Here is a 144,179-nt window from a genome sequence, read left to right as displayed (position 1 = left end):
TAGCTTTAAGATGTAAGGGGAAAAGGACCCAGAGTGAAGGAGTAACATAAACGTAAGAGAACATCTTTTCTAATTTGGCGAGACAAGCGGCAGGTGCCTGTTTCTCAACATGGCAGGATTTTCTTCTCTCCTTGATAACCTCTTACCATAGTCAACAAGTTTCTTTACTCATTCTAGTCTCTGTGAGGAGGCTCTCTGCCATCAATCAATATTCATCAGTCTTGGTGAAGTGTTATAATCCTAAGCAGCGGGTCCCTGAGCTGAGCATCTCTGTGCTCCAGGCAGATGTTCAGTGGGATTTTGAATAATCCTTTTTGCATGTGTTGAGACCCCCTGCTCTAAGCTACTCCATATTCTATGACACAGTGCTCACTAGGCTGGCCTCTGCTCCAAGTAACTCCGTTTTCAAACAGCCTTTGGTTTTCTTTTGAATGCAAACACAGAGGCACCATGTCTCTGCCTCTTGTGCGAGTGTCCAGCCCCATTTGTCCCGCACTAACGAGATACAGACCAACACACAACTTACTCCTAAAAGTAAATAGGATGCTACTATGTATGTTTACAAAAGTGAACTGGGCATATGGACATATTAAAGGCTTATCTGGTAAATCAGGTCCGAGGACTTACCAAACACATAAGAACAAGAAAGGGAGGAGCATCCTCACCAGGACCCTTGAAAGCCTCCTCAGCTGCACTGTGAAGGCAACGGCCTCCACCAGCCTATCGTCTGGCTACCAGCTATGTGTGACGTGGTGTTGGGAACAGAGGTATAGCCCCACACTGTTGAGCTCTGCTGTTTCAAGAGTTCCTTAATTATTTTAGATACTTCAGTGAGGGTAAAACCTGGTTCTTGGATTAGACACAGAAAAGAACATCAGATGAGTCAGTGCAAAACAGAGTTGGAATTCATTCAAATGAGAGAGAAAAGTGCCCAGGGAAAGAATCAAGCGAGCCCAGGGAGGCAGAGGTACATGGCTGAGTTAGTAGTGAGGTATACTCTGGACGTGGACACACCACGCCATAGATATCACCAGGAGTTGTCTGCATACCTGTGTTCCAATGCCACACTGCCTGGGGCTGCCATCTGGACGCTTGTCATCCAAACATTGCTATGTACCCAGAGGGCCCCTGTCTCACTATGTGTCCAAGCTTGCCATTCCCACAGGACTCAGGGGAAGTGAAAGGGAAGAAGAAAGAAAGACCAAATAAAAAGGAAGAGAGGGAAAAGAGAAAGGAGGGAGGGAGGGTGGGAAGGAGGAAAGGAAGAAGAACAGACTGACAAGAAAGGCAAGTCTCTTAGAGGAGGGAGAAAAGGAAAATATTCTGGGCTCCTCTGAGGTCGGTCTTCGCCGGGCAGCATGGTACATGATTCTTCAGTGTGTATTACCAGACAATACCTGTGATTTGGAGTGGCTCCTCTCAGACAGCCCCAGAAGGAACAGAAAGTTTAAGAGATTAGAGACAGAAATCTTACTTCCTGGATGGCTGGCTCAGCCCCTGACACCAGCGGATCTTCCAGTTCAAGGGGCACCTGCAGGGTTTCTTGGTTCTTCTCTCCTGGATCAGCGAGTTCAACAGAGATGCATGGATAGTAGGAGAAGCGGAGACAGTTTATCAAGAGAAAATAGACTCCCAAGGAAGGATGGGAGCCAAGGTTCCGAGGCATGTGGAAACACAATAGCTCAAAACATTGGGACTTGATGGGCCATTTGCCTAGCAAGGGCTTCCTGAGGTATCCTTGTGGCAAGAGTGTATGATCTTATAGTCCGAAGACCAAGCACTTTCCAGCCTTCCTCTTTGCCAGCAGGTGTCTTGTGGTAATTGTGCAGCCTTGTGTAAGGCCTTTTGGACTCTGCTGCCTCATTCTGTTCTTAGTGTATCTCAGGACTGTAGCTATAGAGTTCAGAGATCATACTGAAGCAGTTCATAGATGAAGTTGGCGCTACCTTTCAGACTCCACACCTGTCTGTCTTCTAGGGGAGAGCAATCCTGAAAGCAGCTGCTTCCTTCCCGTTAGGCTGCCCCTTAGGAGAACTTCCCCTGCATGCAGGCTGAAAAATGCTGTTAATTATGGGTGGTGGCTGGCCTTATCCTCTCCGTGAGCTCTGCCTTCCTTTTTCTCCATCCCATCCCCTTTTGCCTTGTTAAACTGAAGAGGTCCCCTTAGATACAACACGATTTCCAAAGCAGAGCAGTGGAAGCAATCAGGATCGTTATATAAGGCCATTAAAGATCCTTCATTAGCATCGAGTGCCCCTTGGTAATGAGCCTTGTGGCCTGGAAGGAGGAAGGAGGCTTAGCTTCTCCGCAGGGAGGCAGCCTCAGATGCCGAGTTTCCCCCGTCCAAGGTAGAGGTGGCAATTTGCAAAGGATCCATTGGGGACGTGTGGTTTAGGATTAAGACACCACAGGAAACTGCAAGGCGGGGCTGCGCCTCAAAATCACTCCTCAGTAGCCCAGAGGTGTGGGGATCTCCTGAATTTCTCTGGGCCTCGAAGTTTTCATCTCAAAAGAGAGATTTGTGTCCACTGTGCTGAAGGTTTCCTCAGGCTGACTTACCAAGGGTCTTTCCTGTTGCGCTGCATTTGACGAGCTGTGAGCCGGATACACACGGGAGGCGCAGCGTGTTTCCCTTTGGTTTTCTGGGTTTTTTTTTTTTCCACTCTCTTTATCAGCTGTTTTGTTTTCGGGTTTGGTGAGTGGCAAATCAGAGGTTCTGATTCTTTGTGAAGAATGGTTTTTAAATGACCTGCAATGGTTTGTTTGAGTTGTTTCTTCCCCGACAGCATTAAAGCCATCCCGGGCTGTCAATTTTCTTAATGATTTTTTAAGGAGAAGGTGATTTCTGTTGGGATACAAAGGATAGATGGCCCATTAGCTGAAAACTCGTGATTTTCAAACCGTAATCTCTCAGCAAACAGGAAAGCAGAGGTGGTGCAGCTGATTCCCCAGGCACTACTGTGCCCACTCTAGTCCCCGCAGGGAAGTCAATGAGGGTGGTCACTGGGTTCTGAATGTGTCCACTGCCAGAGGCTGCCCCACCCCGACGATGAGGTGAAGATAAGCAAGAGAAAAAGACAACCAGTTGTGCCAGGTTTGCAAAGAAGGGTCTGAGGGCTTGGGGTATGTCTTAGGGTTAGCGTGCTTGCCTAGTTTAAAGATAGCCTTGAGTTAAATAGATAGGTAGTTAGGTAGGAGGAAGGAAGGATGGATGGATGGATGGATGGATGGATGGATGGATGGATGGATGATAGAGATTCTAGACACATAGACACTTGTTCTCTGGCTGGAGAAAGGGAAGACAGCCTAGACCATTCTGATAATAGGACCTTGGAATTTCTGGGTGAAGGTAATTACTCGTCTTGGACTTTCTGTTCTTTGTCTCGTACTAACATTTTAAGGAGAAAAAGTATCAACAACGTTCTTGCTTTCTGTCAGACCTTCTGTGTCTGGGTCTAGCTTGTCCTTTAGATGGTCTTTGCAGCAGAACAAGCTGATGATGCTGATGAAGACACCTGGAGGGACAGGAACAAGCTTGTTTCCGGTTTTTTGTTTTGTTTTCTCTTTACTGTTTTGGCTCTTTCATTACATTTCCTAGTGAAAAGATGGTGATCCCGGGCAACGATCAACTTCAGGAGCCCATAGCACATGTTCTTGGCATGTGGAGCTTGAGGGCCTTGGTGGAAGAGCCGAGAGAGCTATTGCTCTTTTTCTCTCATTACGAAAGACTGTCTTTCTCCCGGGAACTGAAAAATATGTGGCTTTTAGAGGAAAAACACCACCAAAACCAACCAAACAACCAAAATCTCCAGGGCAAAGAAGAGCAACATCTTTAAAACAAATTAGGGTGGGGCATGGAGATGCCGGAGTTGTGGTGGGCAGGGCAGGAGTGTTCTCAGGTTAGTCAATATTGCCCTCTGGTGGCAAGAAATCCAAAGCGCAGGCTTTGTTCCGGTGCAGAAGTTGCTTTGTCCCTGGTTGGTCAGGAACCTTTGGTTCTGATCAGAGACAGCAACAGTAAGAGAGGAGGGGGTTAGTTGCTCACAAGATGCCACTCCATAGCCTTGGGTGTTCTTGTCAAGCAAGCAACATCTTGTCACCAAGCTGTTCTGCTTTTTCCTTTCATTATCTCTCGTGGCCAGGTAGGATTTGATTTTTATCTTCCTTGCCGTCAGCTCAGTGCGTGCTAGATTGGAAGATGTTTGAAAAGCACTGAGAAGACAAAGTTTTAGCAAATGTGCTTACTATTAGTCCTAGTCCTTGATGGTTTGACACCAGGGTTTGTTTGTTTTTTTTTTTTTTAATTTTCTCCTTCTCCAGAATGTTATGTATTTGAATGGGATGAGATGTGCAATTCCAATTAGCTTTTCGAGATGGAAAAAAAAAAATCCCTTCACCGGGATCTCAGTTTCCTCCTTTTTCAGAGGAACAAGAAGATCCGGGGCTGAGCAGATTATTGCCTGGTGATTTTATGCACCATTGCTTCTCCCCACAGCACCTGCAAGTTCTATCCCAGAGACCTTTGCTTCAAGGACTTAATAAATTAAATATCAATGCACAGAACTCTACATGAAGGGTATTCCACCAAAAAAAAGGCAGTTTTTGACAAGCACAATTAAAATTCCAGTACTGATAAAGAAAATCAGAAATAGCAATAAAGAGGGGTGATTTGCTCTTTGCTGGAGGAAAGGCAGAGCTTAGAAAATGGAGATCTGTCTTAGAAGATGTTAAGCAATTTTCATGGCATTTCACTTGTCCATGTGGGCGCCTTAGATCATTGTTGGGGTATTAAGATGTGTAGATAGAACTAAATTTTAATTTGTGGAATTATTCTGTATCTTTGAGACTCTGGGCTTTTAGTTCCTCTCATGAAATAATTTAAAAAGTGATCTGCCTTTCTCATCCCAAAGCCAAAGACTGCAAAACAAGTGGGCTGGGGACCGGGTAGGGTGGGAGGAATGAGGCCTTGAGAGGACTGCTTCCATGGTCATGAGCTCAAGGGGCTGACACAGAAAACATGACTTTCATGCTACTATGGCAACTGCTTTTTTCCACCCAAACTTCCTGTTGCGATTCAAACAAATACAATTCATTGTAATTGGGATTTTGAAATAGGCTCACACAGCACCTGTGGGAGTGATGTCACCAGTCTCTGGGACAAAGTGAAGTGATCTGTGCTGGATTTGGAAGGGTAGACCCCCACGCCCACCCCACAACAGCACGGGAGCCATGGGCAGAATATGTGCCAAGCGAGAGCTGCCTACAGCGTGCCCTGCTACCCTCTCCCTCGCCCACTATCCCTGGAGGGCAATAAGCATTCCTATCGTCACCAGCTTGATGCTAAGCTGCCCTGATTGCTGAAGAGACTGATTGCATTATTCATTCTCATGAAAAGATTCTGAAGACTGGCAAAAATACATAGAGATTATCTACATAAAAACCTATATGTGTGTGTGTCCTTCTGTGTGTGTGTGTGTGTGTGTGTCCGTGTGTGTGTGTGTGTGTGTGTGTGTGTGTGTCAGAAGATAAAAGAAGAAAGCCAGAGCAGAAAAGTGTAGGGTAAGGTGAAAGATCTTGGAAGCCCTGCATGTTGTTAAGATTGACTCCATCTTTCTTCATCTCTTCACTTTTGGTTTCTCACTTCCATTTCCCAGGTGGGTTATCGCATCTTATTTCACCATTATTAAAAAGATAAACAAAAATAACCATAGAGCCCAAACTTGAACCAAAACCAAATCGCTGGCTTTTTGCTAATTCCCTGTGAAATACTTCCATCTGCTGGCCAAATGAAGAAAACTCATGCATTAACTTTTACAATACTGATTTTTTTTTTAAACATGTGTGCATATAGGCCAGAAGAGGGCGTTAGATCTTCCGGGACCCGAGTTTTGTTTTCTGTCTATATGGATGCTTGATATCAAATTCAGGTCCTCTAGAACAGCAACCAATGCTTTTTAAGCCCGGATCCATCTCACTAGCCCTTCACACATTAACTTTTGCTTTACTTGTACCTCCTTGAGATGAAGACACACTCTAGACAATTAGGAACTAAAATATGGGAGTGATGGAGGAAAGTTTTCATTTTATACTTAATGATCCATCCAATGAAGACCTCCACATACTTCATATACATTGTGGACGCAGACGGTTTGCAAACGCTCAAAAAGAATGATTCAGCATTGCTGCAGATTGCGAATCAGCGAGAAAATGCAAGCATGGAAGGTGGAGGGAGAAAAGAGAGATGTGGGGTGTGGCATCCCTGACCAATGGTTAGTTCATGTATGGTCAGAACCCATGGGGAAAAAGGCTCCGTGGTCGGCACTGGAGAGCATGCTCACAATGGCCACCTGGTCTCTGTAGAAAAGCCATTTCATGACATCTGAACAGATATCAAACCGGGTCCGAGAATGATTTATAAAAAATACTTCTTCCATCATAAACCACTGAGAAATTAGGTAGTGTCTTTTCTGTCCATTTTATTTAAAAGAAAATCTATTTGGGGAATGAGGTCAGATGTTCACAATCTCTTATGTTTGCAGGATGAGGATGCTGTGGGAGGTTTCGATCCCTAATCTTCTACTCATTGATAATAAAGCAAGGATCGAGGAAACCTCAGACACTTGCCCAAAGGTTTGTATTTCAGAACTATGCCAACAAAATGAACAGAAAAAAAATTCTCAAGATTTTCATACAGTTTCTAAGCACAATTATATTGATCATCATACCAGCCTTTTGGGGGAAGTTAGCTTTTTTTTTTTTTTGACAGTTTGACAGTCCATCACACCAATCAGTCATGTAAAGAATTATTTTTGTAGAAGTTCAACTCTGGGATTAAAATACAGAAGTGTCTTTCTGTTGTCTGTCCACTTAGAATAAACAAAGAACAGAGTTGGGGTGGGGAGTGGTAGCCTTTCATATTACATTTTTGGATTTTGTTTACATGTGTATATATGTATTACGTGATGCATCAATGGATGTCTTCCTGTATGTGGGTGCATATGAATGTTCATGCAAGAGAGTATACATTGGTTTGGAGTCCACTCTATTTATTGAGTGAGGGTCTGTCACGAATAGCTCTAGCCAGTCTAACAAGCCGCCATGACCTGGAAGTCCCTTGTGTTTGGTTATGGGGCTGCCCCCCTCTTAGCTTTTATGTGGATTCTGGAGATCCAAAATTATGTCCTCACACTGCTATTGCAAGGACTTTACCCACAGAGTCTTCTGTGTTCTAATAGACCATAGATGTCAATAAACATGAATTACATCATATTTCTTCTAAATGTAGCTATGACATTATTACTCAGCTTCCTGAAAACTGAAGAAGTTTAAAGCAAATGCTAGCGGGACTGGGAATGTGGTTCATTGGTAGAACACTTGCTTAGCCAGCGTGAAACCCTAGCATACCCATCACTGGAAAGGAAAGTAGAAGGTGGCATAAGGTAAACACATCTTGAGAGGCTGGCATTGTGCGTTTAGTGACATTTACAAAGTGATGGGTACATCCCCTCAACAAGGAGATGTTTACCCAAAAGCCCAGCATGTGTGAAGCACATTATGTCACAACCGTCTTCAGCCTTGACTTCAGAAAAAAACCTGTCTTTTTAAATTTTTACTTCTGTGTGTATTTAACTGATGTTTGAATTATGGGTGTCAGTGTTCACTGAAACAATGAGAGTACCCTGTGATGGTAGCAGTGGAAAAGGATCAAGCTCCTAAGGGACATTATGAGCTTCTCTGTGTTCGTGAGATATGGAAGTGTTGTCTTCGGCAATAGGACCTTATCGTTAGTTTATGAAGAGCAACCAACAGCCTGAGCAATAGCCTGAGTTGTTTGGGGTTTGCAAGGGACAGTTGTGACCAACAACTCAATTAGATAGAACCCAGCACTGGAAATTTTACTTGGTGACAAAAATTGTCCACCTGGGGCATTCTCTCCCTATCCCCCACTATTAAGTGGCTTTATGTATGTTTCTTTCATTTATGTATATTTTAAGAAGCTTCTACTTATTGTAGGTTTTAATATGACCCTTCAAATGGCCCTTAGTATTAGTTATCCCTCCCCATATCCCCTCACTTACCATTCTGTTCCCTCCTCTTCCCACTTAATCCTACCGTTCCATTCCCCTCCTACCCCATCTCTCTAAAACCCCTGTCCTTAGGAGATCATCCCTGTACCCCTAGTCACTTACTCTATACCTAACCTCTCTTATTATTTGGATTGCGGCATTCCTATCCAAGACTTAAAAGCTAATTTCTATGTATAACATAATGCATATGATATTTGTCTTTTTGAGTTTGGAATGCCTCACTTGGGATGATTTCCTTCAAGCTCCACCTGTTTACCTATGGATTTCATGGCTTTATTTTAACAGCTGAATAATAGTTCATTGTGTAAATGTACCACGTTTTCATTATCCATTCGTCTGTTGATAGACATCAGGCTGTTTCCAATTTCTGGCTATTAAGAATGGAGCAGCAATGAAAATGCATGAGCAAGTGTCTCTGCTGTAGGATGCAGAGCTCTTTGCTCTTATGACCAAGAGTAGTGCACCTTGATCTTGATGTGGGTGAATTCCCAACCACACTGATTTCCTTAGTGACTGTACAAGTTTACCCTCCCGCGGGCAGTGGATAAATGTTTCCCTTTTCCCAAATCCTTGCCATCATGAGCCCTCATTTATTGACTGATCTTAGCCATTCTGAATCATGTAAGATGAAATCTCAAAGTAGCTTTGGTTTGATTTCTTTGATGACTAAGGATGTTGGACATTTAAGTGTTTCTGAGTCATTTCTGTTTCATCTTGTGAGAACTCTATTTAGTTCTATATCCAAATTGTAATGAGGTTGTTTTCTCCATTCAGTATTTTTACTCTTTTAAGTATTTTAGGTATTAACCTTCTATTGGATGTGTAGTTGGTAAAGATCTTCTCATAGGATGACCATTTTTTCTATATTAATCCTACTAATCTAAGAGTAGGGGAGATTTTTCCATCTTCTGGCTTCTTCAATCTCTTTCTTTGACATCTTAAAGCTTTTTCTTGTACAAGTTTTTTACTTCCTTGGTTAGAGTCATTGCAAGATTTTTTGAGACTATTTTGAAAACTGATATTTTCCTGATTTCTTTATTAGTCTGGTTATCATTTTATATAGCAAGGATTTCTGTGTGTTGATTTTGCATCCAGCTACTTTACAGAAAGTGTTTATTAGCTGTAGAAGTTTCTTGGTGTCATTTTAGGGTTTTTATGTATAAAATCATATTGCAAATAAAGATACTTGAACTTCTTCCTTTCCTATTTGTATTCTTTTGATCTCCTTAATTTGTCTTATTTCTCTAGCTAAGTCTTCAAGTACTATATTAAATAGGTATCTAGAGAGTGACATCCTTGTCTTATTCCTAATTTTATTGAAAATAACTTGGGTTTCTATCACTTCACAATGATGTTGGCTGTGGACTAATCTATATTGTCTTTATTATGTTGAGATATGCCCCTTGTATCCATAGTCCCTCTAGGATTTTTATTGTGTGTTTGTTGGATTTTGTTGAGGCTTTTTCTGCAAAAAAAAATATGAGATAATCACATTGTTTTGTCTTTTGGGCTGTTTATATGATGGATTATGTTTACCAATTTTTATATGATGAAATATCCCTGCATCTCTATAATGAAGCCTACTTGGTCATGGTAGATAATCTTTTTGGTGTGTTCTTGGGTTTCATTTTCAAGCACTTTATTGTGAATTTTAACATCTATACTCATAATGGAAATTGGTTTAAAGTTTTGCTTTCTTATTTTAAGATTACTGGTAAAAGCCGGGCGGTGGTGGTGCACGCCTTTAATCCCAGCACTTGGGAGGCAGAGGCAGGCAGATCTCTGTGAGTTCGAGACCAGCCTGGTCTACAGGAGCTCCAGGTCAGGCTCCAAAAACCACAGAGAAACCCTGTCTCGAAAAACCAAAAAAAAAAAAAGGATTACTGGTAAAGCTTTTATTTGAATATATATGTTGAATATACAGCTCCCCAAACATTACTACTTTTCCTTTTCTACCTCTTTGCCTCCTGTTAGTTTGTTTGTTTCCCTAAATACTTTAATTGCTACTTTGACATAATATATACATACATTACTTTCTGTATCTACATAAAAACTAGGAATCACAATTGAAAAAAGACCTAATCTGTGCTTCTTCTATTGGCTTACCTCTCTTAACATTACAGTCTCCAGCTGCATCCAGTTTCTTGCAAAGGACATGACTTCTTTCTTCTATACAATGAAGAAATGTCTTTGTGTATATAAGCCATGTTTCCTTTATCCATCCTGTTTTTGAAATCCTAGGTGTTTCCATAGCTTAGCTACCATGACTAGTTCTACAGTAAATTCTGTGCAATCATGTCTGTGGCAGGCTGTGGGGTAAATACCCGAAGAGTGGTATACCCACATCATACCCAAGAGTAGTGTGTCTGCACCATAAAGAGAAATCTCAACATGGCCTCACAGGGGCTGGACCAGTGTACATTCCCACTCACAGTTGGGGTTATCTCCTGTTCATACCTTTGTCGTCATAAATTAGCGTTATCTCCATGACTACCATTCTGACTGGGGTAAGTTGGAGTTTTCATGAAGCACTGATTTTAATTCCTCTAATGGTGAGATCGAACATTTTTCACATGTTTATCGACCATTTTCATTTCATCTTTACAGAACTGTGTCTAATGTTATTAGCCCATTGCAGATTGGGTTGTTTTATTTCTTGTTGTTTATTTTTTTGAGTTCTTTGTATATTATAGCCATCTGTCAGATAACTACCTAAAATGTTTTACCATTCTGTAGGATGGTTCCTCGCTCAAGTCATGGTTTTCCTATGCTGTGAAGAATATTTCTAATTTCATAAGGTTTCATTTGTCATTGTTAGCTTCATTTCTCAACTAGATTCCCATGTACAAAGTCCTTACCTATGTCTATATGTTGAAGTATTTCTACAACTCTTTTCTGTAGAAGTTTAAGGTTTTACATTCAGGGCTTTGGTCCTTTGGCAGTTGATCTGTGTGCAGGGTGAGAGTCTATGTGCTGGTTTTATTCTACACCCAGCTATCCAGTTGTTCCAGCACCAGTTGTTAAAGGTGCTTTTCTCAAATATTTATATTTTACTCCATCCCCCCAAAAAATCAGTGTCTGTAGCTGTGTGGGTTTCTATCTAGTTCTTTTATTCTATTACACTAACACATGTGTCTACTTTTTAATGCCAGGTCCATGCTGCTTTTTTATCTAAGACTCTGTATTATAAATTTAAATCAGATGTGATTATATCTTCAGCATTATAATTCTTGCTCAGAATTGCTTTGGTTACCTGGGATCTTCATGATTCCACACTAGTTTTAAGACTTTTTTGTTACTGTGAAGAATATTACGGGAATTTTTAAAAGGCATATTGAATTAGTCCATTATTTTTGACAAGCTAGCCATTTCTGGCATCTTTGTTGTTGTTAGATACATCTGTGTATGTGTGTATTCCTAAATACAGCTTGCTAAGTGTATATAATGTCACTTGTATGTACACGTTTGCAGGACTATTTTATATTGGACAACCATTTCGTATACTCTTCCCTGGGGAAGATACAAAATAAAAAAGAATTTAAAAGAGAGAAAAGGAGATGTATAGGAATGTTTAGAAAGTGGAAAGGACTGGGGTAATGATGCAACTATATTGTAATATCGAAAGACAACACAAATGTTTGTTAATGCCATTACTGAGCCATTTCTTCCAATCTTGGGATTTCTTTCCATCCTCTGGTGTCCTTATTCTTCTTTCCATATCTCCAGGTTTTCATTGTAGAGGTCTTTGGTTTTCTTGGTCAGGTTTATTCTATGGTATTTTATTTTCTGAAGCAATTGTGAATGAGATTGCTTCCTTGGTTTTATTTTTAGCATGTTTGCCACAAGAGTACAGGAAGACTACTCATTTTTGTGAATTACTTGGTGCCCTGCCCCGTTGCACAGTGTCTGTCAGTGCTAGGGGTTTTATGGTCGTGTCTCTCAGGTCTCTTAGGTAGAACCACACGGTATTCAAATAAGTACACGTTTGCTAACCCCTCTCCTGATTGAATCTCTTTTGCTTCCTTCTCTTTTCCTGTTACTTTAGCTCAAACTTCAAAAACTACAGTAGAGAAGAATAGAAAGAGTGGACAGTCTGGTCTGGTTCCTGCTTTAAGTAGAAATGCTTAGAGTTTTGTTTTGTTTTTAGCATTTAGTACAATGTTGGATACAGGACTGCTGTGTATAGCCTTTATTATGCCAAGATCTGTTCCTCTTATTCTTCATGGCTTTTCCCAGGGAAAACTGTTGGATTTGATCAAAAGCCTTTTCTGCATCTATTGAAATAAACATGTAACTTCTATCCTTGAGTCCACTTATAGTATGTATCGCATTTATTGATTTGATTATGCTGATCTATCCCTGAGTCTCTGCAATGAAGTTAGCTTGATCAATATGAATAATCTTTTAATGTGTTTTTGAATACAGTATGCAAATACCTTATTGAGAATTCTGCATCTATATTCATCAGGGAAATTGGACCATAATTTCCTTTGCTCTTCTGTCTCTGATTTTGGCATTAGGGTAATAGTAGCTTTATTTATGTATGTATCTATTAAAAGGAGTCTGGTAACATTCTTTCCTTTTCTATTTTAAGAAATAGTTTGTGAAGAATGAACATTAGTTCTTCTTTAAAGGAATGATAGGATTTAGAAGTTCATCCAGTTAGAACTGGAACTTTCCAAGTTTGGGGGGTTTTGATACTGATTTAATACCATTACTTTTCTCAATCTGTTTAAATGTTTTTTATTTTATTTTGGTTTAATTTTTTGTAGGTCTATGAATCCAGAAGTTTATTTCTTTTAGACTTTTCTATTTGGTGACAGACACTTTTCTAAAATGGGTTCTAATAATTGTCTGAATTGAATTGGGATCTCATGTTAAAAATTTGGTGTGTGTGTGTGTGTTAATTTTGCTAAGACTTCATCAATCATGTTTGTCTCTCAAAAAACCTATTTTTGGTTCATTGATTTTTTTTGGATTTTATTTCTATTTCATTAATTTATGTTCTTATCTTATTTATTTTTTCAGCTACTGTTTTTGTGTTTGGATTGTTCTTGTATTTCCAAAGCACTCAGATATACTTTAAAGTTATTTATTTTAGTTTTTCTGATATCTTGGTACAGGCACTTACAGCTATAAATTGATCTCCTAAGGCTGCATTCATTATATCTCATAGATTTGGGTATGGTATGTGTTCATTTTCACTTGTTTTTGGGAATTCTTTATTTCCTTCTTTATATCTTCTATGAATCAAATAAATATCTATTTCAGTTACTTATGCCATCGATTTCTAGCTTTGTTCCATCATTACCAGATAAAAAGCTTTAATTTCCCTTTATTTGCCAAATCTTTCCTTGTATTCTATTACATTATTTGTTTTAGAGAAAGTTTCATGAGATATTGAAAAGAATGTGCATTCTGCAGTGTTTGATTAGAATATACTGTAGATGTCTATTAAGCGCATTATTATCTATATCATTTAACTTATATGTTTCTCTATTCTTGGTTAAGATAATTCATTTATTTATAAGATTTAAGTATTGAAGTTACCCACTACGATTTTGTTTTGCTTAATCTGTGACTGTACATCTAGTACTATTTATTTTATGAAACTAGGCATATTCATGTTTAGTATACATATATTTAGAATTGTACTATAATCTTGATGGATTGCTTCCGTTACGAGTGACCTTTCTAAAAAGTTACATGTATGTTTGCTGGAGAAATAGCTCAGCAGTTAAGAACACGTGTTGCTCTCATCAAGGCTGTAGTTCAATTCCCAGTACTCACTTGGTGGTTCACACCATCCTTAACTCCAGTTCCATTAGACACCACATAATAGCTCAACAAAAGGATCCGGGATGGTGCTAAGTCAAATACCGGAATTCATTAGAATGCTACCATGTAGGAATAGCATTGTAGCAATGACAAGGAAGCTAAGATGAAGAAAGCAGAATGCCTCAATTGTAATACAGGGAGCAGTCATAGAGGGTGATGTTTTGCAGTGATGCAGCTGCCAGATAGTCACCATATTCTGGTGTTATCCTTCACCCAAGAGCCTATAAATAACACCAAAATCTTATAGGCTTGCTAAGCTAGAGTTGAGTGGAATAATTTTTTAAATCTAAGTCTGTCATTGGTATTCTATCTGGCCTGAGTAGATGTTTGCCCACACCACCCCAAGAAACTTCATGTAATGCAGCTGGTACCAAAACAATCTTGAACAGTTTAAAAATAAGTCTGCTAGAGGCATCACCATCTAAGAGCTCAAGCTATACTATGGAGCTATAGTAATAAAAACAGCATGGCATTGGCATAAAAAAAACACATCGATTAAAGGAATAGAATTGAGGACCCATATATAAGCCCACAGTTTTACAGCTAACTGGCTTTTGACAAAGATGGAGACAATGCAAATTTAAAAAGACAGCATCTTCAACAAAGATACTGATCAAACTGGGTAGCTACACATAGAAGAATGAAACTGGATTCATATCACTGCCCAACACAAAACTCAACTCCAAATGGATTAAGGACCTCAATATAAGACCTGATAAACTAAATCTGTTAGAAATGAAAGTAGAGAACATACTCAGACTCATACTCAGGACTTTCTAAACAGGATCCTGGAAGTCCAGGTGCTAAGAACCATTAATAAATGGAACCTCATAAAACTAAATGCTTCTGTACAGGAAAAGAAACCATCACTCAAATAACATATCATCCTACAGAATAAAAAAAAATATTTACCAACTATACAGCTGACAAAGTTTAGTGTCTAGAACGTACTTCAAAACATCAGATTCCCTTCCAAATAGGCTCAGAGATAATTGTGGAATACGGGGTAGAAACAGTGTAAAAGCCAGACAGAGGCGGTGGCTGACTACAAAGAAATGGTGTTTTCTAGGCACAACAAGGTAATTAGTTGCACACATGAACTCAAAGCAGTGTGGGAGAATACACAAGATCTGAACAAGCTTAAACTGAACAAAAATCTCAGCATGAAGAGTTGTAGGAAGCACAACTCAGAGCAAGCATTGGAGGAGCCAGAATTGTTCATCATGCGGGTCTGCTTTCTTCAGTGTCAGGATGCTGCCTGGTCATCTGGAACTCTGGACTCAACGTGATCAAACAAACTGGTGGTCCTTTGCAATTCTACTACAAGCCAGGTAGAATTTCCCCCAAATCCTGAGAATTGTTTAGACTCTAATCCTGGGCTTTGTCTCTCGGTGAATAGAACTCATCCTTATGAAAGAGGCTCCATGTGCTTTGTATCCTCCAACAATAGAATCCCTCCTTATGCTTATTACAAATCAATCCTCTCTAAGCTTTAGTGCAGAGCACTGTCTCCCAGGCAGTAGAACTCATTCTTATGATAAAGGTCTCAGGCACTTTGCTGTAGTGGTTTATTTTACAAGGGAACATCTTTGCAGCCACCCATGAAGCTTTGTTATGAGAACTGTCACACGGAAACATTTCTCCCCCCAAAGTTTTACTGTGTTTAAATGTGTAAGAAAACTAAACCTCCAAGGGATCAGATTCTCTAGAAGTTTTGATGCCGTCTGACTAACCAAGTCCGGCTGTCTCAAGTTTTTATTCTCACCTCTTCATAGTCCCTTTCCAGACCAGCAGGGATCCCTTCGGGGAACCTCCCAACAAAGAGAAAAAGTGGGCACAAAGTCCAACAGTTGGCTGGGGATTGATAGTTGCTAGGAGGGGGAAAGTTTGTTGTCCTTAAGAGTACAGACCCCAGTAGGTTGGAAGGCCTCACATCCAATAATTTATGAGCAGCACAAATCAGACCAGATTAATTTGAAGCATAAACAAACTTTTGAAAAAGAGGACACAAATTTTCATATGTAATAAGGCAGGAGTGGACCTTAAAGGAGATACAGGGAGGGGGAAAATATGATCAAATATATTGTACAAAATTCTCAAAGAACTAATAAAACGACAAGAAAATAAAATTAAATGAGCCCTGTCTGTGTTACTCAAAAGCAAGTGTGACAAGATTTTAATGGAGCCAGAGGTCCTGTGGGAAAACTTATTCAGAAGCCCATCTTGCTGTCTGTCAATTTCTGGAAGATTTTACTGCCTAGGCAGAAAGGTGAAAACGGGTTTCTTTGGAAGAACTGTCACTAACAGCCCTTCTTGGTTATGGAGCTTGTGTGCTAAAGGACCAAATTGCTATTGTCAGCGTAGCATGGATGCTACTGAGACAATCAACTACTTCCCAGGTATATTTAAAGCCACTCCACATGTGGGAACAGATTTGGTACCGTAAGACTGTGCAAAACCTTGCTAGGGAAAAATAGATTGCCTTACAATATAGGAATAGAACTCCCACATGTTTCGGGAGATGGCTAAGAGCCCAATTCAACACACCACCTTAGTAAGGACGTGCATAAGATATGGTAATATGAGTATGTATTGCTGCACCAAAAACAGATCTTTAAAATAATTAATAAATAACCCCCCCCAAAAGAAAGAAAAACTGGCTAAGTGGTACACACTTGTAAGCCTGACATTTGAGTCTAAAAAGTGTGCCAAGAGTTCTATGCCACCAACCTGAGTAACAGAATCAGTTCCTGCCTCATTTTAAATAAGGAAAAAGAAAAATAAAATAATGAAATTAAAGAGTTTGTGTGTATATACATACATACATACACACACACACATATATATAATGAACATTGGTTATATTAAGAATTTAATTCACCTGAGTCACATTATGGCAAAATAATAGTTATTATCAGCTTTAAAAGATTAAAGTAGCCTAAATAATAACAGGGAACTGATTGAGATGATTAGACTCCACACTTTGAAAACATAATTTAAACTTACAATAGTTTATGCTTCATTTGTAAACATTTCACATGCATAATAAACACTCAAATTTTCAGAATACAAGCAGGCAGCATTCACTGAGTACCAAGCAATGGATGGTGAAGTAAAGATACCCAGACAAACAAGAAGACTTGGTGCTCAACGGTCTTCAATCTCCCTCTCCTTGCTTTACCCACCCCTGCATCTTCCTTGAGAAACTGAAGGTGTATTTATAGTATAAACATAATGAAAACATCACATACCCTGTTCTTATGATACAATGTAGAAGTTGGTCAAGTCAGTGATAAATGTTTAATATCTATTTGAGTGCAAAGTGATGAAAATAATTAAATTAAATATCATGTTTAAATGTTAAGGAAGACAGATGAAGCCCAAGCAGAACATACTAAAACAATATACTAAAAATAAGTTAATTTTAAGCACTTGATTATTTGAAATACAAAATTAAATGCCAAACCCAACAGCTAACCTAAGTAAGGAAATATTATAAACATATAAAACTAGATATTAAAATGAAAATATAAATACAGTTAAAAATTTAATTGAAATACATATTCAATTTCATTTGAAACATGGACCTTTTATGAAATACAAATTAACAAAATGATTTGTAAAAGGAAGTTGGATTAAATTTCTGAACAAAAGTGTCCAAAATGTCTATACTCATTATATGCACTTATGGTGTGTGTGTATGATGTGTCTCTCATAAAGGTTCTTATATTGAAGGCTTGGTTCCTGTGGATGGTCATATTCTGGAGGCTCTGGAGACTTCAGGAGGAAGGGATTACCCAGAAGGAGGTCTCGAGGTGTGTTTCCAAGGACCATTTCTTATTCCAAAGTCTGTGAATGTCTTCCTCCAAAATCTCTTTTGCCTTGGTGCTGTCCTTTTCTTCAGACCCAAAGTAATGGTGCCAACTGGTCACGAATTGAAATTCCTCCTTCCTCACTTGCTTGCGCCCAGTGTTTTGTCACAGCAGCAGAAATCTCACTAATTCGCTAATACTCCACCTCCTCTTGCAAACTGTGACCATTGCTAAGAGCCTTCCACATGAAGGGAGTTAGAAGTCTTCCTCACAGCCAAGCCCACAGGCCAGCCTAATCTAGACAAGTACTCATTGAGTGACTCTACCTTGTGTAGTTGTTGATCTTTTCATCTTCTACCCTTTGCTCTTTTTTAGCTCTTTTGTGGGGCCCACCACGCAGTTCCCAAATTAATCACACACAGAGGCATATTCTTGCTTATGAACATCCGACCTTAGCTTGGCTTATTATTGTCTGCTCACTTTCTTTTTCTCTTAGTTACTTTTATCTGTGCCTCTGATAAATATTACATAGCTCGATTTTTGTGATTGGGTTGATATAAGAATATAATAGTTTTTAATTTACCAGGAGAGTTTAATCATTCTCCTTTTCCGTGCTTTGCTTTAATTGGTCTTCAAATTATCTTAGTGGTTGAAAGTTCTACTCAGTAGAATAAATATCAGCAGCTTTAACAAGCCAATAAAAGATATGACAGGGAATAACACGTCCGATATGCAACTTAGGAGCTTTGCCACCACCTTCACTTCTCAAGCTCTTGAAAAGAGCAGGTATCTTGGTGATTTGGGTGATTTAGCACTTTGAGGTGAATTGGCTCAAACATTAAGCTCTTTTACTCCCTAGTAAATAATCTTGGGCAAGATGGGTTTTTTTCCAAATTAGATTTCATCACATAACATTAATATAAAGGAAATTGTTTTAACGGCCTTAGTGTATCACAGAGAATTATTTGATACTACATGTAAATCACTCAGGGTAGACTAATCACCAAAAACTAGCGATGTTCACATTTGTGAGTTATCATTTCTTTTTGCTTCTATTTATGTGAGGCAGCTCCTAATATAACTTTATTTCAGTGGAATAATATAAAATACTAGCTAGATCAAACATACCCCGTTTTCTCTACTCATCTGTGCCTTGTACTTTTATTACTTCTTTTCATAATGCCTTCAGTATGATTCTTCTCCATGCTGCTCTTCCCATAAATTGCTGAGATGGCTTGAATGCTAATTCCTCATTGTGGCGATGTTTGTGTATGATGGCTGAACAGGTGCTAAGAGGGTATCTGTCCCACAAGATGTCTTCTTAACATTTGTGGCATAGAAAGTTCCATTAACTCCTAGTAAGCTTCTCTTACATCACATGCTTTATCTCCTGAATTTTCCCTTTCCTTTATTTCTTCTTATGTGCTCCCTGCAGTAACTTGCCGGAAGAAATATGAGCAGTATACTTTCAGAATAACAATGCTCAATTGTTAGATGTTTTCCATGCTTTCACAAATGAGTGATGGTTTCATTGGGTTGAGACTTCTCGTTTGGTACACATTTGCATTGCTGACTCCTTTACCATGTTTCCTAACATACTGTGGGATTAGCATCAGCTCATTATTATTGTGTACATTGTGAGTTCCACAAAGATGAATTTTGGGCATGTTTTCTCTCATAAACTGAAGAATTCTTAGGCCATGAGAGGACCTAAAGACATATTCATTTAATCTGTTGTTGGCATTGAGATCTCAAAATGGCAGTGGAACTGTCCAGTCAAACACTAAGCACCTCTTGTGTCCAAAGAGTAGAGGGCAGAGGAGTCAGTAGAACATTAGCTGATAAGATCACTTTAGCAGCCCCTTTCTTCACTTGACCACACACACTACATTTCTGGAGAGGTCAGAGCAGCCTACTTACTGGGAAACTACAAATAAAAACCCAAAATAGGGTTAAAAAGAGAGACAGACTCTTTTCTTAATATGGAAAGGAGTGAAGTTTTCATCCTAAGTGAAACTGGTTCTAGACTGCTTTGGACACAGTGGAAATCTGAATGGTTTGGATACTAGAAGTAATTGCAGTAATTCTTAATTACTTAAAACATCACAGAGGTTATCAAAAATTTCATTTTGCACCATAGGGTCTTAGGATGGGGAGCTTCCTGGCTTCTTCCACCAGCCAGGCCGTGTTTTACAGGCTGGATGTGCTGCACATTAAACCGTATATTTCAGTTTCTCACCCGTGATTCTTCTCCTGAAAAAGTTCAAGCATCCATCAGGGTGCATGTTTGTGGAGGCTTTTCTCCACCACGGGCAGGTCAAGTCCTTCTGTTCAGGCATGTGATAAAGGACTTCAGGAACACTTGGTAAGGGGAGGCAGAAAGAGCCATTTCCTCTTTCTGAACTACATGACAACAAAATTCCTTTAAGTAAATGGGGTCCACAATGACCATCGAAAGCTCCTTCTGCCTTTCCTGTGTGAGCCTATGTGAGAATAAATGCTGCACATCGCTGGTAGGGAAAACACTTTTCCTTCCCCCTCCTTGGCTCAGTAACATATAATTGTGTGTGTAATTTTATTTATATATAATATTTATTCGTCTATATAGGTATTTAAGTCAAATTGTTTAGAATAGAAACCACAGTGTTGTTTGTTTACTCATGACACATCAGTAAAATGGCTTTGCACATTTGTTCCTGCCTTTGGTTTTAAGTTTGGTTCTAGATTCTGCTTGTTTCTATGCTCAGCATCAGGCTTTCGTAATCGAGTCCATCAATTCTTCCGAGTGGGCAAAGTCCCAGTCATTCTTGTCTTATTTATCAGTAACTTGCCCAGCCACTCTGAAATTTTCTCTTTTCAGGGACAATGTTCAATGCGCCTCTCCTCAGATACACACACACATGCACACTCGCTCGCACACACACACACACATGCACACTCACTCGCGCACACACACACATGCACACTCGCTCGCACACACACACACACACACATGCACACTCACTCGCGCACACACACACATGCACACTCGCTCGCACACACACACACATGCACACTCGCTCGCACACACACACACATGCACACTCGCTCGCACACACACACACATGCACACTCACTCGCACACACACACATGCACACTCACTCGAGCGCACACACACACATGCACACTCACTCGCACACACACACACATGCACACTCACTCGAGCGCACACACACACATGCACACTCGCTCGCACACACACACACATGCACACTCGCTCGCACACACACACACACACACTAAAACAAAGATAACCATGTAGCTGCCCCTCAGTAAGAACCAACCCCACTTCTGTGACAAACATAATGAGGCTGTCCCATAGCCTGCCACCTCCATGCGAATGTTGGGATGGGATGCACAGCTGCATCTCAGAGTTTCTGAGACCCCAACCCTCCATCTGCTGCTGGCTCCTAGAAGACAGCTGTGAAGGTTTGGAAATCATTCAAGCAGGGCATGAAAAAGACCTAGAGTCTGTCTTGGGTATGGTTGCTATTGCTGTGATGGAACACCATTGTTGGGGGCTTTCTTTGCCTGCCTCAGACCCTTTGCCTGCTGGAGTGAACTGAGCAAAACAACTTGTTTACCTGTGCCTGCAGCTGCTCTGAGCACGAGACCTTGATGGCAGGAGAGTGGGTTCTGATGAGGCCTGCAGCTGAAAGATCCTAAGAGCTGGGGCGTGGCTATAAGTTAAGGATCCCTATATAAGCATCCCCAGAGCACAATAAACTTGGCATTCTTATATCCTTGTCCCCATGTCTCTATCTCTCTGTGTGTGTTTTTAAGTCTCCAGCTTAGTTCCTAGCTCATGTACCGTCCTGTAGTGCAGGCACTACACAAGCAACTTGTTGGGGGAAAGGGTCTATTTGGCTGACATATCTTGAGTCAAAGTACAATGAGGAAGCCAAGGCAGGAACTCAAACCCCTCAGGAAGCTGGAGGCAGGAACAGGTGTAGACACTCTGGAGGGATGCTGCCTAGTAGAGTGCCTCCTATTCATTGTATGCCTTCATAAGTGTGATCCTGAATAAATCTAAGGACATAGTCAAGACTAGACTGTCTTGAAATTTCCTCTGCCAATGGCATTTATCCAGAACTCTTCAATTTAACCTCCAGCAAATTTTTAAGACAAGGACAAAAAGCAGCCATTCTTTACCAAAATATCACAGGAATGGGCTCTAGAAACATATACATATAAATTACATTTTAGTATAAATATAGCACATATGTGGAATATAAAATATACGATTACATATTTTATAAAATATATGTTATGTGTTATATACATAGTATACGTTTAATAGTATACATTATAATACATTTATATGTAAATATAAATATTGCATCTAAATTTAATATTAGAAATAATATAACTTTAGTTTCCTCAAAATGAAGACTCATAAAAACTAGAGAAAACGATTTTCATCCTTTTATTTATTTTGTTTAATTACTGAAGCTATTTCCGCATGGAAGAAGAATTAATTTTTCAAAGTTTATTTTTCCTTAGATACAAATATACTTATGCATGAGCACAATTCCTAGTGTCCTTTCTTAGGGATTATCCTGCTACAGCTCAAAAGTGAAAACAAAGAATATGCCTTGGGAAAAGAGAAATGGGGGCTCACACCCCCACTCCCTGTGGAGAGTTCCCAATATTAGGTGCAGGATCCCTGCCCCCTCAGGTGGCAATGATAATCACAATTCTTTCCGATCACCTTCCACGATTTTCAGAACCTTCACAGCAGTCTTAGGTTCAGTTTGCTTTTCATATGAATTAAATTCAGGAGATGCATCCAATGTTTGTATACTCCTTCTCTTGTACTCCATTTAGAGACTTTCCATTGTCTTCTGGTAACCTCTAACGATAGAAATGCATAAACTATGGTTGTGTGTGTGTTTCTCTGTGTGTCTGTGTATTTATGTGTGTGTGTATCTTTGAATGTGTGCTCATAGTCACATGTCACAGCATGTGTGAAAGCCAGAGAGGACAGCTTTTGAGAGGCGATCTCCATGTCATTTCTGTCACCCATGTGGTTCCTGCCACTGTGCATGAGCTTCCAGGCGAGTCTCCCAACTCTGACTAGCATCTCAGCATAGAAGCAATGTGCCCCTGGGTCCTAAGGATTGAACTAATGTTGTCATGTTGGCACAACTAGAGCACTTACCCACTGAGCTAGCTCCCAATAGATCTTACATATATTTGGTCATGGTATTAATGTCAATGCATTGGGAAGTTGACCAAGTATTTCCCAAAGACTACTGAGTATCATTTACCTTAATGAACTCTGCTAGAAGAAAACTGATATAAATGAGAGGTAGTTTTTAAGCAGACACAAGAAATTTAAAAGGTCCAGAATAGTCTCTCTAGCTTATCTGAAAACAATATAAAGGGTAAAATCAGGGAGGAAAAAAAATCAAATATAACCCTATAACATATGACCCTGTGTGGAGAGAGGTCAAGCTGCAGCCAAGGGTGCAGCTGTAAGCCTAGCTCTTAGGAAGATTTACATTACTGACCTGCAGATGCTCTCAGTCAAGCAAAGAAGCTCAGGTTAAACACACTCTGTACAGAAACCTGGCACTCTTTAAGCAAAAAGGAATACACTTCCAAGGAATCATGGATGTGACTTTGAGGTATGATATAAATCTGAAGAAGGCTTAAAAGAAAGGCCAAGGATCTTAAACAAAATTTTACCAATAACAGTCTTTCCAGCTTAGAGTAAAATGGATGAGAAGAGAGGAAAATGAAAACCTAAGAAAATTGACATTTCTAAGCCCCCAGTCTAGCAAAGACAGGCATCATCAGATAGAGGAAGCTACTATTTATCTGGGGAGAGAAAGGATGAAGGCTTGGAGGACCAAATGGTAGGGGCAAGGATCAAGAGCAACAGTGGATTAGTTTGTGAGGACAGAGATGGGTCATAATCAAAGAGTATTCTCTCCCTCCTTCCCTGGAGTAGGGGCCCTAATAATATGTGCTCAGAAATAGTGCTGAAAGACAGTCTTTCGTTTCCATGGGCCTCCGTCATTGAAGACAACTCACACCTTGGAGTGGCCATGGTATAAATTTCTGTGGTCAAAGGACAGACAGTAACCTTTGAAAGACAGTTACTAATAATTCCTCTCCACTGTTTGTACATTTTCTTGCCCTTCTATAAAACATAGAATCAATCTGCCCTCCTTGCTACTGAATCTAGATTCATCTAAATATAGAAGAAGTGTATGAGTAACCAATGTGTCCCTGTGGCAAGTGTTTCAGAACCTGGAAACTTCTCTTACTTTCAATGGAGCCAGCACTTCGTCAGAGAATCAATTATTCAAATGAAGAATAACTCCCATCCAGCTGCCAGCTGTTTGGACTAGTCTCACTGAGAGAAGAGACATGTAATGAATACTATTTTGTGTGCTGTATCCCAGTAAAACTCTCAGCCAAATACAGTGATGTAGACTAATCCAAGAAATAACAAAAACGGAGGAGTGGGGACCAAACAAACAAACAAGCAAAATACCCAGAAGGCAAACCAAAGAATAAGCAATAAAAAAACTTATTCTGTTACAAAACTCTTGTATAAAATTATGGGAAAAAGACAATTGAAACAAAACTTATTACATGTCTTTTTCTTGTTACTTGAACAAAAAAGTGTTTAAAACATGTGTTGAAACTTCGTGCAGGTTAGTTTTTGTCAATTTGACACAAACTAGAGTTATCTGGGAAAAGAGAAGCTCCATTGAGGAATTACCTCCACTGGTCTGTGGGTTTGTCTGTGGGGTAGCATTTTCTTGATTGCTGATTCATTCGGGAGGATGCAGCCCAGAGTGAGCCATACCATCATGGGGAAGGTGATCCTGAGTTGTATAAAAAAGAAGCCTGAGCAATTCATGGTAGCTTGCCAGTAATCAATGTTCCTTGATGTTCCTTTTTTCTCTCTCTCTCAGTTTCTGCCTCCAGATTCCTGCTAGAGTTCCAACTTGACTTCCCTCAGGGATGGAGTGTAATTGGGATGTGTAAGCCAAATATACGGGTTCCTCACCAAGTTGCTTTTGGTCATGGTATTTATCACAGCATCATAAACCTAACTAGGGAAACTGCATAAAAGTAAACCAAAAAACTTATTTTTATAAATCAAGAACTAGTTGCATGCCACAAGATTAACCATCATGAAAATAAGCAGAGTATTATATAAAAATAGAAATCATGTGGTCCCCAAGGCCTCTAGAATAGATAAGTAATTAGATTTAGAGACTATTCAACAGAAGACCATGACATCATGAATCTTGTTTTCCTGAGGAACCTTAATTATTGCAGCACATGAGTGGGTATATGAAAGTTGAATTTATTACCATGCTTCATGCTGAATGCACATCTTATAGATTTTGTGGGGGGGGGCCATTTTTCATAGTGATTTTTCAAAATAAAAGAACTTTCAAGAGTTGACAAAGAAGATCATCTCTCAGACTGGGAAAGCATAATATTGACCTAGATGAATAAGAATCACACACACACACACACACACACACACACCTGCAATTAACTGAAATCTGAAAACAAAACACATCCACGTGAAGGCTGTAAGGACATAGAGGGAATGCCTAAGCCAAAATCACTAGGAACTGGGCAGATCAAAGTAGTCCAGAAAGAAGTTACCATTACCGAAAACAATACGTGCACATAGAGTACTCATCAAAGAAGAGACTATGCTTCTCATTGAATATGTTTCCATTTTCTTTGTCCTCAACCAACCCCATTGCTCAGACACACAACTGTTCTTGCTTCTATCAGATCAAATACGTCTTTGAAGTTTTAAGCTGTTGTTTTCCCATTGTTTCGAGCTCTCAGTTGTAGACAGTATTTATTAAACACCAGACAGTGCAGGTGGGCACTATCCAACACTCCACACTCCCTCTTTCCACTGTTCCCATACAAGTTAAAGAAGTCCAAGTAAAGGAGCACTCAGTGTCCACATCATTACGGCTAATACATAGGTCTCCAAAATTATGAGACATATATCATGATAATGCACTGCAATGTACATTTCCTCAAGATCATTTTCAATGCTCAATGATTCACCTGCTTTATTACATGTCTACTATATATAATAGCATATGCCATGTAGACTAGAGATATGTCCTAGGAATGGCACCTCAAATTTTTTAGTTTCTCCAACAGTATATAATCGAATAAAAAAAAGTTGAGTGAAAACTTCTAGGAGTTACTTGTGGATTTTTGACTAAATTAGAACACATTAGAGATTCATGAGAAAACATACCGGGGATACATTAGAACTTCAACTTCTTTTTAAATTATACAAATAATTAAGCAACATTGTTTTAAAAAACCCTTCTATCCTAAAATGCAACTCAAGTAAAAAAAATGACACAAAAGTCAAACATACTTTCAAAGAGAGTATAGTGTAAACATAGATGAACCACCACGCACATCAAGAACTCACCCAGTGTTGGTACCACACCAGACCCCTTCAATGGCAACCACAACTTTGACAATATTAATTGTCAATTGTTTGTCTTCTACATTTGCTTAGGCTATTTATCTTTTCCCCTTTAGGATTTTTTATGAGCACAGTATGAACTTATGTGCCTCTGAAATGACTAAGGTAATGCAATCTTATTCTGACTTCTTTTTGTGTTTGCTTAGAAAGTCCTCAGCACTCTCCACCTTTCCCCATCTCCCCCAGCAGTCGCATCCACCTTGGCACCACATTTGAGATTTGCATGGCTTTCACGGTTTAGATGTATTAATAAAAACTATTAGACTAAAATAACTAAGGAAGATAAAAGTGTCCTTAACCACTGAGGCATCTCCCCAGCCCCTACTCAGAAATTTTTTTGTCTTAGCAACAGGAAAAGAAACTAAGATACCCAGTATGAAGAATCAAAATGTAATAAGGTTACAACATTCAAACATCTTTCTGTGGTACCGCTATGAGCTGCCCAAGATGGTTCTAATAATCAACATTTCCACCAGCATTTATAAGAGTTGCTGTTATCTTGTATCTTTCTAACACTGGAAAGTGACTCCAAAGTAGCAGCCTTTATTATTTTAACTAGACTCGGGGACATATAAGGTAATCATATGTTGCTATGGTTTTAATGCAGTTTTCTTTTTACTATTGAAGCTAAGTGTCTTTCATATTGATGACACATTTAGATTCTATGATAATACATGATTATCAAATTATCCTGCCTATTCTTCCCAGATTTATTAGTTCAACACATGCTCTAATCTCTTAGCGTCAAGATACTGTCAGACTCCTCAACAGCTCTCATTTCTCGCACAGCAGAGCCCTTTTCTTTTCTTACAGTCCAGTCCTGAGTGTCTGCTACAGTTCCGCCTATTGCCTGTCACTGAGAGCAAAGATGTGGGGCTGTCATAAGTGGCAGTCGGCTGTTGGAAATGTAAACTGCCAGAGGATGGCAGCAGAGCGCTGGGAAATGCTCGCAGGTGCAGTGAGAGGGGGCGAATGGTGTTGAATTAGAAGTTGGAGAACAGTTAGTTAGTTAGTACAAGTGTGTCCCAGAGAAAGACCTTGTAGGAAGAATCTGGAGCTCCTTCAGCCTGTTTTTCCCTGTCCCCGGGAGATGGGAGAACTGCCCCTTGTTAAGCAAGTGCCACACCCTTCATGTGGGTTATTTCATAGAATTGAATACTCTCACCAGCACAGTGTGGCGGGCATGTTCATTAAGGAAGTGAAACTTGTTAAGATGCTGACATGTGAAAAGGTGCGCTCATTTATCTAGACACGACTAGGAACCGAGCCTGTCTTTGGGCCTAGATTGAAGCTTCTCTCAAGCTCTGAGGACCCAGATTTTGCTGTTTCAAATCTATGGTTTTTCTTCCCAGTTACCTTCATTTCTTACTCCTTTTCTTCCCTCTTACCTTTCTAAGAAGCCAAATAATTTATCCCACCTGAAATAATACAAATCCTAAATGCATATATTGAAAACAGCAGGAACAGAGATGTTTTGCTTGATTCGTGATTTTCAAAAATTGAATGACTTTAAATGATCACCGACAAATGCATAAAACATAGTGACATATCCATACAGTGCAATACATCTCACAAAAAGTATGAAAGACTGGAGTCCTGACACCATGCAGACTGTTGGTGAATCCCAAAATAATTATGCCAAGCGAAAAGAAGCCAGACACAAAACACATGCACTGCATAATGCCAAACCTTGTAGAAGGGAAACAAACAAGCAAAAACCAACCTGCTCATTTTTAAACCAAAGAGTTTCCACATTCTTTCAGCAGATGCAAGCATACGGCAAGAAGAGATTTCCGCTTGGGTTTAGAAGTATGATACAACATTAGGAACTGATAGCTGAAACGGGAAGACGTGTAGGTGCAGTGGGGTGGGGCTATCAATTTGCTTCACAACACCTGGATGGAGAAAAGGTTATTTTATTTTTCTAAATTACATGCCGAGTAGCACCCAGCCTGCTCTGACTGAAGCATTCAAGATCCCCATGTGGAAACAGGAGCCTGAGGTAAGTTTCAGACCAAGGAATGTGCGATGCTTAACCTCTTGTCTACTTGATGAGACTTAGAATCACCATGGAAACATACTTCTGTGTTTGTCTATGAAGATGGTTCCTGAAAGATTTAATGGAGGAGAGAACTACTCTAAATGTGGATTGCTTCATCATCTGGACTGGGGTCCTGGACCGCATAAAAAGGAGAAGGTGAGCCAAGCCCCAGCATCTTTATTTCTCTGTGTCCTGACTGTGGATGCGATCCAATCAGTCTTCTCTAGCACCTACCATGATGACTCCTTACCATGACAGACTGTCCCTCGAACTGGGAGGAAAATAAGTCCCTCCTTCTTTCCTTGAGTTGCTTTTGCCAGGTACTTTGTTCCAGTACTTGGAGAAAATGGAGCAATACCAGGTATAAGGAAGCATGTCTGCCATTGAGTCTGTCCTGGCTACAGCTAGGTGTAATTTCCCGAGTCTTAGTAATCCATTCCTAAATCCTAGTGAGAAAAGAGGGAGCCACACCATTGTCAGCACCCACAGCTTGAGTGGCAAGAACGTTAGTTTGCCTGGTCTTTTCTCTGCAAAGGTGAGAGACAATCATCTCTTTGTGGTTATAAGGTTTTCCACTGCATGTCCTAAAAGTATCTAGTATCTTATTAACACTAGACTACTGTCAAAGAAAGGGTTTGTGGTTTTCCTGATGGAAACAGGTCATTCACCTGGTGCCACGTTGAGCTTGATACCAACTAGTTGAGTAAATTATCAAATAATATGTACTCAAAATTTTCATGTTTGAACTAATTATGGACTTCCAAGGAGCTTACAGAATGGCACGTGGCAGCCATGACATCTCTCACCACTGTGGTGTAAGGTTAAAAGTAGGAACTGGTATTGGTATACCACGGCTAACTGTGCCACGGGTGGCCATTTTCAAATCCCAATTCACCCATATGTAAGAGTACCTGAGCACAATTTAAGATGGGTAATAGAGAGGTGCCAAAATTATAAAGACTAAACTAGTGTATAAAAAAAGAAAATATCACAGTTTTAAGTGAAAATGGGGTCATTCAAATCTCCTTGCTAACCACACTGGAGCCCTGGGACAAAAGCAGTGTCAATTGCATTTTGTGCGTCATTGGATTTTCTTTCTCCCAGGACTTGGACCTGGTTGCTGAGGAGGACATCCTCTTGCTCTTGTGTTCGAATACCAGTGCTGGCAGAATGTGCTTCTAAGCTGCCTTGCAAACACTTGTGTAAAAGTCTGCAAGCATCCCAAGAGAATAAAGCCAACAAACACTGGAAGAGCCAAGGCAAGCCTGGATCTATTCCATCCTCTACATGGACCAGTAACCTTGACCTTGCTAAGTGAATTAAAGGTATGTTCCTGTCTCTTGCAGTATCAAGTCTTATCAAGTTACCTAAGTCCTTATGTAATAAGGTCCTTAACTATGTATATCTATGTATGATATTAAAATATTGTCACATGCTGCTATTTTACACTCTAAAAAGATGGCTCTGGAGTTGTGATTTGGCCTTCTCTAGGCCCAATCGTGTTTGTTTAAATGCTCCCTCTAAAGCCTCTGCCAGGGTCAGGGTGGCTCAATGACAGACGGAAGGAGAACAACTAAGATGTGAATGCTTTTGAATAGATGTTATTAATGGCTAAATGTAACTGCAGACTTTCTGCTCTCTGAATACTTCCCCCTTTTCCCCATGGTTTTGCTATATTTGTAGCTTTTGTTGAAATGTAAATATCTCAGGATTTGTAAGATGATTTGGGTGTGGTTTGAAAAAAATCAGTGACATCCCTAGTAGTAGGAGTTACCTTAAAATTTATAGCAAAATGGTTGATGGTTTAAAATCTATATATGGGTAATCTTAATTTGTTGCACCATATCATGTGTGTGAGTTGGATTCAAGTCCTATTTAGGAAACTAGAAATTTTCAACTAGACTAAAGAGGTAATACCAGATCTCAAAAAAAATGGTTTGTTTTATTTTATTTTCCCTAGACTAAGGAGAAAACACTGGGTCTCTAAGATCATTTTTGTCTGAAGAGTAAAAAATACTAGATGAGCACAAAATCATGAACAATGTTTATAGAAAATAATATGTATGAACAGCATATATATTTGATGGTTAAGGTTCATAAATTTCTAAGATTATTATAGTCTATTCAGGATAGCACAAACTGACATAAGGATGGATATCTAGCCACTTTATGGTTTTTGCTATCTTTGTTTACTTTAGTTGTTTAGGGAAGCTGAGACATACAAAAAACTGTTATTTGGTAAAAGTATAGAGATCTGGAAAATGATGTTTTATGTCTCTCCATGAACTGTATTTGTGGTTTAATGTTTATTTTGATACTAAAAGATCTTCAACTGAAAAATTGTACATTGGTTGGCTCAAATTTTAATCTTATAAAAGTCACTAACTTATTATAAACTGTTAAAGATAATTAAGACATACAAGTTAATGGTCAGACACCTTATAAATCACCACATGTGCTCAGAACTACACCAGTAATAATGCTAGGTATGAACGTAATTCATTCATAGCGCCAAATTTTAGCCTTCTATTTATGTTGTCAAAGATAAGTCTGAAACAAGTGAATAAAAACCATCCATGTTTGTTTAATGTAAAACTATCGTTTTTAAAAAGACATATGAAGAAAGAACAAAAGAGACTAGATGATGTCCATCAAGCCCCCTCAAATATATCCATTGAATATGCCATTTAAAGTGCATATTGGAAGAGAGGAACGGGAGGGGGCATAAAGGACTTCCCACGATAAACAGAAATGCTAACTTCTGGCTGCAGCCCTGAGACACCTCCAAAGAAGATGAGGCACCATGAACTCTACCTGGAGCTGCTTCAAGTATGACAACACTGCTCACTAGGCAAAGGACTGGCCCACATTGCTCATTACCAGGACCTTACAAAACCTACGGACATTGGATGAATGTCTACTCTACTCTGTATTGCTTAGGGAAGTCAGCCACCCAATCTCCTCCTCCATAGGAAAATCTCTCCCAGATCTTCTGGGCCTGGCAACCAATGGCTGATACTGCCCTGGGACTTCTGCCATCAAGATTACTGTGGGGGAAACCAGACTGACTGCCCAGGTGGTGCATAAGTTTCTGGCAATTTTAACAGATTCAGGGAATATTTGGTCTATACTTCCTGCTTCCTCTGGTAAAACTTGCTCTTTCCAGACATCTGTGATAGATGTTGGTACCTTGCCCCACCAGCCCAAGACTATAGGTCCTCTCCTCTGGGGCCACTTGATCACTCAGCTCTTTCCACATTATGCCTAGCTGTCCAACCTCATACTGGTCAGTAATGTCATAACTAAATTATACCCTTCCTTTTTAATCAGCTCCTGGAATTTTCCTTCTCCTAGCTTCTGAAGAGCCTCCTTGTCTTTTGGCTGACACTGATGCTTCACCCTTTCCTCCTCTAGACTGCCTTCTGACTGAGAAGTACAGGACACCTTCTGGCAACCCTGCATTAAGAATAGACTTTGGGACACTACCTTCTATGCCTGCCACTCTCAATCCCAGTTATCTTTAAAACAAACATACAGAACCTTCCTTCTTATTAAAGATATTCTCAAGCCCGCTCACTTGTTCTCTAAGACCCCTATCTTGTCTGTACTACCATTCTAGACACTTAAATGATTTTTATGAATAGTTGACAGCATGCTTCTTGGTGGCAGCATAGACCTTAAAACTCTTCATAGAGTTGTGGCAATAAACATGGCTCTGGCCAGTACCTCCGCCGTGAGTCTAGACTTTCAGAAAGCTAAGGAATGGGCTGGATCCAGCCGTCAAAGCCATGGCTTTAATCCTAGCCATATTGCTTAGCAAATTAAAGACTCAAGTAGTCAGAAAAAGAGGGATACAGTAAAGATGGTTTCAGAAAAAAAAAAGCCTCTTAACAATTTACAGTGTGTTTTAAAATATATGTAGGCTTGGGAGAAAAAAGAAAAAAGGATGAAGTCCTTAAAATAAAAAGAGTAGTTGGCTGTGGTGGTACACATCTTTAATTAAAATCTAATCAAGGGCAGTGCTTTGTCATCTTTGCTGCTAGGTGGTGCCTGGATCGGGGCCAAGTTTCCAAGGATACAGTTAGAAAAGTCAGCTGCTGTTCCATGCAGATGCTGTGGTTCCAGAAGATGTCTCTGGAATACATCAAGACTGCCACACTGAGGCCTGTATCCATGGTGGAAGCATGGAGTATCTGCCCACCCAGTCACGTGACAGTCTAACCACACTCCTGAAAAAGAGAGGGAACAGGGAAAACACTGCTGAAAAAAAATCATAAGAACTGAAGTGGAAGATGTGAACACCTCTAAAACATTCTCTTGTCTGAACCTAAACCATTCCCAGAACACAGGGAATGCCTGTTGGGTGTCTCTGTTTGTTTCCCATTGCTGTGATAAAACAGGCAGACACAAGCAACTTAGAGGGGGAGGGACTATCACCAATCCAAGCTATCATCCACCAGGTCAAAGTGGCAGGAACTTGAAGCAGATAGTCATAGTACAACGACCCCAGAGCAGAGCGTAATAAGCCAACGCATACACGCTGGTGCTCAGCCCCACTCTATGCTTAGACAGCCCAGACTCTCTAAGCCTAGAGAACAGTGATGCCAAAATCGCAGGCCTTTCCACATTGCTCAATGTCATCTCTACACCCACCCCCAGGCGTGCCCGCCCCAAGGTCCATCTCCTAAGTAAGCCCGAGTATTACCAAGTTTACAGAAACTGCTAACAATGAAAGAAATGTATTAGAAAGTCTACAAGACAGAGCCAGGGAGAACCTACCAGTGATTCTCTGAATCATGATGAGTTAGTAAGCCATAGTGTCAAAGAACTGATAGAGGTCAGAGTGGAGAGAGAAATGATAGATGACAGAGCAAGGATTCAAGAGGAGAACTAGCCTCTGTCTAGATTTAAGCCTGACTGCAAATGATGCCCTGATATCAATAGAGCATAAGCTAGACATGGGTCCCATCAAGAAGTCAAAAGCCTCAGCACGAGCCAAGTCAAACAGCACATTCTCCACCACAGACTGTATTACTGCAAGATGTCTAACAGTGCATAATCCTAGCGGGGTAGGACTAATGTCAAACCTCTAAGCTTTGTTCTGGTTCAGAAACAGACACATGGATCATCCTATTAGAGCTGAGGATCAATTGACTTTCAACCTATGTTTTTTAAAAAATGAAACGTTAAAAAGAGTCTTCTAACAAAAAATTGCTTCTGGTAGAACTGAAAAGTCACATGCAAAAGAAAAATTTGGCCTCTCTACAAATGCTGTGTGAAAATTAGATAAATATGGACCCTTAGGTTAGAGAGAAAACTATTTGCTTTGTCCGATGGCTAATCTTGTTTGACAAATTGACTACATCTGGAATCATATAAAACCCAAGCAGCTAGCACATCTGTGGGGGATTTTCTTGGATCATTTCAGGTGGGAAGACCCCCCCCTAATCTGGGCCACAGCTGCTGATAGCAGCCTGTAGACAAGGACACAGAAGAAGGAACATCATGCTTTCTGCTTGCCTGCCCTCACCCTCTCCGGCAAATCATCTGCCCTGTTGCTTGGGCATTTCTTTCCTAGAATTGGAACCTAGATACACAGTTGTAATCACAGGACAGGAGAAGCAGAGGCAGGCCCTTGGGGCTTGCTGGTCAGCCAGCCAACTATTCTATTTGTGGAATTCCAAACCAGCATAATCAGGATTCTAGAGTAGACTAGAGACCAGCAGTTCTGCACTAATACTCTGAGACTCCAGTGCTAGACTGGGACTATTGCAGCCTCAGCTTTGTGCACTGAACAATTACTGGATTCTCGGTCTTTCCATGAGAGACTGCCATTACAGGGCCACCCAGTAAGGGCCTGTAAGTCACTCCAGTGAATTCCCTTTTAATATAGAGGCATTCCTTCTATCAGTTCTGGTCCTTTGGAGAACCCTGACTGATACCCCTGCAAACAAGACTCAAGTCTTACCCCCAAAACCCATGTAAATTTAAAAAAAAAAAAAGGTGGGTATAGTGATACACAGTTGTAATCACAGGACAGGAGAAGCAGAGGCAGGCCCTTGGGGCTTGCTGGTCAGCCAGCCAACTATTCTATTTGTGGAATTCCAAACCAGCATAATCAGTAAGATAAAACTGTAAATAAACTGCAAAAAAAACAACAAAAAAGGTTTGAGTTGTCATCCCTGGTCCTCTGGCCTTGCATGTACAAATAAATGCATGCTCCTGCATACAGACGCACGCACGCACACACATGCATGCACACGCACACAGACACACACACACACAAAATCATCTACCTATCATCTATCTATCTCTCTATTTTTCCATCTCATATATACACACATATATATGATAGCTAAATGAAAGAATTAAAAAAATAGATATTTTAAAACAAAATATAGCAATAAAGCTTGACTAGAGCTGGCAATAACTACTTTGATTGGACGCAAGAACAAACAAATCAGTGAGACCTCAGGAAATCACACTGTGGTGCCTGAAATAAACTCAGCGACGAACTGCAAAGGGCAAGTTGTTAAATGGAAAAAGTACTTGAAAAATCACATATCTGGTAATAGACCAAGATCTAGGATAAATAACGACAGCATATATAAAGAAAACTTCGTAAGTCTTTTAAAATTGGAAAAACGTTTGAATGGCATTTCTCCAACAAGGATATGCAAGTTAGCAATACAATCAAGTGAACAAAACATGTAATCCACCATCATCTCGTTAGTTATTACAGATGTATGAACTTTACGTCACTGTAATGGCAATGTTTCCAATACAAACTGACAGAAAACAAGTGTTGACAAGGATGAAGGGAAGTGATACCCCTCCTGTCTTGCTGGTGCAGACAGTATGGAAAGCAGCATGCTATGGTCAGCAACTCCAAAATCAAAGCCGGGACCACGTGACTCAGTAACTTCACCCACAAATACTCATCCAAGAGAAAGGAAAATATGCAGATGTGCTCCATAGCAGGCTGATTGCTGCATGGGGTAAACACAGTTCATGGCGGCCTCCACACCTAACAGTCAGCGGCAGTAATAAAAGCCAAGCGCTGAACAGTGCTACGGCAGGAAGGGACAAAAGCCAGACCACTTATTGTGAGAGTCCATTCCTTTGAAATGCCCAGAACAGGTAAGTGTATAGGAAGAAATGTCAACGTAGTTTCCCAAGGCTGAGGAAGGAAGTGCGTATGAGATGGATACCAAGTATAAAGTTTCTTTTTAGGGTGACAGAAATGCTCTAAAGTTGAATTTCAAAGGACATCAACTGTGGCTCAATAGATCTATTCCAAAATACTGCCTTTATGCTCATGTCTTGGGGTCCTGTCCCTCCATAAAGTTTCAGGACACAAGGAGGTCGACAGCAGACACTCTTAATAGAAAAAGGTGAGTTTGGTCCATACACTCAGTCTGCAATAAACTTACAAATAGTCGTTTCATTTGTGAAGCATTGAGCAAAACATTTTTTTCCAAAAAAGAAAAAGAAAAGAAAGGAAGGAAAGAAAGAAAAGAAAGAAGGAAGGAAGGAAGGAAGGAGAAAGAAGGAAGGAAGGAAGGAGAAAGAAGGAAGGAAGGAAGGAAGGAAGGAAGGAAGGAAGGAAGGAAGGAAGGAAGGAAGGAAGGAAGGAAGGAAGGGGAAAAGGAAAAGGAAAAGTGAGCTTTAGTTTTTAAACTCACCTCATATCTCAAAAATGACCAGTTTTTGAATTTCCATGATAACTACATTCTCCAATTTCATGCCCAATTTTTGCCATTTTCAAGAGTTTCTTATTTCTATAAGAATATAACAAATCGTATATTTTATCAGCACAGACTTAATAATTGCTTAAGCATGTTCTGATCATATAAAATAAATGTATCTATAAATTGTGACCTAAATTTAATCTATCTTTTCTTGAAAGAATTTTATTTAATTACCTTAGGTAAAGAGTATAAAGACAATTAATATAATACATACAGCAGTCAAAAAAATGACTATATATATATATATATATATATATATATATATATATATACAGGATTCTTATAAATAATATTGTCAAATTCCATATACTTATACAAAACATCAACTTATTATGAACTATAACCCAAAGTTCACCTAAAGAAATGATAAAACATGCTTTATAAAATTCCTTATTCATTTGTGTTTGTGTGTACACATACCTCTTGGGCACATGGGGGATACCTATGGAAAAGGAGTTTATAACATATGCTGTATTTTATAACAAAAAAGAAAATATAAACTAAGTCCAGATATTTTTATTATAAAAGGTAATCAGAAGGCTTTGTCTTCTAACCTTGTTTAATGTTGGATGGAATCCAACAGGAAAAGAAAAAAACTTTAGAAATAAAACATCATGGTCAAAGAAGTAGACTGAGAAGCCATCACACACCAAAGATGGTGTTGTACTAGTTCTCAAAACCCTGGAGAATATTATGTTTCATCATATTTCATATTCTAAAAGCACTTGGGCTAAGTGTGATGACACACACTTGGGATTGCCGTGTTTGGGGAACTGGGACAATAGAATCGTGGGCTATAAAATGAGACCCCACCTCAACAAGGGAAGAAAGAAGGTTCAGATCCTGTCACTTTCTGAAGTAAAACTTAAAAGCAGTTGTTTTGTTGTTATTTCACCGTGTGTGTGTGTGTGTGTGTGTGTGTGTGTGTGTGTGTGTGTGTGTATGTGTGTGCGTCTCAAGATGTGACTCAGTTTGTTGTCTGGTAGTAAGCCCCTCTAAGCGTTGAGCCATCTTGTAGACTTAGAAACAGTTCTTCTGAAAAAACATAAATAAAATGAATTTATATTTAGATTTTATTTCACATATAGCTAATATGAGTGGTTGACAATATTTGAAATACTAAAATCTTACCTAGTTATCTCCTTTGCTAGTTCATCGTTTTTCTTCTGCTGCTGATACAAATTATATTCTAAAGATTGCTTTAATTTGGTAAGTACTTTGATCGATTTTTCCTCGTCTTCCATCTTCAAGAAATCATACAAAATAGCTTTAAAACCCCAGAGACTTATTCTTCTTTCTTAAAACTATGATGAAGCTGGGTGGTGGTGGCTCACGCCTTTAATCCCAGCACTAGGGAGGCAAAGGCAGGCAGATCTCTGCGAGTTCAATGCCAGCCTGGTCTACAGTGGGAGTTCCAGGACAGGCTCCAAAGGTACAGAGAAACCCTGTCTCGAAAACAACCAAACAATCAAAGAAAGAAACTATGATGAATATGCATAGAAAAATTTAATAAGTGTGATAAACCTAACACAACCAAGGGAGACGTAAAATAATTGATTTTTTTCTTATTTATCAACAGAGCTATTTTCAAATGTGTTTATTATTATGTGTATGGATGTTTTGAAAGCATCTTTGTCTGTGCACTTGTGTGCAGTTCCCAGGAAGGCCACAAGAGAGTACTAGATTCCCAGAGACTGGATTTATCAAACCTGAGTCCTTGGGAAGAGCAGTCAGTTCTCCTAACTACTGAGCTCTCTCTCTGGCCCCCTACTTTTTTTTTTTTTTTTTTTTTTTTTTTTTTTTTTTTTTTTTTTTGGTTTTTCGAGACAGGGTTTCTCTGTGGCTTTGGAGCCTGTCCTGGAAATAGCTCTGTAGACCAGGCTGGTCTCGAACTCACAGAGATCCACCTGCCTCTGCCTCCCGAGTGCTGGGATTAAAGGCGTGCGCCACCACCGCCCGGCAGCCCCCTACTTTTAAATGTTTAATTAAAACATTTTTATAAAGAACTTTCAAGTAAAAAAAAAAACACAGCGAAATTATCCAGGCCCAAAGTGTGCCCATCGCAGGAAATACAGTTAGAACAGTCATTCTGCAAGTCGGGACCCTCACCCTTTCGCTGTCGAGTAGGTTTTTATGCACTTAATCCAGTGCTAAAAAAATTAAGAAAACATAAAAAATCCATGATATATTTGAAACAAGAAAAACAATTAGGTTTATAACCTCTTTAATGACTTTTCTAAGAGTTAATTATTACCATGAATTTTTTGGTTTGGATGGTGGATAAAAATATAAAGATGCATAAAAATATATTTGCTTCAATGAGATGCAAAGATTGGGCCCAATGAATTTCAGTGTGTGATGGTTTTCTATAATAAAATTTATATACTCAGAATCATTTATATTTTTCATTTTTCCTGTTCTTTACGTTGCTAAAATGTATTTGGATAAAATGCAAGACTTCACAAATAAAGATTGTTAAAATTAAGGTATGGTTGCATTTATACCCTAGTAAAAACATACCATAGAAGCATTTTATGTTATGAACCAGGTAGTTCAGGTTTATTTAAGTCATAATTTAATAAGATTTTTTTTGAAAACCATTGTTTTATTCTCAATGTATCTTTTTATCCTCGTGTGACTTCTCAGTGAGATAAGCTCACTCATTCTCTATAGGCAGTCTCTAGGAGTGGGAGTGTTCACCTGTGGCTAGGAAGTTTTGCCGCAAGCCTCATCCTCTCTATAGTGCACGACAGCATAACAGAGTCTGATTCACATGGTCTCATCATCCCCCTCACTCACATCCCACTCAGCTAATGTGTGTTAGGATGCCGTGTCAACAACAAACCCGTTTTTCATTACCTAACGATACCAGCTTTTACACTAACATCAGATCCTCAACCAAAACAACTGCAATGAAAGATTTTGAGAGTCAAGGACACTTCAAGTTCTTCTGTTTCCTTTACTCTTCTTCTTCTGCCATAACTTTTGCTTTACCACATCAACCTGACTCTTCGGTGTTTGTGTGTGTGTGTGTGTGTGTGTGTGTGTGTGTGTGTGTGTGTGTGTGTGTGTAGGCTGAAGATTGGTGTCCAGGGTCTTCCCCATTCACCTTTCCACCTTATTTTTTGAGGCATGGTCTATTTCTCCTGGTCAAACTTAGGCATATATTACCTACTGGGACAAGTATATACTTGAACTTTCCTTTTGCCTATTCCGCCACATGGGAGCTGTTCCTAGATGCACAGACATGGACACTGGCTATGAGCACAATCATACAGCTGGTGAGTAGGGCAGAGGTGAAGCAGTGTCCACTGTTACATAATAACTGGACATAGAGACTACGAAGAGTTCTTAACGACAGCTGTTTTTATTTAAAGGCTATCAGTACCACTGCCGTCTTTGCCACCAGTCATTCAAATGGGGGTGAAATTCAGAGGCAGGCGTGGCCTTTCCTTGCTGACGTGAACAGTGGATCGATAAACACATGTTTTAAAATTGATACAAATATGCTTCAAGGTAAATCACAATTAAGGATATCTTCTTGTTTAAGAAAACGGAAAAACCTAGTTCTAAGAGTTGCTTTTGGTTTTGTTTCATCTAGTTCACGCATTACCTCTGGTGACTTTGGATTATTCACACCCATATGTGGTGAAGTGTTTGTATGCCGGTGACACACTCATGATAAGTGTGCAGATTCAGGAATCTGCGGCGAAACACTCGAGCACTTTATGTAAAGACCAACCAAGCTGTAATCCTCCAGAAACGTCCGCCAATGCCACAAAATCTGCCCACAGTTGCAATCACTTGAAACTATGTGACTCAGGACCGCGAGGGGTGCACTGAGACAATGGGAATGTTCTATCGGGAACTCACCAAGGCCAGCTGGCCTGGGTCTGAAAAAGCATGGGATAAATCCGGACTAGCTGAACATAGAGGACAATGAGGAATACTGAGAACTCAAGAACAATCGCAGAGGGTTTTTGATCCTACTGCACGTACTGGCTTTGGGGGAGCCTAGGCAGTTTGGATGCTCACCTTAGGAGACCTGGATAGAGGTGGGCGGTCCTTGGACTTCCCACAGGTCAGGGAAGCCTGATTGCTCTTCGAGCAGAGAGCAGATGAGGGAGGGTGACTTGATCGGGGGAGGGGGAGGGAAATGGGAAGCGGTTGCGGGGAGGAGGCAGAAATCCTTAATAAATAAATTAATTTAAAAAGAAAGAAACTATGTGAGTATAACTTTAAACAGCGTTTAAAGCCATGCTGCTGTATCACAGTTATTTACTCTGACGGGGAAAGACAGAGTGTTCACACTTTAGAAAAATGCATGTTTTGCTTTCTATTGTAATTAATATATATTGTAAGAAATTTGGTGATACACAAAATTTGGGGGGGAAAAAGTTTCTATTGCAAGTCTGAAAACAGGAAATGACCATACCGTCACTGGGTAGCTTCGCATGCAGTCGTCAGAAGGCCGTGGGTTTCCTGGGAGAACCATGTTTCCACATGGGAACAAGTGTCTGCGAGAACAACTGCTTGCCACGCAAGGGTTCTCGAGAGAAAACCTTGCTTCTGATGTGTGCAGAGGAGATGTGTCCTGCTCCACTGTGATGTGGACTTGTGTGCGGGATTTATCTAGTCTCCTGTTCCTGTAAAGACCGAAAGGGTGTACATTATAATATGGATCTCATCTATTCATAAATGTCTCCTTGTATTTTAGAAGCACTGTAAGAATGCACCGAATTTCCCCATTAAACAGAATCTTAACACTGAAAGGTGTGTAGAAGCTTGCCTGCCATGCAGACAATTACAGGTTTCAAATCATTCCAAAGGATTACTTAGAAATTTAGGAAAATTCTGAGGTAACAAATACCCCCAAACAATATCAGAAGTAAAGACAAGGCTATCAAAGATTTACGATTACACAGGTAAAAATGCTGCCCTCTGGGAGGACCCCACACCTATATGATCCTTAAGGCTGGAGCAGAGATATTTTAATTCAAAAGGCAGTGATATGAGATTACAGATATGGTAACTATATGGTCATACTAGCAAGTTTACTAATATTCACTTATTAAATATCATATTGTACTCCTTAACTGTTTCTGAGTAAGATGGCAAAGATTTGTATGGATACTTGCATTTATTAAACAAGTTTAGGGGGTTAAAAGAAAATCTCCTCAAGGACATTTCCAAGCTTCTGGCTTTAACACTTTGTCCAGAATGTGGGTGAAATGAAGCACTGGAGGATGGGCAATCATTTGTGGTAGCAGCAAAGAGAACAGCCGAGGAAAGCTAGTTTAGGAAGCTCCAGACCATATACAAGGAAAGTAGCTAGCCCTAGGGTTTCCTTACAGTCTTCTAAACAGCACCCAGACGTACTATTTCTATTTATGGGCTACTAACGAGCAAACGTATCGCTAACAACCACGTGAGAATACTAATGAAGAAAATCATATGTCTAATCAAAGGCAGGGGGTGTAACATAGTCTACACTGGAATCGGGGGATTTGAAGGCCAGTCTTGTACTGTCTAAGATTATTCTCCAAAGCTATTCTTTTGGCTAGCTCGCTCTTGCACCTGCTAATCTCATGCCCATTTCACTCTAAATTCTGTCCTGTAGGAAAGCTGGGGTTGCTCTATTTTCTGCAGTTCCTGGCTTTACTCACTTGTATAGCAATGCATTGCTAATCCTTAATTCTTCTATACACTGTTGCTCATAACTTTTCTGGGCACTTGTATTTGAGTCTTTTCCGGTTTTCATTTTGGAGGATTCAGACCGCAGACTCTGAATTCTGATTCCTGTCTGACCCATCAGGGAAATGTTCTCACATAATTCCTCCAAAGTTTCTTCAGTACCTGCCTGTGTGTAAAGCAAATTGAAACAATATATTTAGAGAGAAATATTCAAATATTTATTACAAATTTGATAGGTTTACTTTTAAGTAAATTATTCAAGGAGCATTTTTTTTATTTATTTATTAAAGATTTCTGCCTCCTCCCCGCCACGGCCTCCCATTTCCCTCCCCCTCCCCCAATCAAGTCCCCCTCCCTCGTCAGCCCAAAGAGCAATCAGGGTTCCCTGCCCTGTGGGAAGTCCAAGGACCACCCACCTCCATCCAGCTCTAGTAAGGTGAGCATCCAAACTGCCTAGGCTCCCACAAAGCCAGTATGTGCAGTAGGATCAAAAGCCCCTTGCCATTGATGAGTTCTCAGTAGTCCTCATTGTCTGCTATGTTCAGCGAGTCCGGTTTTATCCCAGGCTTTTTCAGACCCAGGCCAGCTGGCCTTGGTGAGTTCTCAATAGAACATCCCCATTGTCTCAGTGTGTGGGTGCACCCCTCGCAGAGCATTTTTAAACTCAAGAAGCATTTTTAAACTCTCGTTTAAAATATTTATCATCAGGGACGGCTCAGAGATTAAGATCACCTGCTGCTCTTGCAAAGGACTGGGTTTGTTCCCCAGAATCCATTTGGGAACCCTGCAGAGCAAAAGCTCAATTTGGTTAATGCCCAGCTGCAAACTCAGTCTGTCTGTTTCTCAGGAAAGGGAGAACCCACCGTAACAGAGAACTGGGACATGACTCCAAGGCCAGGGACCAGTCTCAGAATTTTCAGACCTGCATGAGTGTCTCGCTCAGTGCCTTGCATTCTCCATCCTACTCTGGACGTGGGGGTCTGGGGTCGGGAGTAGTTAGGACTCCAGCAGAGAGTTGGTTATGTGGGCTATAAATGACTTACTCAAAGGAGGTGTGTTTTCTAGGCCCTAGCCTAATACTATGGTCTAGTTACTGCATCCCCATCTGGACCCGAGAATGATGGTAAAGAAACGATTTTAAGTTGTGACTCTCTGGATGGTTTGTCAGAGAAAATGGGGTACCTTAAATGATCCAAAAACAAGTTGCATGCTGCAAGCAGTGTCCTTTGGAGTCAAATGCAGTAAGTACAGACCTTAGCTTACTGAAGGTGGGCACTTTAGTAAGATGTTGGGTAATAGGAAACAAGACATTAGAATAACGGAAGGGGGTTTGCAAGGCTCCCCATGAGAGCAGCTTTCCCCACGCAGGGAAATGCACATAGCAGAATATTCCCTGAGTTAAGAACAGTGAGTGGGGGGATTTATTCCTTCAAGATTAGGCCTGGAAACACTTGGTCTACAAAAAGCAGATCTTTTATCTGACTTCAGTGATTTGATTTTTAAAGGGAGAAGGCAACTTTGAATTTACTGTTTTTTTTTTTCAGTGTGGAGAGGGTGGAGCTGTTGAACACAAGGCCTGATGTCTACTAAACAAGCCCTTGATGACTGGGGCACATGCTGAGCCTGTCTTAGATATTCTAATAAGTCTTTATTTTCCTTACCTCCAAGAAGAAATAAAAATTTTTAAATCATTTAAAACAGTTCTTAATAAAACAAACATACTGCTCTTTGACTAAAAGGCGGGGCCATGATTCTTTCTGACCCTCCAAGCTCGTTTCTATGGAGAAGAACCTCACATTTGCATCCTTCCCACATCTACACACAAACAGATTGTGTTGAGTTTTAGAAAGCCAAGTTACTCCTTCGAGTAAGGTGTTCCTTTAAAATAAGCTGCCAGGAGACAGTGTGATTTTAAGCACTTTATGATGTTGGCCAGTATACTTCATTTCATCTCATTTTCTTTTGTGATAGTGGAATTGTCCATGAAGAACAGATTATCAATTGTTTTTTTCTGAATACTTTCTACATGTATATATAGGATATACTTTCTATATGTATGTATGTCTATATGTATGTATAGATAAATATATATCTTCATGAAAGCATTGTTCCAAAGATATTTCCTGCAGCATTATCAACTGGCACCAAAGTCATCCGTTCTATTAAATCAGCTGCTTGAGTAAACTCATGCTGGCGTAAGCAATAGCAGTGGCAACAAGAATACAACAAATATCTTTTCAGTGAGATACTTAAGATATTCCCTAAAATATTGACATATATTTTTAGGGAAGAAAATGCCTTTTGGCATGACAAAAATGAATGAGAGTGACCTACCAATTTTTCATTTTGTTCCAATTTTAAAGGTGAGTTTTGCAGACACCCACGAAGCTCTTCAATTTTCTTAGCTTGCTCTTTTACTTCATCTTTTAACTCAGAATGTTCTTGCTCAATCCTAAAAATGCATGTTTTGAAATAGTTACTCTCATAGACTAATTTTTAGTACCACATTTTAATTTTTTTTAATTTAGCTCACAAGATAATGGATTTTATTGCATTTTAGACATGCATATCATTAAACATTGTTCCTTCTTGTCTTTTGCCACCCTCCCCATCCCTTCTCTCTGTTCGCCCTACTTCTTCCCCATACCTGCTATCCTGCTCTCCTGCCACAACCACTTGCTCCCCTTCTGCCTTGCCCTAAGACCCCTTGCCCCCCTTTATCGCTCCTCTTTCATTATCCTATATTCCTATACAATATTACATTACTATTGAAAAATTATCTGAAATAGAAATTGCATAAATTATGATATATTTGAAAAGTATATGATTTAGAAATTGTATCACTTTCCGGTCCTACTTTGTAAGAAATATGACGTAAAGTTTAGGTATGATATAAAAAGTCCTATAATTCTTCATTTTTTATCTATTTATAGTGTTTGGAGAATAACCCAGGCTGACATTCATATGTTCTATCACTGAGATACTTCGTAAACTCTGAAATGTGTTTCATGTGACTTCAAGCATGTATTCCAGGCTTCACACCCATATACTAACTCTTAACTGATGTACCTTCCCATTACACATCTTACTCGTTATATAAACTCTCAAGTCACATCAAATGCTACTTCCAAGTATACCTTTGTAAGTGAGCTTTCATCTTCTGGGCAGTTTTTAGAGTTTCTATGTGTTGTCTTTGTGATTCTTGCAACTAAATAAAAGATTGAAAATAATTTTACTAACATGATAAATCTAGCCATTAATTGATAATATGCTAAAGTCTTTAGGAACTCATCTAGATCCCTTTCTGAACGAGCTGTCTGAGGCAACCTGGGTTCTGAAACTTCCCAGATTGCTGAGTATTGCAGCTCACAAGTCTGAAGTAATACTGTCTCTCTTGTCAACAAAACATGTCTAGACATTTCTATCAGACCAAAATATGTTATTCTTAAAGAGTGTATTATCTGATGGAGATAAACAAATGCCTGAGAAATGGGGAAAAGGAACAGACTCATGGTATGTATGTATGTATGTTTATTGCATTCCAAATGCTACATCATCACTGTTGTACAAAGAGTTCCTAGACATGTAAATGGCCACAACTCGGACGGTGATATGACATAGTGACCTCACATCTCATCTTTTGTTGTTTCTCTGAAGAGTGTGTGGGACAGCAATATCTGCACAGATGCCCCAACATCTGTTTCATGTTAGCATCCTGTATTCCAGTCTCTTCATCTATGAGATTGACATCACAGTATCTACCTTGCTGGGTTACTGGGCAGATTTAAAGAGCCAATGCACTCAGGTTATGTGCCCCATGGTGGTGCATCGCTGCCGGTAGCTTTAATATTATGGTGGTATTTTGTTTTGCAATAAAATTTGATCTCTTAAGATGCAGCATTTCCATGGGATAGGGACGAGAGCCCCAGAATATCATTCCAGTATTTTGTAAAGATTTCACTCATTTCACTGGCAATAACATTATCCATTTCTAATAATTTATGGCTCAAAAGGCTGTCAAGATTGTTCATGAAGCAAGAATGATACAGCACCCACGTAAGCAGCATGCCTTGATCAAGTCACTCAGTAACAATATGCAATACTACCCTAAGAGGCTGCCTGACATCTGATCTGAAATTACTGGATTATGCTATAACATCAAGATTCTCTACATATTCACAGGAGAGAGAATATGTGATGTTTGCTGCCATTTGATACCACACTAACCTTTCCTGTCCCACCTCCACCTCTTCAGACATATTCCACCCCATATATGTGTAGCAGGTCCTAAATTTCTAATCTATAATCTGCATATTCAAGAAAATCTATGTTTATCATGCTGAATTGGGCTTACACTTAGTAAAATTAACTCGAATTTTATTAATTTTCCTGAGAATGATACAATTTTATTCTTTTTTAATGGGCATTGTTGTTTTTTGCCTGCATGTGTATCTGTGTGAGGATGTTAGATCCTGTGGAGCTGGAGTTACAGACTCCAGTTGTGATCTGCCATGTGGGTGCAGGGACTTGAACCCGAGACCTCTGGAAGAGCAGTCAGTGCTCTCAACCACTGAGATATCTCTTCATCTCCACAATCCTATTCTTCAATGCCCAATAAAACTCTATTGTTTGTATGTACCACATTCTCTTTACCCATCCAACTGTTTATTGACATCCAGACTGGGTCCATGTCTGAGCTATTGAGATTGAGTGTCATCATAAACATGGATTTGCGAGTATCTCTGTGGTTTTCATATATCCCTTTACAGAAAGCCATGCCCAATAAAAATGCAGAGTTGTGGAGCCAGTCCCAGTAGGGACATCTATCTACAAAGAACCTCCCTCGCCTAAGGTTCAGGAAACATTGAAAAAAAGTGAGTGGAAATATTGTCAGAGCCAGAGGATTGGAGAGTTTATTAGCTGTGTCTCCTGGTAATGTCAGAATGTCTCACCAACGTGACACCTGTGAGGTGAACAGTGATGACAACAGTGGACAGAGGAAAGCCTGGGAGGCCTCAACCCAACACAAAGAACTACAGGCAGCTAAGGAATACTGAGCATGGCAGGAATAGTCTTCCCCAGGGAAGAGCACACAAATTAGGTACCCAACAGTGAGCTCTGGAAACATGCATAAGTAATATTATACAGACTAAGCAGTCTTATTTAGGGATATATATGTACACATATATGTGTATATATTCAATATTTATGGAATATTTGTTTAAGTATATAAATATGTGTTGGATTTGTTTATGTTGTGGAATATTTGTTTGACTATATAAAGACGTGTTGCATTTATTTAATTATGTAAAGACGTGAGACTGTTTCACCTTGCCTAAGGCACCTGATAGGTCTGATAAAAAGTTGAATGGCTGATAGCCAGGGAGGAGGTATAGGTTCAAGAGAGTAGGAAAAGGAGATGACAGGGAGACACCAGGGGCCAGCAGACAGACACAGAGGGAGCATGAAAGTGGGACATATAAAACAAAAAGTAAAAGGCCCCAAGGTAAAACATAGATGACTAGAAACAAGTTAAACTAAGTTAGAAGAGCTATCGGAACAAGCCTAAGCTAAGGCCAAACATTCACAATTAGTAAGTTTTCATGTCTTTATTTGGGAGCTGGTTGATGGCCCAAAGAAAATTTCAACTGTGTGTGTGTGTGTGTGTGTGTGTGTGTGTGTGTGTGTGTGTGTGTGTAAAACAACAATTAATGCAAAAGGAACCATTAATTTGAAAGACAGTGGGGAAAAGTCTATGGGAGAGGTTGGAGAAAGAAAAGGGAAGGGAGTGATTATCTGATTATATTATAAACTTGAAAATAAAAGTAATAATCTTTAAAATAAGAGCGAAAATGATATAAATGAAAAACATATGAATAGGATAGATATGCGATGATATTATCTTGCCTACTGATGCATCAGGTGTTTTGAGTTTCTGTAAGCATGTGACCATGAGAGTTTGGCTGGTAATGTAAACTGAAAAAGATATTTAATAGATCATATTCTTGTCATTAAATACAACAAACACATTAGTTCACCAAAGGGGCAAAGTTGAGAGAAGATGCGAATGCTTTACTTGAGGCCGGTTTACCTCCTTCCAAATGGCTCTTGCACTCCTCAGTTCCATGTCTCGTGTTCTCCGATGTCTTTCAAGCTCTGCCATTGCAACTTTTTCATTGAACTGCTTTTGTTTTTCATGTAAATGTTTCTTAATATTTTTATGAATAATTCTTGTCTCCTTAAATTCTTTGCATAAAGTAAACCTGAGGTTAAAATGCTTATCGTGAAATTAAATTTGTCAGAAAATGCAATGTTCACACTGATCTTTATAGGTTAATTATTATTATTATTATTATAAATTGTATGAAAAATATAAGACAAAAACAATAAAGTTACATTGTCAAATACTTTTACTTTCTAGCCTTATATTTCAAATTTTGTAACTTAAGACTAGGTTAAGCATTATATAGAGTGAGCAGGTGGTATTTAATAATATAGGTATATCATTATGATGTATTGTTAAATTATGTATTAATTATGTATATATAAATGTAATAACAGTTAATATAAAAAGAGGCCATGAAGTAGAAAGAGAACAAGCAATGGTATATGGGAGGGCTTAGAGAAAGGAAAGGAAATAGAGAAATGTAATTATAAGCTAAACAATTTTAAGGTGAAAGAAAAAGACTAGATTAAAAAATCTAACCTCACTTATGCTTTTTATGATTGCTTGGGGTTTTTGTAATGATTTTACCTTACTTTGTTGATCGCTATATCTTTTATTAAAAACTTCAGAGTCCCACTTGGAACAAGACAATAACAAATAATTAAACTAATATTAAACATCATGTTCCTTCATGATAGAGAGCAGCCACACAGGCATGTTGGCGTGTGTCCGGTCCAATAGAAACCTGGGGCAAATGGTTAACTATGGTGCCTATGAGCAAACCCAAACATGTGATGATCTCCAGGCTCATTCCATACCTGAGGCTCCTCTTCTCAACACTTCTTACCCTGCCTGCTACCCTAAACTCCTCCAGCTCATGAGCTTTTCTTCCCCCACCTTCTGCTTCCCATATAATCCTGTCATCTTGGTGGTGTGCTCTAGCTCTAATGACCCCTCTTCCACCTTCTCCCCCTCTCTCTTGGTTCCTTCTCTCTCTTTGCCCCCTTTCTCTTGACCCCCTCTCCTCTGGTCCTCTCTCACTGTCCTCTCCAGCCCTCCTCTAGAGATGCAGATCATGCTGTGTACCACTTTCTCTCTGTGTTCTGGCCTCTTCCAGATGCCTCTGGGTATACTCTCTCTTATCGACAATAAAACCTTCTCTTCAGCCGTCCCTTGGAGTGGTCATGCACTCACCTTATACAGCTTGTGTTTTTAATCCCAGTGATCTGAAGGCAGAGGCAGGTGGATTTCTGTGCTCTGGGCCAACTAGGGATATGCAATGTGAGCCTGTCTTGAAAAATAAAGATTTATTTTCTTATCTATATATGAAAGTGATGCTGAAGAGTCAGTAATTGTTTTCCATTTTACTTTTTATTCGATGTGTGGTGATGTAGAATAAGCTCAATATTTGTGTGACCTTCAGTCCTGGTTTAGCATGCACAAGGACCCCAGTTTCATCTTCGGCACACCAATTAAAAAATGCAATCTTTGCCAGGTGGTGGTGGCACACGCCTTTAATCCCAGCACTCAGGAGGCAAAGGCAGGCGGATCTCTGTGAGTTCGAGACCAGCCTGGTCTACACTAGCTAGTTTCAGGACAGCTAGGACTGTAACACAGAGAAAGCCTGTTTTGAAAAAAAAATAGTGTATTCTTTAAAGAAAAAGTTTTCAGGCTATTAATAAGACCATTTTTATTATTAACCAAAGACATTTTTAAATTTCCTATATTTTAAATATATGATTTTATATTAATGAACTCACTAAAAGTAAATAATTAAGATTGTAAAAAATTGCTTATCTAAATGATATACTTGCTGAATTATTTCTATGTCAATACAATAAAAACGCCACACAGTATCATGTGGTAAATAGTGACCTTTCGATATAGATGACATCTATCATGCACACATTAAAATTGGTATTTTAAAGATGATATATTTCATTATCAGTGATATCCATGATTACCAATTTTTTATTATTCCCAAAAATTTCTTGATCCATAAGACACAGAATTTTTTTCCTGTGAAAAATCTATGATGAAAACCAGTGGTTACAATACTCTCTCTCCATATCTCTGACATAGAGTTCTCAAAGTAGGGTGTCATACCTCAGTGTCCAGAATTCTTCATCCTGTTCCACTATTTCATCCTCTAACTTTGATTTCTCCTCTCTTCTTTCTGTTAGCTCCTTCCGTAGAGCAATAATTTTATTTTCTATTTTTTGATTTTTTTTCCTAAGTAGTTCATGGACTTTTTTAAGATTTAATAATACATTGTAGGAATTGGGTGAATCCTGTATTTTTAATGATCCTCCAGAATCTGGATGAAGGAAAGAAGAGACAAAATAAAATACATCAATTAGTGTCTTATCTGTGTAAAAAAAAACTGTACATTTTGACCTCCTTTCATTTATGCTCTGGGACAGATATAGACTGGACGCCAATGAAGAAAATTACATTAAACTAAATTCTGTGACAAGAACAGACTAGATCTATGTTCTTAGTTTAAAGTTCAGTAGGAAAAAAAAACATATTAATGACCATTTGGAGACCTGTGGTTAAAAAACCACAAGAGTTCTGTGATCACATAAGGTTATCTGCAGCTGGAACAAAAAGATATCTCAGAGGAAAAGATGGCGACGTAGGAAAATAATGAATGTGCCTGAAGCCGCTAGGCAGATGGTACAAAGGATTCTAGACCGTCTCCAAAGGTGCAGAGAAAACTGCGGTGTGCTTCTACCTAATGCGGAGGATGTTAGTAGTTAGTGTATGAAACAAACAAACATGAAATAAAATGCTTTAAGCAATTTTCAAGACAATGGACTTCAGGTAATGAAAACAATAGATTCCTAAAGTCCCAGCTCCCTGCTGCAAGAGGGATTTTAAGCCAAAACACAGAAAGAATTGAAGACGCCAGCCAAGGTGAGATTGCATAATCGTGTTTAAGAATTGAAAGCAGAAGGATCCTAGGTTTGAGGCCAGCGAAGTGCTGTCTCTGAAACCAAAGAGAACTTCCGGCACTGAGGTTGTAGCTCAGTGAGAGGGAAAAGCTGCCCAAAGACTCTGGGTTTACTGAAAAAGTATCTACTGGGCTACTGAGGTTAGGTGACAAACCCAAGGATAACTAACACGAAATCAATGTCAGAGAGATGGCTCGGCGGGTGAGGGCTCTTGCTGCCAAGTAGGTAACCTGAGTTTAGTCCCTGGGACAGACATAGCAGAGATCAATTCCTTCACATTGTTCATTGTGCTGTGTCGTGAGCACACGCACGGACATACAGTAAACACATCTAACAGCAACAAAAACGCTGCAGATTGGAGTAACGTGATCGGACCCTGGGCAGGGACAAAGCATCACCAACACAGAACAGCGCTGCTCGGCAGAGAACCCCTGTGTGGATGACCACGTGTTAGCAAACGACCCAGGCTGAAAGGAAAGCATCTGAAAACATTTAAGGAAGCTGTGACTGGTGCCTACACAGTACCGAGGAGAGTGTCCACACCCATTCGCCCTGCAAAAGATTTCCCTTTAACCTACTAAACACCCCAAATCCCAAGTTTCAGATCGCTGCACCTATATTATGGCTGACATCTGCCTGTAACTCCAACTCCCGGGCATCAGACTCTCTCCTGGCCTCTGTGGGCACAAGGCAGAAACTCATATATACACATAAATAAAAATTAAGAAGGTAGTTTTTAAAGTTTCACATCAATAGCCTTACTTCAACTTTAAGAAACTTTTTTTAAAGGATTAATATTAAAGTAATGTTAAAAAGGAAAAAAATATAGAAAAAAAAGCAAGCATTCTACAAAGACTCAATAGTGTCCCTCATAAAGCTTTTAGGACTTTTTTTTCATTATTGGTCTTTTGCTTATATGCTACGGTTTCAGACTTAGTGTTTTTATGGGTTTTGCTTGTGTATGTGTGTGTGTGTGTTTCTTGTGCTTTTTCTTTCTTTTTAAAATTTTTAAAATCTTCATTCATTTGCCTGTTGTTAAAGAAGACATGAAGTTGAAAGGGTGGAGAGGTAAGGAGCATCTTGGAGGAGATGAGAAGGGGGAAACTGTGATCAAAATACATTGTATGAAATTTTTTCAACTATATAGACACATTTACATATACATCTACACACACACACACACACATACACATTCAGAGACCCAAGAGAGAATATCTTAACTTCTATAACGTGAAAAGTTAGAAAACTTGGAGATCTGTGCTGTTGTAAGCTAGCAATCAACTGATATCAAGCAGCTTGGAGTCTCCCAAGACTACAGAAACATAAAAGGAATTTACAATATTCTCTAACTACTACTCTGTGGATTTCTTCCTCAGCTTATGTCCCAGAACCCTGACTATGGATGGTGTGAAAACAAAAAATAACAGATACATAAACAGAGAAAAGCTGGGATTGAGTGAGCTGGGATTTCTAATGGAGAAGCCTCAGCACTTGGGTAGCTCAGTGCGTTTATTGCAGACAGTTAAACAGGGAGATGGGGTTAGTGTGTGCAGCTACATTAGGTGGGTTTGGCTAATCTTGGTAGGTGCAGTCTCTGTAAGGGAGTGGCCCTCAGAGAGTAAACACCAGTAGAGAGAAGGCTATGGTGGACATTTCCTGCACACACTCTCAACATTCATACCAGAGGGAGACTTTGCTGTCCCTCTGAGCCTCACCCAGGGAAGACTAGGCCACTCCCAGGGGGCAGAGTCACTGGGTCTTTAACACTGCCCATGTCAAACAATACACATTAACTCAGAGTCCCACTAGCTCCCTAAAGCACTCTATGATATTCTCTTAATATACCTTGTATGAGAAGGAAGGGAAACTGTGAAATTTTATTAAAATATCTGAAATGCAGATAAATATGGCAAATTTATATATAAAAAACCTAAAAAATATTTCTAACAAAATGAAATCCAATTTTGTAAATGAAGAGGCAAACTTTGTTGAAGAGTCCCAAGATCCATTATTAATGTTTGAAATCTCCAAGTTCCCAGCAGAATTAATTGGCAAACTGATTATAAAGTTCACATGGAAGTTAGAGATGTAGCTCCATGATAGACGACTTGCGTACTATGCACAGGACCTGGATATGAGAGAGAGAGAGAGAGAGAGAGAGAGAGAGAGAGAGAGAGAGAGAGAGAGAGAGAGAGAGAGAGAAGGGAGGAGGAGGAGGAGGAAGGAGGAGGAAGGAGGAGGAGGAGGAGGGAGGAGGAGGAAGGAGGAGGAAGGAGGAGGAGGAGGAGGAGGAGGAGGAGGAGGAGAAGAAGAAGAAGAAGAAGAAGAAGAAGAAGAAGAAGAAGAAGAAGAAGAAGAAGAAGAAGAAGAAGAAGAAGAAGAAGAAGAAGAAGAAGAAGAAGAAGAAGAAGAAAAGATTACCAAGGAATGTAGAGTCCCTAGAATACTGAAAACTCTAAAAAGTAAGTGTGACCAGACTGTTGATTTACGTACATACTCTAATAAAATTAACTCCCAAATATTTTTGTGTTTAAATAACTCACCATCTTCTGAAACTGGTTCAGATGCCTGAGTTACATCGACCATAGCTCTTACTTCTTTTGTTACCTAAACGATAAATACTATTATAAAAATGTCATTGATATTCATACCACATAATGTATAAAGGTAGTGACTACTAATTTTATATAAATAAAGCTAAAGAATCCCCAGAAGAGAAATTTTTTAAATCAATACATTTTATTAGTTCCATAAGGGTTTCATATGATGTGTTTTGATCATATTTACCCTCTCCCCCAATCCTTCTCAGACCCAGTCTCCTTCCTTACCCACCCAACTTTGAATCCTTGTTTTTTTAACCCTTCAAGATCAATTTATACTGCCCAAATAATCTTATATGTGATGCCTCCTCAACCAGGGGCTACCCTCTTAAAGGAAACCGTCTCTCCCAGCAACTAACACTTGCCAGCAGCTTCACAGCTAACAGTGGGATTGTGTACCAAATTCCCCTCTCCATGTTGGGATTTGGTCTGGCTCGGGCTTACACAGGTCTTATACATGCTGCTACCACCACTGTGAGCTCATGTGTAAAGTTGCCCTTTGGGTTTAGAAAGTAATGTTTGCTTGTAGCCATCAACCACCTCTGGCTCTGACACCTTTTCTGCCCCTGTTCTGCAATGATTGTGGAGCACTGGGAATGGGATTGAGGTACGTGTATTCTCTGCAGGGTTGAGCATTCTGCAATCTCTTATTCATTGCACAATAGCCTGATTTGGGTCTCTGTATTAATTGATGTCTATTGCAAACAGAAGCATCTTAGATGAAGGTCAAGAGGTACAACGATCTGTGAGCATAACAGTGAGTTTTAAGAAGTCAGTTTAGTAGTGTGTCCATTTAGAAGCATACTAGTAATAGATTCGTCCCTAGAGCCTATGACCCAGTGACCCAGCTAGACATAAGTTCTCAGACTGGTAATTATACTGGAATGGGCTTCATCTCATGAAGTAAACTTTAAATACAATCACTAAGTAGCTCTTTGCTTCTATGATGTTAGAGCCACTATTGCACCAGTGGGCATAGCTTGCCGGGTCAGTCATTACTGTAGCTCACAGGATTCACAGTTAAGTCAGGTGGGCGATTTCATTTCTCCTGCAGTAGCTTGATTAGCATCTTTCATCTCTATGAAAGTAAACCACTAGGGATGAAGCTTCCATCCGTCCCAGTTGGATGGTGTCATGTTCTATGACTCATGGAGGTGGTGTCCTCAGGATAACCCAAGTCAGAATGGCTAAGGTCAACAAATCAAATGCCTACAAATGGATGTGGGGAGGAACATTTGTCCATTGTTGGTAGGAATACAAACTGGTGCAACAACTATGTATATCAGCGTGGAAGCTTCCCAAGGAGCTAAAAATAGATTCACTATAAGATCCAACCACATAACTCTCTGCAGTATACACAAAGGCTCCTCATCCTACCCTAAAGATACTTGCTCATTTGTGTTATTGCTGCTTCAATCACAATAGGAGGTAATCATTCTGAGTGAAGTAACCAAGACCCAAAAAGAGAGATGCCAGATTTTCTCGCTTATCTGTGGGTCTTAGCTTTGAATTTCAAGTATGTGTGTTTAATTCATAATACCCAAAGAACTCAGGGAAATTCTGAAGGGCCATAGCCAGGTGCTTTTAAAGGAAAAGAGCTGGAAGGCATAGGTGAAAAGTGTTTACAGGGGATAATTAAACAGAAAGGGTTAAAGTGGGGAGCAACAGGTAGCGTAAAGGAGGGGACTTGGGTAGGGATAAATAATACTAAAGACCTTTCAAAAAAGGTATATGGAAACCTCCTACTGTAGACATTTCTGTACATAGAATTAAAATAGAGCTACCCGATCACAAGGAAACAACCCCTTCTAGACACCAGAAACTAACAACTTCAAAGCCCAGTGGCAAGAATAGGTTTCTTCTTTTGGAATTGTTGGCCCATGAGGCCCCATAGAACCCCAAATATTACAGCCAAAGTCACTGTTCTTGGTTACCCTCTAGAATTTAAAAATAAAATGGATACTTTTCTCAATAGCTACTTTTTCGTAAATATACTTTCTTTCAAAACCGGTGGTTTTAGACAAAAATATTCCATGTTCTCTTTACTGTAGTGATATTTTATATGTAATCTAACAAATAAAGCTTGCCTGAAGATCAGAGGGCAGAGCTAAGCCACTAGTTAGCTATAGAGGCCAGGCAGTGGTGGTATACACCTGTAATCCCGAGACAAAGGCAGTTGGATTGCTGTGAGTTCGAGCCACCCTGGGTTACACTAGATAGATCCAGTTTCAAAGAGAAACAGAGCCAGGTGGTTTCTAAGTACTTGAAAGTTTACTCCCAGCTCTTGATAGCCACACACCTTTAATCCCAGCACGAGGGAGGTGGAGACAGGAGTGACTGGCTGGGAGGAGACAGGCGATGGGATGCAGTCTGAGGATTCATTCTGAGCATGTATTCTGAGGGTTTCACAGAGACAGCATTCAGTCTGGGGACTCCTAGACATAGAATCACCCCTTTGGTCTGAGGATTTGGTGGAGGTAAAAAGAACTTTCTAGTGGCTGATTGCTCGCTTTCTCTGATCTCTCCGCTTTCACGCCCTAATAACTAGCTCCGGGTTTTTGTTATTAAGAACAATTAGATTCATGCTACACTTTATCTTTCATTTGCTTTATATTTTGAGACAGGGTCTTCATCTGTGTCCCACACAGGTCTGGGACTCATAATATATTCACCTGGACCCACACTCACGAATCCCCCCTCCCTTGATTTTTAAGTGTTGAGATTACTGATGTGTATGGGTCTGGGGCTTTTTATACTTTTTCACTTTATGTTTTATGATGTATTTTAACTCAGAGTTTCATTAGATTTCACTGCCTTTTATGTAACACAGTGAATAAAGAAGTACTTTAGATTCTTTTCACAGTACCTTGTGTTTTCCCTTAGATGTTTTCTTTTGGGGCCTAAAAAAAAAAAACACACAAAAATAACTTTTAAGAAAATGATAAGCATGTAAAATAAAACTATTTTTATATCTATCAGTTTGATCTAACCTATTTATTAAGTCTGCATAAGATGAGCATAATGTTATCTGCATTTTGATAGATGGCAATAAACAATATTAATTCTTTTTTAAATTAAACTTTTATAAATACTAAAATCTATGTGAAAAATATTGCTTGATTCCTTACTTAAAGGAAACAGTTCAACAACAATGTTTAGAAGTAGATTTTCAGGATCAACTAAGCATGTACGGGCTTTGTGGGAGCCTAGCCTGTTTGGATGCTCGCCTTCCTAGACCTGGATGGAGGGGGGAGGACCTTGACCTTCACACATGGCAGGGAACCCTGAGTGCTCTTTGGACTAGAGAGGGAGGGGGAGGGAAAGTGAGGGAATGGGGGAGGGAAATGGGAGGAGGGGAGGAGGTGGAAATTTTTAATAATAATAATTTAAAAAGAGTCAGAAAATGCCTTTCCTGGGGTACCTTTAGGCAACTCTGGGGCATTTTCTAGATTGGTGGTTCTCAGGGAAGGTCCCAGATCACTGTGGATGGTATCAGCCCTAGGCTGGTGGTCCTGGGTTTTGTAAGAAAGCAGACTGAGCAAGCCAGAAGGAGCAAAACACTAAGTAGTTCCCCTCTGTGGCTTCTGCATCAGCCCCTGCCTCCAGGTTCCTGCCCTGCTTGAGTTCCTATCCTCACTGTTTTCGATGATGAACTGTTACATGGAACTATATGAAAAAAAAAAACCTTTCCTCCTAAAGTTGCTTTTGGTCATGGTGTTTCATTATAGCAATAGAATCTAAATAAGACAAGCTTCAATCACGGTACCACTGAGTTCTGGTTTAACATGTATAAAATAAAGTTTTACTGAATGAAGCACACTCATTCACGTATCACCTGCACCATACAGTCAACAAGTTTTTATACATACTATGAAATTACTCAAGACTTCTTTACCAATTTTATTTACAAAAAAATTGTAAAATCTGTGAGATTTCTCTTTTTCTTCTAATTTGACAACTGTCTTATTTAGAGTTTCTGTTGCTGGGATAAAATAAACTATGACCAAAAAGCAAAACAGAGAGGAAAGAGTTTATTAAGCTTACATTTCCACATTGCTGTTCATCATCGGGTGAAGACGGGACAGGTTACTAAACAGGGCAGAATCCAGGAGGCAGGAGCTGATACAGAGGCCATGAAAGGGAAGCTGCTTACTGGTTTGCTCCCCATGCTTGCTCAGCCCACCTTCTCATAGCACACAGGACCAGCAGCTTAGCGATGGCACCATTCACCATGGGCTGGACCCTCCCACATTGATCACTAACTGAGAAAATGACTCACAGCTGGATCTCAAGGAGGAATTTCCTCAACTGATGATTCTAGCTTGTATCAAGTTGGCACACAAAACTAGCCATCACAACAACACTGATTATTACCTTTTGAATAAAATCTTTAACAATAAAATTTTATGCTCTAGAAAAAGCATAAAATTTATCACATGAAAATTATCCTAAACAGAATTTTTATAGGACAGTAGCAATTATCTACTACTAAATATTATGCTCTTACCCATCATGTTTTGCATTCTCCTTAATAAGAAATCTCTGGTCATTGATTTCTCCAGATTTTCTCTGTAGAACTAGTTTATCCATAGTAGAATCAGCAATACCACCAGCAGCAGCAGCAGTACCACCACCACCAGCAGCAGCAGCATCAGTACCACCACCAGCAGCAGCATCATCAGTACCACCACCACCAGCAGCAGCATCAGTACCACCACCACCAGCAACAGCATCAGTACCACCACCAGCAGCAGCAGCAGCAGCAGTATCACCATCAGCAGCAGCAGCAGCATCACCACCAGCAGCAGCTGCAGCAGTATCACCAGCAGCAGCAGCAGCAGCATCACCACCACTAACAGCAGCAGCAGCATCACCAGCAGCAGCTGCAGCAGTATCACCACTACCACCAGCAGCAGCAGCAGCATCACCACCAGCAGCAGCTGAAGCAGTGCCACCACCAGCAGCAGCAGCAGCATCACCACCACTAACAGCAGCAGCATCACCAGCAGCAGCAGCTGCAGCAGCCTCACCAGCAGCAGCAATACCACCACCACCACCAGCAGCAGCACCACCACCACCACCACCAGCAGCAGCAGCACCACCACCACCACCAGCAGCAGCAGCACCACCACCACCACCAGCAGCAGCAGCAGGAGAGGTAAAAACAGCAGCTTCACAGGGGTATTTTGCTATGTCTATTCCATTGCTTGCACACATCTTTGTTTTTTCAACCTGCAACAAGAAGACACAAGTGAATTTTACTTCCTTACTTATTAGAATTTTTGTTAAAACCATATTTAGAAACTTCACAGTTTGGAGCATCAGTAACAAATGAATTTTCCTGTTCTCTACTAAGATATCATCCCCCCATTTTATTTTTGATCAGTTTTTTCATTTCGAAAGTAAAATGTCAAGAAATGAAATAAAGATGCTCACAAAATTATAGGAGTTGGTTTTCCAAAACTTGTAGACTTTAGACTCAAACTTTTAGGTTAAACTTGGCAAAAAAAAAGAAGGAGGAGGAGGAGGAAGAGGAGGAAGAGGAAGAAAGAAAGAAAGAAAGAAAGAAAGAAAGAAAAAAGAAAAGAAAAAAGAATATGAGCAAGTTTACCAGAACTTGGCATATAAAAAGTACAATAACTAGTGTTGGCAAATGCTGTAGTTACCACTGCTCTGCAGTGCTGTCAATGCCTTTAATCCATGCATTCAGGAGGCAGAGGCAGGCAGACCTCTGAGTTCAAGACCAGCTTAGAGCAAGTTCCAGAACACCCAAGGCTACACAGGGAAACCCTGTCTCAAAACAACAACAGAAGACTATTAACAACAATACAAAAGGAAAATAATTACATGTTAATTCTAACTAAATGTAGCTGCTCAAAAGTAATTGGCTCCCATGGGCTCATAGGGAGTAACATCATTAGGAGGTGTGGCCTTATTAGAAGAAGTCACTGTGGGTGTGGGCTCTAATTTTGCTATGTTCAAGTTGCTCTCAGTATCTCTGACCACTTTCTGATGGCTGAGGGTCAAAATGAGGACTCTCAGCTCCTTCTCCAGCACCACATGTGCCTGCATGTCACCACGCTGCACTATGATGACAATGGACTTCACCTCTGAAAATGTAAGCAACCCCAATTAATTTTTTTTTCCTTTTATTTAAGAGTTTTCATGGTCATGGTGTCTCTTTACAGCAATAGAAACCCTAACAAAGACAGTATATTTGGTCATGGTGTAACACATCTATACTAATAATTTGCATTAGGTCCAATTGTAACAGATTCATTCTGCTGTCTTCTAAAGAGTGGATAAAATGTTAATAATAATTACTATTTTCTTAAGCTTGCAAAATAAGTCCACTTGTTTTATGATATAATATTTAAAAGAAAGAGACAACAGTATTGAAGGAGTTATTCAGATTTGAAAATCTACATACCAATGATTGATTGCTCTCACTGCTGTAACATTTGTTTTGTTCATCCCCTGATGCCGCTTCTAAATCTGGTTCTGTTGACAAAAAAAAATCATAGTTTATATATATATATATATATTTATATTTATATATATATATATATATATATACACATACATAGAGAAAAAGTCATCAATTTAATATGTATGGCTGAACACAAATTTATTGCCATCTATAATAAACAAAAATTCAGCTCTGCAATACAATTTAATTCAACCTGTGACACCCTCTTCATATAACTTCACACTTATCCAATACTCGGCAGTTCTGTATCAAAATTGTTTCACAGAACATGAGGGATCCGGTTGGACGAGTTGGGGGTGGGACAGAGCTGGACATCCGTCAACTTTCCTCCTGTTGACACACTATACCCTACCTCTCTTGCTTTCCATGCTTCTTCTTTGAACATACTTAAAATGGAGTCATACTTGACTTCCTGTCATGTCACTCTGAACTGAAAATGTCACTGAAACTTCACGAGGAGAACATTCCCCACACGCTCCAGCACGCTATTCTATAAACATGCGAGAGCATCACTCCTCTCGTCTGTGGTAAGCCCTCTTCTGAATGATTGATACATGGCAGATACTTCTTACCTTCCTCTTCTTCACTTACAATATCCTTGCTTCTTTGACCCACAGTCATGGAGAAATGGTCAATGCCCTTTAGTTGAAGATGTTTAGCTAAATCCTGAAGATGAATGACAGCAGAGATTTGCATGAGTGCTTCCTAATTACTTTGTAGCTAAAAGCCAAATGTTCTACCTTACGAGAATGCATTCTGGAAAATAAGAGATGTATGTATTGCAAACTTAAAACCAAACTGAAGAGAGAAAATCATGTGTGCTCTCTGGATCCAGTTTATTTTTAATTTCACTGGATGACTACATAAACTGACTGGAATGAAGGAATAGAAATTAGTAACAACAGTAGTTGGTAACTTTAGAATGCATAACTATTATTTATATCCCATAATTTGAGGGCACCTAAAACATGTACTTAAATATATTAATTTCACTTACTTGTCTATAGCATTAAGTATCTAGAAAAATCCCAATGACTCAGTCGTTTTAACAAAGAGGCACAATCAAAGAATTACATAATATAGCACAGGAAACTAAAAAATAATACCGAAACCTATTGAACACATCCCAGAATAATGTTTAACTATCCACAAGACACTGTAGATTCTAAGTTCAATTTTTTACAACTAGTCAAATTTTTTCTTGTTAAATATTTTTAAAATTAAATTTCTGTTACAAACTACTAATTATACAGAAAATCTTTAAGCTCTAAAATATTAATCCATTTAGCCTATGATGAGTTATTTACTAAAATATTAATATAAAAAGTAAAATTGAATATGTACATACAGTTGACTGACTGTTGTCATAGCCAGGACTTCTTTGCATCTCCTTTGATTTCGCTGATGAGTCTGGTTCTAACAAAACATAAATATATGCACTTAAAGAATAAAAATTGTTTATATAGTGTGAGTCCTTATACTAAATGGTGAAATATTTAGTGAGGTATAAAACAAAAACAGACTCAGTAGGTCCCATTTATATGCTCTATATTTGTGCATATACATGTGTAAAAGTAATAGCAAAAAAGAGAACATTCATTTGCAAAAGAGTAGAAGGGGACATTGAAGAGGCTGGATGAGTGAGAGGGAGGAAAGGAACACGATGAAGTAATATAGCTGTATTTTAATTCAATTTAATATATCAATAAATATACTAAAAATAATTATACAAGGAATCAAAATTTTACTTTCTCAATTAAAACCTCCAATTAAGCTTAATTTTCAATTTGACATTCTCTGACTGATAAAATACACATAGTTATCAAGATGTTCACTACAAATTGCTATCTTGATATTTAAATTTAGGTTCTTCTTTGTTGTTAAGTACTTTTGATATCTCACAGTTGGGACTTTTGTGTCTGTCTTTTCTGATTTTCATTTTATTGAGACATGCCCTAAACTATATGCAAATATAATTTAAATTACAATACGATAAGCACTAATTGACCTACTGTCTAGCTTATGAAACAGGACACTCCCATTCAGTGGACTTCATCTGTAAGAGTCTCCTCACTGACTTCTTCCTCTGCTTCTCCTGTAACCATAATTTTAACATTTCTGACTATTATTTGTTTGAATTTCTGTATGACTCTGAATCCATGAAGCCATGAATTCCTAGGTAACTATATTTGCTTTGTCTGTTTTTAAACTCTGTATAAGTGGATTGTTAGAATAGAAGATGAGAGATAATGAGATGCGTATGACAAAAACTTAGAGGGGTTTGCTATATGTGGTTAAGAAGGAGACAGGCAAACAAAAGAGGGAGGGAGAGAGAGAGAGAGAAGGAAAGAGGCAAAAAAGAAAGAGGAAAAAGAGAGGATGGTGGGGGATGAAAATAAAGTACACATATGTTAAACTACTGAAATGATAGTCACTAATTTGTATGATAACTAATTAGTAAAGTTGAATGACTTAAAATGGAAGACTGAGGAGGAGTCAGATATACAAATTGTGTGTAGAACCTTAAAATGATTAGAAATAAATTAGGGTTGTTACCATTCATTTTTCAATTGAGGTGGGTTACTATAAATGTGAAAGAAAAAATAATAGGGGGCATGATGAAAAATTGGTGAGGAACGGTTCGATGAAAAAAGTACTAAAAGGAAAGCAGTCCTGAATGGAGTATGTTTCCATAGTCTCCCTGAGTATAAAGTTACTAAAGATTAATCCAGAAAACATTTCACTGAAAGAGTGGAAATATAAATTGACCTCCCTAGATACTGGTATTAGCATTATCATATGAGATATGAAAAAATTGTATGGACATTGAATGCGTACACTTTGATGTTTTCTTCTGTATGTGCACATATGTGGGTAAAATACTTGGAAGATTTCTCAGAGGTGTCTGCATATTGCATATAACAGGCGCACCAAGACAATATTATCATGGAACAGAGTTTAGTTCACTGTCAGAGAATAAGATGGTCATGGAAGGTGGCACTGGGAGAAACAGGTAAATAAACAAGCAGGTGAATAGAGAACTCTAATCACAAGGAAATCAGAAGAAAAGCAGACAAGCATGGAAAAGGAGAAACAATAAATACACTGTATGACTATCTAAGTTTAGATTTGCTACTGGCAGTAACTGAAGTTTGTAGTATAGAAATTACATAAAGTTTGCCCGGCACACAGTGTTTCCAGCCTAAATTAAAAAGCACACCAGTCTTTTTAAAACATGGCTTCTTTGTGTGTAATTCAGGATCACTCAAAATTCCTATGCATGAGAAATGTTTGCCCCAGTTTACCAAGTAAATGACTGTAAACATATGTAACTAATGTTTGAGGAAACATCATTAATTGTTTTTAAAAGTGGATTTTAAAAGTTAAACTTCCCTAGGAGTCAACAAAGCATGGCATATCAAGTTGAGACAATACCAAGCTCCTCCCCCTGCATCAACTTGATACACCATGCTTTGTTGACTCCCATGGGAAGGCCTTGCCTTTTCTGAGGAGTGGATGGGGGGCTAGAAAGGAGGTGGGAAAGGGGAATGGGGGGAGAGGAAGGATGGGAAACTGTGGTTGGTATGTAAAACAAAAAATTGTAATAAAAAAGTTAAATTCCACTAAAACCTAAGAAATACTATGTTTCCAATATAGGACTATGGATATATTAGTGCACAAGAGTTGAAACACTTGTATTACAGCTGATGATTACAGAAATTCTGTCTTATACTCACAAGCAGCTTGTGATGGAACAATGAAGGTCAAAATATTTGAATTATTTACATAAAATGCTTTCATCAGATTTGAAGAGCTAAGAAATTTGGATTCAAAGACTGATAATGTCAAATGCCCATAAAACACATGTGAGAAATTCTTATTTCTAAATTTACCTGCCATTGGTGATATTTCTTGCTCCATTGTTGGATCTTCGGTTGGTACAGAATCCTGCTTTTCAGTGGTAGCCTGCATGGACTGGAAGGGAGATATTTAATAATGTTTGTGTATGTCTTATATTGGGGAGCTAACTACACACAATAAAATGGAAACATTATTACCTTCAATTCAGTATGTTCATCAGAAGAGCCTGAAAAGTGAGAGACATGTAAGTAGCTATATATTGACATGACAAAGTCAATTAGAATTTCATGCTAAATTAAAGTAGAAAATCATTGGTAGAGTTATCACTGGGACTACTTCCCTTAAGAGTGGGATTCAATTTGTTTCCCCATTGCTTATTCTGTCTGATGTGGACAGAAACAGAATTGAAACCAGTGGGAAAAAAATGAATGTTACTAAGAAGAAAAGACAGATACCAATGTGGTGTTCAAAATTAATTGGAAGGAAATTGGTCATAATAGTAAGGAATTTTATGGTTTTTCCACATTATTGTAATTTAGGAAGCAAAATGAGTCATAAATGTTCAATAGAATGGATAAATTATTGGTCTTCAAAAAAATTGTTCAAAGTAATCACCTTGGATGTTTACTTGTAGAATACTAAAGTATAAAATGTTCCATTTTTGCATGTATTTGGGAAATATTATCAACGCATTTATCTCCTTCAATTTATAGAAAACTTTTAGTAAACATGTTGTAGAAGGTCTATAAACTAAGCTATAACATAACGCCTATGTTTTTGCCTCTAATGCACAATTGTCCCAGTAAAATATAAGCCAATTTTTCAAAATCATTTTGAAGTTATTAAATTTCTACATTTGAAAGCAGGATAACATTTACTAGAAAATATAAATAAATTTATCATATGTAGCTAATTTTTTCCATAATTGCATGGGCTCCACATAATGTGAATTATCTAGCATCTTTACTGAGAATCTAACAATCCTGACAATGACTAAAGCTTGTTTCATACCGTCCACAGCCCTGGGTTAAAGGAGTCCCATTTTCATGGTCACATTGAGGAGGACAAGGAGTCCTGAGGTATTTTGCTTTGCCTTTCAGACATGATGCAATCCTACTAATTTTCTTTTTTTTTTTTTTTGATCTTGGGCATTTTTTTTAATTTATTTATTTATTAAAGATTTCTGTCTCTTCCCTGCCACCGCCTCCCATTTTCCTCCCCTTCCCCCAATTAAGTCCCCCCCTTCAGCCCGAAAAGCAATCAGGGTTCCCTGTCCTGTGGGAAGTCCAAGGAACCCCCACCTCCATCCAGGTCTAGTAAGTTGAGCATCCAAACTGCCTAGGCTCCCACTAAGCCAGTGCGTGCAGCAGGATCAGAAACCCATTGCCATTGTTCTTGAGTTCTCAGTAGTCCTCATTGTCCGCTATGTTCAGAGAGTCCGGTTTTATCCCACGCTTTTCCAGACCCAGGCCAGCTGGTCTTGGTGAGTTCCCAATAGAACATCCCCATTGTCTCATACAACAAAGGAGCGTCTGGAGGCATTACCATCCCTGACTTCAAACTCTACGACAGAGCTACAGTATTGAAAACAGCTTGGTATTGGCATAAAAACAGAGAAGTCGACCAATGGAATCGAATAGAAGACCCTGACATTAACCCACAAACCTATGAACACCTGATTTTCGATAAAGGAGCTAAAAGTATACAATGGAAAAAAGAGCATCTTCAACAAATTGTGCTGGCAAAACTGGATGTCAACCTGTAGAAGAATGAAAATAGATCCATATCTATCACCATGCACAAAACTCAAATCCTACTAATTTTCATTCTCCCCTTCCTGCCTCCGTTATAGACAGTCTTTCCTTCCCTTGGCACCTTGTTTCCGTACGCTCCACTGTGTACTCCGACCTCAATCTCTTTGCTTTGTTTCTCCATATCTCACTCTTTTCTCCTAAATAGCCCTCGCTTAAAAACCTAGATGTTCGAAATAATACTGAGGTTCTCTCAGCGATTCTCTCAATGTAAACAAGGCATTATGCACACATTCCACAGGCAGTTGCTAGCAGTGAGGAGAATTTTAGAAATACAGCTCTTACAAGTCATGTCCATGGCTTCTGTGTTCTCTCCTTCTTTTGTCTCCACACATACCCGAACACTCCACTTTGGCTGAAATCGCTCTAGGATATGCTGTTGAATTTAGCATCATTGTGAATTAAATTTTTCCTAGTTATTTCCAACTCCCCCCAAAAACATTATTTACTCTTTCAAAAGCAATAACACTTTTAAAATATTGAAAGATAACCAAAATTCAAAGGAAATCCTCATATATGCTCTCCAAATCAATCTTACCTTCATCATATTTCTGACTACAAAAATTCCCATGACTGTCAAATGATCCCATCCCCATGTGTATGTGGGCAGCAATAATTGAACTTACAGCTTTATCGAATGACAGCAGCATCAACAATCGCACATGAAGCTGAGAGAGTTACATGATACAGAGGAGCCAGAGGGAGATGCGGGGTGATCAAAATACATTGTATATATTTATGAAATCCACAAAGAATAAGTAAAAAAGCTATCATGTTTTAAATGAGCACTGAAGACACGAGGCAACGTGTTTATAAACAGAACAGAATCAGTATGCACACTTGCATAACAAATTAATTTTATGATTCTTATCTACTGTCCTCAAAAAACTCTGAGCATATTCAAAAATATGTATTTCAATACATTCTCGTACTCCAATTGTTATAAGCCAGAATTACATATTTAGAATTCTAAGTACAGAAACATTTTTTTGTGTTGAAAGAAGAAATGTGGAATGAAACAAAGATGTCTAAGTGGGCAAAAGTACATACCATGCAAGCATGAGGAGCAGAGTTCAAATCCCCAGAACGCACTTTCAAATACTTGGATACACAAAAGATGCACATGCAAATGACCTTCACTGAATTTAGATTTCAAATCTCACTCTCATCCCCGGCTAAAGAGAAATCTCAGCAAATGTGATGTGATGACATCATTTCTGATTTTTATGTGAAGCAATCACAGAATTCTACACCTATTTTTTTTTTGCTCTTGAATTATATAACACAATATCCTAATCTCCTCTACTCGATAAATGGAAATGTATCAAAATCATAGCAACCAAACTTTCACATGAAGGAATCAAGCAGCAGTTTCTGTGTTCCAATAGCACGTTATTATTTGGAAAAAATCAATGAAGACTAGACTCAGGAAAACTTCATTCTAATCCCACTAAGGGGATCTATGTATGACTCTATTGTCTCACAAGATGTATTAAAGACAACCAAGTAAAAGTTTATTTGGGGGCAACAATGTCTGATGAGAAATCTCAAATTTTTGATGGAATGGGAACTACAGATTTCCTAATAATCATGTCCAGGGATGATAAATACACATACTTGTTAATAAGTTAGACATTTTAGTGGTTAATCAAATTTAATCTACCCTGTAAATAAGAAATGAGGTTATGGGATTGGACAAAAAGAAGGAATGAAACAATGTGGATAGCTGCTAAGAATAAGGATGAGCTTAGTCACTGCTGATGGTTAAAAGATGGCTTACTGGGAAATAGCTTTCAAGATGCTAAATTACATATTAAATTACCATTTAGTGATTTTTTTTACATATGCCTACAATATAACTGGACGTGGATTGTGGTCACTTTTTTATCAAAGAAAACAATATAAAAGAATTTTTTATATTCACATACCAACTGTGGCTTCTTCTCACTGTCATGGCATCCTGTTTGTTCTTCTGATGTAAATAGTTTAGGAGATTCTGCTAACAAAGTCATACAAAGAGTTAAAATTAACAATGTGAACAGTTAGAAAAAATGATCTATATAACTAATCATTTAAAAATCTTTAACACTGAGCAAAAAAGTGCTTTAATTTAGCAATTAAACATTTCAATTAAATTCACTGTTCAGCTGGATATTTATTTACTTGCTTAGGGGAATACGTACAACTATCAAGAATTTGATATATGAGTAGAGAGACGGTAGAAGGCACCAGGTTACAGTTATGCAGTATGTTAAATATGCACACAAATATTCCCAGTAAACAGAAATGAACACACACATAGAAGCAGAATTGATAATTATGTGCAATCATATAAATCATACATTGCACACTATTTCTACCTAGGAGGAGAAATATGTCAAGACTCTACTTCCTTATTTGCAATTTCTTATACCTCACTATACAAACACCGTCTTACTTATATTGCAAATGTATGTCTCTACTACTTTGACACACCTTTTTCTTCTCATAAAACTCAGCAAAGGACAGGAAATCTTCCTGGGCTCTCACTCTCCAGGTCAGCGTGTGCTTTTCTTTGAACTACCTTAGAGTTTCATTCTTTTTTAGATGCCTCCTTCCCATTTGAACTGATAAGTATATCTTTAGATATCTAACTTTTTACCTCTTGCCTAAAAGTGATGATATTTAGACTACTTTCTTACCTATGACGACGAAGATGATGATGATTATGATGATTACTTTATATGTATGGGTGTTTTGTCTGCATGTATAACTGTCATCGTGTACATGGCTGGTCGCTATGGAGCCCAGAATCAGGTATCAAATCCCCTGAAACAGGAGTTACAAAGAGCTGTGAGCCTCTAGTGGGTACAGGTAATTTGAGTCTGGGTACCTTATTGGAGGCTCCAGTGCTGATTATCACTGAGCCATCTCTCCAGCACCTGTTTAGGACATCTTTTGTGTAAGTAGTGTTGTTTTTACTTTGTTCAATAATCATTCACTAAATTCTTACTGGTTCATGCCTTGGTATGTGTTGGACACGAGCAAATGTTTCAGTGATGGTCGTACTTAGGATCTTCCTGGGGTGATTCCTGAAGAGTGAGGGCAGTGTGGACATGTGTGCTGCTGTGGAAGGCAGGAGCAAGAGATGAGCAAGACAAGCAAAAAAGTGTTGAATTGAAGAAGTCATTGTCTTTGACAATAACTCGAGTACAGGTACGGCTTGACTACAGCCGTCTGTCACCATTTACTGTACAGAAAAGTCACCTCTTTAAGACTTTGCATTTCTCTCCTCTACCCACATTGAAGGAAACAAAGCAGCTGCTGGCTCTGCTGTTCATCTCTGAGACATTTCAGTGCTTCTCTCTTACATTCTTCCTACATTTATAGCACAATCGCCCTTCGTTTTGTGAAGGATTTATTTCCAGAATCTCCATTAAAATCACTGGCATGATTTCCCTGTATTTATCTTTTGTAACTTCACCCATTTTATCTTTGTTCAATCTTCTTAAACACTCCTCTGTTTCCTAAAATTCTCCTTTTTTTCTGAATTAATATTTACATTTATTATAATAAATTCAGACAATACACGTGTGTCCATTAGAAAATGAAGAAAGACTTCACTTTTCCCTTATGCCCTTTCCTCAGGATCATATAATTTTATACTGTTTTTGATTTTTACATTATATAGAATTATAAAATGTCCCGCAATTAAATACATAGTCATTCTAACTTTCCACTCTCCTTAAACTTAATCAAGAAGTTATAAAACGGCCACAACAAACAGAAAGGTTAAATATCTTTAGTTAAAAGTCAATAAACATTTGGTACCTACAGCCCAAAGTATATAAAAGCCAAGGGTTGTATAATGTTTATGAAAAATGAAATTAGCATAACGTCCAAGTAAACATAGTTGTCGTCAGAGCGTGAAGGTCACTGAGTCGGACAACTTGGAGAATAGTCCCAGAAGTAGAGCCACGTTAGCCTGGGATGTCAATGGCAGCCAGCAAAGACTCAGATCCATACACAGAGAAACATTCTCAGGGAGATTGACGGAACTATCCTTCCCGGTAACTTGTTCCAAGAGGGGCCATTGTAAATTCTAGCACACTTTTGCTGTCCTTTGCTTCCGTCATTCTGAGAAACTGTTTCCCCTTTTGTCAACTGCACCTCACTTTAAGAGATGTTTGACTGCTGGGCCTGGCTCACACAATGAGATGCATTGTTTAGCACCGCAAGTTCCGAGCTGCGTGCCGTTTTGCTTTCCTCAGGCTAACTACTGGAGAGTGACGCAGATCTACAATTGCCATGTTCCTTGTGCCTGGGTCATCACCCGGCAACTGCAGTGCCTGAGCTTCCCAGCGACTAAATGGTTTAGGCTGGATTTTCAGTCTCTGAGCCACCGAGTGCTAAGGGCTGAAACCGTCATAGTGTGGTTGCCTGGATCAGGTGATTCACGGAGATACTAAATCTCTCACAGCCAGTGGTGTACTGGGAAGTGGTTCACACCCATTTCTCCAGAGCAGGGAGCAGCGTAGCTCTGGTCCTGTGTCATCTACCGGTTTCCTTTGGAGAATGTTTGTCTGTCCTGGCCCATTTGAAGGTCTCCACACAAAGCCTTCAGACACAGCATCTTCAGACATAGGAGGGGAAGTAAACACCCTCATCCTGAGATCATCTGCAAGCCGCTGCCAGCATCTCCCTTCTCCTTTTAAATAAAAACCTGATGCTCTTTATCCTACAACAGCTTCCCCACTGACATCTGGATGTAACTTCTTTCAGGAGCTCGAAGACACATACACTCTGCAGTCACTAGAACTTTCTGATTCTTAAGTATTTCTTGGGCAACTTTCTTCAGTAAAGAGACTGTTTCCAACTTCCTGTTTTATCTCAGGGCACTCCTTGCAATGACCTTCTGTTAATGGGGTCTTTACCTTTCTCTCCAGTGACTCCAGTGTTTTCTTTGCTTTCTTCAGGACTCACAGACACTCGAGCACTCCACTTGGGTTGAAATCGCTCAAAGATGGGCTGGAAAAATGAGCATGGGTAAGGAGCTATTCAGATTCCCTAAGCACGCTCCAAGAAAACAACAACATTTCCTTTCTCAAAATCAAATATATATATTACAGAAAACCAAAAAAAATTGAAAATAAATATTTATATGCTCTCTAAACACATCCATCTATATTTTCTTTCACTTGATAACTGACCATAGAAGTCCAGAGGAGACATTATAGAAGAGTCTACACCGTACATCCTTGAACAAGAAAGTCAACTTCAGAATGCCGCACTAGTATTTGCAATAATCACAAACCACCAGAATTTTGAAAATGTGTATGAAAGAAAATCTTATTCTCCTCTTGCTATTACATGATGAGACACTAAGATAATTTGAATGGATGGAAACGCTTTCTGTCTCAAAGCAAGAAATGCACAAGAAAAAAAAAACCTTTCTACCATGTGCTCTTTGGATTTCTCTGATCATTGTTATAGAATTAAAACTCAAAAGATACTAGCTAAAACTTTTATAAGAAAAGATCTGATTGCACAGAGAGACCAAGTCATATGGAAAACTTCCTTAGTTTACCAGTTAAATAAGAGCTTGAGAAAATTACATATCCCAAGCAAATTTTAAATCTTAAGACAGAATAATGAAAATTATAGGAAGTATTAATAAGGGCTGAAGCATAAAAATTTTTATAAACTAAGCTCCTGAAATGTGCCCCACGCCAAGGGCCAATTTGTGTCCATACACCGTAAGAACACAAATGATGGAAGGCAATTTCCCTTCTGGTTAATTTGACCAAACTCAAATTCTCCACTTCCTTCCCTGTGTCTTCTGTCTGTGTGCAGTTTGTTACTGGTCTGCCTGTTGTCTCTCTGTTCTGTGAGTCTGGTCTGTGTCTGTGTCTCTGTGTTTCTGTCCCTAACAACGATCTTTCCTCGGGATTTGTCATAACAGAACTTTCCTTGTTTAAGGTTACTATCAGCATGTTGGTTGCTCTCAACAAATGAGCATCACAACACACACATCCACATACGTTATTCTGTCCAGGGGAATGGAATAATACAATAGCTTAAAACTGATGGTGTGCTTTAGCTCGGGTTATAAAACTGATTGCATGGGGAATCCAAAGCATAGCATGGTTGGCTAAATTGTTCTCTTAAAGACAGATTAAGCTTAAACAAGCTGAGCACATAGTAGGATACTAGGCTAAATAATGGTCATAAATGGTCACAAGGGATATTATTAACTTGTCTGCAAGGTTCAGTCTTTTTGGAGTCAAGAGATATTTTAAGAAATGTGTCTCAACATAGATCCCCGTATTCATGTATCCTCCAGTTAGAATTTTCGGTCATTGGGAATAATCATAGCATTAATCAGTTTCAGGAAGCATCATTCCTCTACTGTTCGTATCTTAAACTGCTTAGTCACCAGTTCAAATCTGGTCTATCTCTGTAGAGAAGATAATTTAGTAATGGAACTCCTATAATATCAATAAGAAAAGGTCGTGGAAGAAATCAAAGGGTCAGACTGAGGAGGAGTTAGTTACTGCAGATTCTGAAAACATCATGCATGGTCCAGTTGACAAAACGTTTTTAAAGTAGTTTTTATTTATTAGATATGATCCCACTGTTCTCTAGGGCAGTGTGAATATAACTGCTTCAGCCTGTCTTAAACGTTCACAGGTGGAAGCAACCTTAAAGTAAAATGTCAAGTCCTGAGTACCTTCCGCTGCTTCTTATCACAGCCATTTCGTTTTGTCTGTTCCTCCTCCGGCCTCAGTTGTACTGTTGTGGCTCCTAAAAAAATACATATGTGTAGTCAGACATTGAAACAGGGAAATAAAACCAAGTTCATCTATTTAACCACTGATTTAAAAAAAAAAGTTGAAAAAAAGAAGTAACAAAGAATTGGAATTTTTTTCTCATTTTCCTTTGTATTTTAATAATTGAAACACACAAGACAATCACAAGTTTTAGAAGGAGCTGGAGGTACGGTGAGAGGACTGCTTATTTTTCTGACATATCTGAGCATAACTTGACATCAGAATGCCCATATCTACTGGATACTTAAGGATATATTTTCTTCAAAAACAGTGACTAAGTTAGGGAAAGAATTGGATTTTTAATTTAACAATTATTCACTTACATATTCACTGGTTTGGGCAATGTAATTATCTAGAGATTCACACAACGAATAGACACAGAGGAGGAGGCATGATGTTGAAGTTGAGCATGCATGTACGATGCATGCGTAAGGGGTTACAGGAAACAGAAACTAGCACAACTTTGGGAACAGAACGTACAGGTACACAGAAGCCCGTACAGCCACCCTACAGACTATTTTCAATATTAAAAATCGACCAGGCATTTTCTTAATTACAACCTCTTATACCTCATTCAAGTAACACTGGCAACATATACTAAATGCTTTACTCTACTGCTCTGGCAAATGGCTCCCTTCTTAGAAGACTTAGCACAGATTGTGACATCTTCCTTGAGTCTATTTTAACCCAAGGCAGAACACAAATGACTCTGTATTTTTTTTTTTTTTGAGACCGGGTTTCTCTTTCTCTGTGTAATAGCTCTAGCTGTCCTGGAACTAGCTCTTGTAGACCAAGCTGGCCTTGAGCTCACAGAGATCTGCCTGTCTCTGCCTCCCAAGTGCTGGGATTAAAGGCATGTACCACCACTGTCCAGCTTATAGTCTTTAGCTCAACACGTATGTTTTCCCCTTAGCTACCAAAGAGGAATTATTCTTTTTAAATATTTACTTTATCTTATCTTTGGGGCATTAATTATTTCTTCAGATATCTAACTCTCTTTTCCTTTTTATTAAATTATTTTTATTTTATATTTATTTACTATATTTGCATTGTTTTCCCCTCTTTACCCTCTCTTTGGGCCCATCCCAGGCCCCCTCACTATCTTCATCTTAACTTCCTGGCCTCCTTTTCTTTGTTATTGTTACAAATGTGTGTGAGTGAGTGAGTAAGTGAGTGAGTGTGTGTGTGTTTGTGTGTGTAAATTTATAAATACAACCTGCTGAGTTTGCTCTGTTACTTGTGTGTATATTATACCATTTGATATTGGATAAGGAATTAGAAAACTAATCCCTTGGCAATAAACAACAGCTGTCTAATTAAACACAAGGGCCTTTCAACAAGAGAGAAATCTTGCCTGATACTTTAAACTTAGTTAACTACCTGAGGGTAGTGGAGTCAAGGAACCTGGAGGCCAACCTACTATGGACCCCTAAACCAGTATAATTTCTAACTTCATTATAAGTTACATTACACTAACCCCCAAAGAGGAGTGTCGCTCTCACCCTCACCCAAGACACTTTCCTGTACAGTAAACAGACCATTACAGAAGACCACAACTGGGCAAAATGCAGAGAGACTTTGGAAAGCTCATACCTACAACCCAACCCATATACCCAAGGCTCAAGGAATACGACAGAAGAACGGCCCAGGGAGATTTTTTAAGAGCCAGAGGACCAGAGAGTCTACTGTGGGATTGTATCTTCTGTATGTGACAAGAAAGCTACACCGACAAAAATCTAAACAATATGGTTGCCAAAACAAGACCTGAGGTGTATGGGGGTGGATTTCAAATGCCTTGCCCCTGGATGGAGAACTAAAGGCAATTATTGACGAGGGGGAGAGAGAGAGGGGGGGGGGGAGGGAGGGAGGGAGGGAGGGAGGGAGAGAGAGAGAAAGAGAGAGAGAGATCCAACTCTTATTTCTGGCATAAGGGGGACAATTTTGGAATCATCTTTTATAGAAGCAGTGTGTGTATATAATGTATATTGCTCAAAAATTATCTCTCGAGTCATGCTCTGGAATGTGTTGGATATAAAGGAACATGTCAGTGGAGCTCATACATGGGCAGAATCAGAACGGAGGATCTTCTCTACAACGACCCACGTCGTGTTCCATCTACCTGGTTACGAACAACACCGGCTTCTATGATGAAGAAAGTGAAAGAAAAAGGTGGAAGACAGGACCAGAGAGGTAGAGTGGATGACCAGAGCCAAGCAGCCCATGACATTAACTCAAGGAGATGTACAACTGGCCACAGTTGCGTATGTGTTTCTACTGGGAAGAAAACCTGGTTCTGAAAAGCCTGGTGCTTCAATCCCAGTGTCTTCCCAGCAATGAAAATGGACACAAGTTGGTGTTTTGCTCTTCTCTTACACACGTTGGTACTCTCCCTGCATCTATAGCACCACTGTTGTCCATGTATAAAGAGCTTGTGTCCATGCTGTCCACTACAAACACCTGCATGTTTCCTTCCTGGGATTCCCTGAAATCTCTCTCATCTCAATTTCCATTCCCTCTTCTGTAAATACTCCTCCATGTCCTAAACTTTCCCAGGTTAAACAAAATCTTGAGTAACCACACTTCAAATATGTCTACTCTTATTACATCAGTAGGCGCATATTGTCAGGCCAGTCATTGACGCTCACAGGGTTCATGTAACACAGGTGGTTACCTTTCATCTGTCATAGCTCCACAAGACCTGGTATTTTCACCCTAATGCTCACCAGTAGCGAGGAGTATAGGAGGCCTGGTGACTTGATTCTACTCTTAGTCTCTTAGATTAGACTCTTTAATGCTTCTGTCTTATATTTTTCCTATATTTATAATACAGCTGGCTTTCATTTTGTAAAGATGCTTTCAATTATGTACCGTGACCTTGTTTCCCTTTATTTACTGCTTGTTAATCACTTCCATTTCAATCTTTATTTTCTCTTCCTAAACACTCTATTTCCTCAAATTTATCATTTTTAACAAAAACTCTGATGATTTTAATCCTACTTTAGCTCCCTCGCCAACGCTTTCAATGCAACATCCTTTAGAAACTTAGGAAATAAAGATCAATGTCATGTACTATTATACTACTTCCTCCAAGTTAGCATAATTGGAGTCTCCAAGTATGAGCAAAGAAGGTGTCCATCTTCCTGTTTTAATACGTATTGCTTCAAATGACTTTTTATTAACAGAATTCTCACCTTTCTCTTCAGCAGATCCTGTGTTTTCTCTGCTTTCTTCAGGATCCGTAGACATTTGAGCACGCCACTTTGATTGAAGTCGCTCAAAGATGGGCTGATAAAATGAACATTGGTAAGGAACTGCATGGAGGTTGCCTAAAGCCTTCCCAAGATACGTCGAGACTTCCTATCAAAAGCAACTAGACATAAATAAAAGATGCTTTGTAGAAAAACTTATGTAATGAGATCCTAACATATGCTCTCTCCATCGCATCTGCATTTCCTTCATATGATAACTGGTCATAGACATCCAGAGGAGATACCAGCATAGACAGAAGAAACTGAACTGTGTGTGTTTAAATAGGAAGTGAGCTTCAGAATGCTTGACTAGCACATGTAGTCATCACATGACCCCCTGGCTTTTAAACAAATCTTCCTCTATTGCTGTGACAGGATGGGACATTGACATTTACATAGACAGAAACACTTTCTGTCAAAGGAAGAAATGTCAAAGGGAGTGAGTTTTTATAAATTAAGCTGTCGAGAATAAACGGAACACTCTTATACTTGATCCTCTTGGAATTAAAGTACTAAGCACATTGAATAAATTTTTAATTAAGAAAAACCTGGCTTCTCAGAGAGACCAGGCCAAGTTTGAAATTCTTCTTTGCCTTACAATTAAATAAGAGCTCGAAAATACTAGATATTCCATGTCAGAGTTTCCTATTAAGAGAGAGCCATTAGAAGTATATAAAGCATTAAAAAGAAATGATGTGTAAGAACTTTAAAAACTAATTGCATAATGGAGGCATTTTAGCAAATGTAGCCAAATCATATGAACATGTTAAGGCCTAGCAAAGTTGTTTAAACACGACATGGATGACCATTTAGATAACTGGCTTTTGTAATGACAACACAATATTGAGATGTCCCAAACCACCTCTAAATCACTACAGAAGAAAGCATTGGAAGTGTGTACAGTGTTATGCCAAAGCAAAGAGGTATAGAGTATAGAACACATTATCTGCCTCCATGCAGTCATAACCAAACTGTGAAGCCCCCTGGTCCCTATCCCTCTGCTTGTGGTCATGGGCAAGGTACCTAAGAATCACTTCATTACTGTGACATTGCTGATGACCTCCAATTTGATCTTCTGTGTTAGGACTATACTTTTTTTCTTAAATATTTTTGTCGTATATAACACATTTATACTTTTCTAAGTACCAGAGGGTGTTTGACAGGGTGACAGGCTGGCTATAACTCTATCTACATTTATCACACCAATTTAATTTTAATCTTTGAGATGATACTCTTGTTTCAGCTTCTTAAGCACTACAGTCATGGGTGTGCACAAGCTTATCCATGATTCCTTGTCTCATCCTTACATCTGAATGTCATCTCGATTTATTCTAGCAGCAAGCAAAGTCAGTGTGTAATACTGCATTGCATTTGCTGATGTCCATCATTGAATTAATGATAACTTTAAAAGTAATTACACTGAGCATAGCACTAGAGGGCCCATTCTAGAGTATGGCATTCTATTTATCGCTAGTGGAGTCCAATGTACATACCTGTTCGTTCACACATCTGAGATAGCAAAAGCAGCAAGAGTCCAAAGAAAAATAAACTTTTACCCTCTGCTGTGCCACTATGTTGTTGGTTAGTAGGAAATCAGAGAAATTTTTCAGTCATTGGGAATGATCATCATAGCATTAATTGGGTTCAGAAAGGATCATTCCTCTACTGTTCATACTTTAAATTGCTTGGTCACCAATTCAAATCTGGTCTACCTCTGTAGGTGAGATGTTATAGGAATGGAAGTCCAGCAATAATAAAAGGTTGTGGAAGAAATCCTAATTATTCATGGAGGCTTGAGAGGAGTTAGCTGCTATAGATTCTGAAAATGTTATGCATGGCAACATAGACAAAATGTTCTAAAATTAGAGATTAGACGTGATTTCATTATTCTCTAAGATGGTGTGACTTGTAACTGACTCAATCTGTGTTAAACATTCACCAATAAGAAGAATCTTAAAGGAAAACGTAAACTCCTGAGTACCTTTCGCTGCTTCTTGACACTGCCAAACCTTCCTGTTTGTTCTTTCTTCGGTCTCAGTTGTGCTGTTGAGACTCCTGAGAGACACATAGTATAGTTAAAATCAGACATTAAAACAGTAGCACAAGCATCGTCATCAACTTAACTGGTGATACAAATGTTGAAAAAGTAAATGAAGAAGAGCTGGGTTTTTAAGTTAACAATTAAAGGGTTAGATTCATCTTAATATTCAACTAGGTGTCTACTGGCTTGGGAAATGAATACAATTATCTAGAGAGTCATACTCCAAACAGACACATATGCAGAGGCACCGTGTCACAGTTAACCACATATGTGGAAGATACATGCGCAAGTGATTCCAGTAGACACAAACTAGCCCGACTTTGGAAACAGAATGGGTTGGTGTGGTGCTTTGAAAGAAAATGGTGCTATAATGAGGTGTGACCTTGTTGGAGGAAGTGTGTCACTGTATGGGGAGGCTTTGAGGTCTCATTTGCTCAAGTTTCTTTCAGTGTGACAATCAGTCAACTTCTTGTTGCCTGCAAGCTGTAGCAATCTCAGCTATTCCTCCAGCACCATATCTGCCTATCCACTGCCATGTCCCCTCTCATGAAGATAATGGACTGAACCTCTGAAACTGTTAGTGGGACACCTCAGTTAAAAGTTTTCTTTAGAAGAGTTGCTGTGGTCATGGTGTCTCTTGACAGTAATTAAAAACCCTGAGAAGTTAGCACATGGAATCACTACTACCACACTGCACACTACTCTCTACCTGGGGAAAGGAATAGGAATATCTCTTAGACATTTATTTTCTTCTTTATTTCGAGACAGGGTTTACTCTGTAGCTTTGGAGCCTGTCTTGGAACTAGCTCTTGTAGACCTGGCTACTCTTGAACTCACAGAGATTCGCCTGCCTCTGCCTCAGATTTTCCTGATTTAAGGAATGTACCACCACCCCTCAGCTTCTAGACATTTTCTTAACTAAATTACGTCTTACACTTCTTATCTCCTTCCTGTCTGAAATGCTTTGCTCTACTTTTTGATCAGCCTCTTCTTTCTTATAAAACTTCACTTTTGTATTGCTGGTGGGAGTGCAAACTGGTACAGCCCCTTTGGATGTCAGTATGGCGACTTTTCAGAAAATCTCCCTCAAGACCCAGCAATAACACTTTTGGGTATATACACAAAAGATTCTCAGTCATACCAAAGGACATGTGCTCAACTATGTTCATAGCAGCTTTGTTAACCATAGCCAGAACCTGGAAACAACCTAAATGTCCCTCTACTGAAGAATGGATAAAGAAAATGTGGTACATTTACACAATGGAGTACTACACAGAAAAAAAATGATGATGATAAACTTGAAATTTGCAGGCAAATGGATGAAGAAAGAAAACATAGTACTGAGTGAAGTAACCCAGACCCAGAAAGGCAAACATCATATGTACTCATGTTGTAATAAGAGCTGCAGGCTGCTTCCCGCCACCTGGCTAGCTTTATCCGAAATAATTACACGGAAACTGTATTCTTTTAAACATTGCCTGGCCCATTAGTTCCAGCCTCTTATTGGCTAGCTCTTACATATTGACTTAACCCATTTCTAATAATGTGTGTAGCCCACGAGGTGGCTTACCAGAAAAGATCTTAACCTGTGGCTGTGTCGGGAGTGAGAATCATGGCGACTGCCTGACTCAGCTTCTTTCTCCCAGCATTCTGTTCTGTTTACTCCGCCTACCTAATTTTCTGTCCTATTAAAGGGCCAGGGCAGTCTCTTTACTTAACCAATGAAATTAACACAAAACAGAAGACTCTCCCCCATCATACTCACTCATAAGTGACTTTTAGACATAAAGCAAAGAAAACCAGCCTATAATTCACAATCCCAGAGAACCTAGAAAATAATGAGGACCCTAAGAGAGACATACATGGATCTCTAATATACATGGGAAGTAGAAAAAGACAAGATCTCCTGAGTAAATTGGGAGCATGGGGACCATGGGAGAAGGTAGAAGGGGAGGGAACAAAAAGGAAGGGGAGCAGAGAAAAATGTAAAGCTCAATAAAATCAATTTTAAAAAACAATTTTAAAACTTCACAGTATCAGAATTCTTCCTGGATAATAGTTCTTATCCTCCTGGTCAGCATGTATGGTTTCCTTTTAACTGCCTTAGAAGTTTTTCCATTTTTCAAACATTTAATTTTCATTGGAGTTGTCAATTATTTCTTTGGATTGTAAACTCTTTTACTCTTGTCCTACTTGTGGCAATGTTAAATCATCTTTTGTATAATTGGCATCATATTTATTTTACTAATAATCATTTCTTGGGGTTTTACTAGGCTGGTGTATGCCCTAGGATTTGGAGGATGAAGAATAATATGTCAGTGATGATCATACACAGGTATTGTCTGAGGTGACTCATAAACTCTAAGTTATTGGAAGTAGAGACAAAAAAAGCATAAGAGTATATAAGACATGAGAGAGAGAGGCAAGGATTATTGATGGAGGAGTAACATTACAAGACATTAACGTATTTATTTACATGTTTGACTGGACATTGCTGTTTATCTATCACAAAGAAAACCTAGATAAATAAGACCAAATATTGCAGCCCAACGTCCTCCCAGTAATGACGCAGGCAGAATACATAGTCTCTTCTAATTTCAGGCTCTTATATTCTGTCGTCCTCTACCTCATAATAATTCTCCCTATATTTTTAATACAGTCACCCTTCAGTTTGTAAAGAATCTATTTGCACACTCTCCCCTGCACACACTGCTATGACTCCTTTCATTTAATCCCTGTAACTTTGTCTACTTTAATCTTTTTTTTACTTTTTTTTACTTTAATCTTTTTAAACACTATTCCATTTCTTAATATTTCTCATAATATGTAAAGACATTAGTATTTCTGTTCATATATCAGCTCTCTCAGGGACACTTTCAATGATGTAACTTTGTCAGAAGCTTAAATATACAGATTTCTGTCATGAAAGACTAGATTTTAGTTCATGAATATTGGCTGGGCAGTTGTCTTTGGTGAAGAGAGCAGTTCCATTTTCATGTTTTAACAGGCATTCCTCGCTATGACTATAAAGTTCTTTTTGGGGGAGGGAGTTTCAAGACAGTGTTTCTCTGTAGCTTTGGAGCCTGTACTGGAACTTGCTTTGTAGACCAGGCTGGCCTCGAACTCACAGAGATCAGCCTGTTCTGCCTTCTGAGTGCTGGGACTTTATAAAGGCATGTGCCACCATTGCCTGCCTCAACTATAGAGTTCTTACCTCTCTCTTCAGCAGCATTTTTCACATGTACTTCAGGATTTACACACACATTCCATTTCAGTTGAAGTTGCTCAAAAAAAGGCTGTTAAAATTAGAATCAGTAAGTACTTGCACAGAGATTTCCTAACTACTCTCCAAGAATATTACAACATCTTTTTTAAAAGCAAATAGCTATAAATAAAAGATGCATGTCCTGAAAAATAAACATAGATACATAGATATATTGATGATAGATGATAGATAGATAGATAGATAGATAGATAGATAGATAGATAGATCCTTATATATACTTTCTAAGTAACATCTCTATTTCTTCATACAATGACTGAACCTAGAAGTCCATTGGTTTATGTTTTTACTTTGCAAGTAGTTGGAATTTGAGCAATAATGAAGAGATTATGCAAGAAACTCAAGGATAAGGTCTAGGCACTTGGTTATTATAGATACTGAAGTCAGCATATATTGTGAAGGAAGAAGGGTACTGAAATTAAATATTAGATGATGGTCCCATTTCTACTTAGTTCTGTGCATTGTAGGACAGCCCTCTTCACCAGTGAGAAGAATCTTAATGTGAAAATTCAAATTGCTGAATACCTTCCACTGCTTCTTGCCACTGCCACACCTTCCTGTCTGTTCCTCCTCCGACCTCAGCTGTGCAGTTTTGGCACCTGACGAACATATATGTGAAAGGTCATCCAAGAAAGCAGTGAAATAAACACTATCAGCTACAAAATCATAGATGCAAAAATTTCAAAAGTGAATAATAAAATGTTGGATTTTCATTTTGCAACAAAATTTTCAACTAATCTTGATATTCAACCAGATGTTTTCTGATGCAGAACATAAATGTCATAATCAAAGCTTCCTAGATATTACATATAAACAATAGGAGTCAAAATATTCATCCCTTTATATATGTGCCAAAGATATATGCACTCATTATTCCAAAAAACAGAAATGAACACATCTTCAGTAACACAATTGTCAATGTGAATAGCATATTTTCACGGTGCTCATTCTTCTCTATTTGCTAAAACTAACACACTGAAGAGCCTCTAGGCATATCTTTATCCTGGTTACCCCTCATTCCTGCAATGTTTGTGCCTAAATATTTTATTTTTCAGGCTAGAAGAGACATTTTTTAAGAGTTTGCAAAATTAGTATTTTACTTGTTTTTCTTTGAAATTATTCATTGAATTTGACTGGTTTCTGGCCCTGGAATGTAAAGGGGTAAGCAAATATTGCATTGTTGATTTGTCTATTAACAAGAGGGTAAGTATATAGTGACCAGAGTGGTAAGATAGCATGTGAGGCATTCTAATGGAATCTCCGAGTTTCAGCTTGCAGGTACGTCTAAGATTATAGGGAGGATTGAGGTAGACATCATCTTATTAGTAGTGCATGAGAAAGTCATAGAAATGGTGAAGGGCTGGAAAGGGGGGGCTGAAAGGAAATAGGTCGTTAAGGTTTACAGTATAGTTCTGAGTCAGTGAGCTCCCGTTAACTCAGATCAGCTGTTTCAGTGGGTTTCCCCATCATGGTCTTTACCCCTTTGTTTATATTATCACTTCTCACTCTCTTTGACTGGATTTTGGGAGCTCAGGTCAGTGCTTTGTTATGAATCTCTGTGTCGGCTTCCATCAGTTGCAGGATGAAGGTTCTATGATGACAGTTAAGGTAGTCATCAATCTGACTGCAGAGCAAAACCAGTTCAGACACCCTCTCCACTATTGCTTAGGGTCTTAGCTGAGGTCATCCTTGTAGATTCCTGGGAATTTCCCTAGTGCCAGGTCTTGCTAGCCCCATAATGGTTGCCTCAATCAAGATACTTCTTTCTTTGTTCTCCCTCTCTGTCCTTCCCTCATCTCGACCTTCCTGTTCCCTCATGTTCTCTTCCTCCCCGCTCTTTCTCCCCTCCTCCTTTCCTCTACCCTCCTTTCTTCCCCACTCCCACGTTTCCAGTTTTCTCATAAGTTCTTGTCTATTTACCCTTCCCAGAGGATCCATGTATGTTTCTGTTAGGGTTCTTCTTGCTATCTAGCTTCTCTGGGGCTGTGGACTATAGGTTGGTTAACCTTTGCTTTGTGTCTAATATCCACTTATGAGTGAATGCATAAAATGAAGGGAAGGTGAAGTAAGAGGGAAAAGGGGAGAGAATGGGATTGGTATGTAAAATTTCAATTAAATAACAATCAAATATTTTTTAAATGTTTACTGTACAATGTTAAGATGCTTGAACACTAACATTTGAAGGGAAAATTCATTTCTCACTTTTGCAACCAAAGAAGATCAACTTAAAATATGAGAAGGACAATATTTTTGGGTGGCATATTAAAAACATAGAGACAAATTATCAAGTAGAATGCAAAACTGGAAACGCATGAAATCCTGAATGTAATAAAAGGTTTCAAAACATTTAACAATACTAACTCGGAAAAATATTTAAGAAAAAAATTGGAAGAGGGTAAATATAAAGTTGGACCCCTGGACAGCTAGACACTAAAGCTGCTTTCTCTTGAAACACGACGAGAATTAAGTGACACCATTGCTGCTTACTTTCCCCTTTCTCTTATCTCCCTGTGTTGGTGAATTATATTTAACATTTCTCATGAATGTATGTTTCTTGTAAAAAATAATTAATAAACTATATGATGAATAGGTTTCAGTTCATGCCCGTTGTACATAAGTGAAGCCTTACCCCAAAACAATTTATGTTGAAAAAACTATAATTATAACCAAATCAGAAGAAAAACCATCCAAAGGATATCAACTCAATGAGTATATAAATTTGGATTTGCTCTTGTCAGTAATTGTGTTTGCATGTAACTGAAACTGTTCCATAAATAAGAAATTTATTCTTTTGGTTATGGATAGTAAGACAACCTGTTTTGTTGCAATATGTAAATTTCTGATGCAGTCTAAATATCATGGTTGACTAGGGCCACTGACTTAAGTAACATGTTAATTAAAACACAAATTATATAGATAATATCTATAGACTGTTTCCACAATGGATTTAAAAAATACTATTTTTACTACACCAGTTTTTAATGTACTTTATTACATCTTTGAGAATTCCATACAATGTGCTCTCATCATCTTCACCATAGCTCCTCCCAGATCTCGTCCTATATACCTCACTTTGTGTCCTTTTTTAAAAAAAAAAATATGTTCAATTTGTGCTGCCCATGTATTCTTGGATATGTGGCACTCCATGGGAGTATGGTCAGCATCCCTGGGTCTGCACTCCTCTAGAGAACATTGACAGCACCTCTCTCATAAGGGAAGATAGGGCTTCCTGCCCACCTCCCTTCTGCATGCTAAAATTCATTTGGCCTTGCGCTTTCACAGGTTTCGGACATTCTGTCATAACCTCCATGAAATAATACATGATACTCCTAGGATACTCAGCACTCCTGGTCGTGCACTGAGGAAATTCTCAAGAAGATGTGCGTCCTGGCGTCTAATAACTAATCTCAACTTATCACTAGGAAACATACAGATTCTAAAATTGGAATGCAACTGAGCTGATACATAAGCACCGAAGTGCCCAAGTAGAAACTCTTCATGTGGAAAACCAAATCTTAATCAGCAAATAACTCAGTTTTAGATAATGATGCTGAAATGCTATTCATATTTCTATTACTTATCCTTCCATTAAATTAGAGAAGTATATTTAAGGAATAAAAGGCTAGGCATTTTGAATATTCATAAGTGCTAGTTTCAGGGAAATAGCTATTGATAAATGTACCTGCTGTGAGTGATTTTTCCTGCTTCATTGTTGAGTCTTCTATTAACACTAAGTCTTGATTTTCAATGGCATCCTACATGGGTTTGAAACAAAATGTTTGATGGCACGCCTATACGTCATATGGTAGGAAGTTAAAGATACAGAACAAAATGAGAACATTTTTTTTTCCGAGACAGGGTTTCTCTGTAGCTTTGGAGCCTGTCCTGGCACTAGCTCTTGTAGACCAGGCTGGCCTCGAACTCACAGAGATCCACCTGCCTCTGCCTCCCGAGAATGAGAACATTTTTACCTTTAATTCAGCGTATTCAGAAGGAAGACCTGGAAAACCAGACATTCGCAATTAATTGCATGTTAGCATGACAAAGTCAGCCAAAATTTCATGTAGAATCAGTGTGAAAAATAATCACCAGAGTTATCATTGGAACTATTTTTTTTTAAGATCAATGTTTGATTTATCCTCACTTTGCTTGATCTGTTATACTCTTATTAGGAGATAAAGTAAAATCGAGTACAAAATGAGGTTTTTAACTTTAATGAAATGAAACTTTTTAAAGTGAGATTCCGATTTCAATAAACACAGTTAAATAGAAAAGACTCTGGTATCGATGCCAGTGTTTCACTCCTAATTGATGAAGGGAAAGGTGACCTCTTTCATGAAAAGTTATTATCTAACCCAGATGTTAAAATGAACAGTAGCTGACACTGGAGATATTGCCAATCGAACTTTCAGAATAAGAATCTGTTTTCTCCACATTATTAATTCAGGAAGGAGAACATAGTCATAAAATCCAGGGAAATACACAAGTCAATGTTTTGTTAAAGAAAGCTTTCCAATTTGAATAACCTCCATATTAATGGTAAAAATAATTATGCAATCAGTATTTCTCCTTTGCTGGTAGTTATGGATTATCATGAAGACTACATTTCCTTTTTCCATTCTGGTTACAATACAACCCCCTCTTTTTCTTCATATGACAGGGTTTCTCTGTGTAGCTCTTGTTTTACTGGAACTTGCTTTGTAGACCAGGCTGGCCTCAAATTCACAGAGACCCACCTACCTCTGCTTCCCAATACTGGGACAAAAGATGTTTTTAAAAAATACCCTACATTTTTAAGTAAATATTTCGCATAAGGTCTGATCAGTATCTAAAATGTGATAAAATCCATAAGAAGTTTACAGTAATAAAATAGGATTGTCAAATAAAAATAAACTGAATTTTCACAAAATTAGCATATACTAACCTAACCAATTACCTTAGTAATCAATACAACAGTCAATATAATGTACAATCCTGGTGTGCTTTTTTCCAAAATTTTATTGGCTTGTTGTATTGTGTGAGTAGTCAATTTGCTTCAAAATTATTTCCTGAGTCATTGGGATCTGACACCAGAATTTAAAACATGAAAGCAAGTGTGTCAGGGATAGATGGTCCTTCAGAAATTCTGAAAGATGGAGGGAAGATCCAGGGAATGAAACGCTATAGCAAAGAAGCGTTAATTGGCAAGAATATCAGTCTAAAGATAGTCGTAATTAGTAGAATCACAGTACCTGATAGTAGCTGGAAAAAGCTGAAAATATAGTGTTCGGCAGGAGTCACATTGTGAAACCGATATGTGAAGCTTAAAGTTACATGGTGTAATTCTAAGGAGCATAGACAGTGATGTTTGCAGCTGAACTTCACATGCATCTTTGCCACTAAGATACATCTTCCTGCACGGCTACTATCCTTCCATCCTCTAAAATAACTATTTTCGCAGTCTCTACTCAAACAAAACTACCCGATTTTTCTTCATGTCCTTCCTATGCTCTTGGATGTCTTCACTTTTATTTCAACACCACTACTGCTTCTCATTTTTTTAATATTCATCACCTGAGAAACACTCAATAATGTAGCTCATCTCCAGCTCAGAGTGTGACTCTCGATTTAACCTGTTTTCCCAGACTTGGAGAAATATGGTGCTCATATGTCTGCAGGTGTATAAGCAGTTGAGTTGAAACTTTCAGCGTCATCCTCAAGAGCACTCTCCACTCCTTTTAAGGCAGAGTCTCTCCTGCCCTGGGGCTCACCAATGAACCCAGGCTGGCTGGTGAGTGAGCTCCAGTTAGTCTCCTGCTCCTGCTTTCCTAGAAGCACATGTGACCAGGCCTGGCATTTCTATGTGAGTCCAGGGGTTCAAACTCATATCCTTACTTAAAATTGAAAAACATTACGAACTGAGTGTTTCTCCACCTCCCTCCATTTAAAAATAATAGAAGTTAAATATGTAATAGGTTATGTTGGGGTGGGTAGGAAAATATCTCACTCCCTCTGTCTTAAGAATTGTCAGGTAGATTTTAATTTTTTTCAAGTGTGTGTGTGTGTGTGTTCAATTAGCACATGTGGAGGTCAGAGGTCCCAGTTGCCTCTCAACTTCCACCTCATTGAGCCAAGGCCTCTCTTTTTCTTTCAGCTGGACAGCATGCTAGAGGTGAGCTGGCTTGACACTGCTGGCTGATTCTCCTACTCTGCCCTCCCATTTTGCTGCAGATATGCACCACCACATTAGGCTTTGTACATGGGTCCTTGGGATCCGTCTCGAGTTGTCAGGCTTCAGTAGCAAAGGCTTTTATGAAAAATCTCCCTGAGCCTCTTGAATGGAATTTAATCAAACAGAGTTCTTACCTTTCTCTTGGTCACTTACTACATTGACTCCTCTTTCATCTTCAGCCATGGATGAATGTGCAGTGCCCATTGATTGAGGTTGCTTGAACATATTTTTAAATTAGTGTCAATATTAAGTTGCATAAAGATTTCCTAATCGATTTTCAAAAAAAATTAATTTCTATTTTAAAATTAATTGTATTTAAAATGAAACAGTCATGGATGGAAACACAATTTAATGAAGATGGAAAGAAAGAAGGAAGAAGGAAGGAAACTAAGGAATAAAAGAAGGAGGGAAATGGACTTTACTGGAAAATATATATTTAAATCAGGAGACCGAGTTATTCTCTTATACCTACAACTATCTATTGAATATTCACTAATATTTTATGCAACCATTTGCTAACTGAAATTGATTCAGTCAGCCACTGACTGATTGAAATTTATTCTTTGGAGGATAACACCAAAAGTCACATTCTATAGTTATTATTCTCCTCAGAGGCAATAGGGCGAGTGGCATATCTCTCAGATAACAGAGATGCTGACAAGTAGAGAGCTAAATGATGCATTGAAACTTTAAGTTGTGAAATACTTAACAATAGGTAATACAATTTTGAGTCACTAAGATGATAATTCCTTAGCATGAATTAAATTCAGGGGAAATAGCCCTCATACTGCTCAAAATTTTAATTTCTGACTGATATAACTCAAATTTGACTGCCTTTAACATGTGAAGACATTAAAAGACTGAAAATTACCCAAACATGATCTTTCAATTGAAACAAATCCAAGGATAAGGTTTATTTTATGCCACTATTGATTCTAAAACTAGTGTGTGTTGCCTAGCTACATAGTTTGAAATTAAATATTAAATCATAGTCTGTTGATTCTCAATGGAAGTCAAAAAGTAACTACATATGATCCATGAATTCAGCATTTGCCAGTGAAAACCTTAAAACAAGAATCTATTTAAATATGTATGTACCTTTAGATGTTCCCCTTCATTGTCATCAGGCCATCCTTGTTCTTCCTCTGATGATGAGTATACATCTGATTCTGACAAATCCATAGAATTAGTTAAGATAAGCTACAAAGACAATTTGATAAATAATACAGAGAGAAAATCTAATAATTAGTGCTAATACAAAATAGGCATTCAGTTACTAATTTAGAAACTTTGATTTATTCACATCACTGAAGGAGAAATAGTTTATCAATATCAACCTACAATATCAGCTACAATCCTGCAGCAACAGTAACCTGCCTGCATGATATACAGGTACAATAGAGGCACAAATATTATGAGAGTAACCTACTACTTACTGATTGAACTTAAGGCCCATTCTTGGATCCTCACTGAAGAGTCCAAAAATCTGAGATTGGAAGGTCATGGGTCTAAGAGAAAACCTACTGGTTCTTTTCTGCTGAAGGAATATGCAATAAGATGACTCCTAATGACATGATGAGGTCACCATAGAACAGTACTTCACTCAACCCTCATCAGAAAAGCTTCTTCTTGTAGTGGGTAAGAACTGACCTAGAGACGCACAACTAGACAATGCACAGTGAGTGGAAGATGTTGGAGCCCTCAGTCCTAAGTGGGATGTCTTTATCAAGCCCCTCCCCTCAGGACTCAGGGATCTATGCACAAGCAGATGTAGATAAGGTGTAAGGCCGGAGCAGACGGGTGATTCCAAAGAGAAAGCATCTTTCAGGTACAGCAGGACTGAAACACAGATGAGCTCACGGAGATTTGGGCAGCATAAGTAAGACCTGCGCGGATTCAAACCAGACAAAAAGCCAGAACTACAAAGACAAAGTGAACACAAATTCCCACCCCTAACCAAAAAAGCTATTTGCAATTGCTACCTTCTGACAAAGGGGAAATCACTCACTCAAATGGCATGACACCAGAGTGGCAACCACACTCCAGGGAAAGTTCCATGCCTATGAGTCAGCACAAAATAAACTCCATATTTTTTGGTGGGGGGGGGGTGTTCTTATTTGGTTTAGTTTTATCTTGGCGTATTTTTTGTCTTGTTGATTTTCTTCATTTGTTTATTTTGATTTCCTTTTCATGGTTTTTATATGAAAAAGGGAGAACAAAGTTGGGTGGGTTAGAGACGTGGCAAGGATCTGTGGAGTCGGGGGAGGGGGAATACACTAATCTTCACCTGTTCACTTTAAGGTATCATGTATATTTGGAGGTAAGATGAGTTTGTTGGAACAGCAGAAAGATGGATTCTGTTTTGTAATTAGTTCAGTTAACCTGTATCTCTTGATGGGGAAACTGAATCCATTAAATATTTGAAGTTTCTTTGAAAGGTGTCTATTGATTGCTCTCATTTTTTGTTGTTGTTGCTGCTGCTGCTATTGTTTGCTGTGTTCTTCGTCCTACACTCACTTAGGAAATGGATCAACTATCAGAAGCTCCAATATGTCACTTCTACAATAAGTCAGTTCCATGAATAAGGCCTGTACAGAGCTCAAACACGCATGCACAAATTATTCTACTAAAGAAAATGGACACACCAGGAAGTAGCAACCTGAAACATAAGAAAACCAAATGAGATCACAGTGGACACTCTTTTTTTTTTTTTTTTTTTTAGTTTTTCGAAACAGGGTTTCTCTGTGGCTTTGGAGCCTGTCCTGGAACTAGCTCTGTAGACCAGATTGGTCTCGAACTCACAGAGATCCACCTGCCTCTGCCTCCCGAGTGCTGGGATTAAAGGCGTGCACCACCATCGCCCGGCTCGACACTCTTTTCTAATAGTCCTACTTTACCTTCCAATACTATGATTGAACAAGCTATGGAGGAGGGATCTGTTTCAGCTTATACTTTCTACTCTATCACCAAAGCAGGAACTCACAGCAGGACCTGGGAGCAGGAACCGAAGCAAAGAGACCACAGAGGAAGGCAGCTTACAAGTTTGCTCAGCTTGCTTTCTTATACAACACAGGACTGCCTGCCCAAGGGTGGCACCAATGCAGTCATTAATTAAGAAAATGTTTCCACAGACTTGCCAACAGGCCAACCTGACAGAAGCACTTTCTCAACTAAAGTTTACTATTTCCCCAATTGAATTCTTAGTGTACATAGTGTACTTAGTGAACTAGTCAGATAGTTCAGAATACCTCATACATGTGCATATCAAGAAAACTCTAGACTCTACACCGTTATTAAGCAGGTACCTCTACAAACAATATTCATCTAAGTGTTTTTAAACCATGCAAAATCCATTGACTTTTGCGCATGCATGCAGGTATTCCGTAGGAAGCATGCTGATTGAGAAATGCGAGTTTTGGGATACTAAGTTATAGTCAGAAATGTGAAGAGAGTATGTTAAGTTACTGAATAACTTCTTGGAAAGATAATGACAGCAGTGACACTTCATTTGTGCCAAATCCTCACGTGAAGGTTGAAGAGCAGGGGAATGAAACTTCAAAGACCATGCGCATTCTGTGTTTGGAAGCATTTTCCCAGACAGACGGCAGACTGTACCTGGGCCAAACGCTTTTACTTCTTTCCTTGCTGGTGCTTTGCAGGGAAGAGGAGTTTTCGTCTGTACGGGTTTTAAAACAAGACATGTAATAGCCGTTGTGGGACTGTATAAACAGTTCAGTGGTTAAGAGCATTTGCTGTTCAAACAGAAAGACCAGAGTTGGGAATCTGATACCCAAGTAACAAGCCAAGCATCCACCAAACACATGTAAACTCACCCAGTGCCCGTTTTATGGCCTCTATGCATGCATAGGCAAATCTACAACCACACTCATATACACATACCCTCGGGTGGATAGACAAAAATAATACATCTCTTTAAAAGTAACATTTGCTTGTTATAAATAGTATGAATTAAATGATGCAAGATAAAAATCTAAAACATATTACCTTCCATTGAGCATATTCTTCAAGGGAATCTAAAGAGTCAGAGACATATTATTTGTGAACATGATAAAGTTAAGTATACCTTCCACATAAAATTACTATAAAAATATTCCAGGTTTCTAGCTTTCAAAATATTACTAATTTTAGTTTGGGGGCACCCCTTTTGTTTTTCTCTTCTAATTGAAGGAAAACAACCTACATCAGTATGGCATTCCTAATTGTTGGAAAACAAACTGAAACTGGTATTATGGGAAGATTTTGTGACCCAAAATTATTTTTAAGCTCTGACTGTAGGAAGAAACAGAATGGCTGTTTAGCAAGAGAGTTCAGCATCATTCATGCCAGTATTGAATGAGAGTTTGCCATGACCTTCATATATGATAAACTTTGGAAGCTCAAAGAAGACTCAATGTTTAGAGAAAGGAGAATCTGAGCTCCTGAAAACATTGCTCATTTTGGCGTGTGTGTAAACTACTTTTAGGACCGTGTTTCTGGGTTGCCCCTAGTTTTCACACCTGAAACATTTTTAGTGAGCACTTTGAAAATAGTGTGTGAACCTAACCACATGGTAGGAATAAGAAGTTGTTAGTGCTGACTGATTGCCAAAGTTTAAAGACGCCCGAGTTTTACAGGCGAACAGGAGATATTACTAAAGTGTTCCATGTGAAATGTAGCCATGTTTACATAAGACACAGTCCTGCCATTGCAGTGAATGGTTATCACAGGATTATATCAAACCTGCGCTTCTACAAATTGGCTTCTTTTTTCATGTGCACCCCACTCTATATGGGAAGTTAACGTAATCAGGGCCTTTGCTGCCTCCATGTTTTCCATGGTCAGTGGAGAACTGAGTGCCAGCCACCCGCCATGGTTTTCCCCCCTCACTCTTTTTCAAATAATCTATGCAGGAAAATATTCTCTACTTGAATTTGGAGGATAGCATGAAAAGCTCATGTGAAATGAGTTGACTACTCCCAAGTTCCTCATCTGTGACTGACTCTACATGGGCTTCCCAACCCTTCACTGTCTTTCTTAATCTTCACTATTCCTTCCTGTTCCCCAAAATCCTGAGAGGAAAATACCTCATGATTTAACTCATCATTTCACTTTCTCAGTAATATTCTCAATTTAGCCTGCTTTGAAAAATAAGATCTAATTATTGCCACTTAAAATACCCTGAGCAATTTCCTTTCACTGGGTAAAAAGCTCAGTATTCCCTGCAAACAAACGTGTTGTCATGTAATGTTTGAAAATAAAGTTCTTACCTTGCTCCTCATCATGTCTTGTGCCTTCATATCTTTCATCTTCAGTGAAAGATAAATCGTCAATGCCCTTTGGACATAGTTGTTAAAAATATAATGTTAAAATTAGAATCAATAATGAGTTGCACAGATTTAATAATCACATTCTCGGAAATTATCCCAGTTTCCTATTTGAAATGTAATTAAATTGAAACTACAAGAAACATAACTGAAAAACTAAATTATTTATAATAGATTCTCATACATATTTCTGAAAATCGTTAATCTTATTGGGTCTCTGATTATAAAATTGACAATATAATTTCAGAGGAGACACTTGCGTAGATATTAGAGAAGCCAACGTTCATGATTTAAAAAGGAATTAATTTCAGAATATCAGTAATTTTCATTCCTCATAAATTACAAAGGTTTTAAATTCATATATTATCAAATTATGACATGTGTACCAGTCATATAATATCATTACTTGTGAACAGTTCCAATGGCATCAATATTTTTAATATTGAAAGAAGAAATACAAAGATGATTCAAACAAAACTTTGTGGTGGTTACTCCATTTTTTATTAAATTAGTAAATGTTTGGGCACATTTTTACTAATTAGAAAGTTATTTTGTTACGGTTGAATAAAAATATTTAAACATTAGCTATCACCTATAGATTTTTACAAGTAAAACCAAACTACAGAACTACAACAATCCTTCAGATAATAAAGAGAAGCATGCTTTCACTCGGCATGGATAAGATGCAAGTTGCGTATTTATACTCTGTGTTGTCTGTACAATCTGAGCATTTAAAGAACAATCATGAAGGTAATATTCTGTCTTTCTTTGGGCAAACCAGGAAGTTCCAATATAATATCTAGATGTGGACCACTGCTTTCTTGGATCCCTTGTCCTCTTGCTAAAATTTGTCATGGCTCTTGTTTCTGTTTCTTTAGATGGCAACTTAATCCTCGCACTCATAAAGATCCTTTCTGAGCAAGCATTTCAGCCCTCAGTCTTATATATACACTGAATATAACACTCATTATCATTCTGCCTCTTCATATTAACTGTGTCTCAGTGAGGAATTTCACATATAATATTCACTAATTTTTTAGACATTTGTGCTTATATAACCTCATTTGCTATGTCCGTGTTCAACAGTTTAGTGCTTGATATTCAGTAACTGGAGAGTATTCAACATAAAATGTCTGCAGGGAGCAAAGCACCACCTGCTACATTTCAACGGCATATTCTAATAAAATCCTTACAAATTATAAATCCATATGGTGGCATGCATTTATGTAAATATTCAGGGATAACTACAATCACTATATGCTGTAATGCTGGGTAAAGTTAGTCCCCTGCAGTACCATATTTAATAAATTTCTTCATTGAAAACTTTTTGATTTGCTTACAGAACACCAAAGTCTCCATTCTGGAAGAAATCACTCTTTATGGATAATGGGATTAACTATACACGTCTATTCTCTTCCATGGCAAAGACAAGTAAAAACACTAGCGACCAAATTAAATAATTCAGGCTTAGTCTTTGGCAGTACTGATTGGTAATAGGCAACATCAAATTTTGAATCACCCGAAAAGGTAACTCTTTAGAATGAATCAAATCCTGGGGTTAGCACTCTGATACTGCTCAAAACTTTTGCCATTTAATCATAAGTCTCAAACCTGGCATGACTTTTTAAATACCAAAAATAATGGAAAACATATTAAGAATCTATAAACGTACTTTAAGTTATCTTACACCAGTCTGCTTAAGTACTTAGAAGGGTGTTAAAGCTTAAAATTAAATGATCCATTGGCTCTCCAGGGCAAGGAAAATGGCACTTTCGTGTGGCTCCTGGCACATTGTTTGCCAATGAAAATGATGATCTTTAAAGGCTTTAATTTTAATATTCATGTACCTGTCCTTGAAAATTCCTGTCACCACACCATTCTCCTCCAGAAGCTTTTATAGTTGGCTCTGCTGAAATATAATCAGTTTAAAAGCTATAAAGTTAGACAAAAACGATAGCTGTTACAACCCATCCCAATGGGTACATCAAAAAAGCAACCCCATACCTAAGGCTTAGGGAACATTGCAGGACGAGATGGAAAGTTTGAAAGAGCCATATGTCGGGGACAGAATCAATGTTAAAAATTGTTAATGTGCAAACAAAATCAACAATATTAGTGGCATGAGTAAGAAATGGAGGGATGTAACTTAGTAGGTTGAAAGGTACAAATTGATGCAATGTTTATTTGGAGATTTACTGAATACATAGAATCATAATCAAATAGCAAAGAAAATAAAGCTTTTGAATGAGTACAAGAATAAAAACAGATTCCTGTATAAAAGACTCTGCATTATCGGTACAAAATGATATGTGAAATAAATAAGATGATTAACATTTGGTCTTGCACATCTAATAATTTTCTTGGTATTCTTTAGGAATGCACAGCTTATAGATATCAGGCTCATCTAAAAAGGATATACTGAAATGTCATTGGTATAAGAATAGAATATGTGAGGCCTTAGGATCCATATAAAATCAACTTGGTATAATAAATGCTGAATCAATGATTCAATAATATGCATAACATTAATAGAGTTTCTAATGACTATTATATGAGACATTCGGCTATTTTCTCTAACATAGAATATTAATTCTACATATAGGCAAAAGCTGGCAAAGATATTTCATCATGCTGTATATTACGTTAGTTCCTGCAGCAATCCTGCTGCCATAGTTAAAGGCACTGATGTAGAGAATAAATAAATGAAAAATGAATGAGATAAATAAGCAGTGTGTCAAACTAAAAGAAAGTATAATTTGAATTTGTAATGAGCAATAACTTGAAATTTCACTCACACACCAAAATTATGCTTGCCAAAGAAAGATTTGTTCAGTTGTCCAAGTAGTTGACTTTACAAATATAAATCATTACAGACAACAGTCCTATGTTTTTAAACTATGCAAAAAAGATAATCGTTGGACTTTTATACCTAGCACAACTATTCTGTAAAAAAAATGACAATGTTAGTATACCAAGACACGAAAGAGAAAATACTTAGAGTTAAAACTTTGAAAATGTTATTTTGAGCAGCTAAATGACTTGTGTAAACAATGGGACTTAACAATGATAATTTAGTCTTTTTTTTTAAAAAAAAAAAAAGTCCTCCCATCAAATTTGGAGAGCAGAGAAGTCAAAATCAAGAAGATTGTATAGATTTTGCATTTTTGAAGCACTTTTCCTACATAAATCAGTATTGAGAAATTTACCTGAGCAGTATGACTTTACTTGAGTTGTTGCTGGTGCTTCATAAGAATCTCTTCCTTCAAGGGGAAACTGTATAGATTGTCAAAGAAGGTATTTAACTACCTGTGTGTGTGTGTTTGGATAATATGATTTTAATAACTCAGGATAAGATATAAACTTACTACCTTCACTTGAATATATTCCTCAGGAGATTCTAAAAAAAACAGAAATAGTTATATGATAGCATGACAAAGTTTACCATACTTTCAAGAACTGCTTTATATCAAAAACACTCTTTATGGTTAGCTTTTACAGTGATTCTGTTCACTCTGGGGATGTGGGAAGTTTTTAGTTTTGTTTTTCAATTGAAGGAAAGACACACGATAGAAATTTACTGGAAAATAAATAAATTCCATAATTTCAATCAAATGACAATTTTCAAATAAAGATAATGAACCCAGTGAACATTTCTAATAAAAGTTATGTGAGTTGAGCAGTAGTGGTGCATGCCTTTAATCCCAGCACTCAGAAGACAGAGGCAGGTGAATCTTTGTGAGTTTGAGGCCAGCCTGGTCTACAGGAGCTAGTTCCAGGACAGGAACCAAAAGCTATGGAGAAACCCTGTCTCAAAAAAAAAACATGTGTATTCATTAAAGTGGCATTTCTAATGGCTGGAGAATAAAAGGTACCAGTAATTTTAGAATGAAATCAGGAAATCAAGATAATATTCCAACAGCCAAAACTGATTATAGCATGGGACAGACTGTATCTTCAGCAATGAGTACTTCACTGTCATTAATCCTAGTGTTCTGTGAGAGTTTACCATGTCCTTTTACTTTATATACTAGTTACAAACTGTCACCACGGTTCACTTCTTATTCAAGAATGGTTTTGAATTTATCACCCTGGTTATTTACTTGTAGAATTATAGCAATAAAAAACTTTATTTTTATAAACACACACATGTTGACTATATTTAGTATAGCATGTTGGATTTTTCCTTACTTTGAAAATTTTTAAATTGAGAATTCATAGATTTTTAATTTTTGAGAAATCATATATCATATCCACTTTTTCCTCTCCTGCTTCAACTTTTTATGTGTATCCTCTCAAATTCAAAAATTCTTTAATTATTATTGTTACACACATACACACACACTCATTTGCAAGCATATGTGCAACCTACTTGTCCATTTAGTATTGTTTATATGTAGATGTGTTTAGAATTGATAATTTGGGGTTGGATAACACATCTCTCAATAGTCATTGATTGCCTGTAGCTCTTCCTCTAGAGAGCAGCAGACATATTACTTTGGGATCTTAAATAATTAATTTTGAAATATTCAACACTAGAAATTATATTGCATCATTTATATCAAATTCTTATATGAAATTTAGAGAACACAGAAGTAAAAATTTGGAAATTTTTAAACATTTCAAACATTTATATTTATTTGCTCATAAATATTAATATTATTAACTCACCTACTAGAAACCATTTCCCATGCTTTGTGTCACAGACTTCATTTGGAACAGAATCATTTTCCTCAACAGTAGTCTGTGTGAGTTTAGGAAATAAGGTACTTAGTAACTTTTGAACTTTTCATACAAGATGAGGTCAAATTTTCAGGAAAAAATAAGAGAGAAAATACCTCTGATAGAGGATAGTCTTTAGGTGTGTCTAAAAATATCAAAAAGAGGAATAGTGAATTCCATGTAAATGTGATATTGACCATGTACATTCATGGAGAATTATATAGAAAATAATCCTCATAGATGAGAATAGGTATTTTAATGCTAAAGTTTTTGCATGGTTTATTGTGTTCATACAAGCCAAGAAAAATAACAATTGGGAAAAATAACACAAGAACTAAAAACAAATTAGAATTTTCTGAAAATAAGAGCACAATTCAAAGTAATATCACACTGGTCCATAGTGGCACAAGCATTGTGGTGATAACCAACAAATATCTGAATTTATTTAGCCCACTGCAGAAAAAGTCTTTAAAGAAACAGAGTACAGACAGTCATAGATTAAAGGAGTAAAGATAATAAAATAAATATTAAAAAGTAATAGAGTAAAAATAAGCCACGTATCCAGGTTCTGGCTATTACAAACAATGCTACTATGAACATAGGTGAACAAATGCTTTTGAGGTATGATAGGGCATCTCTTGGGTATATTCCCAAGAGTGGTATTGCTGGGTCCAGGGGTAGGTTGATCCCGAATTTCCTGAGAAACCGCCACACTGATTTCCAAAGTGGTTGCACAAGTTTGCATTCCCACCAGCAATGGATGAGTGTTCCCCTTACTCCACATCTTCTCCAGCAAAGGCTATCATTAGTATTTTTGATTTTAGCCATTCTGACAGGTGTAAGATGGTATCTCAAGGTTGTTTTGATTTGCATTTCCCTGATCGCTAAGGAGGTTGAGCATGACCTTAAGTGTCATTTGGCCATTTACCTGCTAATAATTGTATCACTGGACTCATATCCCAGGCCTCCTTTGGGACAGATTCTTGCTCTACAATGGTAGGCTATATTAATTTAGAAAAAAATTAATGAATTGTACAGGTTATGGAATATGAAATTAATGATTCAGAATAAAATGAAAAGTAACTACCTTTGATTGAGGACATTCCTTAGAAAATTCTGAAGTTTCAAAGAAACAACCAATTAAATACAAATATGACAATATCGACTGTATATATTTATAAAGAGTTAGAATGAAAAATAATAATCATGGATAACTTGATGGTTATTTAATTTTGTTCTGATGAATTTTTACTACGTTTCATTTTTAGACAACTGAGACATTTCATTTTTACTACATTTCATTTTTAGACAGAAATCCAATGAACAAAATTAAACTGTAGCTGTAGTTATACTTAGAATTATCCAAAAGAATATAGTCTAAATAAATATAACTTAATAGGTAAGGCACATATACCACAATATGATATTTTTAATTGATGGAAAGAAAACCTATCTGTGGTCTCAGGAAGAAATCATAATTATGAGGTGACATTTCATTTATTAAAGTTGATGGCTGAACAGGTCAGCGCATACCTCTAATAAAACATTTCAGAAACATTTAAGCAATATTATTAGAGCTATTTATGTTCTCCATGTCATGTTCTAATTTTCCATCACCTGTCAATCGTAAAACTTCAAAGAGATAAATGATTCATATTGTTACAGTTTTCAAATTTGATAAATTTGGGTATTCATGTGCAGAATGACATTGCATAAAAATTTTCCTCAATGGGCACACATGTGGACTGATAATTAGACATTTAGAATTAATTTCCTTTTTATGGTATACATGTCTTTTTTGGTAAATGCTTCTCGGAAGATATGTGACCCTAAACTACAAGAAAAAAAGTGTAATTTACACAAGAGTGTAAATTTATATCAAAATTTTATATATGTATATGTTTGTGTGTGCACCACTAACAACCAAAAATGGTTAATTAAAAATCACTTTGTGAGATATTATTGACAAATAAAAGACAAACTAAGTTGTCACAAGAGGATTATAAAGTACTAATTCGCTACATCTCAAATAAGAGCAGTGCTTTATATGTTATGTATTCAATAAATAACCATATATGCCCTTTTTCACAATTATACTATTCAGTGCACCATGAGAATAGTCAAGTAGAGTTTCATCAATTAACAATCTTCTAAGGAATTTAGCTATCATTTCAAAACCAGATGATTCTGCATTCAAATTAAACTCTTCTGAATCCCTAAAATCATTGTAACCTATATCATTTACAGGGATTACTGAGTGTGGTAGTTCATCACATGACTCTCACTTCCTCTTTGGTTCCAATAACTCATACAAATAGCAATAATTCTCATTTCCATTTGAATCAACATATAGCAAAGATTTCTGAGCTGGCTTCTCTACAGTTCTTTAACGTTCACTCTAAATTTGTGCGTGTTACTTTTCTTCTTCCTGTGTTGGTCAGTTTTTAATCAACAAGACACAAGATAGAGTTGTTTGAGAAGAGGAAACCCCAGTCGATAAATCATCCTCATTAGATTTGCCTGCAGACAAGCCAGTGGACAGTTTCTTGACAATGATTGATGTAGAACATTCCAGCCCCATTGTGAGTAGAACCACCCCTGGGATCTATAATAAAGCAAACTGAGCAAGGCTGGAGGAACAAGTCAATCATCAGCATTCTTTCCTGGCTTCTACTACAGTTCCTGCCTCCAGGGACCAACCTCAGCATCCCTTGATAGATATATAACTCAAATAAACCCTTTCCTCTTCCATTGGCTTGTGGTCATGGTGTTTATCACAACATTAGAAAGTATAAGCTACTTCCTATCTTCAGTTCCACTGGGTAACCTTCTCAGCACATTACTTTCTTTTTGCATTGTTTTAGTAAACTGATCTTACAAGTTCCCTTTCTTATCATTTGGTGTTGAAACAACTGTAGAAATTAAGTCATCAAACATGGTGATAGATACAGGATTGGTGATCAAAGAAAATCTCATTGAATCACATTTTCTCAATGACATTTCTATGTTCATTCTCCCCCCCCCCGCAGAAATATTCTCAGAAATAATAATAATAATGTTTAAGTTTTCTTAGATGTGGTCTTGAACTATCAACCAAAGGATCTTTTTCATTTTCTTTAATGAGAAGTCTACACACTGGCTGTTCATTTTCTTTAGAACACCAACTGTACCACTAGACACCTTCTTAGAAATGAAGAATTAAAGCCGGAAAGTGGTGACACATGCCTTTAATTCCAGCACTCAGGATGAAGAGGCAGGTGGATCTCTGTGAGTTCAAGGCCAACCTGATCTACAAAGCGAGTTCCAGGACTGACTCCATAGCTACTGAGAAATCTTGCCTCAAAAAAAAAAAAAAAACAAAAAGAAAAAAAAGAAATGAAGAATTCCAGAAAAGTTGAACAAAAATTATTTTGAATATTTTCCTCAACACATGGATCATGAAACTTTGAGAAACTCTGGTCAATGAGTCTCTTCAAAAATCCCCTTTACTATGATTTAACTGTACAGAATCTAGTTTCTATTTGGTGCAATTTTCCCACCATGTCTCCCAATTTGAATAAGCCATTATGTTTTGAATGCTCTTTGGGTCTATTGATGGCACTCTTAATCAACCTATGACTAAAGCTTCATGTTATTCCTTTCTATGATGTCATTTTAGGCTCATATGGTATTATACTAGGATTTAAGAACACTTTTCCACTGACATTAAGTAATATATACAGCTGAGAATAGATATTGACTATATACAAGATAGAACACTGAAGAAGGGTCTAATATGTCACATCTTTATGCCTTCCCCAAAGTGAGGAAACAAGATTTTGGGAACACATTGTTCAGTCTCTTCCACACAATTCCTCATTAGCAGATCACTTTGTAGTGTTTTAACATGAGTAATCCCCCACCCATTATTTTTATATGAATTTCCTGCCCTCCCCTGCATGCTCCCTTTCTTCATTCCCTTCATTTCCTCTCTATCTTTTCTACCTTTCTTAATCTATCCCCATTCTTCTCCACCCCCACTTGCTTCCTAATCTCCCTTGGTCATTACACACCAGAGAGGTAACCTTTGTGATAGGCTTCAGTTAGTCTGTCTTCAAACTTGTCTTTGACATGCGTGCTACTGAAACTTAAAATATCCTGTTACTCAGTACATATTTAGGAGGTAACTTTTCTGTCTTGAGGTATATGAAACTCCTTGTGCTTCAAACAAATATTCTATTATGGACTTTTTATTGTCAGATTCCTCACCTTTTTCCTGACACATCACCATTTTTTCTCCTCTTTGATCTTTAGCCATTGATAAATAACCAACATCCTGTGTGTGAATTTGATTAAAGATAGTCCGTTAAAATAAGCATCAGGAATCAGTTACAACATTTTTTAAAAACTTTCCTGCAAAATCTCAGTTTTCTGTTTTAAAATCAATTAAATTTACTTTAAGGGGTAAGGAGGGGAAGAAATTGGAGAAAAGGAAATGGAATGTGGATCAGACTCAAACATATTATATGTGTGTCCAAATTTTAAATTTTGATTTAAAAATAAAAAATTAGATTTAAAATAAATATATATTGAAAATGTCTTACAACAAAAATGACTTAGCCTGATGTTTTATTTATATAAATTTATATGTACACATATATTATATGCTTGCAGGTGTAACGATAATAAATAAAAAGAGCTTATCAGTTTGAGAATAGGGAGTCTTGGAAAGGGTTTGAGGAAGGGTAGCTGGGGAAAGGAGGAAGGAAAGTGAAGCAATTCTATTTCAATTAAAAATATATATTTCAATTAATTTCTATAAAAATTTTTATATAAAAAGTCATCAAACAAATCTCCTAAAGCTGATAAACACATTGACAAAAGTATTAGGGAACGAAATTAACATGCAAAAATTAGTAGACTTCCAATGGCAATGATACCAAGGAAGAAAAAAAGGAAAAACCGTTTTTAAAATCTTGAAATTATCTCAACTAATGAAGTGTACAAGCGTACAATGAAAATGTTAAGATACTGAAGAAGACACCAGAAGATGGAAAGACCTTTTTGTGTTGTTTTCTGTTTTTGTTTTATTTGCAATTTGACATAAATGAGTCATATGAGAAAAGGGAAGGTCAGTTGAAGAATTGCCACCATCAGATCAGCCTTAGGGCAGGTATATCTGTGGACATTTTCTTGAATAATGACTGATATGAAAGGGCCCAGACCTTTTTATATATAATTTACATATATGTATATATATACATATATATATATATAGAGAGAGAGACTCAACTAATAAGTCTATGACAACTCTTGTTCTCCTCTTCAAAATGTCCTTCTGTATTTATAAATGTCTTCCCTGAGCTTTTATTTCTATTCATGCTATCATTCCAACCATAAATTTAAATAAAACATAACTTTTCCCACATCTGCCTCTTCAGGGCATCCTACCAGAGTGTGCCACCACATCTGAATACATCAATCTTTCCTATCTTGACATCAAGTATGGACATTATATGGAAAAAATTAGTGTTTACTGATTCTATTTTTTGCTTTGTCATAACTTTGTATGTTGAGTGTCTAATTGCCTACTTCTTAGCTGATACTCAGTAATTGAAATTATTCAAAGTCATTCAAGCAAAATGACTGTTGTGAAACCTAAAACATTAACAAATTCAAACAGCTTATGTTTTTCAATTGCTTCCTCCAAACTAGACATCTAGACATTGACATGAAACTCATAGACAATCTGCACTAAGTTCAGTCCTGATACACGCTAGTATTCAGTAAAGCCACTGGGTAACATTTTAATGTAGTTTCTGCCTCCATTTCTTGAAGCATAATGAGCTTGAAGGTTACTGTTTGGAGCACAGCACCACTGACCCTAATGGAAGGTACCTTCTCTTTATAGGCAGTGGGACTAATTGTATATGCCTGTGTTATCACCCACAATAGGACCAAAATGAGTAAGCGAAACTTACACATTGATAGTACTGACTACTCATTGGAACCCTCAGTTTTTTAGTTTCTTAGAATAATAACTCTTTCTAATACATCAAATTGTGGGTTGATCCCTTTGAAATCATTCAAACTATACTGGCTTAGTTACAAGTCTCAAATTTGATCTATTCTTTAAATAGGTAAGTGGCCATAAAAAGGGAAAACAACATAAAAATTAAATTTTTTCATATATATCCAAGGATCGGGGTTATCTGTTACTTTTAGATTCTAAAAATATTCTGGATTCCATAACTAAGCAAATGGTGTTAAATTAGACATTAAGTCATGATCTAGTGATTCTGAGGGCAGTTTGAAAAGTAACTTTCTCTGATCCATTTTACATTATTTTACAATGAGAAACACCAGTTTGTAATTCAAATTTAATTACTTAAATACCGGTGGTGGATTCTTTTCAAAGCCGTCATAACTATCTGATTCTTCTTCTGCTGTCAACTTCACAGCTGGTCCTTCTGACAAGTCTATGCATGTGATTAAAATAAATCATGAAAACATTTAGATAACATGATAATAATCATTGCATATATAAAAAATTAAATGCTAGAAACAACACCAACTAGACTTTTAATTTTCTAACTAGAATCTTCAGATAAGTTTACTCTTAAACAAGAATTAGTTAATAATCAAGTGTGTCATGTACACAATATACACACATCTCAAAGGGTCAGTAACAATCATGCCATTAAACACCAACAAACACACTTTTGAAACCAAACTGGAAAAAAATAAATGAAATCATTTATAGTAACTGCATACTTTTCTGAATTGAGACACATTTTATAGTCTATTGGGCATTTTCCTCTTTGACTACCCATTCTGTGTAACTGCAGAACTTGATATTTATGTTGGTAAAACTCACTGGTTATAGACAAGATCATTTTTTAGTTACTCTAAGGTAGCATTAATGTAACTCCGAATGAAATGCTACGGTCACTATTCCTACAGGCTGACTTTCTTCTGTGAACGCTCAGTGTCATGGGCCATCTTTCTTCATTTTGATTATCTTTGCCTGAGTGATTACTTTTGCTTTCTACAGCACTTCCCTTGGTGCTTATGTTCATTTTCCTTTGTATCTTTATCATTACTGTTGTAAATTATTTCTTTATATATCTATTCACTTTGCCCCTGGACTACATAGGTGCTCTTGTGTATTATTTTTTATACACAGCAATAATTACTATTATTGGGACAAAATGATTACTGGGACAAAAAACATCAAGAGCACGGCATACTGGAACAGCAAATACTGGAATACCAAATAGAGTATGTGCTGGTGTAGCAATATGGCAACAGGAATAATAACATCATATCACTATACACATCAAAGTCACTTCTCTAAGTGAGCAGACCAAGAAAATGGTTCTATGTAGAGACATAAATGGAAGCTATATTATGAAAACATATATAATTATAAGAGGCTTGTACATTGATATTTTTTAAACTAGTCCGTGTTATCATTTGATGTGAGCATGGAGCACTCTAAATGTGGCGGAGACACCAATGTGAGGGAGCCTTAAGTGGATGAGAATGATTTAGTTGACGGTAATGCTGCAAATCTTAATTAAGTGGAAGTTTCCAGACAAGTTTGAGTTCTAAAGTTATCAGTACCCAGTAAGGAACAAATTCTATTAAGTAAATAAATTTACAAGCATCGTTCTATGGAGAGTTAGATGTTACTCATCATTGACAGGGTAAGAAGGGGTACGAAATGAGCAGCCTGCTGTGTGTAAGACGGTTTTGTTAAATTTGTCTTTTGCCTAGAATTTCTGATACTGGAGGAACCCATGACCATGTTGAGACATAAAAGTAGAAACAATGAACTCAAGTTGCTTCTCCAAACCAGCCCCTTCAACTTGGAAATGTCTTCTGTAAAACCTATGTCAACAATGACGCTGTGTTATTTAGCACAAATCCTGCCACCCCATCTAATCTTGATAGGAGTGAGAAGTCTGTGGAGATTTCCAATATTTAGAGTTTATCTTTCCAGACTAACTGACTGGTAGCACAAAACTTACCCTCTTGGATACTCCATGCTTCCTTCATCTCTACTGCTTTATTTAGAACAGAATCATTCATTTCATTGATAACCTGAAAGGGGTTTGAAGGAACAATTGAAGAATAATTGTACATTTCATTGAGTGTGACACAAATTATCCAAAGTGAAAACATAAAGGCTTTTACCATCAAGGGTGAATATTCCTCCCCAGATTCTAAAAAAGAAAAACAAAGAGATGATCAATGATAAGTAAATAAGTCGATCAATCGCAAACTCATGCAGAGTTTGAATGGAACTCAGCCCCCCTGGCTACCTTTGCAAATGATAACTTTACACTTGGGCTTTTCAGGCTGTGAATTGGCTTATTTTGCTTTTGTGTCTCATTGAGATCATAACATGAAAAAAATATACACTGAAGAAAAAATTAAAATCCAGTTTTGATTAAACTTGCTCAGATTTTCAAAACGAGGTTATTATGTAACGGCTATAGCAGAAACACAAAAGGCGCATATAACAATATGAATATGCTAATAAACGAAGAGGAAAGGGATTCCTAATCAGAGAAGCAATTTGTGACCCTGAGTTTATATCAACTGTCAAAGCCATTGTAGAATGGAACAGTATATAATTCAGAAGACTTCTGAGCCTTGCTTGTTGGTTGTTTTGTCAACACAAACTAGAATTACCTGGGGAGAGGGAACCTAAATTGGCTGAACTGCCTCCATAAGACTGGCCTGTGGAGCCGGGCGGTGGTGGTGCAAACCTTTAATCCCACCACTAGGGAGGCAGAGGCAGGCAGATCTCTGTGAGTTAAAGGCCAGCCTGGTTTACAAGAGCTAGTTCCAGGAAAAGCACCAAAGCTACAGGGAAAACTTGCCTCAAAAAAATAAATAAATAAATAAAAATAAAAGATTGCCCTGCGGGCATGTCTGTTGTACATTTTCTTAATTGGTGGTTGGTGTAGGAGGTCCCAGCCCACTCTGAACAGTGCTACCTCTTGGCAGATGGTCCTGGGTTGTATAAGAAAGCAAGCCAAACACGTCATGAGGAGCAAGGAGTACACAGTGTGTTTCTCCATGGATTCTGCTTCATTCCTGCCTCTGGGTGGGTAGTAACATGCCCTGATTCCAATAATGTATGCAGAAACGCAACAGTGTAATATGGTTTGACCGAGACTACACTGATAGCGTCTGAAGTGAGTTCTTCTGTGTCTCCTCAGCATGAGCTTCCATGCCTTGTAGGCCATTTCTCTCTTACCTAGACAATCTTTCTTTTAAAAGACTACCTATAAATCTTGTTTCAATTTTATACTAATTTATGAATCATTATGACCACTTCATTCATCTTTGTCTTACAAGAATAGCTAATAACCAAAGAATTATATTTTATAACCTTATAGAACTCCACAGACTTAGTATCCTAAGAATCTTGTAGAATTACCCAGTTTCCATACATGTTTGTTTATTTCTTTCTGGATAAGAACAAACTCAAAAGTAAAGACAAAATGTACACCTTATTTGGAGCCTACTAGGCTTTCCATAATATACAAAACCCTACTTAGGACTTAGCAGAGTTTATCTAGGTGACTCACCAAAGTCTGAGAAGCAGAGCTTCATTCCAAAAGCTAATACATGTCTATTTGAAATCTACTCTAAGAATTTACATTGCCATCACCCAAACTGAGATTAGATAAGCAGTCACAAACTTTGTAATGGACTTTTAATCTAATCCCATGAGTTTCTTCTTTCCAATTCTTGAATTCTCACTTATACAGCATTACCTTCTGAAGTGGTGGTGCTTACGAATGGACAAAATATATATGGATTTGAAAATAGACATGAATTTGAAAAACCAAGTATTTAAATATTTAATGGGTTCTCACCAATGAATATATAAGAAGAGAGGGACACATTGTTCTAGTTTTAGACAATCTTAGGATTTGGCATTCATGACACATTTTCCTCATAAGTCAAATACATTACTCTGGTTTGCTGCATATTTTTTTTAATTTTTTCAGTTTAATTATCAACTTGGCACAACCTAAAATTCCCTGGAAGAGTGCTCTCTATGTAAAGATTATCTACATTACATTGGCCTGCTTGCCAGAGGCTGATTATTTATTTATTTACTTACTTGCTTATTTGTTTATTTTGGCTAAAAACAACTATAGACTCATTGAGAACTCTTCCAATGGACACGTTTAGCCTTTCTGGATAGTTCTATGGGTGAACTCCAGCCCAGAAGCTCTCAGAGTTGTTCCCTATGAGTGCACAGTGAACTGTTGGCCATCAGTGACTTCTAGGCCAGGTGACTTTGGACACAGAGGATGCCCCACCTTGCAGGTCTCCACCCAGGTGCCTCTGCAGCAGGTAGATGACAGGCCCTTTCAAGTCAGACTCCTCCTCTGTGGATGGGTGACCTCACCAGGCTCACTTATATAACCTGTATGTAGCAAACTTTCTCTGCTGCAGACATGTTAGGTAAGTAGGAGTCCGTTAGGACGGAAATGTCTTTCACTATCTAGTAATTGGTGTTTGGTGCTTCAAAACCCACAACATAGGGCCAGCCCAGTGTAGGCAGGGTTTTCTCTGCCTCCTTGGTCTTCTGCTTCCTCTTAGTCTGTCTGGATGTCACACTTGAAACCTAGCTTCTTAATTTCAACCACAAGAAAGCAACTTGCACAGAATGCAGCCTTCCTTGACCCTCTTGAAGACACCCATGTCTCTTCCGTTTGCTTTCGCACTCTGGGTGTCACAAAGGGGTCCAATGCCACGCTCTGTCTGCAGGTTATTCAGCTCCTTCTCAAGGTCTGGTACTGACCCCCGTGGTGGCTGTGGTGGCTTGGGGAGGAGCAGAGGTGAACTTTTCCCTTACGCCTTCTCAACTTTGTTATATTCAATGAGGTGTAAAATGCCTCCACAGTGAGTAGCACCATTCCCTATGCAGGGGAGACTGGGCTGTCTACGGGAAGAGGGGAAATGAACACCAGGATGTATGTATCCACTATTCATCTCTGGCTGTGGTCATAATATGAGCAGCTAGCTCCTGATAGCGTGACTTTACTTCTAGGATGAGCTTGACCCTGGCACTTTGAGTTTAAATAATCTTCACCTCCTGTATTTTGTTTCATTCAAAGTTCTTTATCCAGAGAAAACTCGGACACTAACCCTTACTACATCTAACATACTTTACTTGCTCCTTATTGTCACTGCCTTCTCATTCTTCATTCCCCATTTTTCTCAGCTCTTTATAGCTTATTATCATATCATTGGTAGTAGGAAAACTAGAAATATAATTCAAAATTCATCTTCCTTAATGATACTCTCAAACTGTCATTGAAACTTGATAACACATTATCAGTTTTCCTTATTCTACATTTATTGATGATTTTCTTTCGTTAGTAGCATACTTCAGCCTCCTGTCATAAACAAGCATCACAAAAAAAAATGACTTTTTGCCAGGTGGTGCAAGCCTTTATTCTCAGCACTGAGGAGGCAGAGGCAGGCAGATCTCTGTGAGTTTGAGGCCAGCCTGGTCTATAAGAGCTATATCCGGGGCATCTAGGACTGTAACAAAGGGAGACCTTGTCTTGAAAAGAAATGGCTTTTCCATAAAAGGTACTGCCTACCTATTGCTTGTCCATTTGTCTTCCCTTTTCTTGAATCTGCTCCCACAGATTCATTGCCAGACATATTCGGAAGATTCTCATAGATGCTCTGTTATAATAAGGAGTGATCATGAGTTATACAAAATCCTCCCAATTGATTTTATGAAGGTGTCAAATTTCATATAATAAAATCATATGTAGTTGAATATAAAAGGAGTACATAGTAAAAGCTAAAATATTTGAAAATAGAGCCTCATAGTGCTCTTCAGACCCATCCTAACTTTTATCTTCATGTGGTCACTGACTATGTAAGCAGCATGGAAGGCCAAAAGCACATACAGGTAGACAGTAACAGATGGTTTATATATTTTAGTCAATATTTTACTTTTATGTATCAAAATCTACTTTGCATGCCCCACAAAAATAATATAATTTTTAAAGAAAATGCATACTTAAACAACTTCTCATAAATGCACTTTATGGACTCAACATTGAATATCCAGGGCACTTAAAATGCAAAAGGCAGTTTAGAATCAGATGCAATATGCATCACACACTACTGTTGGTACAATAAGAACTGGATATAATTATGAAGTTTCTTCACATAAATTAGAGATAAAAAAAAGTCTGTATTTTGTTGTTAAAATTGCTTACTGATTGGAGAAGACAATGGTCTGAAAAATGGCAAGTTGGGGAGCAGAGGCAAGATGGCATATTGGAAGCCCTAACCATGAGAAGGGAGGGAGAAAGCGATGGGAAAGTACTAGTAGAGAAATGAGCAGAGCATAGAAAACAGAAATAAAACTAAGACTTTTTCTCTACAAAGAAGCTGCATGCACCTCAGCTGCACCAATATGCTCATGCTGAGGCAGGTCTCAGCAGTGAAGTATATCCAAGAACTCCAGCTGCCCATCACCATGAAATTCAGACAGTGAGGCGGTTCACAGTGCTAGAAACCTAAACTGAAGGTAATAACTCAGCCCTCACAGAGGGGAAAGTGGAGTGAAACCGAGCAATGAAAATGCAGTAGAGATACAAAATGGAATTAAATCAGCCATAAAGGAAGGAAAGTCGCGAAGTTTTCAAAAACGTCAATTTATTTGAAAGTTACTATATGAAGTGAGGGGACCCATGCTCAAAAAGATAAAGACCAGCTATGCTTTCAGAAGCGAATCCTCGAGTCTAATTTTTATTATTCTGTGTGTAGGGGGTATAGGCAAAGCTTATCAAACTAGAAAGAGGACCATGAGATTGGGGGAAAGACTCTAAGAAAAGTGGCAGGGGTAATAGAATCTCTGAGAAATGAAAAGAGGGAACTACTGGGGAAGGAAGGGTATGATGTGAGGTGAGGAGGATCAGCCTAAACAACTGTGAAAACACCATAATGAAACCTCTTATTTAGTATACTAATTTAAAAATATTTAAGTAACAAACTTTCAAAAGAAATTCTCTATGGAATGGCTGGATGATATTGCACAAATACTACGTATTATTATATAACCTTTCCCAAGGAAGGAGTTTTTAAGTGACTGACTGCACAAGTCCCCTAGCTGCACATCTCTGTGTACGTAATATATTACAAGAGTAGCGTGATGATTTCGAGACGTATCCCACGCCCTGCTTCCTGGTTACACAGGTTAAGAGCCAACTAAAGAAACTAAAGACACATTCCTCCTGTCAAGGTGGTCACCTTGATTAGATTCCACTTGGTCTTTCATTAGAAGTTACTCCTCAGAAAAAAACAAAATCCTCTCTAAATTTAAAAGTCCACGGCCACCCACAGTCCATGCTAACTACAGACTCCTTTAATGCTGCGTAAATTATTTTTCAAGATATGGTTTCTCTTTGCAGCAGGACTGGCTGACCTAGAACTCACTTTGTAGAGCAGTCTGGCTTTGAAATCATAGAGATCGACCTGCATCTGCATCCCAAGTGACAGGCATACATCTCCACTGCCTGGCTTCATGCAACATTCTTAAGCAAGAAAAACTTTTATACCAGAAACTCTAATTTATGTTTACATACCAATGAGTGGATACTTCCCCTCTCATCAAATCTACTGTGATCTTCGTCTGATGTCACTTCTAAGTCTGGCTCTACTAATAAATATATTTAGTTAAACAAACTGTTAATATATCGTACATAAAACAATAGCAATAGATGGAGGTATCTTAAAACTTGTGTTCATAAAAATTCCATTTTGAATTTTCCTAATTAGTTTGTATCCAGCTTAACAGTTACTGAATATACAGTCCTTAAAAGCATTGCTTCCAGTCATCACCAGTATTTGGGTCAACACTAGAGTTTGACAGATTCCAGATGTAAGAAGCGTTTTTGAGATTCTTCCATACATTCAACCACCGAACAGAAATAAGCAAGCCCTCAGAAGTGAAACTTAAAATTATCACAGTAATGAACAGAATGCATATGAGTGCACTCTTCTTTATTTCTACTATGAACATTTAAATAATCCACTAAATTATTTTCTAAACAAAAGTTCCATCATTCTCCACACCTTTGTCTTTGCTACCCTGCTCCTTATATTTGATTTATCTCTGTCCACTATTTTAACAGTTTTTATCTCATCTTTTAATACTGGTTTGCCATATAAAGTATTAAGTTATGGCTCTTCCTGTACAGATAAATCTTTTTTATGTTTGTCTAAGTATTTGTTGATTTTTCAACCTTATCTTTATCACTAGAGCTTCAAATTATTTATTTACATGTATAATTCCTTTTTATCTACCCAAGTAGGAACAATTAGTCGTTTCAGTGTAAACAGTCTTTATTTCATTTTACTCAATAATGGTTTACTGTATTTTTTCTAAACACAATACCAGCTTGATACTTAAAATATGAAGTTAGTCAGACACCAGTAAAGAAACCGCAAGTATATGAAAGGAAGAAACGTGAGAGAAGGATGTTTAGTAAGGAACGATCTAAAATCAGATTATTAGAAAAGATACCACCAGCAGTCTAGTAATTTCACAGGAAACGCAAGAGTGGAGCTTGTGCTAAGGATACAGAGTTGAACGTAAGTCATGAAAGCCTTCTCTGGAATTTAAAGAAGGTTGGACCTTTTCATTTCAAAACGTTAGCTTGACAAACTAGCAAATTGGTTGGAGGTTGAATGTGCACAGTGTTGCATAAATGGAGGTAGAAGTTTTATAAGAAGTTACTGGGGCAAGATAAACATTATCCAGACCATAACTGGTGGAATGTTTATAGGAATGTTTAGTTATAAATTGATCGGCATCTGGTACAGAACAATTTTGTTAAATGAATAAATGTATAAGTAGGATTGCATCCTTGGAGAAGTAGACTTGTCATTTGAGAGAACTATAAAGGGAGTTCAGTTTAAGTTGCTTGTTTTGGGTGCACATCTTACTAGGGTGAGGGGATCAGGTTGGTGTTTTGTTTTGAATGAGTTGATTCTTTAATCTACGAAAGTCATCAAGCAATAACATCACAGTGCAGAGTCTGGGCTTCCAGATAAATGACATGAAAAACGTTTATGAAGCAACTGTAATGCTTATGTGATGTTGCATGCAAAGGCTGGTGCCACTACAGAGCAACTGGAGTCTAAAAGACACAGTCTTAGGTTAGGAAGAAAGGGAAGGCACAAGTGATGTCATATCACATTGTATAATTTATTGTGTTAGACCTGATTCCATGAAATAATGAGATAATGGCATGAAAATACAAATAGACAATTTAAAACACATAGAGATGTGCATAACCAATAAACTGATCAATTATAATAAAATGAACTTTATTTATAAATGTAATTTATTATTGTGTTGCTTACAAGGTCTTTGAAATTGTGTCTCAAAAGGGAGGCTCTTGTGTTTCAGATTGCTGGGTAAGTGAATCAACAGGCAAATAGCAATTCACTCAGCTACCCAACTACTATTTTAAACTTGGAGAACGGCCTTGGGCTTTCGCAATTTACGCCCTACAAGTCCCTAACAGTTATAGGTATTAAATCAGGCAAACTTTAGGGGATAAACGATGAAAGAAGAAACTTCTGATTTAAAGCATACACTTTCTACACAATTTCTTAGCCCCTGAAAATGCCTTTATTTTCAATTATCTACACCAACAATGACCTCTGAAGTATTTAGCTCAATACAATATTAAAATTTATAAAGTTTTTTTATTCTTCTCTCATACAATACATTCCAACTACAGTTCCCCTCCCTCCAACTCCTCCCAGGTCCCCACCTATTTCCCCTCTCCCCCAGATCCACTACTCCCCCATTCCCCGTCAGAAAAGAGTAGTCCAATATCAACCAAAGACAGCACAACAAGTTACAATCAGACTAGGCACAAACCCACCTGGATTTTTTTTCTTAAGAAGGAATGAGAAACTTCTGAGCAATTGGAAAATGTTAAAATGTTTCCTTCTAGCTACGATAATTTTATGGCATAGTTTACCTGATTTGAAGGCTGGCGTGTTCTTTGTTGCCCATGCTTCTTTGAAATCATCGTCCTTGATTTCAATAGGAGTCTGGATGGGTTTTGAAACAGGACACTTAATAAATATTGCATACATCACCCAGTGTTGATGCTCATCATCCAAGATAAAGTACAATTGTGATTACCGTCAATTGAGAATGCTCCTCGTCAGACTCTAAAATGCCAAACGGACATCAGTCAATCATAATGTTATCAAACTGAGTCCTCACGTTTTCCTTTAATAATAATTAAAGGGGGGATTGGGCAACTTTTGGGTTGTTTTCTTGTTTTCTGATTGAGGCAGCTATGTTAAAGAAATACCATGAAGCCGGGCGATGATGGCGCACGCCTTTAATCCCAGCACTCGGGAGGCAGAGGCAGGCGGATCTCCGTGAGTTCGAGACCAGCCTGGTCTACAGAGCTAGTTCCAGGACAGGCTCCAAAGACACAGAGAAACCCTGTCTCGAAAAAAACCAAAAAATAAAAATAAATAAAGAAATACCATGAATAAAAATAAGAGAAGAGCTTTCAACATATATTTTCAGCGGAGATTGTGAATCTACTGACTCTACCAGAAGCAGAATTGGCACCCGTGTCAATGTGGCGAGCGCACTGATGGATGAGGAGAAAAGGGACCTTTAACCAGAGAGCAAAGCATGACTCTGTGGACACTGGACTGCCAAAGATGTGGGGAGAGTGGGACATCGTATATGTCACTAAAATACTGTCAACAGTTTGGATCAGTTCAGTTCACACCATAAATTATGAAGAACACACTAGTGGTAACTTTTTCAAGAAAGTTCTCTGAACTATCTTTGATGATGTTCTTCCAAAAAATGAAAGTTACAATATTCTTTTTCTACACTCTTGTTGTTGACTGGCGTGGCTCAATTTTTATATTTAGTTTAGATATCTTGGTGTATTCGTGTGTGTGTGTGTGTGTGTGTGTGTGTGTGTGTGTGTGTGTGTGTTCAACACAGGATTTCTCTGTGTAGCCTTGGCTGTCCTGGAACTCACTCTGGAGACCAGGTTGGCCTCAGACCTACAGAGATCTGCCTGCCTCTGTCTCCCGAGACCGGGGATTAAAGACGTGCACTGCCACCACCCGACCCTAGTTTACATACCCTACTGCTTCTCAATCATATGAGAAGTTATGTGAACCACATGTACAGCATAACATGCAAGACATCAGTAGTGAAATGTGATTATCCAACGAAAATGTAAATTGACTTTTCAGGTAAATAGATAAAAATAAATAAATAAAAAGATAATAGAAGCCTGTTACGCGTGAAATCAATGTAGTATATATTAAACAAGTATAAGAACATTTTAGTCCACTTCTTAGACATATTTAAATACTGGAAGCTTAGTTTATGTTTCTATAGCATTTATAATGCCGCTCCATGATTTAGCTAAACTATTCTCATAACTTGCCCTCTCTGCTATATATAAAGCCTCATTTCCCATCACTCACTCCCTTCAATCACACTGTTCTTGTTCTTCATTCTCCTTCCATCCTTTCCTTAATCTCAGAATTCCTTGGGTGCTAGAAAACCCTGTAATGTAACTCGTAGTCCAGATCTTTCCGTAACACATTAAGCATGTTGCTAGAATTTAACGTTATTCAACTTGTTATTTAAATTTCTTATTTCTTACGAAACACTTATAATACTTTTAGTATCATGTGGCAGTCATCTGTTTTGAATAAATAAGTCATCGCATAGTTTTCAAAATAAAATTCTATTCCTACCTTTCATTTGTCCACTTATATTAATGTTTCCCATTTGATATCCTGTACAAGATAAATGGCCAATATTCTTTTGTGGAAGATGCTCCAAGGTACTCTGTTAAAATAAGTGTCAATACATGACATAAATGTCTCGTAGCTGCCTTCTGAGGAAATATCTCATTTTCCAACTTCAAAAGCAATTAAACTAGAAAATAAATATAAGTTGTACAGACAGTAAAACCCTTGATGAGGATGTTGTATATGCTCTTTATATCAATTTAATCCTTTTCTGTCATTTGGTTGCAAACTGATCGTGGAAAGCCAGAGGAAGCAAATGTGTGTATACAATAATGGCTAATCTGCACGTTTCAATAAGAATTAACTTCTAAATACCTAACTCTAGCTTGCATTCCGCGAAAGGAAAATTCTCAAAAATTTAGACAAATTTTATTGAAAAAGAAAACCACTCGCTATATAGTATAATATTTAACATTTAGAATACTTCTCCAATGATAGAACTTGTCTTAGAGGCAGAAGAAGACATTTTTCCATAAAAAGAATTCCTAGCTTGTCGTGTTAGGTATAAACAAAACACTGAAGAAGTTGTTTAGTATGTGTAAACAATCCTTAAATCATGTAATTTTTGTATAAAATTGTTACTTTTAGAAAAATGCTTACATGAGTGTGTATATGTTGATATTAGGATAGTTACACCAGCTTATTTCTCAGGTCCATTTGATTGGAAAATCTTCCCCCAACTCTTTACTCTGAAGTCTGTCTTTGAGGCTGAGGTGTGTTCCTTGTATGCAGCAGAAGGATGGGTTCTGTTTTGTATTCAATCTGTTAATCTGTGTCTTTTAATAGGAGAGTTGAGTTCATTTATGTTAGGGGATATTAATGACCAGTGATCGCTAGTTCCTGTTATTTTGTTTTTGTTGTTGGTGATGTTATTGCATATGTTTTCCCCTTCTTTGAGATTTGCTGCTGTGAGATCATCTATTGTCTGTATTTTTTTGGATGTAGCTAACTTCCTTGGGTTGGAGTTTTCCTTCTAGTACTTTGTGTAGGGCTAGGTTTGTGGCTAGGTATTGCTTTTTTATTATTTTTGTTTGTTTGTTATTTTTCCATTCATAAATTTACACTTCCTCCCCTCCTCCCATTCCTCTCCCGCTCCCCCACTCATCCTCCACTCTCCCCCTCCCTGCTTGAGAGATGCAGAGATGGTTCAAGATATAAAATCTGTCAATGTAACCCACCATATGAATAAACTGGGAAAAAAGAGCACGTGATAATCTCATTAGATACTGAAAAAGCCTTTGACTATATCCAGCATCCCTTTATGATAAAGGTCTTGGAGAGAGTAGGAATACAAGGAACATAGAATTAAACATAATAAAGGCAATATACAGCAAACCAACAGCCAATATCAAGCTAAATAGAGAGCCATTTGTGAACTCAGCTTTCAGTTCCTCTTCCTTCTCGACTGAATGTAATAGATGCATGGTTAAAGGGGTGGGGGCTGTGCATGGTGACGTGGTAGGGAATTGGGCTGGGTCTGGAGGGAGTTGGTGGACTATGATCAAAACACATTGTGCAAAATCTCAAATGACAATTTTTTTCAAGTTTAGCTAAAAATTAGTAGGGAGTATAAGAATATTTTAAAGTTTTGTTTCATTTTTTGTTTTGAGGGTTTCTCTGTGTAGCCCTGGCTGCTCTAGAACTAGCTAGGTTAAATTTTATAACAAGGGAAAAATGGTTTAAACGTTCAATATTTGGTTAGGATTTATCAATTCTATCAAGTAATCTAAAAACTTGACTTCATGTGGCTGATGCAATACTACTAAACAAAGGAAAGCAATACTGTGTGACATTTAAAATGAAAGTTTTCATACCAGCGGCTGATTGTTTGCGCTTTCATCGAGAATATCTTCCTCCACTGATATCAATTCTAACTCTGGTTCTGTGGGCAAATACATTTATTTAATTAAATTACATAGACTTCATAGGTAGCAATATTGTCTGTATGTTAAAAGGACTGTTTAAACCACTTTTTAAAAAAACATTGCATTGTTGCTTTCCAAGTAGAATTACAGCCAAGGCTATATTGAGCTGGATGTTTCTAGTTGGCTAAAGTGGTGGTTCTCAACCTGGGGGTCATGGGATATTTCCTCATAAGCAGCAGAGGGCGCCATACATCCTAAAGATTTGCACATCTACTCATCCACTCAACCTAAGAGATCAAAGCCTCCAGAAACGATTTCCAAAGACACTGGCAGCGAATAAATTCATAACGCACATTAATTTTTATCTTATAATGTTGCATTTTAAACCATCTGCTAAGCATTTTGATCACAAAATAACAGCAAAGCCTGTGGTCACACGGTTTCCGACATGTGAAAATGTTTTCGCCACTGTCGGGCACATTTCTCCTTCCTAATCTCAGGTTAGTGCACAGAGTCTTCCCTCGTTTCGGCTTTCAGCTCTCCGGTGACTGTAAATTATTCCTCCTGTGTCTTGTAGAGTCAGTTTTTTCTTGATTTTACTCAATAATGATTTTTGTATTCTGATTGTAAGTGGCATGAGGTTTTGCAGAATGGAAATAAAATAATAGAGTCGGATTTTTGTCGAGTTTGTGGGTGATTTGACAATTAAGAGGTAAAGCGTAACAGGACTTTTGGGGGGGGGATAAAAGGAAGAAAAAATGATAAGTGCAGCCAAGACACTCTTTATAAGTATCTTTAAAATCTAAAGTCAATCATGTGAAATTGTAATTAGTGATTTGTGTTTACAAATAGGACACGTGACTGAATAATAGGACTAATTTCACAGATACAAAAAAAGGGAGAGAAAAAAAAAAACACTTTAGATCCAGACTTCAACATGGGCTGGATTCCCCTAGTAGGAATAAAATTGCTTTTCTTGATTTTGATATGCTACTTTCTGCACACTAGTCGGAAACCTCCTAAGCAAAATGGATGTCTAGTTAGAGTCTCTCTGGATCGAGGATTGCAGGCGTGCAGCGCTGCACCCGGTTCTCCAAACAGCATCTTTAAACTGTGGAGAAATCCCACGAGTATCGTAACCTCCCTCTGCAAGTCCTTCTGGCAGAGACCCCACCCTGGAAGCCTGGGACACTGAAATACAAACGTGGCAGCACCTCGTTGAGCATACACTTAAAAATTGTATCTTGCACTCCTCATAAATACTCTTTTTTAAAAACATGGGTGCTAACATAACATTTGCATTTATATCAAGTCGTACTGTCAACTTGGGGGAAAACAGAATCAGGGTGGCATTTTCTGCAAGCATTTAATGCATTTTATTTCTATCTAAAGTGATCCACTTTGCAGAATGTACCTGGTAGGAATGGTAGCAGCTCTGTTCTTTCTGTTGCTTCATTTGTAACAGATTCTCTGGCTTCAGTGGCCACAGATTCTCTGACTTCAGTGGCCACAGATTCTCTGACTTCAGTGGCAGACTAAATAGGTTTTAAAGAAGAATATTTAAATGTTACATATGTCACAGGACATATTTAATGATTCATGGCAAAAATAAAAATCTTATTACCTTTAAGGACAAATCTTTCTCAGTCCATGCTAAAAAGCAAAAGGAAATATAATTGTTTCCATGCTTATACAACACCAATCATATGCTCATAAGGAATGAGGACAGAACTAAATTCTCATTCTTAGCTTTCCAACTATTACTCTATGATTTGAATATTTGGAGAAATATTACAAGTCCAGGCAGCAACACAACTGGAATATGCTAAACAAAACATATACTCATCTCTCAAGAGATGGTTCAGTGTTTAAAATCACTTCCCTCTCTTCCAGGGAACCCAAGCACTGCTCCTAGTGCCCACCTCGGGTGGCTCACAACTGCCTGGGGCTCCAGCTCCAGGGGAACAAATGCTGTCTTCTGACCCCTGGTGGCACCCTCACAGACATGGCTGACATTCACACAGACACACTAATGCGAACAGAAATTTAAGAATGAGTAAAAATATACTCAGAAAAATATCTGTGCAAAATGTCATAAAAAATAGCAATTTTGGTATGGCACAAAAGAACTCATAAAGTTTATCATTTCCCATATTAGAATAGTGTGAAGCTGTGTTAACTGCTTGAAGGACAGCTAATGTACATTAAATAAGACACATTCGGAAAGGCAAATCTCACGTGTTTTATCTCCTGTGTAACTTACATATGTATAAATGGCATAAAAGTAGAGATAGTATTATTCTCGGAGAAGAAGAACACCAAGAGAAGGGTTGGGGCAGGACAAGAGATTTTCATGGGGAAAAACATGAGCACAGTAAGGATGTGTTGTGAAAATTCTATGATTAAACAAATTCTTTTATCCCTGAATTAAAAATAGTAGGGGCTAGAGAGATAGGTCTGTGATTAAGAGCATGCAGGGGGGCCTGAATTTAACTCCCAGAATCCACTAGTATCTCACAACTATCTATAACTCCAGTTCCAGAAAACTCAGCGCCCCCTTCTGGCCTCCACTGGTACTTTACTCACACACATACACACACAAGAACTCATAAAATAAATCTTTAAAAACAAACAACTGAAAATAACAATGATTTTAAATTTTGAATAGCATGTTCTTCTACTTCAATTATTTATTATTATTGATAACTGGTATCAATTTGACATACCTCTTCAGTGCCTGGTGATTACAGAGAGGTGAATGAGAGACTAAAGGCTCCTACGTCTTGGAGTTCCGTCAACCCAACACTTTGCAAAGGAACAGCAATAACCTCGTCTTTGGTTTGAACACACATGGGTTGAAGTCATCTGAAGTAAACTCACTTAAGTTTTCCTAATTAATTCCAGTATTTGGCTATTAGATTACCAATGCTCGTGTTATAAACCACATTCTCCAAAATGAGACCTCTGTGAAATAAGGAGCATACCTGTCACTTTTCTTCTTGCCGAATTTTCAAATATTCTGTCTATAGCCGAAGATAAACTGCCAGCACAGCTCAGAGGAGCACTCTCAGAGATACTCTGCTAAAATTAATATTAAAATTAGTTGCATAAAATTTTTATCACTTGAAGATATGTGACTTGGTCATTTTCTAAGCAATTATACAAAAAAAAAGAGGGATGTGTTTAAAATCTCAGTGTTTCAGTATCAAACCTTATACATGCCTCTCTACATCAGGCCCATCTTTGTGGCTTTATGTGCAAACTTTATAGGGCTAACAATCCCACGAACCAGACAAGGCAATTTGTAGGGAAAATATTCATAGGTAAAAGACTCTTACTTGCGTGCATACTTCCAGAGAGGAGCTACAGGCATAGCTCCTAACTCTGAGATTCCACAATGGAAACAAGGGGGCATTTTAAACATGTGCATGCGTAAACACAGGCAACCAAGGGATGCTGAGAGAGGGGGAAACAGTCTTCCCCAGAGAAGAACAGACCAATTAGTTATCCACATAAGCAACATGATACAGACTGAGAAAATTGTATTTGTATGTTTAGGAATACACACAGAGATATAGTGTAACAACAATATTTTAAGGAGACCATGAATTTGAAAGAGAGAGCAGGGAGGTACATGGGAGACTTTGAAGGGGGGAAAGAGGATGGGGCAATGATGTATTTATAGCCTAAAAAAAAATAATGTGTTTTTTAAGATATGAAATTAAACTTTTGCTATGTGATTAGTATGAGTTTCTGCATTTAGAACTGGATTTTAAATGCAATTCTTTTATTTAAATTTTTTTATTTTACATACCTCCCCCAGTTCCCCCTCCTTCCCATCTCCCAACTCCCCTCCTCCCCCACATCTCGCCTCCAGAACTGGACTTTGTTTGAAGCAAAACATAACAACTTTGACCACATAAGCAGCTTTCCTTGCACTCCTCATAAAATGGCTTAGAAAATGCCCAATATTCTCTATAACACAAACTTTGAGAAACAGATGTTTAAGTTCTAGATTTTCACATTTCTAATACTGTTACAGTTTAAATACAGAATCAAAGATTAAAAATAGAGGACACACTCTTCTAAAAGATTACAGAATGCCAAAATTCAAAGTGTCCTTAAAAGAAAACATAACAAAAATCAAAAAGACAAGAAACATGAATTTTTTTAAAAGATAAATTTAAAATGTAAAGAAAACAATTCTGCTAGATGCCCTGTGCTGTTGAACCTAAAGGCATCATGGAAATTGATTACTATAATAACACACTGAGTATATTAAAGATTCACTTGGCCATTATCAGTCATGTTAATATAAAAGTCACAGTAAGCTACGTTTATCCAAATAATCATTGACAAAATGTCAAATATTCTCTATTATTGGAAGCCTATTGCTAATACAATTTCTCTTGGGCTCTGTATTTTCACTCCATTTCCCCACAGCCTCCCAGTAGTTGCTAGACCTTTTCACTGATTGCCACATTGACAATTGCTGTCTGTGGCTGCTCACGATCTTATTTCTGCTGATTGACTTTCCATGTGCTGAAATGGCATCTGGACCGCTACTAAACCTTAAGAGTAAAACAAAACAAACCTGGGGCAAGGAAGCGCACTCTGCAGAGGGGCATTTGACCTTGGTGTCACAGCTACACTCGTCTTCCTTCATGACAGGCAAGGGAAGCCCGGGACTAGAACAACCGGAAATCCTACAGAGCAAATTATGCAGCAAATATGGGTGGGCACAATTCTGAAAATTTTAGTTGACCGAATTTTTTAAAACAGAAGCAAAGGAAGAAGAAAGAAAACAGAGAAGTTGATTTACAGAGAAAAGGTTATTGTCACCATAAAAAAAGAGAGGAGGAGGAGGAAGAGGAAAAGGAGGTAAAACAAAAATGTCATTGAACTATGTATAGAAGCTTAAAGAAGAAACAAAAGTGAAAAATCAGTAAGTAGGGAAATTAATTTCCAAGTATCCTCTAAAAAGGTGTTAAATATAATATGTATCACATGCTATGCATATGGATAAAGTCTTCACTCCCCGACAAGAACATCCTCTCCTGGCGTGTTCCTATTGTCCAGAGTGCATCCAAGCAAGGTGTACTAGACTATTGCTGGTACTCAAGACAGGGTACTGGCTGGCACTGTGATTATCAAAATTTCAGATCGAAATTATCAAAATTGTTGGGGGTGTATCTGCACTTGTCAAGAAAATCCTAAAGGAGCTCCTATATAAACTTGACTTTTGTTATTGATCTGACATAGAGTTTATCAAGATCTCAGGGCTATCCAGGTTCTTGCCAACCTATGGATAAGCAAGAGCATGAATGAGGGAGCCAAGCCAAATAGGAGTCAAATCATAGGCATGGGATCCCAGCTACAGTGCCTACTTTTTTTTTGGTTTTTCGAGACAGGGTTTCTCTGCGGCTTTGGAGCCTGTCCTGGAACTAGCTCTGTAGACCAGGCTGGTCTCGAACTCACAGAGATCCGCCTGCCTCTGCCTCCCGAGTGCTGGGATTAAAGGCGTGCGCCACCACCGCCCGGCCCTACAGTGCCTACTTAGTGAAGAATAAATAGCTATCATAGCATATACTTTGAATGTCTACTGTAAGAAATATGATAAAGAACCATGTTTAAATATAAAGCATGATGTTGTGCTTTATATTTAGATATATTATATACATATATATTAGAGTAGAATGCTAAACAAATATTTATTTCTCATCTGTTAATTCCAGCACTTCAATAACATACAGATTTTATCAACATGTAAAACTTACCTGGCCAATGAGTCATTTCCAGAATCCATTTGTTCTACTAAATAAAAATATAAAATGCATTTTAAACAAATGGAAGAAAAGTATATTAAAATCTATGACTCAGACTTTCTACAGAACATTTATTTGGAAATACACCATGACAATCTTGTACAGTAGATATGACTTGTACAGCTGAAGGAGCAATCGGTGCATTAAGACCATTTCTGTTGTTAATATTTATGGAACACAAGGAGTAAGAAAAATGTATGAAGTTTATGAAAGTTCGGTGTGTGTACAATGACCATAATCCTAAGAAACTAGTATGAGACTAACGTAAAATGTTGTCATTATGTTATCAACTGAGAGTGTCAAGCAAACTGCATGATATATCTGAACTAACAGCATGAGGAACATTAATAAGGGAATATAATCTACAGCTATACCACCCTGAACACTCCTAATTTCATCTAATTATCTTATTATAACAGAATAGTAATCCGTTGAGTTTTTCAGTTTGGGATGACTGTATTATCCCAATGACACTAATCTAAGGACATGACATCCTGCAGGGGTCTGGTTCAAAATACAAAAGGGAATCAGGTGCAAGGGCCAGGCAAAGACCATCCACATGCTAATAGAGTTTAAGAGTCCCCTGTATGGTGCTTGTTCTAGCTAATCTCCCCCCACCCTTTTTTTACTTAATATTTATTCTTTGTGTCTTTCACATCCTGAATCTGATTCATGTACATGCCCATGGCATGTTTTCATAAGCATAAAAATGTTTTCATTTTTAAAAAATATGTACATAAAGTGTCTGAGGGTCCCTGAAGAAAGAGTACCCTAAGAGGCACCAAGTTCCTCACCAATGTCCTCCTCTGTGGCCACAATCCTGGCAGGTAGTAGATCAGGAAGTAAGGACAACCCCAGATCTTTCACCTGGAGGTGGAAGCCTAGAACCTCTACTGGCAGAGCATGCCCTACGTGACAGCGGAGCAGAAGAATGGACATGCCTCAGAGTGCAGGGTCCAGACTTTTGAGGCCATCAAGACAGAGACCTTCCAAGTTCCCCAATCATTCATATGTTGGAGACCAGCTAGGGCATATCAACATCATGAAGAAATGGTCCTAAACCCAAAGCCATCTTTCTTTATGTTTATAAATACCAGACTGCTCTGTCCTTACCTGGTCCTGGAGCTGAAAAACTGTGAGTTATGTAACAGTATGACTTCTTCGACACGAATCTTATGAAAACAAGCATATTTAATAAATACATATGGCTTTTTACATGAAAATTCCCTGTCATTATAACGTCTGACGATGAGCAAAAATAGGAGTGGGGGCTGGAGGGAAAGTTAATTACATAGCTCTCACCTAAAGAGCAGGAGATCTTGGAGTCAGTTCCTAGTTCCACAAAAACAATGATGCTGATTACTTCTGGTTTTTTCTCTCCCTCTGTCTTTGCCTCTCTGTCTCTCTCTCTCTCTCTCACACACACACACACACACACTTGCTCTTGCTCTCTCCCAGGAAACACACATATTCATGGATTTGGGGGTTGTCTGTGTGCATATGTCACTTGCATGTGGAATCCAGAGATCAATATCATGGTTTTCCTCAATGACTCTGCACATGGTTTCTTTTGAGACAAGGTCACGCTTCTTATTGTAACCCTCATGTAATTATTATCTGAGATCATACTATAGACTATCCAGAAAAAATTAAATAAAGGTAAATGCATTTTTCCACTCTTTCTAATGAAAACTTTCTTAGTTCGACACTTTGGGGTATGGTAGGACTGCAAAGAGCAGCTCGTTATAAGACTTACCTGGTTCATTGTCTTTTTTGTTATTATGTATGTTTTCCTCAAAATCCAGAAGCATCTGTCTACTGTCATGTGAAAAATAATAAATACAATTATTATTTTAGTACTTATTTGTGGATGGACACTTAAAAGAAATCCTACACTAGCTCAGAATTGAGAAATAGATGGTTATTTATTTAGGTAGAATCACAAATCAGAATACTCTGTTTAAACAGAGATCAGAAAACAAATTCCACAACCAGAACAGTGAGGCCAGAAAAGAGGCCGAACACATGCTCTACATCAGCATGTATAGTATAAGAGGCCACACCCCAGTTAGCAGGTAACCACTAGATGTTAAGACTTCCTACATCACTTATTTAAAAAAACATTTTGCATATTTGATTCTTAAGAATATTACAGGGGTTAGGGACATAAGTCCATTGGCAGAGTATTTTCTAGCAAGCACTAAGCCTGGGGTTCCAGCCCTAGCATCACATAGCAGCACACACCTGAAACAACAGCTTGTGGGAGGTGGAGGCAGAAAGATCAAGAGGTTCAAATTTATCCTCAGACACATAGCAAACTCAAAGCTACATGGGGCACATGAAACCCTGTCTCTAAATAGAGACTATTACTGAAAATAGTAGAGGACTATTTTTTTTACTCCATGCTTGAAATTTATGGGCTCTAAATCTTGTAATTAAGCCTATGATGAAGAAAACATGAAGTAAAAAAGTGCATTAAATAAGAGAAATAAAGCTTAAGGCATAGACTGGATTGGCTCACAAGCAGTGAAGTACCCTGCTCTCAGAAGGCATTCCCACTCCATAACTAACAGCTATCAACTACTGCACAAGTTGTTCCCCACGGACATTAAGTGAAAAGGAAAAAATAAGGATTGTGCTGTTTGAGTTTCTTTTAAGATTTTATTGGATAGTATTAGAACATGTACAGGGAAATAAAACAACAAAGTATTTTCTGATGTTGAGTTCTTTCTAAACTTCAAATGTGTGGAAGATTCAAATATTACAACTGTTTGGAAAATGTTAAACCCTCGTTTTGATTATCAGCTAATTAGTATTGTGGCTTGTGATTCAGAGAAAATGAATTGTTTAACAGTTTGGCACTAAGTACTTCATGATTTGTTACTTCCTTAATCAAATGACTGGAGAGTGAATCCACTCCAAGACCTGATTCTTCGCTTTCCTCTTCATCCTCCCCTGCCTATTTTAAATCATCGTATTTACCTCCAAATGACTCATAAAACAAAACTCTCTTTTGCGTGTAGATACTAATAAAAGCTGATGTGGTCTTGCTTTCTTAAGTTCAACTGTTCTTTGGATCCAGAGACATGTTTAGCTGTTTCTTGTGAGGAAGAATTTAAAAAAAAAATCTCTGTAGACATGAGACCAGGACTGAAATAACTTGGGAAATTGATACTACTATAGACAAAAGGAGAGAGAGAATCATTTGAATGCCTACCCAAGAAAAACTCAACAGCAACCCTAGATAGGTTGATATAGGACATCCAAGCACCTAGAAAAAGGTGCACAGATGATATGATAGGGCCTCTGGTGAAGTATATGACAGGGTCTGGTATTAATCAATAGAGGAACCTTGTGATTTTTCTGCAACATGATTTGAACTTTTATACAGTTCATATTTGTCATCAGAAACACACACAAATTTCTCAATGTGAATTGATCACAAAGGTCTAAGCTAACAGGTGGTTTCTATGTGAGATGCTGAAAGGGTTGAAGAGTCAGATTGCTAACGATGTACGTGGTAGAAGCTAAGAAAGTACCATTGCCAGAAGAGTGTGGCTTGAGAATATAGCTGAGTTTAAAAACACAAGTACACATGAACTTGAGATACTCTAACTTTCAGTTCTGAGTGTATATTATCATAAAGGCTTAGAAGTCTGGCCCAGTATAGACAACATGGTAGCTAAGATTTACTGCTATCAAATTTCAGGGCATGTTTTAATAGTGATGGAACCAACCGAAACAAAGAATGATAGGTTATCCTCTTCCTTCCTCTCCATCTGACATTTCGAAGAAAATTGGCTTCCTTGAACCTAAGAATCCCTCCAGCTACTGAGAAGTCAAGGAGGAGGGTACAGAAGACAACTCCCCCAGGAAAGCAACACAACTCTCTACTGAACTGGGCATTTCAAGATCCAAGCAGCTACTTGAAAAAAATCAAAAATAGATACTCTTTTTTTTTTATTTATTTATTAAGGATTTCTGCCTCCTCCCCGCAACCGCCTCCCATTTCCCTCCCCCTCCCCCGATCAAGTCCCCCTCCCTCATCTGCTCGAAGAGCAATCAGGGTTCCCTGACCTGTGAGAAGCCCAAGGACCACCCACCTCTATCCAGGTCTCATAAGGTGAGCATCCAAACTGCCTAGGCTCCCCCAAAGCCAGTACGTGCAGTAGGATCAAAATCCCACTGCGATTGTTCTTGAGTTCTCAGTATTCCTCATTGTCCGCTATGTAGATACTCTGTTTTGTTTTATTTTCTTATAAAGAAAAACATTTAATTGAGGTAATCTCTTACAGCTTCAGAGGCTTAGTCCATTACCATGGTGGGGAGCATGGCGACTGGGCATTTGGTGGTGTGCAGGCAGACATGGTGCTGGGAGAATTCTATGTCTTGGTCCAAAGGCAAGTGAACTGAACTGAGACACCAGGTATGGCTTGAGCAAATATGAAACCTCAAAGTTTGTCACCTCCACAGTGACATAGTTCTTCCAACACTAAGTCACTTCCAACAACTAAGTCACAATGGCTAAGTCACTGTCATTCTAAAACTACCCACACAGCGCAATGATGCCACAAGCAGACGATGTAATAGTTGCATTTGATTTTGAACGTCAATATAATTGTAATTAACATGTTATTGGAAATACTTACAAAGTACAATGACCTTCGACAGCGTAGCGTAATGCTGTCCATCCAAAGACATCCTTGTAGAAGAAATCAATGCCTTTTTGAAGGAGTAACATGGCTATATCTTTTGATCCACATCGTATAGCATACATCAAGGTGTTTCTGAAATAGCAGAGGGATAGATTCACTATTATGAAATAAATGAAATTAGTTAAATCTACATAGATTTGTCTTACCAACTTAGTATGTCACCTGCCTGTCTAGAATTGACCATTTCCTTACAGACACAGCATCATGGACCCACAACTGTTCCTCATTGTGAGGCTATCTCCTAGGATAAAGAATAAATATCTTCTCCCCTTGATCTACTTTTTAGTAGAATTCCTGACCTCCTGACATTTAAAAAACAAATTGCTATGTTAAGGTCTTGCGTTTGAAGTAGTTAAGGAAGAGTTCACATTTTCCTAGACTAATGGAATATATTACAGCTCTTAATTATCTGAAGATGAAGTAACTCAAAGCTATGTGCATGCTTAGAACGGTAGTAATATGGAAATACTGATGATAAAATTCATAGTGCTCTCAGTTAATGATATTGATAACCATGTACTGTTCACTGAACTAAGAAATATGTAAATAAACCCTATAACCACTTATCAAGGGTGTTACCATCTGTTTCACATCAGGAGATATATTTGGCCATGAGCATCATTCTGAATGACATACCAAGCAACTGGATAGACTGAGAATTGAATCCAGTCTTGAATGAACCTGAAGTCTCCCCTTTTATCATTCACTTATGACTTATCTTCAATAAATTTTATTCAATTAACATTTTTATCTCCTTTCCAATGACAAGTAAATATAAATGGTTAAAATAAATCAGGGAAGGGAAAGGGGAAAATGAGCATTTAGTAATAACAACTAATATTCACTTAGAGATAACCTGACATTAATATTCTACAAAGAAAAGTAATTCTAAGAGCCATTCCGCACCCTGTAATTTCTGACTCCTATTTGGCTGAATATAGTGTCTTAAAGCATACAAGAAGGAAGTGTGAAGACTATAAAATCTGAGATCTCTTTAGAGAAGTTTTCTTGTGTGGTAAATGATGGTTAATGCAGAACTCACAACTGGTCAAAATGCAGAGAACAGGTAGCTGAAGAGGCCTCCACAGCAAACGAGACATCTACATCGCATTCCCTTCCTCAAGGTTTATGGACCATCGGGAAGAGAATGCAAGAGGGTTCTATGAGCCAGAAGTTGAGAAGGAGTTGAATAAAGCAGTGTCTTCTGGGCATGGCAAGTCTGCTGTGCTCAAGGTCAGTTGTGGCTGCCTACACAGGATCAAGCCAATTACTCGCAACCTCTTAGCATGGGTTAGAGAGCTCCTACTCCTAGCTAAAGAACTGTTGACAGCTGATGGCTTCTAGGGGAGGGAGAGTCAGATGTCTTTAAGAGTGTGGCTCCCAATATGTCAACCAAGCTCTGGTGGATGGCACCACATCCACCAGAAGAATGTGGGCAGCACAACCTGAAGTAGATATGTTATTCATTTTTTTTAAACAAGAGGACACAAAGTCAGGGTAGGAAGGTGAGGGATGAACAGACAGGAGTTAAGGTGGACAGCTGAGGTGAGCACAATCAAAATACATGATGTAAGTTCTCAAAGAGTTAACTAAGTGTTTTAATTAAGTTAAATAAGTAAAAAGAAAACCTAAAAATAAAAAAGGAAATACCATTAGATGGTTAACAATCTTACTGTGGATCAAAAAAAATCATGCCTCTAGTTGGTACATTTTGAAAACAAATGAAACCCATTTAGCGCATAAGTTCCTAAGATTACACAACCAACAAAATCAGATTACAAATAGCAGTCTTCAGTCAGTAATATGAGGCAATGTGACTCACACATAGAGACACGCTTGCACAAATAAAAGATATATATTATTTGTACAGCTCATTTCAAACAATTGCTTTCTTCTCTAACCGACCAAACGGATGCCCGTGTCGATGTCTTCATTGTATCCTTGTGAGTTAGTCCTCTTCCTCCAACCAGCCATGTTTCTGAACTGAGTGGTGGTTACTAGTCCAGAATACTACTGATGTTCAAATGACTTTACCTTTGCATGTCATCTACAACATGTATGTCTGCTCCTTTTTTGACTAAAAATTCTGCCACCTCTACCCTCTTTTCTCTGAGTGCCAGCAAAAGTGGTGTGAAGCCATCCTGCAAAACAACAAAACCAATCTGTAATTCAAAAAGGTACATGTTTTCAGCTTACCTAAAGGTCTTCTAGAGGGCCGTACAAATAAAAACATGATAAAAGCATGAAATCACAGGGGCTAAGCCATCCTTCCTTCTAACAGTGCCGCCTTTCTCTTCCTCCGTTCCCCTTCTGTGACATCTCCTCTCCTGCCAAGAGTGTTCACGTGAACCTAACCCTTCCCAGTGCCCACTTCAAACCTATATTTCTACCTCAAATATTGTTTCTGTTACAGAATTTATTCTTTGAAGTCATGTGATTGCTCCCATATAAGCTAAAAGCTTCTTAAGGATAGGGGCTGCATCTTCTTTACATCAAGAAATCAAACCCCACACAATGGCAAAGGAGTTCATAAATTAGTGAGTCGATGGCCAAATTTTCATTTTTATAGCAAGATTTTAAAGTAAGTACACTTGGATCTAAGACAATATGGCTGCCTTCTGCATGGGCACCCAACAGTACAAGTCTCATGAGAGACAGGGCTTAATTCTTTACAGAGCAATGTGAAATTCAGGTTTTTGCAGAGATTTCCCAAAGCTTAACAGTGGGTTCAAGTCACAAAGAAAATTCAGCGTAGCCAAAGCCTCTTTGAGCCCATTTCCTCTGTGCTTTCATTGTTGCTAGGGGGGTGTTTTCCAGGGACTCTGTACAAAGCAAGTGTGTTTAGAAAGATCAATATCCCAAAATGTAATCAAAAACAAAAAATGCCAGGCAGAGGTGGCACACGCCTTTAATCCCAGCACTCAGGAGGCAGAGGCAGATGGATCTCTCTGAGTTCAAGGCTAGCCTGGTCTATAAGAGTGAGTTCCAGACTCCAAAGCTACAGAGAAACCTTGTCTCAAAAAAATAAATAAATAAACTTTGTAACACTTAGTTCTTCCTGCCCTTGATAATTTATATTCCACTCGTATTCAATTCTCCTGGTTTCACAAAATAATTACTAGTCACATAGAAGCTGAAGTTAAATGATTCCTGTGGACTTCATAATGTGTGTGTGTGTGCACATGTGTGCATGTGTGCTTATAATGCCAGACTGATAATGCCAGGGCTCTATCAACTGAACACCTTCACTGAGATTGGCTACCAGACAGACAACTGTTCTTTAAGTGACAAGGTGATTCATGGTTTCCCATCTTCTGATAGAGAAACCCTGTTTGTAATTCACATCTTGGGCTCTGTTAACTTGAATAATGTGGTGGCAAGAAACCTTTAAAAAACACAGCCTCTACTTACTAAATTATCAGAGACCTTCTAAGTAGTACATTATTATTGATGGCTACAAGAAAAGTGGTTTATTCTGTAAGCCAGCAGTCATTGCTGATTGTGATAGTTAGCTTAGACTGTCAGCTTGGCACAACTTAGACTCAACCCAGGAAGAGAATCTTAGTGCCTACACTGGGTTGGCCTGTGTGTGTGATTGTCTTAATTAATGTGGAAAGGCCCAGCCTACTGTGACTGCCACCATTCCCTAGATAGAAGCTCCAGGACTGCAGAAGAGTGAAGCATTCAAGCCCTGCACGAACAAGTGGATATCCATGCATTCCCCTCTCTCTGCTTTTCACTATAGAGGTTACGGGACCAGCTGACTCAAGCATCCGATGCAGTGAATTCCCAGAAATGCTGGACCTAGAACTGTGAACTAAAATAAACCCCTTTGCCCCTAAGTTGCTTTTCTGTCAGGTATTTTGTCATAGCGATGGAAATGAAACTACTTGATAATAAATAATGCTCCATATTTTGCTTCTCAACACAAAAGTAAAAGGAAAGTTAGGGCAGCACTATTGGGAGAGACACATTGGCAGGAAGTAGCATCTAACAACATCTGGCCAAATTCTAGATCCTCTAGAGATGTCAGGATTTTAGAACCCAGGAATACCTATGTTTCAGCTATCTATTTAGGGTTTCTTTCCTAAGCTGGAAGTTGTTTCAGAACATTCCAAGGAAATGTTTTCAGAGATACATGCCGGTTACTTATTAGATGTACTGAATCAAAATCCACACAACTATGTCTGAGAATTAGAGCCATGCAAACAGAACTTCAGTTCATCTATATGGATATGCATAATTCTCCTCAGCATTCTGACTAAAAGTTTTTTGACTAAAAGGACTCAATCACTAAAAACAGGAAGCATGTTACCCAATACATTACTCAGAATGCAACAAAATTTCAATATAAAAAAAAAGCAAACTTAAATAGCCTCTCACCCAGCAAGCAATGGTAGATTTGAGGACAGGGTATAGTCTTTACCTAAGTGGATGCCTCTTCCAGAATATATACTAGCAAACTGTTTGATCCTCCTCTAGTTTTCCACATAATTATTGCTTAGTTACTACCAGTCTCGTTTATCCAGAGTCCCCAACTGATCCCTAGACATGTTTGTACTTAAATGGTTTTCTTGCTCAAACTACGAATTACTACCTTCAACATAGAGAAACGCCATATCAGCACACAATAACTGATTTTTAATCCCTCTTGCTTTATTCCCTCAGAGTTAATTTCTCATTTAATTCTAATTTCCAGATGCACATTTCTGATTAATTTCCCTCCGCATCTTTTCTTCTTCAGCCTTAGGCCACTTGACAAGAGTTTGTCAAGAGCATCACGATTTCCATTTTACAAAAGTGCTTTTGTTGTCTTCGGGTTTTAAGATGGAGCCATTCCCGAAGTAAACTCTGCTGTTTACTCAGGCGGCTTTGGAAAGGTCAAGGGAAATGGTGAGGAAAAAGATAAAAATGAGGAAGTTTTACGTTTCTCAAATATTTCACATTAAATGTGTAAGAGAAAGTTGTGCATCAAATGTTTCTTTCTAAGTACAGATGTTAGACTCACCGCTTCTACAGCTGAGTCCTTTCCAAGTATTTCCACTCAGGAAATGCTTAGGTTTCTAGATATACAATGTTCCCCACCCCCCCCTCCAGCTTTGCCACTATCAAAACATGTATTTCAGATGTTTTAGGATTAAAATGCGGTGAACTGTACTTTGGTCTTTTGTTCGATATCGGCGTGGTATTCAAGCAGTAATGCGGCCATGTCTTCGTGCCCGTTGTACACAGCATAGTGCAGCGCGCAGTTGCCGCTGCTATCCCGAATGTTCGGATCAGCGCCGTGCTCCAGGAGAACGGCCGCACACTTCTGTTTCCAGCATTGGACAGACTGCATTTTATAACAAAAAAGTAGACTTGTCAGCTCAAGGAATTCATCCCACAACTTTCACCAGCAAGCTACCGGTCCATGGAGGTAGCGTTCTTTCCGTCACAGGCGCTTTGATCACACCTAGCTTATGCAGAAATTAATGCCTGCTACCTACCTTCATCAGAGGTGTGATTTGTCTCTGGTCAAAAGCATCGATCTCACAATTGTTTTTCAGTAGGATGTTCACCACTGGGAGCCGGCCATAGACACAAGCAAAATGCAAAGCTGTCCTGTGGAAATGAGAGTTTTTCTGATGGTGGAGAGCACTGTCTCAAAATCCACAATTATTCATGCAATTATAGGTGAGCCATGGATAGATCACATGACCTCCTTCCTCTAGACAAGTGCTCTGCCATAGGGTTGCTCATTTGAATCACCCAGAACAGCGTGTTTGGACAGAAAGCAGCATGGCTGGATAAAAATGATTTTTGTCTCATTTTCCTTTCTTTGTCAAAAAGAAAATTAATTGTATTGTTGTTGTTTTGCTTTATATTTTGGTTTCCATTTTCATGTTTTTATGGGCTCGTTTTGTGTGTGCCTTGGGGTTTGGGGGTTGTTTTTTAGTTTGGTTTTTAAAGAGAGAACGGGTATAGAGTTGGGTAGGTGGTGAGATGGAGAGTGTCTGAGGGCACTGGGGAGGGGAAAGCTTGATCTAAGTATACTGCATGAAAAAACATTTTTCATTCAAAAGAAAGAAAGAAATCACCTTTGAATTAAATTCCCCTTGGGTTTAATCCTGCTCTGAGCTAAGACACTTACTAGGTACCTCTCACTTTTCCTGTGCCTCAATTTCCTAACCCATAAAATTAAGAAACAAAAAAGGATATCTAGGTAATTCTCTTGCACACAGCCCTTGACTGACCTGCCTACCCTCGGAAAGAGTGTCCTCTATTAATCTCTCTGTTTGCATCTGTTTTTTTCTAATAAATTCTAGTTCTGCTTCATAAACAAATGGCAGGTCTTAGGACACTGTTATAAGTAGCCCCCCTGAGAGGAAGTGGGAAGGAGGAGAAAAGGTCAAGAGGGTGGAGGAGGAACAGGAATAGGAGGGGAAAGGAGGACAAAGAGGGAGAGGAAGAAAAGAGGGAGGAGGTAAAGGAAAAGGGAGAGGAGGAGAAAAAGGAAAAGAGAAAAGGAAATGAGGAGGAAACCGAAGAACGAGAAGGAGGAAGAAAGAAGTGAAAGGAACTATTTTTTCACCATCAGCATGGAAGATCTCCGTGTGGTGCCAGCACCTCAACACGTGTCCCTTTTCTTAACGTGGCACCAAAGATCCATGTGTATGCTGTGAATAGAACACAGGCTTCATTTACATCACCCCCAGACCCCAACCAATACTAAGTCTCTGTGAAAGCCGTGACTCTCAGTACTGGGACCTCAGTACTTTGGCGTTTGACGACAGCAGACCCAATTGGCAGATCTCTGCTTGCCAGCTCTGTTGAACCACTCAGAAGGAGTCTGGGGAGCAATTAAAGTTCCTATTTGGCAACTCGGGACACCTCCTAGGAGTACAGGTGTCAGGTGCAGAGGCCCAGAAGTACCGGCAGACCCCCTTCCGTCACTGCCCACCCGAGCTCTTGGGGAAGCCAAGTAAGGAGACAGACCTTCTCCCACGCTGGGCAGCACACGAGGTAGACACTTGCCCTCCGTCCCCCATCACCTGTTCTTGTGGTCCCTGTCGAACACGCTGCATTGTCCAAGCATGATGAGAATCTCCATCCGGCCCGCATCTCCCTCTGCGGCAACCCGGTGGATCTGCCCCACGGGTCTGTATGTTGTATGGTATTTTGGATAGTTGGGATATTCACCGAAGAGAAACTCAGAGACAGTCATTTGGGGACCATCACAGAAACCTAAAGGTGTTTTTTCCCTAACCCTAAAGAACTTCTTGGCAAAGGCCATTGGCTTTACGTCCCTTCCCAAATTTTCATCTTTTCTGGTCCCCCAATCCAATATTAGGTCTTAGTAAAAAAAACAAGACTCGCCAGCATCATTTGCACAAAGGGGCTCCAGACTTAACCGTCTCCCAACCAGAGCCTTAAACTGTTGGGAAAAGCATGGTTGCCAAGCAACACTTCTAAACACAGTGTGCACGTGCTAGCTTGTACAGAAGAGCAAGAGCGCTCGGAGCTCTTGACACCGGTAGCATCTCTGAGACAAAGGTGAAGGTGCTGAGCGGGCAAACAGAAGACAGAGCCAAGGAAAAGGCACTAGGAAACACATAGGTGCAGAGACACAAATTTCATACTCAGAGAAAATCCGTAAAAACACAGAACTGGACATCATAATATATACCACAAGGACCTACACGGACAAAGAGCCCCAACAGAGCATTGTGCAACAAGGAACCTCCCAAACCGACCTTGAGTTTATTTTGTGTTGGTATAGCGTACTGGCATGGAGCCTGCCTGCCCTTAAACATCGTTTTTATTCGCAGCGAGACTCCATTGGAGAAAACTAATTTTTTTTCTTTTGAGAGCAGTTATCAATTGGGAATAACTTCTTGTTTAGAGATGGGGGCTTTTGACCACTTTCCTCTCTCAGATATCTGTGCATACATATCACACTCACACATACACACACACACACACACACAAGATGAGAGAAGGGGGAGGGAAAAAACTAATAAAATAATTCTTAATAGGAATTGCACATTTCCCCGGCTGTTACTGGATATTACTTCATATTTCTATCCTAGGAATTGGCTCTTGTTTAGCCATGTTGTTGATGCGGTCAGAATGAGTGGGGCAGCTCCGGGCAGGAATGTCAGGCTAACGGTGAAACAACGGGGCTTCTCTTCCCTTCTTTGCCTCTTCCCACCTTCACCTTCCTTATTCCTTCTTAACACTTTCAAAACATTGTCCGCTTTACCCGCTTACCAAATGCTTTTCTTTACTTTGGCAGCTTATCCTTGGGTCCCTGAGGTTTTCAAATGGGAGCAAGGAATGTGGGTCTGTAGTTAGACATCTTCTTCGTCCACAGATGGAAAGAAAACAGAATCAGGTGCATAATTCTTCGGGAGTCACAGAAACATACAATGCCAAGTCTGGAAGCAGGGTGACCACAGGAGGTTTCCTACTTTTCTGGAGATATTGTCCTCCGTCACTTTACATCAATACTTTAAAAAGAAATTCTAAATACCCAGGGTGTCTCTGAGTTGGGAGAGCACTTAGCCAGCCTGTGAAAGGCCCTAGGCGCAGTCTGCAGCGCTGTATAAACTGGATGCCGTGGGCATCGTGATTCTTACCTATAACCCCATTAATCTGGTGGTGGCAGCAGGGCTTTCAGAAGCTCAGGGTCATTCTCAGCTACGCAACGAACTTCAGTCAAGACTTGGATGAGTGTAAATAAATCCCCGCATCCCTAAATTAAAAGCAAATAAAATAAATAGATAAAACATGCTTAGGTGGGAGTTAGGATGCACACTTGCAATCTCAGCACTTAGGAGACTGAGGAAGGAGCGTCTTGTAGTTGAAGCTAACTGGGGCTGCCCAGGGAGTCTGGGACAAGGGCTGGGATGTGGTCAATGTTGAAATGCATGCTAGTAAGTGCAAGGCCCTGGGTTCCTTTGCCCAGTGAGGCAAAGAAGGAGGAAAGGGCATAAAATAGAAGACATTCTTACAGCCAATATGTTAGAAAGTTGGAATACAATAAAATTTTTGAAATTCCTTGTTTTTTAAAAATGTATAAACAGTAACACCAATTAGGATGTTATCCTGGATTTAAAAAGGTAACATGAAACTTGTATTACAAAAATTATTGTAAGATTTTTTTTCTTGCTTGCAAAATGCATTACCTCGCTCTGCCCTAAAAATAAGGGAGTATGTTGGACATAGTTATGTAAGACTGGATGTCTGTCTTTTTTTGACACAGAAATGCATGAATGAACATTCTTCAGACCTCTTTCCAGCTGTCAACTCGATTTAAATTCAGAACAAGAAAACAACGTGTCTATGAAAAACATACATGGAAAAGGCCTTTAATTATGTATAATTTGTGAATCCACTACAGGATAGCACAGTCAACAAAATAAATGCTATTTTAAACAAGTGCTAACGCTGAACTTCAGAAGAATCCAGCATGCTCACCAGTCCCACTGTATGCATGAAACGGAACCAATACAAGTTATCAAAATAGTGGTGATTTGGAGCCTCAGAAGAAACACAAAATTGCTAACTGCCAATCATAGAAGGAGCTCAAACTGGCCCTATCATGCCCATCTCCTATCCTGTAAACCTGAGGAAAGGGGTGAACCTCAGGAATGGGGTGGAATCAAGCAATGAGCCCTCAGAGAGGCAAGAAAGGTAACATTGATGGTGCTCCTCATCAGCACTGAGCACTTCCTGCGCCCCAGTCACCACACTGGTCCTTTAAATTCTTTCTGTTAATCCCCCATCCATTGCTATTGTGAGATAAGAAATCACTTTGGAAGTGAACACAGTGACAATCCAGGAGGTTAAATAACTTTTCCTAAAACTCCCTCAGAGCTGGAAAGTGGCTGAGCTAGAATTCCAATCTGGATCCATATGGATCTAAGCAAACACTTTCTAACTCCTGGAAAGGCTTTTAGAGCCATGAATACTTTATACATTGAATGCTGTAGAGTCTTTTCCGAACTGGGTCATGGGCAGCACCACTTCCACTTTCCTGCCCCTTGGGTCCTCCCCTGTGCACAGAGCTGGGAAATTAAAGCTGATGAGAAAATGGAGTTGGACCCTAAATCCAATGGTAGGCAAGAAACCGCAGTCAGGTGTGTCTGGTCCCATACACGCAGACTCCTAACTCTGGGAGAACGGTGGGTACAAGCCCAGCAGGACCTGTGGTTTTCTCCTTGCACTGCTGGGGATGGAAGGCTAGGGAGCATTCTCCTGCTGAGCCACACCTAGCTTTGGGCATGTTTGTTAGCCGTGCCATGGGGTCCACTTAGCAACTACCAGTAAGGACATACTCTAGTGAAAATGATTGCCAAGGCAGGACTCTGGGAATTCGGGACTTCCCTTCCAGGCTCTTGAATTCTGCCTTCTTCCAATTATCTGGGGAAATAAACATGCTCCAACTGAAAGTCTCCTGATACATAACCGATTTCAGCTTCATTACCGCTGCCCTAGAACCCAGAAGTCAGTGGAATACAGTGTACTACACTGCGGGAGCCCCAGCTGTGTGATTGGAAATGAGAAAGCAAAGGCAACTGCTACTAACTTCCTAGGGCTCTATAATAAATCACCACAGATTGTGTGGGCTAATACCACAGAATGTTATCCTTTCATAGTTCTGAGGATAAAAGCTCAAAGAAAATGCATCTATTGGCAAAGTCAGGCTCTCCTGTAGGCTCCCCCAGAGAACCTTCCCTATCTCCTCCAGCTCTTGATGACCCGGTGGACCTTGACTTCCAGCTTCCTAATTCAGATCTCTGCATCTGTAGCTACAGGGCTTGGTCTTTGCCCCTGCCTCTTTCTCCTGTTTCTTCCAAGGAGGTGGTGATTAGGTTTAGTGCCCTGTCCTCCACCTTCCCTTCCTGTAATTTTTTTTCTAGAGTGGGATCCTTCATGCTGCTCAGCCTGACCTCAGACACTTGGGCTCAAGCATCCCCCTGCCTCAACTTCCTGAGTAACTTGAACGAAATGCCACACCTGACTAACAACTGATTCCACGCAAGGGTTGACATTAATATATCCAGGAAATTTTCATTTCAAAGAATTCACCTAGCGGTGACAAACATACATTGAAATAGCCCTCACAGTCGCTCACTTCTGCAAGAGCAGCACTGACTCCTGTCCTCTTCCATTCCAGGGTGATATGGTCCCATTCTTTTCTCTGTTTTCTTACTTTTTACTTTTATTCCCTGTCAATCTAGCTAAATGGTTGCCAATTCTGATTTGATGTTTTCAAAAACACCAGCTTTTTGGCTTCACAGTTTTCCCCTTTAGATTTTAATTCTGTTTTGTAGCCATCTCTACTCTAACCCTGTTTTATTTCTTTCTTCTGCTTGTTTGGGGTTTCTCATGAAGTAGAGGATTAAGTTCTTAGTTTGAGGAATTTTTCAATCTGTGTGCTGTCAGCTATGAATTTCCCTCCCAGCGGCTTTCACTGCATATGTCACAATTATTAGTTTAACCACAAAACATTTCTACTCCCCTGTCAGTTTTTTCTTTGTCTCATCAGTTGTGCAAGAATGTGTGTTTAATTTCCATGTTTTCACAAACTTTCCATCTTTTGTTAGTCATTGCACATTTCACTAGTGTGATCAGAGAGTACGTATTGTCCATTTTCCCCATCAAATTCATCCCATCCCATCAGGGTAGACCTGATCTAACCTGGAGAGTGTTCCATCTTCTCTCAGAAGTGTGTTCTTCTACTGCTTAGGAATAAAAAGTCCTATGGAAGAATCTGGCTGTCTTATTGTGCCGTTCTGGTAGAATCTTACCTTTCTTTCTACCTTGCTGTTCCAGATGTTGCTGAAAGTGAGGCTTTGACCTCTGCAGCTGTTTCTGCTGTTTCTACTATGTTGATGTGTTTCCTTCTGTCAGGTTTTTCTCATGTATTTGGAGCTCTGGCATTTGATACATACATGCTTATAGCCACTATATGTCATCAGTGCTCAGGCTGATTCATATCTCTTAAATGTTTACATATGTTTAGCAGCATTTTTAATTTATTGTTGATATTACTATAGACATTTTAAGGTGCTTTGTGTTTTAGAAAGCTTTTTATTAAACTAAACCTGTCTGTATCTTTGTAGCCAGTGTGTTTCCTGGAGAGAGCATGTAGCTGAATCCAGGTTTTAAATCTAGTTCCATCCCATCTTCCTACAGCTGGATTATTTGTCTCATCTGCACTCGGTGCTGCCATTGATACACTTGGATTCATGTTTGTCTTTTTTGCTTTGGGTGTTCTCTGTGTCTTCACCCTGTTTGTTCCTTGTGTCTCCATCACTGTGCTGTTCTGTGTTATGTGAAGTTTTCCACTGTAAAACGTTGATGCCTTTAACGGGTAGCCTTGTGAAGATGTTCCAGATCCTGACCACTGCCTCTGCCTTCAAGGCTCATAGCTCTAACCAGGGCACAGCACACACCCTGTTACATCCCAGACTGACTCCTGTCTCAGGCACCACTGCCTCTGCAGGAAGTCAGCTTGCCAGTCATGCAATTGACAATGGAGCTGCTCATTCTGCTGCAAGTGTAGGGCAGACTGGGCTTTCAGGCAGTTAGAAGTCCTTAGGAAGTGTTTGGTGAGCGTGCTTGGATCTGAGGAATGAGACAAACTGTCATTCTTTTTTTTTTCTTTTCTTTTTTTTTTATCTATTAAAGATTTCTGTCTCTTCCCTGTCACCGCCTCCCATTTCCCTCCCCCTCCCCCAATCAAGTCCCCCTCCCTCGTCAGCCCAAAGAGCAATCAGGGTTCCCTGCCCTGTGCGAAGTCCAAGGACCACCCACCTCCATCCAGGTCTAGTAAGGTGAGCATCCAAACTGCCTAGGCTCCCACAAAGCCAGTACGTGCAGTAGGATCAAAAACCCCTTGCCATTGATCTTGAGTTCTCAGTAGTCCTCATTGTCCGCTATGTTCAGCGAGTCCGGTTTTATCCCATGCTTTTTCAGACCCAGGCCAGCTGGCCTTACAAGGACTTCTTGAATTTTGCATACAAATGGATGGAAATAGAAAACACTATCCTGAGTGAGGTAAGCCAGACCCAAAAAGAGGAACATGGGATGTACTCACTCATATTTGGTTTCTAGCCATAAATAAAGGACATTGAGCCTATAATTCGCGATCCTAGAGAAGCTAAATAAGAAGGTGAATCCAAAGACAAACATATAGGCATCCTCCTGAATATTAACCTTCATCAGGCGATGAAAGGAGACAGAGACAGAGACCCACATTGGAGCACCGGACTGAACTCTCAAGGTCCAAATCAGGAGCAGAAGGAGAGGGAGCACGAGCAAGGAACTCAGGACCGCGAGGGGTACACCCACACACTGAGACAATGGGGATGTTCTATCACAAACTTTCATTCTTAATCAAGGCCAATCGTGAAATAACACTGTAGCTCTCCACAGTGAGACCATAAGTTTTAAAAATCTGTATAAAGAAAGCCAGAGTGTGCTGTTCCCATGTGAAACAGTAGAAGTCATGAAAGCTTTGAAGACAGAAGCCTGAAAACATGGTTAAAATGCAACGTTTGCTGCCTCAAACAAACAAAAATATATTGCAGTGCTGGAGTTCCCAAGGAAGAAAAATATCAGGTGCAAAAGTCACAAATTAAAACATTGCAAACACACACTCTGAAAGCAGGAGGCATGCAGGGAAGGCAGGTGGCATTGCCCTACAGGGCTCCTGCAGAGACTTGATTCCAGTGAGATGAGACAAATGGTCCCAATCTGCTGTCACATACAGGTAAGTCAGCCCTGGAGGTCTCTGAGGATCTGGCTTCAGAAGGGACTGTGGCCCCCATCTCTCCAGTTGTCTTTCTGGCGATGTGATTTCTTCCACACGTGCGTGAGTACAGCTACGTGACCCCATGTCTCTGAGGGTCTTTGTCAGAGCTTAGAAAATGTCATTCATTACCTTTGAGTCCTCCACACAATAAACTAAATAAATCTGCTTTTCATGTATTTACAGTGCCTCAGATATTTCATTAAGGTGATCACTGAGTTTACCTTCAGAATTTGAAATTAGGGTTTGGAAATTCCATACCCCAACATGATACAAATGAGAAAAAAAAATCTTAAAGACAGTGGTCATAATTTTGAGGGTTTTTTCTCTAGCAGTGGTGTGGGTGTTTGAAATTAATCTATTTATTAGCTAAGATCAAGGAGATAACAATAGGTTCTAACACAGAGAGGATGAAAAGGCAAGGAGAAAACAATGTTTGAATAATTTAGACAAAACCTGGCATCCTAAGTGAAGAAATCCACCAAGGCAGGCCAACGTTTACACTGCCTGACCTTGTTGGGTCAGCCTATCATGACTACATCTTTTGTGTGAAGAGGCATTTGCAATGCCAGATCTAGAAGACAGGGTTATGGTATCTTTCATGCTAGTGTGAAATCAAATTATATCAAGACCCTGAAGCTGAAGGTTATGTTTATATAACATTAGACAAATTGCAAAGATGGAAAGCCCAGGCTGCTTTGTTTCCTGGAGTCTTAAGCCACATCCTAAAAACTCTTACAGAAATCCAACATGTACTCTGCAAGGCCTCAAGAGAGCTTGTAGCAAATTTAATCAAATGACAATTGGGTCTCAAATTAAAAATATACATAATCCTAAATTGGACTTAATATGAATATTTGGAGAAAGTAAATTTACTAGACTAAGCTAAGATCTTATTAGATGACTAAAAGCTAATCCAAAAAGAAGCCATTGAAGGGCTTGTTTTTCACTTTTCTGAATATTGTGAACAATGAGGGCTGATGAGAAGCCAAGGACAATGGCACGGGGTTTTGATCCTACTTCATGTTCTGGCTTTGTGGGAGCCTAGCCAGTTTGTATGTTCACCTTCCTAGACATGGACGGAGGGGGGAGGACCTTGGACTTTCCACAGGGCAGGGAACCCTGACTGCTCTTTGGACTGGAGAGGGAGGGGGAGAGGAGGGAGGGGAGGGGGAGAAGGGTGGGAGGAGGGGGAGGGAAATGGGAGGCTGGAAGGAGGCGTAAACTTTTTTTTCTTGTTCTCAATAAAAAATTTTAAAAAAAAAAGAAATCTTAAAATTAATTCCGACTCTTTTCTTTTCCTCTATTGTAATGTGAAGAACAATGATTGTGTGGTTTCTTTAAGGCTTCATCCTATTATTTTCTTTGTGTAGCACTTTAAAAACCTGACATGTAATAACTGTACATACATATGCATGATATTTAAATATGGTGATATTTTTTAACTATATATAGTGTGTCTCAACCAGACCGCATTAAGTAGCTGTGGTGGTAACTTTTGTCAACTTGACAAAGTCCAGAATCTCCTGGTAGAAAAGCCTCCAGGCAAACATGATTTGTTGGCCTCTGGGCATAGTCTTGATTATATTAATTGAGATAAGAAGACCTACCCTAAAGGAGGACAGCACCATTCCCTGGGATAGGGCCCTGGGTGACATAAAAGGATGAAGCTACATAAGCAATGGCATTAGTGGTCTCTACTTTCTGACTGTGGATATGATGTAACACCTACATCATGGTGGATAACACCCTGAAACTGTGAGTCAAGATAAATCCTTGCTTCCTTGGCTGCTTTTTACAAGGTATTTTTATCACAGCAACACAAAGGGCATAAGACACTAGACTCTTCATTAGCTGGAATATTCACTCCTCTTCTGTTTGGGGAACATCAGTTGTGCTATAAAGCACATGTTTTGACACATGTCTAGGTACAGAGCTGAAAAAGGTATTGTGTATTTGAGATTAGTATTTACCTTAGAATTCTTAGGTAAACTTAGTGCCTATGCTAAAATACAAAAAGTGTCTGACCACTTTCAGCATCTGAAGATATGATGCTGAGATTCTGAAAATGAATACACGTAAACACTGTGCGCTCACTTTAAAGAAAAGGAACAATGATTGACTTTGAAATTCACAAAAATAAATAGTTCACACTATACAGTGCTTCTAAAAATGTCCTATGTGTCCATATAACGCACACTGTACAGTGTTTCAACTGCAAAGGTCCTATGTACAGTGCACACTGCACAGTGCTTCTGCAAAGGTCCTATGTACAGTGCATACTTGTGTTTCATCTTTTGAGAATTCTCTATTTAGTTCTGTACCCCATTTTTAATTGGGATATTTATTTTCTTGATATCCAGATTTTTTAGTTCTTTATTTATTTTAGATATTAGCCCTCTATTGAATATGTAGTTGGTAAAAAAAAAATATTTTCCCATCCTGTAGCCTTCCACTTCAGGCAAATGTAGCCTACAAAGTTTTGGTAGTCCCTTGGGCAGCCCTGACGAACAACTCAAAAGCATACTGTGGGTTTTGTTATATGTTCTATAGTTCTTTGGAGGGAATTTTCATTTAAGATATATATGTAAATTTATAAGCTAACTTCTGTGCGTTATAGGCATTTTAGTTAGATGGATGATGGTCTGATTCCTCGAGACTTTTTCTGTCATTCTTACTGTTATTTGTGTCCTGCTGTTCCCATCTCTATTGCTTTTCTCGCCATCTCCATCCTGGTCCTTTTTACTTTCCTGGTTTCTGCACTTATTCCAGGTTATGCACTGACATCTGAAGATTTGAGCTAGGAGACTCCAATGAGAAAG

General features: G+C 38.5%; 1 protein-coding gene across 1 annotated transcript; it reads right to left on the bottom strand.

The window, feature by feature from the left end:
• Positions 1-36,014: 36,014 nt before the first annotated feature.
• Positions 36,015-134,829, bottom strand: Potea (POTE ankyrin domain family member A). The gene is given in 54 exon segments (XM_075984643.1): positions 36,015-36,102; positions 37,204-37,316; positions 40,508-40,760; positions 41,739-41,938; positions 44,101-44,218; positions 44,904-44,974; positions 47,858-48,029; positions 50,039-50,249; positions 53,433-53,496; positions 56,356-56,389; positions 57,997-58,352; positions 59,920-59,990; positions 60,552-60,645; positions 61,328-61,395; positions 63,873-63,954; positions 64,038-64,066; positions 65,937-66,027; positions 67,580-67,647; positions 70,565-70,658; positions 72,361-72,434; positions 75,652-75,745; positions 77,690-77,763; positions 87,378-87,459; positions 91,249-91,277; positions 92,511-92,577; positions 94,415-94,476; positions 95,774-95,840; positions 95,933-95,964; positions 97,236-97,308; positions 97,403-97,431; positions 98,215-98,287; positions 98,374-98,402; positions 101,535-101,626; positions 103,660-103,744; positions 105,299-105,493; positions 108,908-108,995; positions 110,912-110,985; positions 113,324-113,396; positions 113,491-113,519; positions 115,095-115,188; positions 116,966-117,033; positions 118,431-118,510; positions 118,651-118,669; positions 120,001-120,094; positions 121,650-121,722; positions 122,794-122,830; positions 124,144-124,159; positions 124,205-124,224; positions 124,598-124,659; positions 127,491-127,628; positions 129,591-129,697; positions 132,715-132,888; positions 133,043-133,157; positions 134,588-134,829. Coding segments are annotated over 54 exon segments (5,037 nt in total).
• Positions 134,830-144,179: the final 9,350 nt, after the last annotated feature.

This window comes from Microtus pennsylvanicus, chromosome 9, assembly GCF_037038515.1.
Source record: "Microtus pennsylvanicus isolate mMicPen1 chromosome 9, mMicPen1.hap1, whole genome shotgun sequence".
Taxonomy (NCBI): Eukaryota; Metazoa; Chordata; class Mammalia; order Rodentia; family Cricetidae; genus Microtus; species Microtus pennsylvanicus.
The sequence above is the reverse complement of the archived record's forward strand: the minus strand, read 5'-3'. Positions and strand labels throughout refer to the sequence as shown.